The sequence below is a fragment of the Blennius ocellaris genome (genome assembly GCF_963422515.1).
Source record: "Blennius ocellaris genome assembly, chromosome: 12".
In the NCBI taxonomy this organism is placed as follows: Eukaryota; Metazoa; Chordata; class Actinopteri; order Blenniiformes; family Blenniidae; genus Blennius; species Blennius ocellaris.
In genome coordinates, this window is record NC_137661.1 from 22,091,827 (window position 1) to 22,236,005 (window position 144,179).

At 40.5% G+C, this 144,179-nt stretch overlaps 5 protein-coding genes across 5 annotated transcripts; 3 read left to right on the top strand and 2 right to left on the bottom strand.

Moving 5' to 3' along the window:
• Positions 1-6,109: 6,109 nt before the first annotated feature.
• pik3ca (phosphatidylinositol-4,5-bisphosphate 3-kinase, catalytic subunit alpha) lies at positions 6,110-23,827 on the top strand (the record flags this gene model as incomplete). The annotated part of the gene is made up of 24 exons (XM_080505884.1): positions 6,110-6,165; positions 6,334-6,502; positions 6,662-6,788; positions 7,289-7,498; positions 7,935-8,029; positions 8,236-8,391; positions 9,818-10,063; positions 10,515-10,600; positions 11,141-11,246; positions 13,586-13,738; positions 13,835-13,969; positions 16,118-16,242; positions 16,500-16,581; positions 17,943-18,107; positions 18,420-18,523; positions 18,650-18,821; positions 19,113-19,219; positions 19,319-19,440; positions 19,916-19,994; positions 20,157-20,327; positions 20,712-20,829; positions 22,372-22,523; positions 23,373-23,535; positions 23,720-23,827. 24 exons carry the CDS (start codon positions 6,110-6,112, stop codon positions 23,825-23,827), a joined length of 3,207 nt encoding a protein of 1,068 aa, XP_080362010.1.
• A 5,911-nt stretch (positions 23,828-29,738) lies between these two features.
• kng1 (kininogen 1) lies at positions 29,739-35,886 on the bottom strand (the record flags this gene model as incomplete). Its single annotated transcript, XM_080506311.1, has 8 exons — positions 29,739-30,032; positions 30,872-30,970; positions 31,067-31,177; positions 31,271-31,440; positions 34,261-34,336; positions 34,492-34,608; positions 34,963-35,109; positions 35,812-35,886. The coding sequence occupies 8 exons, from the start codon at positions 35,884-35,886 to the stop codon at positions 29,739-29,741; spliced, it is 1,089 nt and encodes a 362-aa protein (XP_080362437.1).
• Positions 35,887-37,776: 1,890 nt separating this feature from the next.
• lamp3 (lysosomal associated membrane protein 3) lies at positions 37,777-42,654 on the top strand (the record flags this gene model as incomplete). The annotated part of the gene is made up of 7 exons (XM_080506312.1): positions 37,777-37,837; positions 39,001-39,108; positions 39,344-39,426; positions 40,362-40,487; positions 40,858-40,930; positions 41,027-41,197; positions 42,515-42,654. 7 exons carry the CDS (start codon positions 37,777-37,779, stop codon positions 42,652-42,654), a joined length of 762 nt encoding a protein of 253 aa, XP_080362438.1.
• A 1,271-nt stretch (positions 42,655-43,925) lies between these two features.
• Positions 43,926-53,327, top strand: mccc1 (methylcrotonyl-CoA carboxylase subunit). The gene is made up of 19 exons (XM_080506589.1): positions 43,926-44,125; positions 44,586-44,629; positions 45,083-45,222; positions 45,356-45,451; positions 45,589-45,710; positions 45,796-45,943; positions 46,024-46,145; positions 46,244-46,355; positions 47,064-47,145; positions 47,229-47,356; positions 47,450-47,633; positions 48,246-48,355; positions 48,453-48,669; positions 49,331-49,417; positions 49,639-49,688; positions 50,350-50,487; positions 50,828-50,935; positions 51,598-51,669; positions 51,777-53,327. Exons 1-19 carry the CDS (start codon positions 44,070-44,072, stop codon positions 51,918-51,920), a joined length of 2,160 nt encoding a protein of 719 aa, XP_080362715.1. The 5' UTR covers positions 43,926-44,069; the 3' UTR covers positions 51,921-53,327.
• A 1,950-nt stretch (positions 53,328-55,277) lies between these two features.
• On the bottom strand, positions 55,278-104,961 carry atp11b (ATPase phospholipid transporting 11B). Its single transcript, XM_080506776.1, has 30 exons — positions 104,776-104,961; positions 94,432-94,548; positions 93,472-93,561; positions 91,820-91,900; positions 91,327-91,434; positions 89,450-89,578; positions 88,406-88,509; positions 87,191-87,238; positions 86,845-86,909; positions 86,289-86,370; positions 86,041-86,191; positions 84,622-84,819; positions 84,237-84,395; positions 83,714-83,901; positions 82,670-82,738; positions 82,272-82,345; positions 81,970-82,073; positions 80,324-80,505; positions 77,716-77,919; positions 77,307-77,460; positions 77,101-77,203; positions 76,864-77,009; positions 75,591-75,650; positions 74,801-74,928; positions 74,418-74,556; positions 72,862-72,927; positions 71,876-71,979; positions 71,121-71,286; positions 62,749-62,912; positions 55,278-57,241 (listed from the first exon to the last, which is right to left on the bottom strand). The coding sequence occupies exons 1-30, from the start codon at positions 104,800-104,802 to the stop codon at positions 57,160-57,162; spliced, it is 3,492 nt and encodes a 1,163-aa protein (XP_080362902.1). The 5' UTR covers positions 104,803-104,961; the 3' UTR covers positions 55,278-57,159.
• Positions 104,962-144,179: the final 39,218 nt, after the last annotated feature.

Here is a 144,179-nt window from a genome sequence, read left to right on the forward strand (position 1 = left end):
CGTTGCAAGTGGGATAGGTTTCGTTCTTCAATCGACATTTGTCTTAATGCTTGCCAACCTGGTTGACTTGCTCAGTTGAGCACAAATGGCACTCCCAGACTGGTCCCATGAGTGTTTACTGAGGTTGAGGTCAAGGCTGCTGACAGGTCATTTCATCATCTGATGAACCCGCTCCATGGAGCATTGCCATTATTGAAGACATGAAATAACCCCTGGTTGTAGAACATCATCTCATTATACCTATCTGCAATTGAGACATACCAATCAAATTCCTGGGAGCTCAACACAACATTTATTATCAAAGAAAGGCTGTTTAACATTGGCAGAGCACATTTGGCAAATTGTCTATATGCACAACCCACATACTCATCTCTACTACTCATCCCACAAATTAAGCAAAACAGTATAGAGAAATTGAAAAAAAAATACAATCCAAAGGAATGATATTAAATGCCAAGATTAACTGAGAATTGTCAATGGCTTACTGACTGCCCTGCAGGAGCAGACGCTCACCAAAAAATGTGATAATGTAATAATGTAAAAATGAAAAAGGCATATGCACTCTCTTTACAAAAAGATATATTAGCAAAAAAAAAAAAACAACAAATATATAAATGCAGAATTTGACCGCTAAAAAAAATGTTTATGGCAGACTGATCTGTGAACTCTGTGCTACTGTAACGTCTGACTTTTCCTCCCAGTGTACAGTAAAAGTCTTATCTTATCAAATCATGGCTTGTTTTTGCCAAAAAAACAAGTTGTGCGTCACGCCCACTAACGCCCGAGAGGTTTGACCGCGTCTCTTTTAGCAGCTTGTAAAGCGATAATGAGGGGAAAGTCAAAGAAGAAACAACTGAAATGCCTTTGTGGTTTGTGAGGACACAGGTGAGAGACTGCACCTTTCAGCACGTGTGTGCGCGCGCGCGCGCGCGTGTGTGTGCTTGTGTGTGTGTGAGTGTAGCTCTCCTCCCTCTCTCCCTCCCACACACACACACACACACACACACACACACACACACACACACACACACACACACACACACACTCACAGAGCTTTGTCGCAGCGACAAGACAACTCGTCCGGTCGAGCGGCGGCTCTAGTCTCAACGTCCCCCCGGGTTCCAGTTAGCCTCTGCCCGCCACACTGCTCCGTCTTCACCGCCCCCCTTCTCCCTCTCTCTCCCTCCGCGACCAGGCTCTTCCCACCCACCCCCCTCCATCCATGAGTATTTATTTATCCTCAGCGTCGGAGGTGCTGCCGTCACGGATCCCCCGGCGCAGGAAGCTGACAGACGGAGAAACAGCCTGCTACTATCCGGCGCCGGGAGCGACCTAACCGGGCGTTGGGAACCGGAGGGGGGTGGGTGGCTAGCTGGGAAGGCTAGCTGACTGGCACTAGCCGGCGTACATCCCTCCCAGTCCGGCGTCCATCACACACGCAGGCAACCCACACCGCGGTAGGTTATTGTGCCCATCTCTGGGGTGTTTCTTCCGTTTTATGAGACGTGTGTCTTGTTGTGATTGTTTATTTTCCAGCTGGAGGATGACAGGTTCAACATCTCGTCGTCAGATATTGAACAAGAGAGACAGCCATTCCCAATCTAGATTACTTACAAGCACCTCTTGCATGATTACAGTGGTTGTTGTGTATTTTTTTCTTTCTGGATAATTCTTGGGTTTATCACAGATTGGTATAATGGAGTCGAGTGTTATTCCCACACAGAAGGGTTAGTTAGATCTGCTGCTGGCCTGGGTGAATCTTACTGTTTATGTTGTTTGTGTTACAACCCCCCCCCCACCCCAACACATTTTCTTTTTCAGTGACAACAACAAGATGGATTGAAATATGAAGGGTGGGACTGTGTCATCATCATCTTCCCCATAGGAGGGTGGCTTTCTTCGGGTACGTCTCACTCATCCATCCCTCACTCATCCCAGTCCACTCCTGACAGTCCACCAAGAGACACATTCACATGGTACCTTTGTAATTCTTCTCGCGAGCGACAAATCACTTTTCATCTTGTGCTGAAAAAAATTAAAACAAAGTATTTCATTACAACGTGCATCTGGCCAAACCTATCTCCTCTATCTCTTGACCGCAAAGCGTGTTGAGCCGAGTGCTCGCGGCGATTGGGCCGTACATGTTTGAGCTTTCCAATTTGCCCATGGCCTCGCTCACACAAACTATTGTGTTAGTTGTGTGTCAGTATTCAAAGCAAGCTTGTGCCGAGGCCAACGTTTCGCCACTCCCCACACATCCTGTGTTGTGAGGAAGCTTCCTCTTTTGTCCAAAAGTGCTTAGCTGCATCCTGATCAGGGTCTCAGATCGCAGAAATATTCAATGGGTGGTTTGTTCTAAATCGGGGTTTTCTGCTTCAGCTTGTTTTGGGACAAGAAATTACTGGTGTATTTCCTTCCTTTTTTATTAACTGGTAATGTTGTGTATTTCCGTCTCTAAAGCATGACTCTCAACACTAACTGGCTGGACAGTTTTCTATTCTATTAACTGAAGCTTCTCCTTTGCCTCTTTATTCCCCAGGGCTTAGTCAGTTTTTGTTTTTGCAGCAGGGAAGGTTATGCGTCCCAGGCACTGTTTTCCTTAGCAACTTCCTTTCGCTGGGTACCTCTTCCTTTGTGGGGATTTTCAGCAGTTTTAAAGCACAGTTTCTATTAGTTGTTGAAACCCTGAAAGAATATTCACAATTGTCAAAAGATTTTTTTTTTTTTTTATCTCAAGCCCTGTTTGCACAAAAACTGCAAGACACTGTGCGACAGGAGCTTGTCTGCTCCTCGTGTGTATCCGTTAACTTCCACCATCTACGGCCTTGTTATATTTAACAGATTTATTTTTTTTTTCCATTGGAACACTTTTGACAGATACTGTCCACTACAAATTAGGAACAACCCACAAGAGCCGATGTTCTGGAGATGCTCAGACCCAATTATATAGCCCTCACGTTTTAGCTCCCGTCAGACTCGCTTCGCTTATCCATTTGTCCTGCTTCTAACACATCAGATTCATGGGCAAAATTTGAACTTACTATCTAATATATTGCAATAAGTTACAGGTATCATGATAACGTTTTTTTTTTTTTATGTTGGAAATTAAGTAAAATATGGCTTCACCTGCCAGTTGCCATGACGTCATAGCTGGCGGTTGTAGGGTTATTACGGGATCAGGATCTTGATACACGACACAATGTCGCTCTCTTCTGAATGGGAGGTGACGGCCACCAATACACACTTCATTAGGCAAAAGCAAAAACATTATCCTTTACATCATATATATATATATGTGTTCAGGAAGTGAACAAAGAAAGTGTGTGGTTAGAAAATGTAATTGGTTAGAAATTTGAAGCGGACGTGTGTAACAAGGAAAAGCCAGCATGATACCTACAGTCATTTCCCTTCTCATCTCCTCTGGGAAGTCCTACACTTTCTATTTAAGTATAGAATGTCCCGGGCCAGAAGTAACTTTATTCGGTGCGCCATGGTTGTAGCGTGGTGGTTGTCGTATGGCTGATTTGTGAATATGTTTTCTGCTTCATTTAGGGTAAGAGTGTGGTTTATCATCAGGTTTATGATCATAATGATATGCTCCATGATCTGGGCATCTGGGCACACGCTTTAGTCCAGGTCCAGGACTCGGGAAGAAACGTTGGTTACATGCCTTGACGTGTTGGGTGGAGCAGAGGAATGTTAAAGTAATATTGTAAAATACAAATAAACGTTATCCGGGATTCTATATAATTTACGTATGTATTTTTTCCCCCCTCATCATCGGAAATGCTTCTTCACAGTCAGGTGTTATAACATTGTGAACTTACTTGAGTGCTCTTATGGAATTAAGCAGACAATTAGAGCGTTCACTTAATTTAATCATACCTTAAGTGCTCAGAACATATCGAATAAGTTTACCATTGAACAAAGTGAAAATCGTCCCTTGATTAACTTAACTTTTTTTTTTTTAGTGCAGGTTGGCCCTTTTGGTAGCCTTAAATTATTATTGGTCAAAAGTTATTAGTCATTGCAAGCTTAGTTATACCATGCCATGTTGCAGAGTTGCAGAGTCGATATATCTAGCTTAGTTATACCATGCCATGTTGCAGAGTTGCAGAGTCGATATATCTTTGAGGATATTACTACTCAGAGCTTTATATAATATTGAGCCACTGATATTTAGACAACAAATGAAATGCAGCTGGATGAGCTCTTTAGTTTGTTTTTATTCACTGTGTTGACCAAAGAGGTCATTAAAACATTACTGGAGAGCAGTTTGATGAATAATAATGCTAATTCTAGCTTTTTCTGTCATCCAGATTGTCTCTGGGAGGATTGTTAATGGTCATAAATTGGCTGAAACTTCAGTGAAAACATACTGTTGCAATTTTCTGAGAGCCGACACACACACACGCGCACACACACACACACACACACACACACACACACACACACACACACACACACACACACACACACACACACACACACACACCACAGTTTCCCATCTCTGTGTCTCAATCTGTGGTTGAGTCACTGTTGTTTCATTTTGTTTGTAACTGTTGGACCTTTGCAGTCTGTCTGAAGCGATTGCGTCATTGAGGTCCCCACAGATCATTATTTCCCAATACTGCATGACAAGTGGTTGAATGAGATAATCCTGACTGGTCAAAATCCAGCCCCATTTTCTTTGCTAATTTTCCTTGTGGAATATGAAAAACAGAACAAGTATTGTACACTGTGTTGGCTAACAACGTGCAAATCTGCCTTCTGGTGTATTTGTCAATCAATTAAATGCCAGTGAACATGTCTTTTTCAATCCTGAAATGACAAAATTATGGTCACACATAATTAAAAACACAATTGGTCAAAATCGATGACTATTTCTACGGTTCTTGTTATTCCAGTATTCAGCGCCATTCTTATTTTAAGGTTGTCTTCGTAGGTATGCTTGAATTAACTAACTAATTCCATAGAAAGGCTGGGATGACACTGTAAAATCACACACACACACGCACACACAGTGTGTTGGACACCATGTTGGACGGCTAACATCAGTTTTCTACATGTGCTACTTGATTACTTGTGAAACTTGTCAGAAGCACATCGCGTTGTTAATGATTATACTCAGAAGATGCGTCAGTTTTATTGTTTACTTGGAATAGCTTGTATCTATACATAAGTAGTTCCTTGAGTTTTTTTTCTCAAGAAAGTGAGATTACCTCGACGAAAAGACTGCAGACACCCACTCCGTTCTCTGATTTGCAAAAACAATCCAGCATAATAAGACCCCATTTTAGTTTAAGAAAACTAACAAAATACAGTTATATAGCTCATGTAAGCTTTATTTTGTCACATTCAACATGTATCCCATGAAAACCTGCAGGCTGTCAGTCAATATATACAAACTGTTAGAAATAATGGCCCCCAAAAAAATGGTGACCTTTGCTTATTTATTCCATGGCGTCGATGCTCTGCAGTTTGTCACTTAACCTGTTTTAGTCCCACTAAATCAAAGTTGATTGACTGTGCTTAATCAGGCACAACTGAGCCTGAATGGTATTTACTAGACAGGAATATAGATTCACTGATCAATACAACCAAACGTACTATGACTTGTATCATCCCAAAATTTGTTTGCATTAAAAAACTTTTTTTTTTTACATGAATTAGCCAGATTAAGATGACAAACTCCTTATGAGTTCCTGATTAAGGTTACCACATGAATTTGCATTTGATTATCGCAGATTGCTGCAATTTACATAAACCCTCAGTGTTGCTATTTTGGGTGACCCAGCGAAACCTCACTTTGCACATTGACCTTTGAATAGCATGTGTTCAACTTTTGAACAAGTTGCGATGCAAACGTTTGCAGACTGATCGCAAGCTATCGGCAACATGCGTTTCAATGAACACACAACAACTCGCTTGGATTTTTTTTAGCAGTATTACCACTGGGACTTCAGTTGAAATGGGCCTTTTAGCCAGTGACTCACACTATGAGAGCAGAGAGAGAGAGAGAGAACTCCCTTTTTAAAGGTTTGTTATTTCCTTTCAGGGTGTGCTCTGCCGCTTAACGGTGTAACTGAGCTGGCAGACAAAGAGGAAGATGCCTCCCAGGCCATCATCAGGGGAGCTATGGGGCATCCACTTGATGCCTCCCAGGTAGGTCACACTGGATTCTCTTGTGGATATTTGAAACTTTATTGCACACAAGATGTAAATGATTTGATTTATTTCACGCTATAGCAAAACAAACGTTATGCAAATGCAGATCCATTAATAATGTGGTTTTTTCTTTGTCTGTTGTCAATATTATGTGATTTATTGCAGGATCCTGGTAGATTGCCTGTTGCCCAATGGGATGATTCTGACCCTGGAGTGTCTCCGTGAGGCCACGCTCATCACCATCAAACATGAGCTGTTCAAGGAGGCCAGAAAGTATCCCCTCCACCATCTCCTGCAAGAGGAGACATCCTACATCTTTGTCAGTGTCACACAGGTACAGACTGTCACTTAGTGGAAATATAGAATTTCAAATCTCACAAAACACATTTTAGCTTTTCACTTTTCCAAAAACATCCATTTTAGCCCTTCAGAACAAGAGGCACTTCACACATCAACTCGTCTCATTTTACTTTTTTATTGTGTCTTCTTACAGGAAGCGGAGCGGGAGGAGTTTTTTGATGAGACCCGGAGGCTGTGTGACCTGCGACTCTTCCAGCCTTTTCTCAAAGTCATCGAACCAGTTGGCAACAGAGAGGAAAAGATCCTCAACAGAGAGATTGGTACGTGGTTCATCTGGTGGGAAACGCTTGCGTTTCTCTTTGGGTAGCATGGCTCTTTTAAAATGTGGACAACTATGCCCTCACTTCTGTCCTATAAAGCTAATTATGTTCAGTTTTGCTGTCTTCATGGTGTTAACAGAATGTTACAAGTACAAATTCTAACTTACAAAAATTACGCACAGTCTATGAAATGATCAAATTATGAGTAAAAATGTTATTCCACACATCTTAGTTATGACAAACTTTCCAGAAGAAGCGTTTTACACAAGATTATACTGTACAATTGTGCCGCATGAAATAAACTTCTGCTGTGTACATCTGTTTTTTGGAGGATTATCTTTTCATGTTCATTGAAGAGAAGTTTAATTGTTGCAAAATGATTAATTATTGAGTATTAGTAGTACAGCAGTTAGTATTGGTTTGTTTTCAATAAAGGCAAATTTGGAAATATACAAAAAACAAGTTTTAACTGAATGAATTAAACTTTCCCCCTCTCTCAGGATTTGCCATTGGTATGCCAGTGTGTGAGTTTGACCTGGTGAAGGACCCTGAGGTTCAGGATTTCAGGAGAAACATCCTGAATGTTTGTAAAGACTCTGTGGAGCTGAGAGACGCCAGTGGACCCCACAGTAGAGCCCTGTATGTTTACCCACCCAACATTGAATCGACACAGGAACTTCCCAAACACATCTATAGCAAACTGGACAAAGGTGGGAACCAAGTTTTTTTTTTTGTCAACTTCCAAACCAACTTGTATCACACAGTTTTTGAGGAGAAACAACACCCCTGATAAAAAAACAAAACAGATTTCTTTTCTGTTTTTTGGTTTCGGTACAAAATGAAAACTATGGGAACAGTGGAAGACACCAACATTTTTAAATCTTAAATTTAATCAATCGCCACTTACCAACCTCACGGTTGATTCATAGTTGTGAGTTTGGTTATCAATTTATTGATTGACGTTCGGCCAGTGTGACGCTATCGTATTAAGACAATTGATAATAAGCGATCAATTCAGCAGCTTGACAGCACTGAATAATTAACGTTGGGTTGCTGTTTTCTTGTTGCTACTCCAGGAAAATGTGTTTTATCGATTTGTTTGTTCTCAGCACGTGTGCCTTGTTTATTTTTGTCTTTGTCTTGCAGGTCAGATTATTGTTGTGATATGGGTGATTGTTTCTCCAAACAATGACAAGCAAAAGTATACACTGAAGATCAACCATGACTGCGTGCCTGAGCAGGTGGGGCGAACACGAAACTTTGCACAATCAATGTGAAAAGCACTGAAAAACAACACTATTCCTCTATAAATAGTGCTGTTTTTTTAATATTATTATTGCACATAGAAAAAGAAGACCATGCATTGTTTAGCGTACCAGATAAGGATTAAATACAGCCCTACTAACCTCCAAGGCGCTAAACCTTCTGCGTGTATCTTATCCTAAAGGTGATTGCGGAGGCCATTCGTAAGAAGACACGCAGCATGCTCCTATCCCCGGAGCAGCTGAAGATGTGCGTTCAGGAATATCAGGGTAAATACATCCTCAAGGTTTGTGGCTGTGACGAGTACCTGCTGGAAAAGTACCCCATCAGCCAGTATAAGGTAAGAGACACATGGACAAATGTCACGCCAAGACACTCCTGGTTGATTATGAAACACACTTACGAAGTGCATTTGTGAAATCAGTTGGGGTAAGAGGATGTGTGACTCACGGACCGAGAAAAAGTAACTGCATTATCGCTGGGTCATATGAATGGGAAAAATTGGACAATATTTGTCGTGAGGTTCAAAACATCCGAAGCAGAAGACGCTTTATTTATTTTTAACCCAAACCAGATCAGAATCACACTGACCAACGCTCCAGGCTTCTCAGTCAGATTGTTTGGTGGTCCCACTTCCACAAATATACTACACTAGCAGAGCAGTTGCACCATATTTATTTCAAAAGCAAACACAACATGGCAAGTGTAAATGCTTCCCTAAGGTAACTCTTAAGTGAATGGCAATTGGGAGCTTTATTGCAGAAACAGTTCACTACATGTGTGATCAACAGACACGATGACTATGAAGTGCAGTTAATTATTAAAGCAACATTTTTTTATTCATGGTGCCTGTATTCTGCTTGCCTCTATTTATTTATATTGCCTTTTTGTAAACCATTTGTATATATGTTTGGCATATATGTTATTTTTATTGTTTGGTATGTATGTTATATGTTTGATAGTGCGTTTAATCTATTTGTATAAATTGGCACATGGGGTCATCTCTCATATTATGTTGATTGTTTTTACTCCATGGAATAATTTTTGTATTTATTGGCCAATATACATCTGCCTGTTATTTATGTTTGTTGTCAGAGCAGTTAATTATAAAAATTTTCTTCAGGATCATTAATGTTTTTTTTTTTTTTTTAATAGAATAGAATGACAGAATAGAAGAGAAATACTTAAGAACTGTAATGCTACTCTCATAAGGCTTTTGTGCCCAATGAAACTGAAACAGGAATCTTTGACTATTCAACCTGTTGTAGTTTGTAGTCTCTAATACTTCAACACCTCATCTGAAGAGCTTTCTAAAAAAATTATACTAAATGAGCAATTGTAGCCAAATTCTTTTTAATGAAACACGAGCAAACAAGTGTCAAAACATAATTTAATCATTCAGAGTGAAAGACATTTTGTGTGTAAGCGAGATATTTTTCTACAGGAGCCCAACATGGACTTTGTAGTTGGTGCAATTTCATATTTGTCTGCAGACATTTAAAATGTCCATGATCAAATCTCTGAAGCTATTTACTCATGTGCGACTGTCCTGGCTCTGAAGGGATTTCTCTCAGCGTGAGCTTAAGTAGTAAGACGTGTACCCACGTGCCAGTGTTTCCTCCACCTCCTGCTTGGCAGCTCCTGGAAAATGCCCAGTTGACATCATTGGTTACACTTCGGCCCCGTGTAACTCGAGCAGCTCAGTGTTGACTTTCTACTCACAGTCTGTCTTTGTGTCGTTCGCCCTCCCTGTCCCTCCCCTCCAGTATATCCGTAGTTGCATCATGCTGAGCAGGATGCCCAACCTGATGCTAATGGCTAAGGACAGCCTGTACACCCAGTTGCCTACAGACAACTTTGTCATGCCATCATACTCTCGACGCATCTCAACGGCAACGTCCTATATGAATGGCGAGGCAGCTGCCAAGTCGCTTTGGACCATCAACGGGACTCTGCGGATACGAGTCCTGTGTGCCACCTATGTTAACGTCAACATTCGAGACATAGACAAGGTGGGGTAATTCGGTGCGCTCAGAAACATAGTAGTGTTCATGCATATGACATGGAGCAATATAAGTTCTACTGTGATAATCTTCATACAATCCATCGCAGACTCATGCGTATAGAGACATGCATGTTTTTTAGTCGTGTGCACAATCCTCCAGCTCTCTTGAATCAAGGTGGAGGTCTTGTTGAACGTATATTGCTTATGTGGCAGGTGATGTCATTCTGCTGTCTGGATTCATATTCGTAAACAGAAATAGGCTGTCATACTGCATGCCACTGAGGAGAACCGAGGATTTAATTTGACAGCTGTTGCAGTTATTTACCTTTTGAGATGGAGGCTAATCTCCAAGAAAAATATAATTTGTTGTGATAACATGTTGTTTTTTTTGTCTGTATTTCTATTGTTTTTTGTTTTTTTGTTTTTTGATTGACTCTGCCCTCCTTCATTATTTGCAGATATATGTGAGGACAGGCATTTATCATGGAGGTGAACAAATGTGTGACACTGTCAACACACAGAGAGTCCCCTGCTCTAATCCCAGGTAATGGAGCGCCCCTTTAAATTCACTACAACATGCCACAAATATTGAATCTTCTAAAAGTGTGCACAATGATGACGAATCATTCAACTATAGTACATTACTGCTTAGATTCACTTTTCATTGTATTTGACTGAATTAGTCGTTTCACCAATTTTAAACTCTTCATTTACATTAACCAGAGACAGGAGGGTAAGTTGACAGTTTAGTGCTGGACAGTAACACTAAGCCGCAGTGTTATATTACTTCGAACTCGTCTTGGTCCCGGCGCTTTCTTCACACTGTCTAGCCGAATGCAGGACTTGACTATTAAGATAATAATTCCTGACCTCCGCTCAGTCTCAGATAAACACTTTCCCTGTTTTGGCTCATTTACTTTCTTAAACAGAATGAACCATAGGGAAGACCTCAAAATATTTTCTTTTGCAACTAATCTTCTTTTGTCTCATTTTCACTGAAATTGTACACATGCCCAAGAGATAATTTGTCATTTCCACGTATAAGAGATTCACCAATTAAGTATCTCTGTGTCTGTTATCACAGGTGGAATGAGTGGCTCACCTATGATATGTACATCCCAGACATTCCGCGTGCAGCCAGACTCTGCCTCTCGATCTGCTCTGTCAAAGGCAGAAAAGGAGCAAAAGAGGTAAGACGGAACACAATGATGGAGAACCGTTCATTATGCACCTTAAACTCATTGAATGGAATTTGACTTGCAAAAACATAGGGTGTACCACCAGGATATTCAAACGGAAATATATGTGTAACTTTGAAATGTTCACGAATAAAACGAACTAAAATCATTGGATTTAATAGTTTTTTTTTAATCCAATTTTTTTTTAATCTGAAAAAGTATGCACAGCAGTATGCAAATCAACCCTATATGAATTAATTTCAGGTTTATGCCCAGAATTGTAAAGGCGAGTATGTGAATCCTGCTATAGCAGCCAGCAGCTGAATATAGCAGATAGTAAGCAATCTGTGTCTAAACAATGGCTTGCTAGCCCCCTGCAGAAGACCAAGAAGGCTTATATAGGCGCCCCCACAATGCATGAGCATGACGCACGAACCCGCTCACCCTGCTTGTGTCAGTCTGTCTGTGTATACGTGCCCAAGGTAAATGGAAGCTGTGGTATCGTCTTTGGCTCTGTTTAATTACTAATCAGTCATGGGCACCGTGGTGGCATGAAACCATCTACAGACACACGATCAGCTGAACTGACTTCACCATTGTTCTCTGAGTGTTTTTCCTCACATGAGCCGTATCAGGAGATAAACATAAAATGAGGACTCTAATAAATGAATAAATGTGGCGGGGGGGAAAAAAGTTCGAGCGGTGTTTATATTTTAAATACTAAAAATGCGTTTACTAGATAAAAGTCTTCATTTTGCTTTATATTTAGAAATTGTGGTCTAAAATGATTGGAGCATGTCAATGTTTCTTGTGCTCTGACGCATGTAACAGACACCCACACAGATCGATTTTTCTTCCGTCCTCTAGTAGTGGAAAAGCTGGAAGACAAGAGGTGTGCATGGTGGGTGTGGGTGTGGGTGTGGAATGTATCAATGAATGCCAGACATGGATATTGTAACAGACACCTGAGGTGAGTCCTGCCTCCTGCCGTGTCATGCCGAGGCGAGGTCAGGTTAGCGGATGCTCTTTCATGCTCCACCTGAATTAAAGATAAACAGTTTTCTTCAGCAGCTCTTTGTTCCAGCACTTACTATTAATAGGTGCGTTTTGACTGGCTGTCTGCATGTAACTCTGTCTCTGTCTGTGTTGTAATATTGTCACCTCCATTGCTTCCACTTAGTGAAAACTCACTCTGCAGATCAAGACCTCATCGAGGTGTGCAGTTAAATACATTGTTTTGTTAGACATATGTTATAATTCAAGTTGTTTCTTGCCATTATAATTATAATGGAATGGTCTTATTCAAGCCTCAGAAAAACTTAATACTTTCAGAAAATATAACGGAAATAGTCAAACATTTTTGCAAAACAGCACTATAAAACCTTTCATGAGTTATAATGACAAAACTTATGATTGCTGGATATCAAATACATTATCAAACCAAGACGAGAAGCAAAATAAATGACATTCAAGAAAAACAGTCTTTACTGTCTGTCTCACCAAAAACCCAACGTAACAGTTGAAACTGTCACCAAACCGCCAGTCACAACCCGTATAGAGTTTAATGTCATAAGCAGTTCCCACTTTTAAGAAGAGGCACCATAATATCCAGACGAGAAGGTGCAACTTTTTATACCCGCTTTGAACCCTGTGGCTTAAACAATGACTCGGCTAATTTGTGGACTTTTACGGATCAATGAGCTTCATGCTACTATGCATGCTTTACATGCTGCGTACAGGCACATCACATAACTCACGACCTTTCTTTTTTGATCCCTTTTTAAAATTTGGCTGGTGTAGCTTATATTCAGGGATGCTCAATAGTACGGAAATTACAGTAGCAAACTCAACATGTTCACAATTGTTAGCTTCAGTTTTTGCAAGGAGCAGTCTGCAGTTCTCACCATTGAGCTCTTTTGTAGGAAAAGTGTACCGCATTCATACAAAAAAAAGAACATTTTTCTCAATCGATGAGATATGAATCTGTCCATCATTCTATTTGTCTCACCCGGAATAATGGGGCACTGGAACTGATCCCTACTGAGGCGAAGGCAGGATACACCCTGGACAGGTCACCAGTCCATTACAGGGCACACACAAAGAGACATACTCGTCTTCACACCTGCAGGCAGTTTAGAGTCTCTAATTACCCTCAAATACAAGTTATTTAAAAAAAAACTAAAACAAAAAAAACTCAAGACTTTATTGAGGCACAAGCGCTGTCACCAAACCCTTCTCTTTCCTGTTATGGCCTCACTGAAGGAAACAAGAAAGGCTTTCTCGTGTGTTTTCTTGTTCGAAGTGTTGTTTCTAAAACAAAATGTATCCTCTGTGTGTGTTCTGTCCTCTAGGAGCATTGTCCACTAGCTTGGGGAAACATCAACTTGTTTGACTACACTCACACGCTGGTGACCAACAAGATAGCTCTAAACCTTTGGCCTGTGCCTCACGGCCTGGAAGACCTCCTCAACGCCATCGGAGTCACCGGATCGAACCCCAACAAGGTATTCCAATTCGCGTCATCAAAACGTGTCCGCGTCAAAATCCAAACATAAGAACGTAAAGAATTTGAGATGGTTTTTAAAATCTGCCTCGTTCAGGAAACGCCGTGTCTGGAGTTGGAGTTTGACCATTTCAGCAGCTGCGTTAAATACCCAGATATGAACGCAGTGGAAGATCATTCAAACTGGACCATCTCAAGGGAAATGGGGTTCAACTACAACCTCTCGGGACAGGTAATAAAACATATGGCATTTTTTTTCTCTGTAAGGAAATTATTTTTTAAGTTGGCATGTCACTAATAGCACAATTTCCACGTGTTTATATTGTATGTGAATCACAGTAAATTAGATTAGGAGACCACTGGTTGGACAGTTTTTGGTGATGGGTATATATAACAGTAATACAATAAAATATTCATACATGTATTATTTACAATGTTATGACCCATATAAACATTGTGATTATCTCAAATTCTCAACTGAAATTTTGCACAAAACACAAACTCAAGCTAAATATTTTCTTTAAAATGTAATTTTGTTAGGATGGTCGATGTATGAAGAACTGCTTCACCTTTCCATTGCAGCTGTAGGTAGGCTGAGATGTGTTGACGTTGATTTATGAGGTCCCAAACATGTGTGTCGTCAAAGGCATTTACACGTAATGGGACAAGCTGGTAAATTAATTGAGATAGTAGCCGGGAGATACAATCCAAAGCAGATAGTGTGAAATGAGCACTCCTCACGCCTGGCACACACAATTTGAATAAATTAACACATCATCTCACATGGTTCACATCTTCTTGCTTGTAAGCACAGATGAAATATGTGCTGTGCGAGACACCCTCGTTAAATTACAGCTCTGAATTATTATGCCTTTAGTGTACATGTTGAATAAAAAATTAAGAATGTTTACTTATAGACATTTTCCCCCTTTTATATAAAAATATGTTTGGCAGCACAGTTACACCACACACGACTATTTGGTTTGATGTCATTTAAGGGATGTTTTTTTACTCTGTGGGGGGTTTCGGTCAAAACGAGTCATGTAGTGAACTAATAAATCTCCACTCACCATGTGAACCATCCTCCAAAGCAAGACCCATTGTGTCATTGTCACATGTTAGTTTTGTTCAACGGGACAATCCCAGGTAGCAGAAAATCAACTATATTCCTAATTGTCTTCGGTTTTTCTTTTCTTTAACTATGTTAAAGATTTTCATAGGAGTTAAAGTAAGTTCATAAAAGCTTGGATAATAGATTTGATTTGCAGAACAATGTCAATACTTTTCATATGAGGCAGTAGCGCCAGTGTATGTTACCGTCTTCAGTTATTCATGGCGGTATAGATTATGCTGTCTTATCAGATTTCCAGATGATGTGTGGCACTGGAGCTTTGACGCCCGAAGTACCGTGACATTTTTGTTGGAGTTGCTGCGCCCTGGTAGAGGATCGAATAGTGTAACGCCACGTGTTAAAAACTTGTAATGTGTCAAAAATGTGAGGAGTGGTGAGGCGCAGGATTACTATTGCAGCCACAAATCATCAGGGTAATACTATGTGTCACATGGTTGCATACTCAAATTGCATTATGAGTTTGTAGAAACACAATCTAACACTTGATACATGCATGATTTAAAAAAAAAAAACAACTAAAGAATTCAAAGGTGAGGTTGCAATGGATGCTTGTGCTAACTATAATGAAACCTCCTGCTCAGACCCCAAATTGTAAGGATTGTGCTTTCATAGTCCATATTCATTCTAAAAATGAAGATTAAGCAGGATTTTTCCCTTCCGCTGTGGCTTGATCCCAGTCTAACAATCACTTTGTCTTGTCTCAGGCATATTTAAATTAGCAAAGTGGTTGTACCGACAGAAATCTTACTTGCTTTTGCGAAGGAAGGATCTGTGAGCAGTGGGGAAATTAAGCTGTCGACAGACTTCCAGCTTGTTTTATCAAAATGGAAATCAAATGAAAAGCTTAAATTCGGGATCAGGAGACATTGTGTGGGCTGTTAGCAGCCGAATGTTCACTGTATCTGGATGTGTTGTGTTCAGGCTGCACTCTTGCTTAATCTCCGTGCCTGCTGTAAACCTTTCAGAGGTCCGAAGCTGCATTTACAAAATGTGCCGTTTTTAAACATTTGAGGTGCATTTGCACATTTAAAATTTGATTTTATAATAAAAAAAACTTTTTGTATCCAGTCTTACTGTTGACTACATTTTCAACTGTCAACGTCAAAGCACACCTGCTGACGTCAGCCCTTTTTCGCTGCGTCCTGAAAATAATTGCATCTGCAACGTGGCAGCTTGATTATGACTTCTCCATTCTTCATGTTTGATGTTTCACGTTGGTGATGTCGCTGTAACATTGTACTGTTTCAGAGCAACCGAGTGGCCAGAGATCATGCCCTGACAGAGAGTGACACTGAGCAGATGAGACAGCTCAGTAACCGGGATCCTCTGTCTGAAATCACTGAGCAGGAAAAAGACTTTCTCTGGAGATACAGGTAACTCTCTCAGCCAGCAGTCATGGGACTTTTATGATGCGGTTGAAGCAAAGGTCGGAGCTTCACTTTACTAGTGCAGTGCACAAACTTTCAGACCTTGATGTAGATATAACTCTTGGCCCTATGAGCTTGTAAGAAAACAAAGATTTGTTGGAATGAGTTCTTCTCACTGACTTGCAGGTTGTAGATTTGTAAAAAGAAAACGATTGAGACTCGAGTTGTGACACAACACTTGGAAATTCTTTTTTTTCTCACAGACACTACTGCATGAACATCCCCGAAATCCTCCCTAAGATCCTTCTTGCTGTGAAGTGGAACTCCAGAGATGAAGTAGCACAGGTAATAATAACATGTTATTTAGTTGTTGTTTTTTTTTGTAGTGAAGCCAGTCACTGAGGAGCACACCTGCTCCCAATAGTATGCTAAAGCAGAAGCCTTCAAAATAAAAGCAATGTGTATTTTCCCAGATTTGCATTTGATGGTAGAAAGATTCCTGTCATGGTTTTCTCTCACATGTGCAGATCTAACACTGGCAACCTTAGACCAGACGTATACTCAGGCCCCACTGGTGATCTGTGGCGCCTCCCTGGAGGGTCTGAGTATATTGTTCAGTTTATGGTGTAAGAGGCTATAATCGTTTCAGTAATTAATCATATGAGTGTTTTGGGCCCTCGCATTAAAAAATATATTAAACAATTAACATGCCATCTATTAGACTTGTTACGAGCTACGTTGTTTGGAGAATTGCTATAAAGAAGGCGAATTTGCAAAACAAAAGTGAAGGACGTAGTGTGTACCAACCAAAGTGCAGCTTTGTGACAAGTCGTGTGTCTGAAGATGTGAACTCACGTATACACATAATTCAGAAGAAGAAAAATGTTCCATTACTATGAAACTGAATGAGAAATATGTTTCAGTAATCTAAAAGGCTAATTACAAAGTGAAAAAGTCCAGAAAGTTATGGAAAAATAATTTACCATTGTAGAAAACAGATGTATTTCAACATACACCTTTTAGGTGGGTCTGGTTATGATAAAGAACTGTTGAAGACAGACTGTATGATTCAGGAATATATTGAATAATATGTTTGGATAAAGAAGAAGTAGGATTGAATCCGATTTACTTCATCATTACTTTTGTTGTGCATCTGTGGTACAAGTGGGTCTATTTACATTAAAGCTGTATGAGTACAGTTATACATATAAACTGTATGTCATTGTGTATATATGTACACATGTAAATATATTCTACATGTTTTTATAACATTTGAAAAGCAGTTAACACATCTTGGACTATTTTGGAGATAGATTTCTCGAAAAAAATCTGAAAGAATGTGTATATTTATCAGATTTGGTTCATAATCACAACTTCTTTTTGTATAGATAATTACTTTGATGGCACATTTAAAGAAGTTGAATAAACCCCACAATGAGCACTCATGCTGTTTGTACTTACCACTATTTGTAGAAAATGGCCTGCAGGCTTCTCACTGTTGAGTACTACTGCTCTAAAGACTTGTGTCTACTTTTTAGTTGCTGCGTTCTTTTTTTTTTTTTATCTTAAACAATCCTGTAGCAGAAAAACGTTTGATTTCACACTTTTTTTCCCCCTACTTAACTACACTTAAGGTTTCTGTGGCTTTGTAAAAGAAACGAAAACTGGTGACAGTGTTCTTCAATCTTGGTTTGTGTGTTTTCTAGATGTACTGCCTGTTAAAGGAATGGCCGTCTATCCGCCCTGAGCAGGCCATGGAGCTGCTGGACTGCAATTATCCCGACCCCATGGTCAGGCACTTCGCTGTACGCTGCCTCGACAAATACTTGACTGATGATAAACTGTCACAGTACCTCATCCAGCTTGTACAGGTAGGTTTAACCTGTTGTCGGGGGAGGTGGGTTGAAAAGAGACACACTAAACCATCTCACAAAGTCATCTGTAAAGTACTTTTTCTTTATCCTGAGTGTCCTTGACAATCCATTTTTAAAGCTGTTGAAAATAATCTTTTGTTTAGCCTGTTCTTTGTTGAAGTCTTTCTGGTCTGTGATGCTGCAGGTTGTCTTTCTGTACTGAGAGACAGGATGGTGGTGAGGGGGGGGGATGTCACAGAGTGTGAAATGACTAATCCGGACCTCTGCCTTGTTCTTTCCCTCCTGTCTTGCTTTCGTCTCCTGCATTAGGTATTAAAATACGAGCAGTACCTAGACAATCCCCTGGCCCGTTTCCTCCTCAAAAAGGCCCTCACCAATCAAAGGATAGGACATTTCTTCTTCTGGCATCTCAAGTGAGTCACAATTCAGACTGCGCCTGCTTCATATGTGTTTTGTTTTTTTCGAGAGGGTGGAAATCTCATCCCACCTCCTCACTCCACCCTCTCAAAGTCATTGTTCTCCTTCTGGCTTCCTGCCAGGTCAGAAATGCACAACAAAACAGTGAGCCAGAGGTTCGGGCTTCTGCTGGAGGCTTACTGCAGGGCTTGTGGCATGTACCTGAAACACCTGAGCAGGCAGGTAGAGGCCATGGAGAAACTCATAAACCTCACCGACATCCTCAAGCAGGAGAAAAAGGATGAAACGCAGAAGGTAAAAATTACGCCAACACATCATTTACTATCCTTGATGCTGATCAGCTCACTTCAAAACCAATCAAAGTTATTTAATATAGACTGTAAACACTATCGATTATCAGCTAATACACAACTTGATTTTAAATATAATATAATCAGAACAGATGGAAGTCTTCTGATTGGTACATCTTGCTTTATTTCATTGTTATTGAAATGTAGCATTGCACAGTCACTGTGTCGTATGACGCTGTTCTGATTTATTTGCAAATTTGTGCGTTGTTGTTGCGTACGTGTGTCTCTTGTGGAGGTCCAGATGCGGTTCCTTGTTGACCAGATGAAGAGACCAGATTACATGGACGCCCTGCAGAACTTCACCTCTCCTCTCAACCCGGCACACCAGCTGGGAAACCTGAGGTAAGGAGCAACGTGGTAAGGCAGCGGGGCGGCCGGACGTGCGGTTGGCGAAGAGGAAAACGAACATTTCAAAATAGACGTGTTTTAATTTGTGCGCAGGTTAGATGAGTGCAGGATCATGTCGTCTGCAAAGAGGCCTTTGTGGTTGAACTGGGAGAATCCTGACATCATGTCTGAGTTGCTGTTTCAGAACAATGAGATCATCTTCAAGAATGGAGACGGTAACACACACACACACACACACACACCCAATGTTGTTATTATGACTTATTAATTTGTGACATTTTCCTAATAAGTCATGCTCAGCTGCTGAGTAACATCAGAAACATACATGTAAAAAATAAATGTATTGTCAGAAAGAGATTGCTTCTCAGCTGCTCGTTTTTCATTTATGGAGAAAGCCTGTTGAAATTTGAACACATATTTTAATGTTTGTTATTTTTTTGTGATTGTCAGAAAACATTATAGCTTAATTTTTACTTAAAAAAAAAAAAGCACTCTCCCCAATTTGTGCAACTCAGTGATGCACAGTGTTATTCCAGTAAAAGTGCCGTTTGGAGGCTGCGAGAGCTTCCCGACAAGCTTGTTCACTTATTACAATCATAAATGACTCATTTGTCTGTAGCGAGTTTAGTGTGATTCTTATGCAGCCTTGACTTTATTCACCTAATTTCATTGTGCATCTGTATGTTGTAGATTTGCGGCAGGACATGTTGACGTTGCAGATTATTAAAATCATGGAGAATATTTGGCAGAATCAGGGACTGGACCTACGGTATGGCTTCCCCTCTGGTTATCTCACCCTCACTTCTTTATTTATTTATTTTTTTTCGCTGTTTCACTGTCTCTGCTCTCACTTAGTTTTTCACAACACGACACATGCAAGCTGAGAAAATGTGTTTTTTGTGTGTGTGTGTGTGTTTCTGTCTGTCTCCAGCATGTTGCCCTACGGCTGTTTGTCATTAGGAGACTGCGTTGGCCTCATCGAGGTGGTTCGCAGCTCCCACACCATCATGCAGATTCAGTGCAAAGGAGGCCTGAAAGGAGCCCTGCAGTTCAACTCCAACACTCTGCATCAGTGGCTCAAGGACAAGAACAAGGGCGAGATGTGAGCGCTCGCCTGCTGCGATTCCTAAACCATGACGTCTTTCTCCACGTCATCACACAGCATGGGACAACACTTCTCATCTGCATCTGTTGTATCTTTACACGAGATGATTACATTTAACCTGGACTGATATCGAAACACTCAAACTAGTGTTGTAAGAGTTAACCATTAATACAGCTCTGATTTTAGCCTCAGTTGTCATTAAAAGGTTAAAAACAAGGATATGAACACCAGTATGATTACAAATTTACTGGTTTTAGCTTTAAATGGAATATATCTGATGGTGCTACTGGCCTATGATTATGTGTGTTATTAGTTTATTGAAAGTATTCTGAATGTGATTAACTTCTGTGTGTCTGTGTGTGTGTGTGTGCGTGCGTGTAGGTACGACATGGCTGTAGATCTGTTTACCAGGTCCTGTGCTGGCTACTGTGTAGCCACGTTTATCCTGGGAATAGGAGACAGACACAACAGCAACATTATGGTCAAAGACGATGGACAGGTAATTTCTCCATACATACACACACGGCGTACATTATAAATAAACTTACCGGTTTACTGATGATGTGTAGTGCTTATCAGAGTTTTACTTGCTCTGCTCTCTGTGGTGGAGAACAATGGTGTAGAAAGGTTTTATCCTATCAGTGTTTTTTTGTGAGACTGTGGTTTTTCTCGATTTCTTCCTCTGTGGTGCCCCGGAGCTCAGTATAACCAGGTTCAAAGCTGCAAACTACTACAACTGGCGTTTTTTGTGTGGATGGAGAGGGATTCACACAGTGATGTAAAGTAAAACAGGACTTTTAGCAGTTTAATGGTCCCTGTAACAAGTGAAGACTAAGTGCTGCCTTCTGCGTCTGTTTATATGTGCTGAGAGCAGATTCTCCTGGAGACCAATAAGTGTTTATCACTAAAACACATCCACACATTGGCAATTAGAGCAGTTTTTAGTTTTTTTGTCATTTCTTCAATTTTTTTTTTAATATATGCACATTTCCGTGGTCTCACTTTTATATATTTATTTAACTCTATTTTTTATTTTCCTTTTTTCAACAATCACGAACACCGATAAACAAAAATGCAGTGGGGCATCTCCAGTATGCGTGTTTTTCCTATTGTTGCTCGGGCTCAGTTGGTACAGTGGGTTGTTTCCTAATCAGAAGTGTGTGGATTTGAGCCCCCATCTCACTAATGCAGGTTGATTGCTTTAAATGGCAACTGCGACTAATTATTGATGGGGGAATGTGGGTTACAGACTGTTGGCTCAGTGAATAGATATGCTTCATTTACTCTTTTTTTTTTTTTTTTACCACATCTGTGGCAATGAAGTTGAGTACTTTATCAAACTAGCCTACAGAGTATATCAAGTCGTGGGTAAATAGCCATCAGGTTAAAAGCATCAGACAGGAGTGCAGGCGTTGTGCGTTTAAAAAAAAAAATAGCTTTGTGGTTTTCTGTCAGAGTACATTTTAAACTGATATCCTCACATGTTTAGCTTTTGTTAATGTCTTTTGTTAATGTCTTCTAATTACCTCTACGGTCTCATTGTTTTATACTAATGCAATTTGTTTTATTACATTAACAAATATTTACAAATCTCTTGTTTTGTATTGTTTTTTTATTTTCTCTGGTTGATGTGTAGAGATAGAACAGGTCAGTACAGTGAGTTGATAGGGATTATATACTCTATTTCTGTGTTAAATTAGATTCCCAATAAAACAAAGTATTCTGGTGGTGCTTCTGTATTTTGTAGAAATTACCTCTCCATTTTTCTCATTATCTTTATATAGATTTCTTTTTTTACCCCCACTTAATAATAATAATGATGATAATAATAACGTAGAAAAAAATACTAAGAGTAATGTGTTATTCCCAACCTACGGATTTAGAAAATACAAGCGAGGTTGATGGTTTGCGACCTGCAGTAAATCACCTGGAAAGTGTTGGTTGACAAATTGATGCCAGTGTCTTCTGTTTTCTTCCGACTTCAGAGGAGGCTTCAAGGAACTAAACTTCCTCTACTCCTCTTTGTTCTGCTGCTCTTCAGCTGTTCCATATAGACTTTGGCCATTTCCTGGATCATAAGAAGAAAAAGTTTGGCTACAAGAGAGAGCGGGTGCCCTTTGTACTGACACAAGACTTTCTCATCGTAATCAGCAAAGGCTCCCAGGAGTGCACAAAGACCAAAGAGTTTGAGAGGTACTGCAGCATGGGTTTTTTTTTTGTTTAGTTTTTTGTTTGTTTTTTGTGTTGTTTTTTTTTAGTTTTAAGTGAGGCAAACAGTTGAGCTCAAACATTTTGAAATACTTAGTATTGAGGTAATCGGTCACTGATTTTTAACAGTAGTTTTTTTCTTTGTTTACTAGTCCTGTTAATATTTACCTTCCTTGAATGATACTGGTACACGTTTATATTTGTTTTATTGAAGTGAACTGGCTCACAATTCCAGTAAAATTCCACATGTGCAGTTTCACGAATTTAACAGATGTGGAGGCAACATTTGCATCTATTTTGTCACGAGTTCATGCGGTTCCCCTTGCAGTATTATCTCGTGATGCATCTCACTAGTAGCAGTTTATCTTTGACACTGGTAGTGAGAGAAAAAAAAAAAGTTAGTTCACAGGTTCTCAATATGTGGGAGGATGAGCATCTGGATGTCCTAAGCAAGACAGAGGCTTTGAATTCTTTCATGATTTTATTAATAATGAATTCAGTTGATTAAAATAAGTTTTATTTAATCAAAACAGTAATTCATTTTAGCTTCCACTAATTTAATTTAATTTAATTTAATTTAATTTATTTTTTTAATTTATTTTTATTTTTATTTTTATTTTTATTTTTATTTTTATTTTTATTTTTATTTTTATTTTTATTTTTATTTTTATTTTTATTTTTATTTAATTGAATGTATAATTTTTATTTTTTAATAAAAATGTCAAAAATGTCAATTAAAAAAACCCTCTTGTGACAGATTTTTTTACCTGAAGCTGCCCACCCCACAAATTGAGAGCCGCTGCTTTAGTGTATGACATTTCCTTGTGACTCCAGGTTCCAGGAGATGTGTTACAAAGCTTACCTGGCCATCCGGCAGCACGCCAACCTCTTCATCAACCTGTTCTCCATGATGTTGGGCTCCGGCATGCCTGAGCTGCAGTCATTTGATGACATTGCCTACATCAGAAAGACTCTCGCCCTGGAGAAAAGTGAGCAGGTGAGTGAGTATTGCTCCATACTCGTCTCCTGAATTTTCATAGTGTGGGAATGTTAAAGTATTCTAGGAAGTAATAATAATAATAATGCATTTCATTTGTGTTTCACTTTACATTCATGAATCTCAAAGAGCTAAAAATGACAAAATAAGTAAATATTTAGTTTTTTTTCCCTGAATGGTGCAGGAGGCGTTGGACTACTTCATGAAACAGATGAACGATGCTCACCATGGCGGGTGGACCACCAAGATGGATTGGATATTCCACACTATCAGGCAACATGCACTAAACTGATCTCCGACTCCTAAACAAAAAAAACCACTGGTCCAACAAATTTAGCTTAACGTATAGTCTTTTGACGAATGTCACCCTCTGATGCAGCAGAAACCACAAACAGTTCGACTGGTGATGGAAGTTTGCAGCTTTTTTTTTTTTTTTTTTTCTTCCTGAAATTTATTTTAAACGAGGTTCCTGTTTTTCTGCCTTTTGATGTGGCCGGGTCTGCATGAGACCGTTCTCTTCAAATTGTTCCCCAACCGGCTCGCGCTTGTTTCCCAGCGTTCTCTGCACTTTGTTTCTTCCCGCTGAACTCGGCAATTGTGGAAATTCTGCCTTTTTTAATTTTTTTAACTGTGCTGCTCATGGAGGAAAATCACACATTGGACAAAACAGTGTAAAGAAGACGGTGTCTGCCAAGGTCTAAATGTAGCCACAAAGCAAGTTTAACTTGCTGCCCTTCCGCAGTGTTCATGCTGCGCTGTGGCTTCACTCTGAACACGAGCGATCTGTGAAACTTTTTTTTTTTTTTTTGTAAATCTTATCACTGCTGAGGATGCAAGCAGGCACAACAAGCTGTCAGAATTATCTTATGTATATTTAACTATTACAGGATCACTGGTCTATGGGAGCTTCTATGATGTCTTCCGCCATCTTTTTATAAAAAAAAATAAAATGACCCTTCAGAGATGAATTGGCATCAACTTGCCAACCTTTTAGCTCTTAATGTGAAAGCTTTGGAAAAACGACAGAAGAGTCCTTTGAGTTGCTTTGCGCAGCTCCACCATCTCCCACCGCCTCAACTAACCAGCGCTCCACCTTTGGGAACAGGAGCGGCGTTAAGACTTCAGGGTGATGATGCCTCTCCATCAAATATAGCACTTAGGAATACCTGGAGAATATACAGATTTACTAAGACTTTTTTTTTTTTTTTATAATTTATTTATGCACCTAGTTTCTTTCAATTCCAGCAAAGGCAAAAGTGTAACTCTGCCTCTTCGGAAACATTGCTGATGTAAATATATTTGGAGTTTTATGTATTAATGTTATGAGCGTCGTCTAAAAGCAACTGTTTTCTCCCGTCTGTCTCGCTCAGTCTCACAATTGGAAGTCTGCTGCTGTCGCCTTCTTTTTTCCAGCTTTTTTCACTGGTAAACACCTAATATGGCCTCATCAGCAGCCAACTTGGTTTTCATTGTGGCTAGTTTGCGGTCTCTCCGGAACAATTTGTTACGGTATGCAAAATGAAGAGCGAAAATGTCAGACTCACTTTTTTTTTTAATTTCAATTTTTTTGTAAAGCCTCTGAAAGTCTCTTATGTGGGCAAGCAGAGGCCCAACGGGAAAGTCTCGTCTTCCTCTTGGTAAAATGCCCTGGCGTCGCAGCACAATACTGTTCAGTGCCACAATCTCCGTTCAAGTTGTAGGAAGAAAACCATGATGGGAATTTAATGTGTAGAAGGTCAATTTAACTATTGGTATGCACTAATAGAATCTAAGTGTCTGTTGGGGTGATTATTCTGGCTTGTTTCTCACTTGAATGTTTGAAAGTTGTCGAAGATCTACTGAGCCGTAGCAGCGTTTGAATCATGCATTCCTTTGCGAGGGACGATCAAACCATATACTAAACCCTCGAGTTAAATCCTAAATGCACAGTGTGTGATGCTTCGAGTTTAAAAGCATACAAAACAGTGAAGGAAATGTGAGAATGCGGCGTTTGTGGCGACGTCGCAAAGTAAATCTGCTGAAGTTGGTAAGATACTCCAATACATCCTGGGCTGCTTCGGGCGCACCGCTCCAGTTACGCCACAAGATGGTGTATTGAGTCACTATCATGTCTTGGACTTAAATGAGCAGGAAACGCTATCGCAGTTTTGACAGGACAGATTATGTCAGGGAAGTTCAGCTGTCCAGCAAATTATGAGAAATTGACGGGATTATGGGCAAATACACTTTTAGACCACCGGGTTAAAGGTGAAATTGTATTTTTGACACCTTTGCTTAACAACTTTGTTTAAATTTCACACACATGCAGGCTCTACCGTCCAGGTTCACAGCACCGCTTTAGCAGCATACGTTGGCATTTATTTCCACCGTCAAATGTAGTTGAAGAACTTCAAGGTGGACTCCGCTGATCAAATGCACTTCTACACAGGAGTCGACTCAACCAGCAGCTTCTTCAAGAGCAAAAGTTAAATAATTCATACCTGAGCTGAGCTGAAGGCGTGAACAGTGTTTTTTTTTTTTTGTTCTTTTCTCATCAGCACAATCATACATCACACGATTGCCGATTAACTTGTGTTTATGATGCGAGTCGTCAGAAAGATTTAAGAGATTTAAAAAAAACAAAACAAACAAAACCAAATCATGACTAACCCGAAGCGTGGTTTACATGTTCTTGGGGAAATTTACAGGGTTACAAAACAGGGTTTATTCCATTTGAAGGATTTTGGTCCCACTGTGTTTAAAGAAGAGTGCAAAGCGACTCGAGCATGGCGTGCTTTTCTGCAAAGAAAACTTTTATCCTTCGTGAGAAATCGGGCATCCAAGTAGCTTTCCGAGCATCAAGCGCTCTCACGGTGTGTCTCCGCAAAGACATTTGGATGTGCATGTAGCTTGCGTGTTATGCGAGCGATCCCTGCTGTGGACGAAGTTAAAACAAACACTTGATTGTATTGAAAAAGCCAAAGTTGTGGTCTGTTGACACACACGCTTGGTGTCATATTAGGGCGGCATTCATGGACAGAATGTATTTTAAATGTGCGCTCATATTTGTAAAATTCCTTCACGCATCAGCCATGTTTGTTTCCGTGCCGCCGAAGACGCTGTTGTCCTCGTCCTTTGTTTCCTTAACTTTGCCAAATCGGGCGAATCGCTGACGCCTGACACAATTAACTGGACTTAAAAACATTAAGAGGAAGAAGAAGGTTGGCGTGTGCACTTAAGAGTTCTTGTTCTAAATGCCTTTTCTGTCCAGAAGGACGTTAGCCTAGTATGCATGTTTTTCAGGCAGCATAACCAGTGTGCGTGACGTACACGTTTTGAATATGCGGTGTGTATGTGCAGTTGCTGTAATCTCTTTTTCTATGGTCGGCTCCACGTGTGACGAACCTGTAGGTGTAGTTATCTTTACTACCTTTGATCGTATAACCTCCCGAAACTGTGCCAGCGTGTCCTGATTGATTGTCTCTCTGTGCGGGCTGCAGAGCTTCATTGGCAGGCCCCAATGAAAAGCCTTTGTACATGTTCATTTCTCTGTGTTACAACACTTTAAAAATGTTTTGTAAATCATTTTTTCATCAACTGCCTGTTTTAATTTTTTTTGATTTGGGGGGGGGGGTATATTTGTTTTTGCATTGTTTTGAAAGGAAACACAAATGAGAGGAAACACAACCCTCAACATTACATAACAGCTCTGTAGTCCACATCATTCTCTAAAGTAAAACTCAGAAGCTCATATTTTCATATGCATAAGCCAGACAAAATACTATGACCAATTGTCTCATATTGTGGAGTTTCCCGTTTTTTGGGGGGGGTTTTTTGTCCAGGCATTATCCCTCTGTAACATGCACTGGCAATACCTTCTTTGAATCATGAGAGTTTCAATGAGAAAAACGTGCATCGATAGTTCTGCTGCCAGTTCACTGCTTTTTTTTTTTTTTTTTTTTTTCGTGTCTTGGAGCTTTTTGGAAAGATACCCATTTAACTCCCCACAAAGGGCTGCAGTGTTGGAGGCGCTCTGACCACGTCATCTCGCCATCGCAATTTTGTGAAACTCTGCAACATCCTCGCACTTCTTCATTTTAATTGACACGTGTGCATTAACTGATAAAGCAGCGGTTTTGGCCTTCTAACCCTAACACGTCATTGGTCGTAATGTAATGGCTGAGTGGCGTGCATTCACTGTTCACCTGATGGGGTTTGTATTATTGTGTCGTGCATCAGCATGAGCTCTGATACTTAAATAACTTCTTCCTCCCGTTAGACACTCTGCTCTTTTCATCCACACAGTTGTATGTTATTTGCAGAGCCTTCGGCATGAGAGGTGAGCCGATAGAATGTTTTTATCTCTAAAAACCTGCAGAAAAATGACTAAAGGAATATGTTGTCAACTCAATCGAATTGCTGATTATTTGTTTACCAGTTTTTACGCTTGTGAAATGTCCCAAACCCTCAGAAATACCGACTTAAAGGTCTGTAGTTTCACGTTTCTGTCTGTTTGCATCACTCTGACCTACGTCACTGACGTCGTTTCTGTAATATGCCATGCTGTCACACCTGTGCTATGAATGTACAACAGGCCCGTTTCTCACAGCCTGCCTGCATGAAGTTTGATAAAGGTGAATATTCTTCTAATGTTTAGTTTTTATTTAGTTTTTTTTTTTGTCTGGTCAACAGCCATACAGATGTTTATAAGTTAATGTCTTTATTTTGTAGTTTGTATCAGAAGTCCACCCCCACAGTAATCTGCATTTTTGTTTCGGTTTTAATTTATAAATGTATATTGGGTTTTGTTTTTGTTCACTGTTTGCAGACTGAAAGTTTGTACCCTGACTGGTCATCTGAGTGTCCCGTGAAGAAGTACAAATAAATTTGATAAAGATTCACTCAGATCCCTTTGCCATTTGCAAGTTTTTCTGAAGACAACAGTCTTTATTTATCTTTAAAACAAATGTTACTTTTTGGTATTTCACCAATAAAATGTTGAAATTCCCAAGGACTTCTTTCAAAAAACACAAACGAATGAATCGCAGGAAAATTACTTCACATATTTCCTTTTTTTTGTGGATATATTGTTTTATTTTGATTCCAGGTGCTGTGCTGTGTAGCAGAGGGACAGAGTTGTTTAGTGTACAGAAGCCAGTTTTGTGACTCTCAATGCAGAAGCAGCCGCGGTGTCAGTCTGCAGGTGAGTTGTTTTAATTATAGAATAGTACCCACCCACGTTTGGAAGCATATTGCGTGTATTTTATGTATTTTCAACATTATAGTCTGCCCATAGTGGTGCAGTGTTCATTTATTATTGCCTCAAAGTAAAAGGTCCTCTGTTTGAGTCCAGTTGAAGGCCTTAATGTGCAGAGTTTGCATGTTCTGCCCAAAAACCTGTGTTATTATTAACATTATTAATATGATAGTCATAATTTAAAGACATACCTTCAGGATTCATGGCCTGAAAGTGTGCATGTGTGATTGTCTGCCTGTCCGAGTGCCTCGTTTCACCCACTGCAAACCTAACTTGGATAACATTGAGTAAAGATGGATGTGGGTGAATGTCATTGTTTTCATTACCTCACACCAGCGTTGCTCAGTTGTGGATTTGGCCGTCTGTGGTGCTGCATGTTTTCACACGACTGGTGTCAACAGAATAAGTGTCTTTATGATGACGCGTACGTTAGATTCTACTGTGTTGGCCAAAACACGTACGATGATGGTACGACAGGATGAACGCCACACCAGAAGGAAAAAGCTTTAAATATCATTATTGTGGGAATGATAAAGAGGTAAAAGCATTCACAGTCACACATGAAATCCAGCACAAGACAGTTTTTTTTATTTTATTTTTTTATTTTATTTAAGCTGTTATATTTGCATTGGTAATAATAGATTTCCAGTGATTAATCTTTGATATTTTAGAGAACACTCTGAATAAATCAAAAGGACACTGCTGTTTCATGATTAATAAGCTGATAAGATCCCTTAATCTTACAGTTCTGTCTTACTGTTTAGACTGGGTCTCCTCCATTTCAACTCTTTGCCCAAACTTTATGATTTTCACCTGTTTGTGTTTGAAACTTGCGATCTGCATCCGTGATGCTGAATCTTACGGAAGTAAAAGAAGAAGGAAAAAAAAAATCAAGGACGGATGCTATTCTGCAAAGCACACCAAATCTATTTGGTGAGCGACAGCTTCTCAGATTTTGCGAAAAAGCTTAAGACGCTGGGTCTGCTGCGGGCTGAGCGGAGACGTCTTCCACGGCGGCCTTCGTCGGCGCCACCTGGTTCGGGCGGAAGGCTTTCCAGGGCTTGGCGGGACAGTGGAAAGGGTTGTCATTTGGATCAGATGAAGGCTTCGGGACCAGCAAGTCTTCCTCGGACGACTCCTCCTTGCCGGAGGGAACGGTCGGGGCCGGTGCGGTCGCAGGAGGGTTGGAGGTGGCCGAGGGACGCTCGAACAAAAACTTCCTGAGAGGAGAAAAGCCGGGAGGACGACGCCTGCTGAAAGGCTGAAGAGAGGAAACACGGCGGGAAAATGAGAACGTGCACCTGAGCACAAGTTAGGTAACGTCTATGGAAAGTCCTTCAAAAGCCATGATGACGACGACAACAGTGGCGACGAGTTTCTTAAACGGAGAAACGTCGAGATCTTATTTGAATAAGTGGATAAAAGAGACAGACTTGAGACAGACTCACTAAACTTGTTCAAACTGTATAAATGAGCCTCCGGGATTAGAAGACGATGCTTTGTGCACGTCATTCTGCTCCCAAAGGTCACAGGTCAGACTCTTGTTCACCACAACTGCGACTGGCTGAAAGCCGTAGGGACACACAGCACAGCGCCCCCGTGTGGTACAAATTCACAGCACAAGCAAGAAAACTTTATGAGGATGATGAAGCCAAAAGATTAATGTGCATTTTACTTTTAAGTAAATCACTGACATGTTGCAGTGAAAACTGTGAAAAAACATTTTGAAAGTGGGTCCAAGTTGTTTTATTTGTTGTGATTGTGGCACGTTTCCCTCCTCTATTACCACAGCCTTTGAGTTGCACGTCGGGATGTCCCGTTTTCACACTGTGTTTCGTATCATCTATATTTAAAGCCATTTGTGAAATTTGCTGAGCAAACAGCAATTTAACGTTGCGTAATGAAGCCCAGCAGGTCGGTGTTTTACCATCGCGTGAAAGCCGAGCGCACGGTTTGGAAGGCAGCGGGTTATTGATTCTCACCTCAGAGAACCACTCTGACAACTAATGCATTATTTTTTGTGTATTTCAGAAGATGTTTGAAATGCCTGTGACTGTGGGTTTTTTTTTTTTGGTTTGTGACTGTGTCTGTAAATCTCACCGAGGCAGGCAGTGCGCCCTGTTCACACTCTATCTGGACCGTCGGGTGCTCCAGTCTCCACGGCGCCGTGTCGACTGTCGAGTTACAGTACGCCAACTCCTGCAACCGACAGGAGGCACAAGGTGAGAATCAAGCGCAGGCGGAAATGTGAGGCTGCGAAGCGGCCCGACGACGCGGCCGTGTTTTCTCGTTTACCACGTCCTCTTCGTTGGGGACACACAGCTCGTGGAGGTCTTTGTGTTCGGCCTTGGCGCAGATCGTCTTCTTCATGTCAAATTTCAACTTGTACCTGAAACCCGCTACGACCTGCAAGTAGAGGCGCACTCGGTGAGTAGGAGGCAAAATGTGATTGGTTTCCCCTCTTCTTCTTCTTCTTTCTTCATGAAAGCCAGTGTGTACCTGTCTGGTGGCGTGGCCGATCTCGTGCAGGGTGAACAGGTGAGAGGAGTTGGACATGGAGTTGTACTTGGTGAGGGAGGCGATGATGGGAAGCTTCAGGTCATCGGAGTTCTCATCAATGTCCTCCGGGCAGCCCATGCAGGGGGCTTTCTCCGGGACAATGTGATCCTCTGGAGAGGAGAAATCGGGAAATATAACGAATATAAATGGCACAAAACATGAAGTGAACAAGAAGCAGAGTGAAAATATACACTATAAACTTAAAATATATATAGTTTTACATTTCTTTATACGTAAACACTTTCAATAAATGTTCAGAGAGCTTAAAGGAAAATATCCGGGTCAATACTATACCTTGATGTGGTTTATCTAATCTTTCTTTTGAATTTCTATGTTCACATTCTGCCTGTGCTTTCTTTAAACCAGTACGTAGTTAGAGCCTTAGAGTACCTTAAAGAAAAACTGTATGTACATTCTGCAACCTGTAATTTTCCAGCACGTCACAGTGAAGCCAAACACACCCACACACACCAAAACACCAAAGCAGAGCTTTATAAAACATGAGCAGATCTTCTTTGGCCTTTCATTCCGCCACATATTTGGATGTGTTGCTTTATACCGGTTGTTTCGCCTTTTATGGCTGACATCCATCTATTTGTTAATTAAACAGTTATTACTAGTTCAAGCTGATTGCTTTGGATGACTTCCAAATCGATGTTTGTTTCACAGTATAAGGACATTTTCCATAATTGTTGCTGATCTGAGAGCTGTAGTCTTGTTGAGCGTTGATTTTGGACACGCTGCACACATTCGGTTGATTTGCTTTAGTGGATAAGAAAAATAAAGCCAAGATCCACATTTTTTTGTTTTGAAAACTTTCCCACAATCATCCAAGCTTTAAAAAATAAATTTGCTCAGATGGTATATCTTCAGACGAATCAAAAATACGTGAAAATCCACATTTATGTAAATAATAAAGCTCATATTAATTGCTCTTCTTGTCTTTTCTCCAATGACCAGTACACGCTGCTAATGGTTTCAATTTATTTTAATGCAATTAACAGTGAAAATAAAGACTGAGAGTAAGACTAAGAGTACGACTGAGACTAAAGAGATTAAATGTGTTGCTTTCTGTTTTTAAAATGTCAGTCTTCTGGGGTTCTGGCCAAGTCCTCACTTTAATGGCACAGACCTTGAAACTACAGTCCATAATTTTTTTTCGTTTTTTAGTTTGTGTGTACAATGCCACTTTACTGTTTATATGTTTATAGGGTGTATAGATTTAGATGTATAGATTTTTAAATCTTTATAATTGTTTCTCTTAATATATTATTAAGCCTTTGCACTGTGGGTCTGAGAGGACCGAAATTTAATCTGGGCTGTATGTCACGCATATCGGCACATTTGACAAATAAAGCTGACTTTGACTTTGACTTTAATGACATTTTTCCGGTTTATGGGGTTAATTGCTGTGTTTTTTTTAAGCATCAGTCATGCAGTAAAAATGTGATTCAAAAAAATGACTCTTCTGACAATACCGTAGCTAAACAGGACCTTGTTTTCTATTCAGTTTAACATCACATGTTGTTAAAACCACAGTGTTTACTTCTTTAAAAGTTGAGGCTGCACCAAAAAAAAAAAAAAAAAAAAGAACGAAGGAAACAAGTTTTTATCGGACTGACACATTTGAACACAAGTTGAGAATCTGTGAAAGTAGGATGGAAGAACAACATATATTTACTGTACACCCACACAGATTAAAGTCTGGAGCCGCTGCCTTTAATGGGGCGATAAGTTAATATTGAGCTTTTCTTATTTGCAGATGGTGTTGATACATTATGCAATCAAACCCCCTCTGTTTTCCCTGCGCCCGCCGGTGCACATTTTCCTCAATGACTCACTGTTTTCTTAATGATAAAAACAACAACAAAGTCCTCTTTCTGATAAACAGCTGCTGAAGCACCAGAAACCACTGCTGCCTGCAGGGCAACATTATGGGTTTCATTGGTTTCAGAGATGATTTCACTTCATTAAACGTTTATGTCTTTCTATGGATGATATCAAGTATATTTAAAATTGCCCGCTTGTTTTTTTAGTTATGGTTCTCAAAGTCCAAGTATGTCGCAAATATATAATGGTGATGTTATTCACCTTTAATAGTAATTGTTTGTATTTTTTTGTAAACAATCACGTCATGTCACTCACTTCAAATATCTTTCATGTTGCATTGTTTCATGCAATAGTTGTGATTATATTGCTTCAATGCAAGTTATAATAAAATATACAAGGAAAAAACAAATTCACAATTGTTGTTTGCGGCGATTGAAAAACAGGGAAACATGTTATTGTGTAACTCAAAGTTTAGATGAGCACATTGATGCCAATCAAATCAATGCGAAATCTTCACAAAGAAGATCTGCAACTATAACTATAACATTTCTTTATTTTAAGAGCATATTCATATTTCTATTAGATATTATGTAAAAGTGTGATAACCATCTTTGCAAATTTTACACAGGGCTGCAGGATTTATAGGCTGATTCTCTCTCTTTTTTAATCTATGTGACTCTACAATCTAATACTTGCGCAATACTGAACAAACAACATGTCTGCACTTTGGTTATTGTGCATGTGTGATCGTAAGATGTCAACACAGATTATTTCTCCTAAAATGAGATTTATTGCTTCATTAGCTTTTCTTGGAGGCTTACTCAGTTTTTAGTTCTGAAGATAATATGTGCAGCTTGAAATATTAAAATGCGTATCTCATATCTGCATATGAGATACGCATTTTAATAGTTCTTGGGAACTATCAGAGGCTTCATGCTGCACAAGTGGAGTCAGAGCAGATCGACCATTGGAGAAAAAAAACAAAAACACATCCTCTTATGCCTGCTGTTGACCTTTTGCTCTGCAAATAAAAGAGTTTTGCAGGTGAAGTGAAACTGTGAACTCAGGCGAGGTCAGAGGGTTCGTTTTAATCCACTCACCAATCTGACAATCCACCTGTTGAGTGTCGGCTTCCGTCTCTGTCATATGCACTGTGGCGTTGCATGAAATCGGCTTCTGGAGGCCCAGAAAGGGGAAAAAAAATTAAATAATGAAGGTTAAGGGCTGCTATCGATGGACAAATGACATTTTCAGAATTATGGATGTTTAAAAACAAAACAAAACATGATGAATAAATAAATTAAGTGTTGAGGTGTGTTCATTATTGCCACCTTGCGTCCGGTCGGCAGGTAGTCGCAGGTCGTCCAGTCTCTGTCGCTTCCTGCGGGACACTCGCTCCTTCTGCTGGTGAACTGCAGCGAATACGTGGAGTCTGAGCCGTTCTCCGACTGCAAAACACAAACGTCACCGCAGGCCCGAGGTCAATGGGTCACGGGCTTGTTTTTCCCCGAATTCAACCGCTGATCCTCAAACAGCCCCAGTTCCTCTTGTTTCATACCGAAAGGCCTTTTAAAGGAGCCATTTCACCAGTTAACAATTAAACCTCCGGCACATATTGACGCATTCACCCGACAAGTACTCTAAGTATAGATAATAATAACAATTTAAACAGTTTAGTAGAGAAAATTGTGTGTTAAGTTACAGTTTTAAAAACCTTAGCGAAATCACCTTGTTTAAAGGGTCAACAGAGGAGGTTGGCTGGATGTTTATGGTGCGTTTTTTTTTTTCTTTCAGGACTTTACCTTGCTGGCTGAATGTATCTGATAGAGGGCCAGCTTGAATCCAGTGACCACGTCCTCATTGAACTTGTGCAGAGCGCTGTGGACGGCCTTCTCCACCGAGGGGTCGTCACAGAAGATCAGCACGCCAGGCGGGACATCCACTGTCTCCTGGTCAGGACGGAGAAGGAGTAAAGCTGAAGACGATCTGGTGTGATTATTTCACGTCGATGACTTCGACACTGAATTTAAGCTTCTCTTAATCCAAGAGTTGCTGCATTTATTCGATGGTTTGGCACAATTGTGAAGCAGTTTCTGAACGGAGCTCACGTTCAAACAGATTTCTTTATTTTCTTTCAGGAAGTTAAAATACGTCGTTTTGCTGCTTCAGCTCATAGCTGCAGATTTCAGCCTCTTCTGCCACTTATGAGGAATTATTATGATCCTATTTGTTATTAATTTTACTACACAAGCATATAAAATGTATAATAAATGCATTTCTGTGTAAAACAGAGCCGCTACCCTGTTCAACTCGAGCGTTTTACTCTTAACCCTTTATTGGCCAAATAACCTTTTTTTGGCCAATAGGATAGAATATTGTAACTCCTCCCCTCCTCTGGATTCTTTACTGGTCACTTCTTCAAACACCCGAATGGAGAAACTTGTTTGTTTTCTATTAGAGACCCTTGTTTGTTTGCTTGAGTTTTTCATGGCTGTAAATTAGTCTCTTAATGAGTTTAATGTTTTTCTTTTTTCTTTTTTAATCTTTCACCACTGGTTCACCCTTCAGCAGACACACAATCTCACATCTTCTCTAAGTTTTAATGAAAGAAAAACAGTCAGAAGTGAAGTTATCGGGTAGTTCCTCCCTACCTGCCCCAACACTGAGCTGTGGAGGCCCAGCAGGCCCAGCAGGCCCAGCACACACAGTCCCACAGCTCTCCTCATCGTCGGTTCGCTGTAGAGGATCGGGTCTGATTCTGCTGCAAACCACAAAAAGAATGCAATGATTTTCTACGACGACTCGCCACAGTAAAAGCATGGCGTTATTGAAATGACCTCCTCAGGATGGACTAATTCACTCGACCCCTTTTGAGATTCCCTTAGATGTGTCAGAAAAAAAATTAAACAAAAACAAGTCTCATCACTTTTTAAACTTTAGTAAATTCTAATTCTACTTACGTGATGCCGGAGGCCTGAAGTGTCGATCCTGACGAGCTGGAAGAGCGAAACTCGACTCTCCTGGCCAACACAGACGACGAGCGACTGAGCAAAGTTCCCCTAAAAGTGGAGGTGGTGAAACTCAAGTAAATGTTTGCTCATTTATATACCCCACCTCCTCCACCCGTCCCACTTTCTCCACCTCCTCCACCCACCCCACCCCACCCCACCTGTCCAGACAAATGAGACAAACACAGAATAAAAGAAACTGTGCTTCCGTCTTCCTTGGTGGGAGACAAAACTATACATGAAGTTACACAAACAGGCCCATTGTACATTTGATTGGCGATGTGGTCTGGTTATCTCCACGCTGTATAGTTCGGGTGTGTGTTTGTGTGCACGGAGGGGTTTTTTGTGTGTGTGTTTTAGGTGGTACTTTGTTCCCGTCAAACTTTGGCCTCAGCCGGCGTAATTTCCTCACTGCTCGTCTGCCAATCAAGGTGAAATGTGCTCATAAGTGACACTGCATGCATGTGTATTATACCAACGCTGTGTTTGTCTACGTCTGCACTTGCACGAGGGAGATGCTCAGAGTTCACTAAGTGCAACAAAACCGAGCTCTCTCTCTTTCTCTCTCTTTTTATAGTTTTTATTTTGTGTGTCACACAGCAGAAGCAAAAACAATCGTCACCCGGATCTTAAGGGAAGCTCTGTTTTATGGTTTCTGCTTTTCTTATTTGGTGAAAGACTTTTCTTAATGTAGTCCCCAGAAGAAATTATGCATTTATTCACTTTTATCATATTAACACATTACCTTCTCTTTATGAACCCAAATAACATAAAGGTTGTTTTTATCTGTTACGTCCTGGCGTTGAGTATGCACGCTTCTCACACTGTTGAAGATTTTCTGCTGGGATTCGCTCCCAAACGATGAGGGTTTATAGTTTCTTTCCCTCATATGGGTATCACTGCTGCAGGCCTCCAGGCCGCTGGCACCTCTCCACTTTCCTGTACATTGTTTATTAGTGCTAAAATCTCATTCAAAACATTTTCATCAAATTCTTTGTACCTTACCTCGTGCCTGTCTTAGCTCCTCTACTTATAGCATTCTTTAACTCCTTTAGTGAAAAGAGCAAGTGAACAGGGTCAGAATTATCACAGTTTATACCCAGTTTAAACTCCTGGTTAGACAAAGTTTTATTCCTCTCTCGGAGCCCATCCTCCCCAATATTATCCCCACAATGGGTTCATCAGCAGCTAAAAACCAAAATACATACTACTGTAAATGAAAACTGGATATAAAAAAAAATACAAAAATTAGCCTTTTAATGGTTTCATGTGAAAGAGAACTTTAATCAAGGTGTGTTTACGTAGGTTTCCATTATGAACGGCTGTAGAGTTGCTCTAAACCGATAAAAATACAACGAGGATGCAGACCAGGAGATCCTCTATCCCCCCCTTGCTATTCATACTAGCCATTGAACCTTTAGAGAACTCTGAATAATCTGTAGGCCGACCAGCCGTGGGTTGTTTTTTGGGGGGGTGACTCTGCATTTCCTCTGCAGCTTCAGTTGGGTGTTTAGGTGTTGAACAGTTTCACATTTACTCGTCAAGACCACAGCCGCTGCTGTTCGCTCTGTCTCCCAGCAGCCGTTCACTCTACTTATTTTTTTCAGTATGGTGCAAAATGTTCTCATGAGTAAATCATCTCTGCTCCTGCTGCTGGCGACAATTTCAGGTGAGTCTTATCGTTCCTCTCATCTCATGGGTGATTACATTTAATCAAATGGATCTTTTTTTGTGTCTCTTTTTGCAGTCGTAAATTTCCACAACTTTATTGTCCACAGTTAAGATCTCTATAATAATAAACAAAAAAAGCTGCTGAAGGGATGAAACTATTTTAAAGTTGAACTCCTGGATAAAAAAAAATGTTTGTGTTGGAGCTTCTCGGTACAGGCTCGTTCTCTTCAAACCTGTTCGTGGTCACAAATATCAGAAATGCTTCTGTTCTGGCTTCCTGCCACACTCGGCGGTCGTTGGACACGATCGTTCTACACCTCCATTCCTCCTGACGCTGAAGCATTTGATTCAGACGCGTCCAGAAATAAAGTGAAAGGAGCAGAGCCTTGCTATTCATACTAGCAATTGAACTTTTGGCCATTTCTATAAGAACTCATAAATCCATCTCTGGAATAATCGTGGGTGAACGGGAACAAGGCCCAGCATCATATGCAGATGATGTAATTGTTTTCCTCAAAGACATAGGTAAATCCATCCCCGCCTTACTTAATTTGATAATTACCTTTGGAAATATATAAGCTTACAAGATAAACAAGTCTAAAACCTCAATTATGCTATTTAATGACAGAGAAAAGAAAACCCCACCAACAGAAGTTGCTCAATTTAGAGTAGTTGACAACCTTAACATACTGGGGCCTCCAAATAGTTCCTAACCTCGAGAACGTCATAGAAGTTAATTACAGCCCAATAATCGCTTCATTCGCTTATTCATAATGTATATATAAATACAATGACACCATCCCAGATTGTTGCAACAAATGTAGAAAGGATAAAGGAACACTAATTCACTCTTTGGCAATGCGATGAAATACAAAGGTTCTGGAGGGACATGAGGAGGTGTATCCAAGATATTAAAAATACAAATCCTTTTAGATGCGAAACTTTTCTTACTTGGTCTATACCCAGCAAACTGTACAATTAGGAAAACACAACAATCCTTTATTGATTTAGCTGTAGCGTTGACCCGCCAGTGGTTTATGCTGCCTTTAATCAGTTAAATTACTTTACTTTTGCAGTAGCGTGCAATTTTTCATTATTTTGAAGTGAATTCATTCAACGATGAATCGGCATTAGCACTCAGAAGGTTTGTTCCTCCGCCAGGCGTCCTCCTCGGGAGAGATGACAGCTCTGCTTGGCCTGATCTCAGCTCCACCGAGGCTCAAACCTACCGGCCGGTCCTGCGGCCCTCCGAGTCCATTCCCCCAATAGGTACACACGCAAAAAAAAAAATGCAACAGTTATATTTGATAAATGCATTAATGTTTTTTGAGTCTTTTATGCCGAATCAAATCCTGTGATGTGTTAAGTGAAACACGAAAAGTAATGAATAACATCTCTTTCCTATCGGATACTGTAAATGAAACGTTATTGCAATTAGAACTGATCGGTGCACAATTACCAATATTGTTTATATATATGTGCTTCATATTCGTGTTGTTTTCAGGGACCTACATGCAGAGAAACCTTGCAGGGCAGCCGTGCATCAAAGCCACTTTAGGAGTCGAGTTCATTGTGGTGGAGAAAAAGGTCAGAGGCTGTGTGTGCGTGTGTGTGCGTGTGTGCGTGTGTGCGTGTGTGCGTGTGTGCGTGCGTGCGTGCGTGCGTGCGTGCGTGCGTGCGTGTGTGCGTGTGTTTGTTTTGTACAATGTTCCTGGTATTTCAGCGGGGTTTTTTTTTTTTTTGCTTCATAAACAATGTGTGTTTGTTTTAACAGCACTTCTTGTTGAAGTGTCACAACAACTCAAACTGTCCATGAAACTCAAACAGGAAGTGTTTCTGTGTATCAGTCATGTCATCAGTTACATTTATTCGTTCATTCAAAATTTGCAGCATATTTTCTCGGTACTCATTTTTAGATAAAGTACGCTGGTCACATGGTAGCAACATTTTACAAAATGCTCACCAAATCTGATTCAGACTAACTTTTCTAATACAAACTGACACCGATGGGTTTTTCCTTTAAAAAAAAATTTAAAAAAAGAAATTTTTTTTTGCAGTAGTTCATGTATGATTTTTGCCACAATCTGAAGTTTAGCAGCAGAAAGATGCTTGAAAATGTGTCAGTTGATTTCTTAAAGGTCCAGAGTTCAAGTCAAAATAAGCAAATGTGACCAAATGTTGCCTTCAATATGTTGGAAAATGGATTGTAAATATGATCCTATCAATGTATCACCCATAATCCAAGGGTTTACATGTTATATACATATTGTGTGATCATATATATATGTAATCTGTCTTTTTTTCCTCCTCTTCTCACCTCGTTGTCCTTCTTTCCCCCAAACTTTCTATGCAATTTCATTGTCCCTGTTACAATGACAATAAATGCCATTCATTCATTCATTCATTCATATATATTGTATATTGTTACATGTTGCACCAAAGTTGGTGCTCATCTAAAAACAAACATAAAAAAGAGATATGTTTATATCTAACTTTTTTTTTTTTTTTATGTTTTCTCTCAGAGGTCGTGGTATTTCAGCGTGGATCCAGCCAGAGTCACGACCAGCGGATTCTGTAGCAAAGACTTGGCTCTTCTCTCTCTCATGCTGCCACACAACTCTACCAGTCTGCAGTTCATCTTCAGGAAGGTAAAGTAACCAATATCCATCCATCCATCCATCCAGGATGCATCTATCAGAAGGATCTACTTAAAATAGATCTACTTAGTCATAGTAGTCAACACGATCAATTACGAGCTGCAGGGTTTCTACAGCCTTATGAGAAGCTTTAACCACAGAACACAAAAACTATTCAAATCAATCCTCATTTAAGATCAAATTTAGTTTTTGACATGATTGTGTAACTTGGTAGTTTTCTCTTTTTCTATAGTGAACAACATACAAGAAATAAAGAAAGACGAAACATGCTCTTATGGATTGATATCATCCAGGGTTTATCTCCATCAATATAATGACACCAAATGGAGAGATGATGTTCACGTTTTCTATATTTTCCCAGGAAAATGAGTCTTTCCATGTCGACGAGCTGAAAGCTCACTTGTCTCCTCAGCCCATCTGTGAAAAATGTGCCAGTAAGTGGAAAAAGGCAAAATAAAACATTTTATTTGTGGAATTCAAAACTGTTTTTCAAGCTGTTCCAATGAATTGTTTTCGACTTCTCTTTACAGATAAGACGTACGCGGGGCTGCTGGCTCACCAAAAGCTCTTTGTCGCCGCAGACGGCCGAAGCTTCAAGTGCACATCTGAGAGTCTTCTTCTGACCTCGCCTGAGCTCAAGGTCAAGCTGGTTCCTCTGCAAATGCAGGCCTTCAGTGTGGCCAGAGGAGCGTATGGGCAAGGTGGGAGACGGGCGGCGTCCATCAGGTTTCACCACAAAACCTTTTTGGTCACGCTCATATGCTTTTCTTGAATTCTTAACTACTTCCTTCAGTCACAGCAGCAGCCCGTCTCATATGTCATTCTCCATCTCCTCATCCACAGATCATCCTTTTAAAATCCTAGCAATCTCAGTATCTTCATCTCTGCACAGCCTAATTTAATTTAATTTAATTTAATTTAATTTAATTTAATTTAATTTAATTTAATTTAATTTAATTTAATTTAATTTAATTTAATTTAATTTAATTTAATTTAATTTAATTTAATTTAATTTAATTTAATTTAATTTAATTTAACAATATATACAAAGGTGAGAGTCTCACCATCATTTCAGGAGTCCTTCATGCATTTTTATCAATGACCCGTGTTTTAGGTGACTGAACTGTACTAAAGAATGATTTTGCAGCAGCTGCATAACGGATCAATGAATAGAAGAAGACTGGGTTCACAGGACAGTTCACATAACTAGAGCTCGCTTAATTCAAAGCAAAATAAAACCCAAACAAAAACATAGAGGCAAAAAGGTCCACGTGACCAGTTGACAGTATTGAGTAACTCCTTCTCAGTTTGATGATGCCTAAAGAGCTGCACATATTTCTCTTTGCCTCAGTATGTGGTTACTTCTTCTTCTGGTCTGCAATCGAAAACAGGAAGACAGATCGTGACTCACTGCACCATCTAACGGTTGGAATTACAAGTCATATTGAGCTGAGCTTTGCCACTTGGTTTGTTTACATTGGTAGATTTCACTGATTGGTGATCATTTTTAGGAATTGACATTTACCAATAAGGGTTTTGTGTTTTTCTTTAACTCCTTTTAACTTCCTTGCTGCTCAATTACACTTTAATTTAAGCTGTTGCAGAAAAAAATAATACTAGGATTTTATTCCCCCTCTGGTTTTTATATCTGTGAGTCAACTGGACAGAGATCAGGATCTTGTGACAGATTAAACCAGGTCAAATCAATTCTAAAGTCCAGTTGGTGACGCTTGATTTATTGCTCAATAACCTGTGTGTGACACATGGGTTAAAATATATATATATTTTTTTTAATGATTTACTGTAATCTTTTTTTAATGATTTGATCAATTCTACTATTGAACTCACTTTAGGAACTATATTCTACTGCTGAGCATTAAGTCTTCTGACCCTTAATAAATCATTTTTAAAGTCATATAAACACAAGAAGTACAAATACAAAACATTGAAACTGCCTGAACTACATATCGAAGCTGAATTAAAGAAATAAATGTTGCTGCCTGGTCTTTTTGTTTCAGAGGTGGAGTGTTGGGCTGATTACAACAAGCGAGTCATTCCCATCGTCATGGGAGCCGTGGTGGTGGGTCTCGTCCTGATTGCTGCTCTGACTTTCTTCTTCGTCAGAGACCGCCGCACACAAGAATATGAGAGGCTCTGAATGTGCTCTTAAACTACAACTCAGATAGACTTCTTATGGACTTTAAAGAAATTCAAGTACTGAATTAAACAAGTAGATAACTATAATTTATTTGACTGTGTGTTGAATACCTTGAACAATTTTACACTGATGTTCTTTTTAAGGGTTCTTTTGTATTTTGTATTTTTTTTGTAGAAGCAACCTGGAATGATAAATAAAATGAATCTGAATCTGAATGTAATTTAATGTGCTGTTTGATCTTTCTTTGATTTGATCCATTCTTTAGGATTTATTTGTGTGTTTTCCTCATGTATTATGTCTCACTTGATATTTATCTCCTTTTTTTTCTGTTTGTACACCACAAAGAAACCTGGAACCTATGACAAATGCCAAAATTATCACATTAATTAAAACATTTTTTCCTCACATATCAATGATACAACTGATCAATCAAATTTGAAACAATACCATTTTAAATTACTTTCAAAGTTTTTGAGACACACCTGTTGCATATGTATTTATATGGAATGTTTTTGGAGTAGCATTTTCTAATAATTTTCAAAATAAAGATGACAATTATTATTATTATTATTGCTGTTGTTTTTGTCGTTGTTATAACCTCCAATGCTCTTTGTAATATCATGACTTTGCAAATGACTGCATTGAAAATTTGTATTTTATTCAATGAGGCAACGTTACTGTCTAACACGAATTGACAAAAGTTCACAATACATATCTGTCAAATGTCATCTAAAGTTTTATAACTATTTAAATGTTAATGGTAAAAATTGCCCTTTCTTACGTCAATGTTTTATTTTATATTATTATCAAAATAATTTTCTTCTGGTAGGTATTATATAAATGCGAAACAGGCTTACTTTGCAAATTGTAATAAAACTATCCCTTTGTCATTGCAAAATCTTGATAAAGGATTTGATAAAAAATGTTTTTAACAGTTGTTAATATTTTTTTACCAATGTGTGTGTTATCATCTTATATATATTCATTTTCATATTGGTCACATCACTGTACTTAGTAATTATTTCTGAGAAACTAGAATAATTAGTTGTTCATGTGGATTTTATTATTGTTGTATAAAGGACATACACTACCCCCTGCTGGTCATTCGTGGTAACTGCAGCCTCCTACCCGCCTCCTTGTCCAAACTTCTCATTGGCTGCTGACACTACGAGTCCCTGGAAGGCCAAAAAGTATATCAAATACATTGTATGCGCAGTGGCAGTGGTTTTGACTGCAGCTGTGACTCTGTAGTGGTCAACAGTATCTCCTTTTTGTGTCAGTGCTCGTTCCTCCGCCGTTTGCTCGTAGAATAAAAGCTGTTTTTGGTGTGTTTTTAATTTCCCCTTCGCCTTTCCGTCCTCAGCTGGTTCCGGCATATAGCCTGTTAGCACAGTTAGCCTCGGCTGCTGGTCGTCATGGCTGCAGTTATTCTGACTTTCCCCACTCTGCAGGGGCTGCGCAACTTCACACAGTGAGTACCACTAACCCAAAAAATACCCCTCGTGTTTTTTTCCAAGCACGTTGACGTTTGTTGATAGTTCTCCAAGTCGACTTGACGTCAGCTTACGTTTGTTTGTGCTAACAAGTGTTAACCTGCGCAGCAGCTAACCTCTCAGGTGTGTTTGAGTGGGACGTTTGTACCTTGTGTGCAGATGTTTGAGGGTCTGCGACCTGAACTACATACAGCTATTTAATATTTGTGCCATTAAAGAGTTGGTAAAAATGTTTTTTTCAATATGCGAGCTACAAGGTTAGCAAGGTTAAATAAAGGTAGCTGACTGAAAGCTAACGTGGCTAATGTTTTTGGTTCATTTAAGTGCAAATTGAACTATTGCTGTAATTTCCTAACACTATATTTATTTCAAAATGCCACCCCCGTCGTTGTGTTTTGCTCACAAGTGGAACTGAAGATGTTGTTTATGTTTCTTCAGAAAACTATCATGGACCAAAAGAGGCGTGAGGCTTGTGTCAGGAGGTGAGTGAACAATCTCAAAACACAAACTTCTGATTTTAACAGTCTCTTCACATGTATTCTTCCTCCCCTTCAAACTACAATCGTGAGAAAATATGTTTTCTTTATTAAAATGTCCAGGTAGATATTTGAATATTTTAAACTCTTGTGTTCACTTGGAAAAGCAACCTGCTTTTTAATCATAAATCACATCAGTTCAGTTATTTGAAAATGTGTCTTAAGTTGAGTTGGAAAAGTGATCTTTGTAATGAAATTACATCACATCTTGTGTTTTTATTAAGCTGGTCCGTCTTGTTTGAGATCAAACATTGAGAAATGTTTGTTTCTAATTCAGGACTCGGAGGCCTTTTTAATTCTGTCTTTGTCTTGGATTGCATTATCTCTTGAGAGTTCTGACTCCTCATAGTGTTACAGTCTAGTCCTGTTCACCCCAGAATCTCACTTTGTTGTCTCCAGGGTCGGGAAGGATAGAAAAGGTGCTGATTGCCAATCGAGGAGAGATTGCATGCCGTGTGATGCGTACAGCCAAGAAGATGGGTGTGCGCTCTGTGGCCGTGTACAGCGATGCAGACAGACATTCGATGCACGTGGCGATGGTGAGTTGAATTTTATTCCTTTTTGTACCGCACCGTTCTGAATTGACTTTCTCTCTCCATGCTCAAATGAATAAAAGGAGACATCGTGAGGCTGTAAAGTTGTTTTTACCTGGTCTTGCTTTTATTCTCTTAGGCAGACGAAGCGTACCACATCGGGCCTCCTCCCTCCCAGCAGAGTTACCTCTCTATGGAGAAAGTTTTAGAAGTGGCCAAGGCGTCAGGATCACATGTGAGTGCCGCTCCTCGAGGGGGAAGGTCAAATAGTCGGGTCTTTTTACTTGTTTCACTCGGGTTGTCTTTTTTTTTAAAATATTTAGTTGTTATTGTGCCTAGTTTATGCCTGAAATTGTGTTTGTTTGTGTGTAGGCAGTCCATCCTGGTTATGGTTTCCTGTCAGAAAACACAGAGTTTGCAGAAGCATGTAAACAGGAAGGAATCATCTTTGTTGGGCCTCCTTCCTCTGCCATCCGAGACATGGGCATTAAGAGGTGACACGCGCACGCACACACACACACATCAGGCAAAAGTAAGAATCACAACATTGATTTGATATTTACTTGTGTACTTTTTCAGCACATCCAAACACATAATGTCAGCTGCCGGGGTGCCAATCATTGGCGGTTACCATGGGGAGGACCAATCGGACGAGAAGCTGCAGGCGGAGGCGGCCCGGATCGGATTCCCGGTGATGATCAAGGCAGTTCGTGGAGGAGGAGGGAAGGTGAGGGGCAGCCGACAAGGCAAAATTAATTTAAATTGAACTGAAGTGACCTGATCTGCGTGTAAATATGTGTTTGTCAGGGGATGCGAATCGCGCCGACGGAGTCTGACTTCTTAGAGCAACTGGAATCGGCGAGACGTGAAGCCAGAAAGTCCTTCAACGATGATGTCATGCTGGTTGAGAAGTTTGTAGAGGACCCCAGGTAACTGTCACCCCCTAAAGGGGAATGCCACCGACACTATTGTTCATTTGTTTTTTTTATACGACCGGCCGTTAAATTTATGTGCCCGCCTCCTGCAGGCATGTGGAGGTTCAGGTGTTTGGAGATATGCACGGGAACGCCGTCTACTTGTTTGAGAGGGACTGCAGTGTCCAGAGGAGACATCAGAAGATCATAGAAGAAGCACCAGGAGTGAGCGAGTTCTTATGATAGCAGAGATGTGGTGGTTAATAATCAGAACAAGAGAATCTAGTGTGTTTTCACTTTAGGGTAAATGCAAATAAATGTATAAAAAGGTTTGCTGGTGAAATAAAAGCACATACTGAGCTTCTTTTCTGCAGCAAAAACGGCAGGAAATCTACTGACGATATAAAGAAAGTTCAAGTTGTTTAATCAATCTTTTTCTCAGTTTATTTAAGCATGCTTCCATTTTTGCTAAGTTCCGAGTCAGAAAAGTAAATTGAGCTGCTGTGAATCTATTTTCTTGGATTTTACAGGCCGATGGTTTGATTTCTGGTGCGCTCATTGGCATCTTTGGGTTTCTGACATACTTTATAAATAGATGTCAGCTTTTTATAAATACATTTCAAAACTTACTGTTCGACACTCTTAAAGTTCTAGATGTAGACTTTCTATTGATTTAAAAAAAGAAACACAGTCACTTATTAGTGATTGTCAAATGGCTCCTTTGTCTCTGATAGCTATAGATTTCGCATTAGACCCCCCCCAGTTATTCTTTTCAATAGAAAAACTTTCAATTCTTTATTTTCGAGGTGAGATTTCAATGGCTTTCCTTGTCTCAGAAACAAAAGCAGAGAAAACCTGCTTAGAGTGCAGATTGCTTTGTTCCCTCTACATGGATATTGGGGCCATAACATAGTTTCACTGCATTTGTCACAGCCTGGAATAAGCCCCGAGGTCCGCAGGAAGCTGGGAGAGGCTGCAGTGAGAGCAGCCAAAGCTGTCAACTATGTGGGAGCAGGTGAGAAACGCAATCGATCAACTCGGGAATCGGATGACGCCGCTTCAGCATCCTCGTCTCACGTGGTCCGGCCTCCTCCGCAGGCACGGTGGAGTTTATAATGGACGCGCAGCACAACTTCTACTTCATGGAGATGAACACCAGACTGCAGGTGGAGCACCCGGTGTCTGAGATGATCACCGGGACTGACCTGGTGGAGTGGCAGCTCAGGGTGAGACCAGACGAGTCGAGGTTGAACGCTGCCGGAGCGGCATGATGGGGGTTTCTCCGAGTTGCGCTGACACTTTGTGGAATCCTCCTCCAGGTGGCAGCAGGGGAGCGTCTGCCGCTCCTCCAGGATGACATCATCCTGAGAGGACACTCCTTCGAGGCTCGAATCTACGCTGAGGACCCAAACAACGACTTCCTTCCAGGAGCTGGACCTCTGCTGCATCTCTCCACGCCTCCGGCGGACCCACACACACGCATCGAGACCGGAGTCAGGGAGGGTAAAGACCGAAACATAACGACTGATCATTGGTTGAAAGGAGTTTCACTGCTTGACGTATGGAAGGAGGTGAATCTAGGATGAGATATAAACCAATGAAGGCAGAGCAGAAACAAGTGCAGACAGGCCTGCGTCAACGCTCCTTATTGTTGAAATACAAGTTACCCAGTAAGGTGTGAAATCAATCATTTTAATGGAAATCTGACACTAATAAAACCCCTTTTAAACTTTTGTCCAATTAGAAGAAACAGAAAAACAAGCTGACTTCCCCCGATGGACTTCCTCCCTTCGTAAAGCTATTGGTTTCAAAGACGTGAGACAGGAAGTCGATACTAGTGATTTTGATTTAATACCAATTTAACCCAAAGCTTCCATCATAGATATTGATGCTCCTTTAATGTGAAGGGAGCCGATCCCGGCGGAGGGTGAGGGAAGGCGGGTCACACCCCGAGCAGGTCGCCAGGTTTGAGAGAGTCCGTGCTTGCGCAGGGAGAACGAGCAAACTCCACAGTCACAAGCCCAAACTCACAGCGAGGATATTCTCACTGCGAGACAAAGAGCGCAAAGCTTTCAGATGACTTCTCATTCCTATTTTTTTTTCTGCGCCTTACAGGGGATGAAGTGTCGGCACATTATGACCCAATGATCGCCAAGCTGGTGGTTTGGGGCGAGGATCGCTCGGCTGCTCTAAAGAAACTCCGATATTGCCTGCGCCAGTACAACGTGAGACGCACAGTTTACTTCTCGCTACAATCGACAAACACGGAGAACCTCAGGACGGACGCCGTTGTCGCCGTTTTAACCTCCGTCGTCTCTTCAGATCGTCGGCCTGAACACAAACATCGACTTCCTGCTGAGTCTTTCGGGCCACCCGGAGTTCGAGGCCGGTAACGTGACCACCAGCTTCATCCCTCAGCACTACGCAGGCCTCTTCCCCGCGCCGCGGGCGCCATCTGGGGCGGTGATCTGCCAGGCGGCTCTGGGTCTGGTGCTGCAGGAGAGGAAGCAGACGCACAGCTTCACACAGAGCGCCACAGGTCAGATACACCGGAGACGAATAAAGTTTGTCAGAATTTTTACAAAAAAGCATATTTAACTGTTCAGTTTGTCAGTATTTTTCTGCTTTCATAACAAATGGAGCAGAAATTATTGATTAATTCACAAAAGCTTTGCGTCAACTGGTTATTCCATTGCTGCTGGGGTTGTCGTTGCACAATAGTGACGTGAGACAGAAGCTCAAATCGACTGAGTCGTTCGTCTTCACCGACTCTAAACGACAAGTCCCCCTGCAGAATGCCGCATCAGGATAAATCACGTTGATGCCACCCGGCTAAAAGGCAGCAGTCACTTTGTTCAACCTGTCAATTCATCTTCTCTACGACAGCCACTGACATGTCTTGCAGTTGTGCTTTGCAGTGATGGCGGCTGAGCGTTCAAATTAATTAAAATCCGGTAAAACTGCTTTGGTTTAACTCCCATGATGCTGAAAGGTTCATTATGAGGTTTACACCCCCGAGTTTAACTTTGGAGGGTCATGAAGCGCCGTAACAATGTGTGTACAGAAACATAGATGCATGACGTCTAAACGGATATTCAGCTGTGTTATAGGACAGATGTGGTGTGCAGCATTAAGATTTCTATTTCTTTTTTTCCTGGTGGAATTTCTGCTGCTATTTGAAGTGTGTGTGATTGTTGCAGATCCCGCTGCTCCGTTTGGCTCCAGCCTCGGCTTCAGAAACAACATCCAGCTCAACAGAAACATGACGCTGCAGCTGGGAGATAAAAGTAAAGCAAAAGACCCTGATGTATTTAATGACTGTTTGAATAATTAAGTTAAAGGTTGGTTTCCTCTGTGAATGTATTAATGGACGTCTCATTATTTAATGGTTCTATTAAAATTGCCGCAGAAATGAGCTCCGACTGTGTTGGCTAAAGATTCGAGTTTCGTCTCGTCGCTTTGTTTTGTTTTTCTCTCCCTGAGAACTTTTCTTGGTTTGTGTTTCCAGAAGTGCAGGTGACCGTCACGTACAACAAAGATGGAAGCTACAACATGCAGGTGAGCGTTTTACCACTTTCACTACTTTGTAGATCCTTTTTAAAGGAAGGTTTTTTTTTTTTATTGAAAACGGATGGTTGCTACTTTGGTGTGACCAATTTCTAAGACTTAATAAACGAATGCATTATGAAAAACAAATTATGGGATGATGGTCGTTTTAAACACGTTTCAATCTGGAATTATTCCAGAATGTTTGATTCTGGTTAAGTCAAATACTTGCATTTTGATCAAATGTGGCCGTTCTTTCCACACTATGAGAACAAACACCATGAAGAATATTTAATCTATTTATGTTGAATTGTTTGTATCCATATTTTACAGTCCATGTCTGAAATGCCCTTTATTCCATTTTAAAAATTAACAAAGGAAAACAACAGATTAAGAAATAGAAAAATCATGTCGCCCAGGAGCAGCTTCAGTTTATATTTCTGATCAAATGTAACTGAAAGTTCACGGTTGCCACTGACGACAGTGAGTACGGCGGTAGACCCTGTTTATCCCGTCGGTCTGGTTTTCTGTGGACTTGATGAGTGTGTTTGATTTAAAGCGACGAAAGGATCGTCCTGTGAGAAACGGCGTCACGTTGTAGCGGCGCGACCAGATAGAAGTGCATCGGGAGTGAGAAACGCGACGAGCGAGGTCTCACGTAAACTTCTCTCAGGTCGCTGGCGAGGCGTACCACGTGACCGGCGAGGCGGAGGCGGAGGGCGGAGCCACTTTCCTGCACTGCTCCGTCAACGGGGTGAAATCTCGGCCCAAACTGGTGATTCTGGACAACACGGTGCACCTCTTCTCCACGGTACGTTGCCGAAAACTGAAAAGAAGAATTGAGTTGAAATGTCGCCCGGTGCCTCCTGTGAGGAATTCGGATGTTCTTGCGTCGCTCGTGTGAGAACGAGGGATTTATACAATGTTCACAAAGTGAAACGTCAAACTTCCGTTGCCTCTGGAGCTGAAAACATCGTCCAGACGGCAGGAGGGGTGCTACATGAAAGTAAAGCATCGTGAGACAGACGAAAGTGATAAAAACATAAAGTTACACGTTAGTCATGTTAGTTAGTTAAACATAAAGTTGTTTTTTTTTCCCCCCAATGTGAGATGTTGAGGTCCTGAGAGCTGCTTGTCAATGTCTCCTGCAGGAGGGAAGCTCCCAGCTGTCCGCTCCGGTACCCAAGTATCTGGGAGCCGTGAGCGGAGCCGGGGCCCGGGGGGGAGCCGTGGCCCCCATGACTGGAACCATAGAGAAGGTCAGTCCGGCTTCACCTCGTTTCCCTCACCATCATTCACTTGTTTGACCACCAGGCTGTACAACAAACGTGACGTTTCAGGATTTTCTTTTGTCATTTTTTGAGTCCGAGCTGCACAGTGGACCAATTCCTTCTTCTTGCATGATGGAAAACCTTTTTAGATAAAATGTTGCTTTCTCCAAGTCAATATACAATTATAGTAATAAACTTGCATGTTGGAATTCACTTGGATTCTGGTAACGACATTTAAGTCAATGTTAAGCAGACGGACTTTCTCACTACATGTTGAAGAAAGTGTGAAATGATCTGATCGTGTTTTACCTTCACTTCATGAGAAAACCGTCTTATTTTTTAATTTTATTTTTTAATCCACCTCTGGAGTGTCTCACGGTTTACCTCAGACACACGGACGTGACGAGACAATCAGAAACCGAATGAGCAGGAAGAAATAAAGTTTTCACTTCACCGTGTGTCGTTAATCTGATTGAATTTTTTTATTTTGGAGACAAATGACGCCCGGATGTGTGTGTGTGTGTGTGTGTGTGTGTGTGTGTGTGTGTGTGTGTGTGTGTGTGTGTGTGTGTGTGTGTGTGTGTGTGTGTGTGTGTGTGTGTGTGTGTGTGTGTGTGTGTGTGTGTGTGTGTGTGTGTGTGTGTGTTCAGGTTCTGGTGAAGGCCGGTGACAAAGTGGCGGTCGGAGACCCCCTGATGGTGATGATCGCTATGAAAATGGAGGCGAGTCTCACACACTCTCACTTTAACGCCACAGCTACACACACACACACACACACACACACACACACACACGCACACTCTTCATCCTCGTTGTTTTCCTCCTGCAGCACACCATCCGAGCGCCCAAGTCGGGCGTGATCAAGAAGGTTTTCTTCAGCGAGGGCTCACAGGCCAACCGCCACGCCGCTCTGGTGGAGCTGGAGGAGGAGGAGGGGGAGGCGAAGGCGGGGGAGGGGAGCAGCAGCCAGTGATTTCTATTGGACGGAAGATTTCAACGCGAGAAGCTTCGACACGAGTCGATGGTAGACGAACACGAACGTAGCAGCTAACGAACCTAGTCTTTCCTCCAGAGGATGAAACTTCTGTCACGTTGCCTTTTCCCACAGCAGAGTTGCCTTTATCGTCTCATTTCTGTTAGTATTGGGTGTTTTATTTTTGTTCTAATGCACTCTGGCTGTGATCTCGATCTGAGCGTTTCACTAGACGGCGTTTTCACATTGGCTGCGGGACGATATGCTGATCTAGTTACTGAAAGCGGCAGGAAGTCGTCTCAACCTGTCGGCTTGAACGACGATCGTCGGTGAAAACAAAACGTTTAACCGTCTTAACGGCGTAAAGCGCTCACTGCCGTTGCACTTAAGACTTTCGGTCCTGCTCTCGCCAAAAGCACAAACCTTCACTTCCCGTTTTTCCTGATTTCTTAACTTTTATATCGTCTCCAAATCACGAGGACGTCTGAAAGTCGCCGGTTCAGACGGACCTTCAACCGTCTCCTGATTTAAAACGGCGCTTCCAGACGTTTTGTCCTCGGAGAACGACCGCAGGCACCAGAGAGGAAGAACCGATATTGTTCTCATGATCCTGTAGTTTTCATGATGAAGTGTTTCCCCAACATCTTTAACCTTCATCTCAGACGATCTGCTGAAGGATTCAGTCGTTGGAAGGAATGATGCAATGAGTAAAAAGCTGCTTTTGTAAAGTCTTTGTTCCTTTTTTATGTGGTTTTGTCACATAAAAAGAGATCTTCCACCGCCTCATTTAGTTTCCTGGGTCAGACCTTTATTTTGTTAAAGTCAGAAGTAATGATCCAAGCTGAGGGCAAACAAACTCCCAAGATCTCGGCTTCCTGTGAGCTTTAAACAGGTTCAAGTTATTTCTTTAATCCAGAGGCTCCAACACATTTCCACACTTCAGACAATAATTCTCTCAAAACGATCGTCTCTCGTTCCTCTCAGCACTTTAATGTCAAGTAAGGATTCCTTCGCTGCTGCTGTTCCAGACGAGACGCTCCCACATTAAAGAATTAATAGAAATATATATTTATATAATAATAAACACTCCACATTATGTTTTTGCTCAGATAATGAGTTTTCAGTATTTCTGTCACCGTTTTTAGCCTCTGGGTTAAAAAAAAAAATCAAATTTTGAAGGATGGATCGTCGGTCTGAGTTGGACAGATGTTTTTTTCTTCTTCTTCAGTGTGTAAATCCTCACAGAGCAACTGATCACTACACAGGAGGAAACCGAAATGCAGATCTCTCTTCTTACTAACCCGTGTTCTCAGACGCCTCCAGACTGTTTGTACATGTACTCACGATTTGAAAGTGAAAAAAAAAAAAAGCCAATCAAACGCTGTAATAAATGTTTTTAAAAAGCTCTGACGGCTTCGAGTCTCACCTGATGGACACTTTAGGACAGACGAGCTCAGAGCAGCGAGGCTCATTTCTTCTTATGTGTTTAATAGCAACGGTTTAGTGGCGACACGTTTCAGGGAATTGCAGCTGATTGAGATAGAAAAGCACAGATATTTTACAGAAACTCACTTTACTCACCTTTATCTTCATTATAAACTCCATTCACAAAACAATTGGGACACGTTTGTGAAGGGTTAGTAGAAATAAACCAGTTTGTTTGCAAACATGTAACTAATTCCTCCATGTGGTAAATAAAACTTCTTCACTTTAATCCACGGAGTGTAACCACTGTGATTGGCTGGGAGAAATGTAGAGATGAGGCTATATCATCACTCACCACGAGGGGGTGCAAAAGTGAACAATTTCACTGATCAGGGCTTAGAATTTTCACCTGATAAACTTCAAGCTCATAATTTATCATTTTCAAGTTAAATCTTTGGCGCTGAAAGGCGACTTCCTGTATATTGTCAAAATAATGTTAGTAATGTCTGTTGTGTGTCTCTTGAAGTGTTACTAAGTGAAAAACTTTCATTTCTACTAAATGTATTCCTGAAGTTACTTTTACTACACCAGATTAATATTTGATTAAACACTAAAGTATTCACAATGAGTGTCACAGACAGCAGGCATTCGATTTTTGTTATTTATTTGTATAAAAACTGAACAAAACTCCAGATTTATACCCCGAGTCTGGACAGAGATGACACGGCTGTGATAAAGCTGCAACCTCTCACAGATCCTCAGTTAAAGTCGGGACGGCGCCTCCGTCCTCACGTCTTCGACTTCAGGGGTGGAGGCGAGATGAAATATTAAATAACCGATGTGAGTTATGAGGCCAGGTAATCTGCTGCTTCTAGAAATACTCCTGATTTGTGGCGATGGAGACGGGATGACGTCGGCTTGAGAGGATGGAGATGAAATCAGCCGTGATGAGAAGGTTTTAGTGTTTATGTGTTTGATTGTGCAACTTCGTCAGAAGTTACACTTAAAGAAGGGGAAAAAACTTCAAACATTCAGTTGTTATTTAATTTTCCATCAAAGATTAGAAGTTAATATCTTTAATTATTGAATTGCACTTGTCACACGTGTGCGTGTGACTGTTTAGACATTTAAAGTTACATTTCCTGAGTCAGATGAAGTTATTTGCTCAATTGTTTTCCACCCTGGGTCTCCATGCTGAGCACGAGGAGGCATCAGACCCGCCCCCACACTGCAGGTGTTTCAGCTCCGTGTCATTCGCCTCCTTCCCTCCCTCCTCTGCCACCTGCTCAGCAGAGTCACCATCACGTCTTTAACTTTGGCGCGTCTCGGTGTGTGAAGCGAACGTCTTGCACGGAGCAGTTCTGAATGGTAAAGAAAGAAAAGACCATGCAAATACAGGATACAACCTGTATCTTGTATTTGCATGGTCTTTTCTTGGACATTTTTTTTTAATAATGCTGGCTATTGTTAAAAAAAACAAAAAAGAATAATGGTGAAATCACACCTCAATATGCCCAGTTTTGGTAATAACTTCTTTAATTAAATGTAGATGATTTATGCCCTCGTCATTCTAAAGCAAATGGAAACTGTGGCGGGTGTCATTATTCATAGTTAATTATGCTGTAATTTTACCAGCTGAGACGAAACTGGCCAGTGTGTGTGTGTGTGTGTGTGTGAGTCCGCAATTGCACTTTAGGTGCTCTTAAAATATTCTTGGATTGAGTCACCAACATGATCGCTATGGCAACCTTTAAAAACCCAGGATGTTGAAACCTGATCCGTTCGTTGCAGCTGATCGTGTTTTAAAAGGTGTTTTAAACATAAAGAAGCGATTTCATGAAAGTAAGTTGAAAATCAGAAGTGTGAGATGAATTTTCCCCAAACCCTTCGAGAGCTTCTTCAAATCAACGCAGGAGGCACGAGGTGTTTCAAGACAGAGATTTTAATAACAGATATGAGGTCAACTGATTTAAAACATCTCTCATATGAATGAGGTCCACAGACAAACCGCGAGTTCATCTTCAAACATCAGCTCTCATAACAACGGCTCCTTTATGGAGGCGGCTGGTACAGAACACAAACAACAGGAGGAGAAAAACAAACAAACAACCAAAAAAAAAGTACAACATTAATAAATACACTTCCACCGTCAGTCATACCTGCGTGAACAGACTGAAACGACCGAACTGGAAAAGAAAAACATCAAAAATGTTCAATTATTGGAGAGACTTCAACGCTAACGTCCACCGGGGGTCTAAAACGGTTGTCTTTTCTACGCCACACGTCTGTCAGCGACCTTCGGGGGGGGGGGGCAAGTCTTTATTTTTCCTTGCTGGAGTGTGTGACCCTGCAGGCAGCGTGCGACTTCCTTCAACCAGCACGGCCGCCGCGCAGCGAGACGAGAGAGAGAGAAAAAAAAAAGAGCTGGCGGACAAAAGGCGGCGCATGACAAAAACACCCCCAATGTAACAGCAAAGAAAAGGTGATTTTTAAATGATTTGAGATGAACGATGACGGAGGAAAGATCATTTTTTTATTTTTTTTTATTTATAAAAAGGTGACTTTGATATGTGACTTGTGCAAAACGCTCTGCTTTTTCCAAACCTCTTTGATGAGAGCAAAATATATATTTCTATCTCTGTTTGTGGACGTGGAGACATTCGGCCGTCTGGGGCGACGCGGCTCAGCCACGAGTCGGCGGAACAGCTCAGCATTAATAATCATTAATCCTCTCAGGCCACTTCTGAGGTTCAAAGCGGACCAGTAGAACTCGCCGCTCTACTTATCGATGTAGATTTTTCGACGTCCCGTTATCCTCCTCCTCCTCGTCGTCTCGGAGCTTTTTAATGCTGAGTTGCCGTCGGGCTGATAAAGAAAAGGCATTCAAAGGGAAGGAGTTCAGAGAAACGGCCTCCGGCTGCAGGACCTTCGGTCGTCGACCGACAATAAAACCTCCTCGGAGTTTATGGCTTTTTATGACGTCCGGCCACCTTCTTCCCCCGCCGCCGCGGGGAGGCGGAGGCGGAGGCCCGGACGGTCAAGACGGGAGAGCAGCACAGTAACAAGTCTTCTCGACGACAACATAGAAGCTTCTGTACAATCAGGCACAAAAATAAACACTTTAGACAGTCCAGTCTGGAATCCTTTGGTCTTTGGCGCAGGTGAGCGCACGGTGAGAGACGGCGAGGTCACGGGATGCTACGGGACCGCGGCTCGTTCCCTTTCAGTCCGAAGCAGCGGGAGTTTTCGTGGAAGGTTAATAATGTGACCAGACCAGATCCTGCAGCGACGCTGGTCAACCAGTCCAAACTGGCAACACCCCTTCTGCTTCGACTGACGACGTCCTTTCAGTATCAGTTACAAGATTAAAAAAAAAAAAAGTTTGTCAACTGGTGTGCAACTGGAAAAATAGTTTGATATATATATATAATAGCTCCAGTAAAAGAATAGAGCCTGGAGCTGAGAAGAGAGAAACTTCAGGCCGTTAAGATGCTTCTAAAGGTTTTGGATTCACGTGTGCAAAGCGGCGGGGAGACGAGGACATCGTCCAATAGTGAAGCCCGTCTGACATGCATCTCGCTTCATTTCCTTCAACGGTGCAAGCTTCTGCCGGACGTTCCTCGACGTCGTTCCCCGAGTGGATTCACTACTCGGTTGCTAATTTCTAACATGACGGCGGGAGAAGATGGCCGGGGGTGAGCTTATGAACTCATGGTGGCACGGCGGCGCTTCCCCAAAAGTGTGTGTGTGTGTGTGTGTGTGTGTGTGTGTGTGTGTGTGTGTGTGTGTGTGTTACAGTCTGTGGCCCTGGGAGTCAGCAGTGGGAGCCCTCGATGGGCGACAGCGTCAGGATGCTGCGATCGTTGGAGTAGAAGTTCTCCGTGTCGCTCCAAGACCTGAAAACATGCAGCAGGGACTGAGCGTTAAGAGGCTGACGCAGTTTGTGTGTGTGTGTGTATGCATAGGTGTGTGTTCTGGGGTTTGCAATCATAGGCCACGTTTACATGTACCCAGGTTTTTTCAAATATTTCCCGCTCTACTTAAAAAAAAAAAATCCCAAAAAAACATGACAGACCTGCATATAAACTGCTTCAGAGCTGCTATGAGCAGTCAAACCTGTAGGGGGCAGTGTAGCGAGAAGCATGAAGCCATGAATTGTGACATAAATCTCCGCCTCCCTTTAGATACAAACAAGAGGCGGTTTTTCCAGAAATATCCGTTTCTTTAAACCCCGGGTTTGTTGTAAACGTGGCCATAATGTGCAGGAGCCAGCCGGAGGAAGCAGAGAGCAGTGAGGTGAGGAGTTAGTGATGTTTTTGATGGCGTTAAAGTGACGAGTATCAAAAGTCTCTCCTCATTAACTCACACTATTATAACAACGTTATCGTGTCACTACTATTTAATTTGACAAAACCCACTCGGCCCAATAACGTCTGCAAGTCAACGATGATACAAACTTTGCTCTAGTGTTTAAATCTTGTGGTAAAATCCATTTGGTAGAAAGGAAATGTTCGTTTAGAGCGAGTCTGGGTGACGACATGCATCTAGTCTGTTCATTACTACGACTTTAATTCTTCCAAATTAGTTTTCAGGTGTTCGAGAGAAAAATCTGTTACTTTTAATAAAATACAAAGTCTTTAAACTAATAAATTCTAAAGAAACGAAAGCGAGAAATTATTTGATACCGAAGTTGGTTTTGTGACACTGTTAGAGGCCCGATCTCATAAATATCACTAAAATTCCGAGTTTGAGTATCTGAGGTGAGACTTTAGCGACTCAATGCTGAGATAGAAATTAACACAATAATTGTAAATAATAATAAAGGAAATAAATCATGATCAACAAGCAATCAGAATCATTCTTTCCCCTCTATCCCCTAAAAAAAAAAAAAAAAAACACCGGTTTCCATTACTGCAGGTAGAATATACAAAGTAAAGGTTGGCTGGTTATTTAAATATCTGCTTATTGACTAGAAAAATAGGTGTCACACTGAATTATGTTTCTAAACAGCAAAGATAAATGCTTCCTATAGTATAAAATGATAAATTCAGCGATGACAGAGGCACAGTCCTTCCTGGCAGTGGCTTTACGAGCTGGAGCTCCTTTGGAAAACGTCTCGGTAAAGACAGAACATTCACACCAGCTCGACCGCCGGAAACATCTGGGGGGGAAACACCGACACGTCACACGAACACCCGCCGCCTGACCGGGTTTAAAGGTCACAGCGGATTCGCCCCCTGCTGCCCGCACTCACAGTTAAAACCTGACCACCGGGAGCCGGGGACCGGAGCTCGTCACGTTCAGCGATCGAGATCAAGACAACCGTTTTGAGACCTGGAAAACTGAGAATCTGCACCAAACCAGGGACTTGAAATTAAAAGCATCTCTGCTCCGTGGGAGCACCCAAAACACTTTTGTTTTTTTCTCCCCCCACCCCCCCCCCGCGTTGTTGTTGTTGGGATTGGCCCCGGCAGGAACATGAACCCAAGAAAGGAACAGGACGAGCAGATTTCTGACAAGATCAAGCTCACAGGGGACGTTAACAGAACATGAATAATTAATCCAGAAGGTCGAACAACATTATGCAGATTTCAGACACAGAAGGACAAAAGACACAGTGAGGACAGGAAGAGACGAGTGCAGGAGTGTGTGTGTGTGTGTGTGTGTGTAGGGGAGGTACATACAGGTTCACATTGTATACAAAATATCAAAGGCAACAGCTGCCCCCATGCAACAAGACAGTCAGGGTATTCTTGTTTTGTAGCATCTGGCAGGTGAAGGAGAGTTTCGGCTCCACCCCCCCCCGGAACACCCCTGGTTATAAAACAAGCATGCCCCCCCCCCCACCCACCCCAATGTTGGCCTCTTATCAGAAGCACATATAAGGCTTCAGGATCGAGTATAAAAAGATTAGTAAGATACAGGAAGTAGCAGAAAGAAAACACTAAATAAAGAAACGACGGTTCCCAGCAGCCTCTCTGGTTAAACGGTGGTCCCCTTGTTCTGGTAGAACAGGAGCGAGACGGCAGCAGAGTCTCCGTCCATCGTCAAATGGAATCATTGATTGAAATACCGTTTTGTGATGTTGCTTTAAGCATCGGGTGGAAATGTGAAGCCGACAAAACAGGTCGCACATTTCAGTTACGAACACAATGAACTGAACTGAAGCTGAAATCAAAACGTGGCCTTATTGTTATAAGATTAAAACAAGATAACAGGAGAAACGTGTAATTTTAGATGTGTGATGTGTCTTAATTCTACATTTTGCTTGTTTCGCTTTCGTGACAAAATCCTCACGTTGCCCAGAGACAGATTATAATTACTCATATAATCCAACATACCGATCAAATTAGCCTGGTGATGTAAATATATATATGCACATACATGATGTGCATTAGAGTCTTTATTAGACATGTAGCAAGACATTTATGAGAGTCCAGGTGTAAAAACAACATTTTATGGTTAAGTTTCGCTTCTGAAAGACGAACTGTTTACATCGTGAGAGAAGGCAGCAGTGGTGTTCATGTTTTAGTTTTTTTTTCCGAAAAGCTTCAGTGTTTTTATAGCAGACGTAATGATTTATCCGTTTCCCAGGTTATCCAGAACCTGCAACACACCCTCACTACATCTTGTATTTTGTAAGTGATATTGTGAGGCTGGGCAGGCTCCAGTTCATATTTCAGAAAACATCTTATATAGGATGAGAATTCTGTGACAGCTTAATTTAGTTAATAATAGTTGGATTAAAAAAAACAAACAAACTCTTCTACAATCCTCATTGAAATAGGGTTAGTTAAATACTCCAGGAGCATTGTTTTGTTGCGGCTCACAGGATTCATTAGATGTTTGATTACCTCATTCTTCTGAAATCGTCTATATTCGACCAAAATGACACTAATCTTTGTTGCTCATGCTTCTGTTAAAATCCACTTGATGTTTGGATGGAGACTCGGCTGCTTGAATCAAGCACCTGCATACAGAAATCAACCGATTTAATGGGAAATATATTCGACTTATCACTTTTGTTCCCAGTTTGCGTTGCGGTGACAACAGGCCAAGTCAAGCAGCCAACTACAGTTTGGCTTTCCGATAAGTATCAGATAAATACACGACGTATTATATAAGTTGTAAATATGCTTGCTACATGTTCTTTCCACTCATTAAGCATAGAATACAGGAGTGGGTGGATATACATTCCCTTTCCCCCATGGCAGTATCCGAGCATTAAGGCCAAACATGGGCTGAGTCCCGCTACTTGTTCGGGCGTTCTCAGCCGCATCCTCTACTCCCTCAAAACCCAAAATGTGAAGGACGGAGACGAGACGGGAGGGACAGCCAAAGGTTTATGGTTTACCGGTGCGTTGTTGAGACGGGCTGAGAGGAGGAGGAGACAAACAGAAATGTAAGGAGGGGGGTCAAAAAAATAAAACCTGCACATTCAGCCCTAATTCTATTTAGTCGACGACATCCTTTCTGTTTACAGTGTAAAACGCACGGAAGCAAGGCAGTTTATGCATGTCCTTTGTTTGTGTTTATCCTTGTGGGAGTACAAATTGCTGTTTGCTCACTTGGAAGAATCTGGTTGGCGGGTGCGTGCCAAGGTCAGAAAACAAATCAATCATTCCCACAGGAAGAAATTCATCTAAATTGAATCATGCAGTTAGTGGCAATTTCGCCCCGATGCTAAAGGGTGTCGATTCTCTCAGCGAACGGACCCCGACGGCAACCGGAATAGATTATTTTACACGGAATAAGCTCACTTTCAAATGTCTGAGAGATAATGAAGGGCATGAATATTAAAGCATATGACCCAGCTTTATGCACCGCACTGGCTGAATCAAAGTTTAAACATTTGTGGCCAAAAAACTTAATTAGTTGGACGGCACTACAGCGAGTCTTGATTATCTATATATAGCAGGACTGCAGTGTGTTCACACAGTCCTCTATTGGACCACAGGGTCTATCGGCAACCATCCGGAGGGTCTGATTTGTCTCACGTGTTGTCTGAAGCTTCATAAACACTGAACAAACACGCGTGTCCAGACACATGAATGTGTGGATGAAAAAGGCTTACACACCGACAACAGGGATGCTACATCTTCATTACAGATGGGATCGATACTTCACTCCCAGGATGTTTTGGGGGAATATTGATTGTTCAGCAAGAAAGGGCCGATCAGGTCAATTAATCAATGACCCCCACAGAGTCTCTGGCGTTCAGGTGAACAAGACACAATAACACTAAAACTGCCAACAGGGCAGATCAGCAAACTGTGAACTCAGCTCACCAGTCTTTAAAAGCTGCACTCGGCAAAAACCTTGAGCGGAGGAATCAAACTGTTGATGGACCTGAAGCACTGAACAAAGCCCGACCTGAATAAGCTCTGGAGCCTCTTGGTGAAGTGCACTGACATCGTTTTCAGCATCATTGTGCACCGAAGGCCGGACATTTCACAGACTCGCTCACCGTCATCGAAAGCAACCAGAATGATCAATTGTCAAAGTGCAGCTTGAACGCTGAGAAGCAGGATCGTCCCACTTCCTAAACACAAGTTAATGCCACAAACATGCTCATGTTGGGTGTTTGGGGTGATTTGGGACTCGGCTATCCATCATCTGGCCTCCTTTCAGGAGTAACCCTCGAGTGATCAAGAAGAGGAGGACAATACAGCCTTGGTGTCACCTGTTAAAATACTTTACAGATATGATCATTTCAATTAACACTGGCTAATCAGGCTTCAATTAATGACAAAAAACTCACTTTTTAAGCAGGTGCAACTAGATAGGATAAAGGACGCGGGCAGGACGGACAAAACGGATTATATCATATGACTAGGATACGGGCGACACACACAAGCCATAGTGTAGGACTGACACTGGTGCACATATACGATTTGATAAAAATAATAGATTTCAGGTTTTCCCTGGCCTGCCAGAATGGATTACCATTGCCTCCACTTCAATAAACGGTCTGTACGGTTTTGGTTACAAGGTGTACCCATACACATCCCGTGTGACAATCCTGTGCAGATACGGTTCGGCACATCATTCTGTCTCGTCTCATCAAAACGTTCAGACCCCTCGCTCTCACGGCACAGACCGCGGCTGAAATTAAAAACTCATAACAGTGCAGCCGGTTGTTGGCCTGAGCCTTTTATCCGCCTCTGGCTGAAAGCCCACAGTCCTGCCAAGCTGCTCCCGAAAAACCAGCGTCCGGGAGCTCCTGAAACACCGACTTCCCCGCCACCATATGTTGAAAACGCTACGACCGAACGGGAAAAGACTGCAGCCGTGTGTCACAGGTTCCAACAGTCTCCAGCCTGCGGCCCGGGGGTTCGTAACACCGCAAGGGTTCGTCAGGATTCATAATCAGTGTGTGGCGTCTTGGTCCTCCTCCCCCCACCTGTTGCTGCGGCTGGATGCATGGCAATTGTTGGCGCTGGCCTTGCACTGTCCGGTCATGTGCTCCAGGAGGCGGGCCAGGCGGGTACAGCCGCTCTGCCCATGTTGGTAGCAGCACAGGGACTCCACACAGCTGAGGTCCTGCGCCTGGGGGGCTGATAGAGGCTAGAGGAGGGGAGAGACGGTGACGGCGTGAAAGGAAGGGCGGAAGAAGGGATGGGGTGAAAAGTTGGGAGCGTAAAAGAAACCATAGGAATGCAAAAAGAAAAAAGAAAAAAGCAGAAGAGGTGAGAAGAGAAAGAGAAAAAAGTGAAAATTAAACCAATACTAACTCTTTTCTGACCGGATGACAAGGGCGACTTGGGAATGATATATTGCATGCTTGTCACATCAGCAATGTGGAGAGGAGAACATTTACAACATGCTGCATCAATGACTGAAATGTTGCAAATGAATGAAAAAAAAAAAAAAAAAATTAAACCTGTGAGGAACAAAAATTTTTAAGAAAGCAAAATAAAATATTCTGTGTTAATCGAAATAAGATCTGCGGTATATTTTATTTTATCGAGATGTGTTTTTAAAGTAAAAAGTTTAAATGATTGACACCCTGGGCGTCCTACAAGACGACACATTCACAATAATAATAATCATCATGGTTAAAAACACTATTGTATAAAGGTTGGTAGAAAAGCTCCCACTCAGCAGCACTTGTTTCACTGCAGCGCCACGTTGAACCTGTAGTAAGATAAGTTGAGGGAGATCCCTGGAGGCCAACGGAGCCGCCTCTGTGTTCGTGGCCTCGGCTCAGGTTATCCTGCAGGGATCTTTATGATGGATCACTCAGCATCCAATCCACATCTCTCAGCATAAACTAACCATGAACGGAGGCCAAGAGCTCATTTTCACAGGCAGTAATATGAGCCCAGTGCTTCTTATTTAAACCTTTTCTATTAAATAAACATTTAGCAAGCTACTTATAACTGCTATTAATAAGTTATTTAATTATAATCCTATTTTTAGCACTTCATAGACATAATTACTACAACATGTTGTAATAAATCGTCTCGATTGTCTCATGAAATGTATAAAATCAGTCATGTGCAGTAACAGGCCACAGCGAAGAGGAAGAACCTTGCACCATACCAGACTAAAGGGGGTGGGGCCATCTACTTTAACTGGTAAAAAGAAGAACGAACAGTACATAACTTAATGTTTACAATTATGTTAAAACAAATATCCTACATCACATATCCTACTCACATATGTGAGAATAATACACTAATTCAAAACACTGCAGTACATGAGCCTACTAATAAACAAAGACAAAACTACATTCTACGTTATGCTTTCCCACCAAGCCAGTGAGGTGTTTAGAGATGAAGCTGAATGAAGTTGCTGCTTACGGACCAGTGGGATCAGGTGACCCTGTTGATCTGACTCAGCAGCTGAGAGACTGAGTGAAGGAGAGGAGAAAACTCCAGAAAGACAAAGAGGAAAGGGAGACCGAGGGCAGGGTGAGGTTACACCCACCGGTTCTGCACTGTGCATCCCTCTTCTGCACAGCATAACAAATTTAAACAGACCTAACGTCTTTCGCCCTGCATGCTGTAGCACTAACCACTTGCCATTGAAAGCAAATAGGATTTCAGTAAATCCGATTTTATTTCCTTCGGATATACAATAGCAACAATTCCACACCAATATTTGGTTTTATTGGACACAGCTTCTAAAGTTTTGTATTTGATGATATCATGCTGCTTCTCAAGCTAATAAATAACTGCCCTTCACTTGAGATTGAATGAGTCGATTGTTTTCCACAGAGCTCTGGCTTCTGATGTTGCTGCTGCAAAAGATATTGGAGACACTGCTGGAAGGAAACCAACTCGTCTGAATCTTGGCCAGGAAACGACACAGCACGCACAAAATAATGTGAGGATGTATTATTCTGGCAGGTTCAGGTGCTCCAATGTAATAAAGGGATAATTTTGAAGCTCGGACTCCGTCGGTATTGCTGCTTATTTGATGTTCAGGAAAAGGCAAACAAATGTATCTGTGTTGTCATCAAACTAAACTTAGCAGCCATTATTCTAGACGAACAACCAGCACAAACCATAGGAAACAAAGCTGTGCCACATCTGGATTTTGAGGAATCTATGATAAGCATTTCCCTGTTGCTAAAATGTCAACAAATGCTCCATGTTGGCATAACCACATGGGTAATAAACAGACATTTCATTTTAGTTTCTAGCATTTTCTCCAGCCAATATATTCAAAATAGGTCACCCTCATAAAAAGAACCAATTGAACTGATCATTTCACCTCTTTACTGCTTTTGAACCAGCTATTTAAGTGTCATTACGTTCGGGTGTGAAGAGGCAGTGACCCATCAAGGCCCAGAATTAAAAAAAAAAAAAATTCAAAACCCAGGTGATTGACAATTCTCTTGGAAACGCAATATTTCAGAGAATTGGACCACAGAACTGAGGTATTTACAATAAAAATGAGTGACGGTCCCAGTGACAGCTATATAGGGAACATTACCGACCTGCTGAGTTACTGCCACGGCTTCAGAATTGAGCGGAGCTCTTTCATGCAGCCACCGGAGGAGTTTCTGTCTAGACTTCATTCGACGTGACTTAAACACCCATTTAAACATTACGCGTTAATATTGAATGAAACGACTCAGAAAAGTAAATAACTGACAATTGATATTTGTTTTGATCTGCATACCAACATATTTATATATATGGTAAGATTTACAGTAAACATTCAATCTAGAATTTTAATTTCTTTTTTAATATAGAATTGTTCCTATTTGGAGAAGGTTATTACATCAGAGCCAGGGTATAATTGTATATTTATGTGCAAACTATCAACATTTGTAACTGATTATATTTTGATGAAAATAGTTCTTACAGTTCAACTGATTTGCATTTAACAATATAATAATCCTGACCTGTTGGTTTGATGGTGTTTGAAAACAACGCTGTGTTTGTAGCAGAAAGCAACCAACCAAACAAAAACAAAAAAATCTCACCCAACAAATGATTGTATTAATTAAAAACAACAATAAATCAAGGTATCGTACTTTAAAATGATTCAAATATTTACAAGCAAATGACAATATATCGGGTATGGTGGGAACGGATGGCGAATGAATGTAAATATGGGCGAATACAAAGAAGCTTGCACGCCAACAGCATTCTCTCTCCGTCTAAACTCTGAATCCATACCTGATATTTAACACTGAGGGGTGAATAGAGACCGGGTTAAGGGAAAAGATGGGCAGTCATGGTTGGGTAAGGGAGGACAGGGTCAGTCACATCTGGGCAGGGAAGGATGAGGTTATTCATGGAGGGGGGGGGGGGGGGGGGGGGGGGGGGGTGTCATTCAAATATAATATGGGTTTAAAATAGATACACAAGAATTGTATTTTACATGTAAAAAAAAAAAATGTAAATAGGAGAGGGGGCAGTGTGAGAAAGCTGTAACACGCAGCCATGGGGTCATGACTGAAGATGCAAGTTGGCGTCACCAAGCATTGGGGCGTGTTGCAGTGGACTGCAGCGGTGTGGTGTGGAGCATTCGGGCGGGTTGGTCCTCAATGAAGCCACAATGCCAGGGCAGTGACACAACAAGGAAGGGGGGGGGACAATGGGAATGAAGCAGTCGTGTGGTACTACCTAGGGGAGCATGGGTCTGGGCCGGGGGCAGCAGGGGGAGGATAAGCAGCTAGCAGGTGCCAATTGTCCTCCCCTGGGCTCCGGTGGGCTTTAACAGGGTCATATTCTGGGCCGACTGAACCCTCACCCTCTTCCATCTGAAGGACACAAGATGCTTACGGTGAGCCCTGCTGGCTGGTCGAACATCCAGCCGTCAACCTGGTGGACCGTCGGTCGGCCACACATTGACGAGGCAACAAAACCATCACACTGCAAAAAATATCCTCCAAAGTCAGTGTGTCAACACAATTTAGATGATTAAATCAGATCAGTAATCTAAAATTCATAGAATAGCGTCTGTTTGGTGAAGGTAGTGTGATATTCACCTTTGACTAAGTTTGATTAAAAAAAAAGATTGGGAGGAATTTATATTAAAAAGAATCATTATATGTATTATTGATATGTTTTGTAGTGCTGGTTATTCATCATGGCAGATTAATTAGTGAGCAAAGCGGTCGGCCAGTCAATAAGTCAGTCCAGGCTGAACACTGGAGAGAGCCAGTCAACAATAACGGTCTGGCAATTACTCTACAGTGTTTTCTACTACGTGAACACAGACAAGTATTGCAGCACTTGTCTAATTTCCAGTGCCCTTCACAACGAACTTCATCAATGCCAACAAAGTTGAGTTACATTTTTGACTTGCAAAGCATGTAAGAGCAGATGGTTCCTGCTTTGTGTGCAACCTCTGGTCTTATTCCCCTGCTGCAGGTCTAAGCCGCTTTTAAATGGAGCTGTGAGATAATCATTAATCACCAGGTGAGAAATGTTGTTTAGAAACTTTAAAGAGATTGATGAAGTTGCTCCAGGAGGGCTCCTGATTTCCCATGAAGGCAGGAAAAAAAAAAAAAAAAAAGACACGTGAACGTACTGGCTACAGGGACGATAAGTGGGGAATAAGCTGAAAATCTAAATGGCAGATGAGCAGAAAGAAGCTTCAGGCTTACGTCTCCAGGGACGTGCACATGGCAGCAAATCTATTAGCATCCACACCAATTAACCTGCTGTTGAATCTATCACAGCCACAGAGCCGGCAAACTGTGATAAACCCAGGAGGGGCCTCAGGGGTTTCTTTGCGATTACGTCACTGAATCTAAAGAAAAGAAATGACTTGAAAGATGCCCAAATTATTTCAAGTGAATTCCATTCAAGGACTAATGCAACATGCTCATTGAAATATTGCATTGGGATCCTGAATCCACAAAGACTGTCATGGCTATCCATGAATTAAACACAGTGATCAAAACTGAGGCTGCGAGGTCTGGTTTGCATAACACAGGACACTTGCAGCCTGAAAATCTTTAGTTTCTGCTCATAGACGTTTCTGGGTTATTATGAGGATACACAGTCAATAGCTTGGAGAAGGCACTCCAATGCCAGCTTATTAGACATATGTAGTTAAAATGTCCATAATAAATGCTCTATAATGAAGAGATATAAATATCTGTTGCATGTATGCTGTACGCATGCAGCAAAAAGAACCTTTACATGTTCAGACAAACAGACAATACAAAAATAATTGATATCGTCTACATGGGTTTGTTCACATGACTTTGGACAGCAAACATGCTATATACAACTTTAGAAAAAGAAAAAGAAAAAACTCAGATAAAAGCAACTATTTAGTTATGTTTAGCAGGCATGACCAAAATCAGAAATCCAAGATCAAGAAATTCCAGTAGGTTGTGGTTTCGATATCATATAAACTGTATTGGTCTGATTATGAGACAACGGCGGCCTCATTTCTAAAAACAAGTAATGGGACATTGATCCAGCACGGCCACACTTGGGACAATAGGATTTCTACAGTTTTGTTCAGTCTCCACAGTCTATTCCTGTCACAGATTTCTGCCCGCTCCTCCCACAGCGTGACATCCTCGCTGCCATCCAAAGACTTCGAGAGGCTGACATCTTCAGTTTGGCTAGTTTTTGTTTCCGAGGACCCGTTTCTGTTGGATATGCAGAACTCTGCACAACAACGGACGACCATATATGTTCAGAGTATCGTACATTCAGACCAATACGGTATCATATGATGGTACAAGAGACAGTCCAGTTCACAAGTCAGTCATGCAGGACCGGAAGGTCAACAGTCCTGTTCTGTGGATCTGCTGAATCCATGCAGGCAGATAACTGAGCTGAGGAGGACGTCTTATCAGGGGACACCAGTCGGCGGGGCTTTTGGCTGGACATACTTTAAGAGGACGGGTCATGCCATAAGAGTCGAAGGAGTGGTTTTGATGTGCTGCGCCATGCATTTCACATGTGGGTGGGGTGCCAGGCGGGGGGCGGGTCTGACGGGCTACCCTGACACGCCAATACTGGCTTAACACCATTATGAATCATTTAAAAAAAACAAAAAAGTTTTTTCATTAGGTTGGACATTCATCCATTAAGTTGTTCATGCAGGGGTATGGTGGGAGGGGTAATGACGATGATCATGCGATGAGAGGCAGAATTGGGTACGGTCTCAGTCCACATTCTCCATGTCAGCGTCTCGCTGAAATGCAACACATGCAGCAGCAGAAATGCTTCATATCCCCATCTTCAGCATAATCTCCACCCGTATAAGCCCCTCCCCTACTCATTAAGGATTATTTACCTCCCCCCATCCCCCAGTCACAGAGAATGCTTATTGGCACATGCAGAACCGACATGAAACGTAAGACACAACTATGCAGTTGAGATACTGCCAGTGTTGGAAAAAGGCATTGGAAAAGCTATATATCAAGATCAGCCCTGGGAAAAAAACAACTTTAAAGTTTAATTTGATAAATGCTTAGAAAATAGGGCACTTTTTGTTTTCAAACCACAATGCAATATTTCTTTTTTTGTCAGCTGTATAAAAGGCTACAAATTATACTTTTTTGGCAGTATAACCTATTTAAGTATCACTATGTTGCAACTTTTATAAACCAGGCTTTTAATGTTAGTGATGTCATTGACAGAAGTGGGCAAAATTACTGCCAGATGGTAAAGCTTGCTTCAATGAAAAATTACTTTTAAATTTGAATTTACAGTGAGCATTTTTTTTTTACCAGCCATGTCTCTATGTATGTACTGCTTATATGTACTAAACTAAAATTTTCACTAGACACATTTTTCTTAAAAAAATATGGACAAAGATAATAGAATTTTAAAAAGGGACTAAGATTAAATACATAAACATCAATGCAGAAAAAAAAAAAGAACAAGCCAGATCGAAGAAATATTGCATTTGAAAGAAGCATTTCTTCCATGACTGGTGAATTTGTAAATGTCTTAGATCTATTTTAAGCCCAGGGCTGAGTCCTTCTTAAATCCTCTACCTAATTTTGCCCAGCTGGCTCTTGGCTCTGGACAAAGGCTGCAGAGCGATGAAGTCATCACCTATCGCCACACGGTTGGAATACATCTACACCGGCAGAGTACAGGCAAGGGACAGGGTAAAAAAAACAAACAAACAAACACACAGACAGACAGACAGACAAGAAGAGGTTAGAGAATCAAGCTCTCGCACACTCAACCTAAACAATCCATACTCAACCTCATCTCAGAAACACACACACTCACACTGAAAGACAAAACAGGACAAAGGTTAGAGCCAACAACACACAGGGCTGGAGAAGGCAGTCAAACTGTTTTCTGAGAATCTATTCTCGTCAGAGACATTTCAGTGGAGGTGGTGTCTAAATTATAACAAACAAGCTCCAGCTGGACAAATCAATACTTTAACAGCTCGGCTTGTCGAAGAGGTGACCACACACACACACACAGTGTGTGTGTATTTTTGTGTCTGTGCGATCAGCAGGGTGTCATGCGGTGTGTTTACAAATACCATGCTGTTCTTCTTCAGAAGCGAGTTGCTTATGAAGGCAGACTGAAAATAGTACAACTCTTTATATAATATGACACAAATAACATTTCCTTCAGTCTAAATTCTGTGTTTTCTTGACATTATAGTTCATTTCCGCCCTACAGGCTCCGCTCGCCTTACAGGAAATATAATGTCTATTTGTGTGATACAAGTCGGAATATGCATTTAATTTAATACAGACGACGACATTTTCACTACTGGAGAGACTTTGGCTTTTTCCAACGATATTAATTTGTTTCCACTCACTCTCAAACACTTAAGTGTTATATATAATTGAATTCTTGACACCAGATATGATTTGTTTGACTGTGAATCCTAAGAGCAAGTTTCAGCATGATTCAGCTGTGGGAAAAAAACAAACAAAAACAAAACACATCTGTTCTGCTAAGAGAAGCTACACCCGAGTAAAACCCCAGTAATGATTTCTGAGTAATAAAACCGTTAACTACTGTGAGGAGAAGAGTGTTCTCGTTGTCTCAGAATGTTGAATCCCGAGTTGGTTTTTCAATGTGCAGAGCATTATTTGTTGAAGGTGCGCGTCTTTAGAGTTAAAAATCTAAGTTTTATCCCAGACTCCTTGGTCTGTAAGTGTGGAAGTACAAGCGGTTCAACTTTAGAGACATTTTAAATAAGCATGTCAGAAAATGATTAACAATTGACATGTTTTAGTTTGAACATTTCGATTTACAACTCGGCTCACCTGTGCCCTCTGCACTGTAATGACTGGAATGAGCCTCTGCACACATATGCGTTATTACACGTTTACAGTTCTTCTGTATCGTGTCATTTTCTTACCTGACTTTTCTGTGTGCTTGTGGGATGCAGGTGTCTGTAGAAGACCTTCTTCACCACATCCGGGAAGAGGCAGGTTATGACGATGATGATAATGGCGAACCAGGCCGAGCCGCTTGACAGGAGCTGCACGAAGACGAAGTACATGTCCTGGGTGTGCAGGAAAGGCCTGTGGGAGTGGAGGGCAGACAGTAATTAAGCCTCTTCCACAGTGATGGAAACTATCTGGCAGCGGGTTTGGCCAAAAGAGACAACAACATTTAATAAGAGCTCATGTAAACAACAGAGGCCGGCAGAATGGCTCGCCTCGCTTTCAATCTAAACACGGGTCTCAGTGGCTGGTGGAGCCGTGCTCTTAGAATGATTTTATTATTCTCTGACAAGCGTTTAACGATCGGTGCAGATGTCAGGCCACAAATATCAATTATTGTCCAGTGTCATCACGGAGGCTCCCGCTAGTCTGCGAGACGTCTGGGAAGGGTAAAGTGATGCAGATTGATGTGATGATCAATCCTACATACTACCAGATAATCACAGGGGATTTTGACAAAGCCTCAGTGTTTTCTTCTGCCAAGTGAAAAGCCTGCTTGTGTTATCCAGAGCCACAGTGCCATTTCAACAAAGAAAATTATATATGTCATTTTATTCAGAATATCAGTGCTGAAAGCCTCCGCAGTGCTCAGATGTGGCGTGTGAGCATCGGACCATATTGCGCTGTAATGAATAACCCGAGACCTTTTGAAAGAAGCTGTTCTTACCAGATGATGCCTCCATAGAAGAGAGAGAAGATGAAGTAGAAGGCGATCGAGCCCCACGTCACAAAATGGTGCATCCACGTCCAAAAATGTGTCTCTAATGCAAGCTGTTATCACACAAAGGAAAATAGACAAGGAAGGGGAGGTAGATGTAAAACACAAGCAGTACATCAATAAACTGCCATCAGTGTTTGTGCTGTTAGAGAGAGGCCCTGACCCGAGTCGGTGACGGATCGTCTACAAAATGACTTAATCCTCATCACATCATATCGTATATCATTTTGGGACCATTACAAAGGGTGGCTTCTCTGATAAACAACTATAGCTATAAAGTACATTTTTTTGTAAGATAAAACGATTTTATCATGAAACTGATTTTTTTTTCCCACCACAAGAGGACAATATTTGAACTTCTTGCTCTCAGAGTCAACAACAAAATGTTTAAAAAAATTTTTTTATCTTCCTCCAGTTATCTCCTGAGCCAAAAGGTCAGTGATGCTGCATTTGTGAAACAGGATTTGAATTAAAGCCACACAGTGAGGGTGGATAAGTAAAAACATATATGCTGAACGCTGATTAAGAGGCTTTTCCAACATTAGTCTGAAGAGACACATTGTTATAGAGATGATTCGGGAAGCCAGATAATGCAAACTCAACCTATATGTTGCAAACATCATTAAAAAAAAAAAAGCCTAATGATGAAATTGGAGTTCTTTTACTTTTAGAAAACTTGCTCAGGTTTGATGAAAAGCCAGCTAATTAACTGAAGATGCACTTGGACCTCTTCGCACTAAAAAGGAAACATCAGGGGCTGTTGATATTTAAAGGTTACATTATGCTATCAGATTACTGCGATGGCCCACTGGAAATCAAATAGGGCTGCAAGAGGCCCCCCGAGCTATAATGACTTTGACACCCATGTATATAATAATCATCATGACACCCTAGATATATTTTCCTATTATTTGTGGGAATTGTATGTAAATTACCTTTAATGTCACAGTGATGACCATAACAGTAAAGACCAGTGTACCAAAGGTCCAGTTCCCGAACATCTATTACAAAAAAAAGAGAAGATGTATAATAGTTAATCACAGCAAACAGTAATGGAGGGCTATTTATCCACAAGATGACAAGAATTAATGAGCAGACAGAAAAAGAAGCTCTGCATGCATGTATTGATGTGGCAGCACGTCTGACAACAATTACGGTTGGTCCACCTATCTCTGATGTCATTGAAGTTACTCTTCCTTGAACTACGGATGGAAAACAATGCCAGGCACAGGTGCCGGTACTGATCAGATTTCCCACACAAAATTATATCATTTCAGAAAAACCACAAGGTGGACAGATATATGCTTCAGTTTACTCAAGGCAATAACTCTTCCCTCTTTTCAAGGCAGCAGCCTTGGCTAACAAGTCCGGTGGTCGTTATGGTGCCTGTAATGAGGCCCTGCCTTCCGACTGTGTGACTACTGTCAGGAGATCGGCTCTGAAGTGTTCTCCCAATAAGGTGAGAGCCGCGGGAGGCACTGATTTGTTGCCAGCCAATTCAAGCCCCTGCAGGAGTCTGAACATTGAAGGGTAATAGGGAATGGAACAAGACGCATCTAAAAAAAAAAAAAAGATTGAGGAAAGGAAGAAACTCCCTCCGTTTTTAGTTTTTGTGAAAACTTTATTATTTGTACAATAATCTGAGTGCCACTTTGTTATAGTTGTTCATACATTATATCTAAATGTCGCAAATTGGCCTTTGATCAAAAACAATTAATCTTAAGCAAACTTGACAAAATTCAAATAGAAATCAGTGAAGATTCAACATAATGCAAGAGAGCACTTCAGAAAAAATTCAAAAAAAATCGGCTAATATTTAAATATGCTCCAGTATATAGTGGCTGAAATTCATCCCTTTAGAGAGCATCATTATCAATATTTTATCATCAAAAACACGCTGAAGGTTCAACCTGTGAGCCCCCTCATTAACCCCCCATGGAGAAATGCATTCAACTGTAGAGCAGACTCTTACCAGCTGCCTGTTAGCTCGCAAGATCTGAAGACATGCACAGCATGAAGGCAGAAGGAAAAAGGTGTAATCAACAAAAGATGGGAGGAAAAAGACAACCAAGAGAGAGCGAGAGAGAGAGCGATAAAAGTGAGTGATTTCTGAAATACCAAACTTCTGACAGAGAAAGAGATGGAAAGATACACAGCAGGACAAAAAAGGAGGAGGGAAGAAAGATTTTGTAAATTGGCAGACAAAGGGGATGTGGAAGAGAAAGATAAGAAAAGAGAACGATCAAAGGAGGCAAGTCGATGCAGAAATGCCAGGAAGGAACTGCTCCCTTCATAAAATACACCAAAACCTCATTGACTGCTTTGCATGTGCAAATTATCGACCAGTAATCCCTCAAACCTTTTTTAAAAAAAAGAAGTTTTGAGGAGAATCCATTTTAATTTATTTATTTGTTTTTAATATGGATCCCACTGAAGAAGGGAATGGATAAAAAAAAAAAAAAAGAAAGTCATCAGGCAGAGTCACACACACCTGTCCATTGCCCATGAGTGAGGTGTCCTCTCCCATCAGTATGTAGGAGCCGAAGAAGAAGACGAAGGCGTGACAGAAGCCCAACAGAGTCCAGTACAAGAACGTCCGGAAAGACAGCATTGAGTTCTTTCTGATATCCCTGAGGATTTCAAACAGTTACTTTTAAAACAGGATTCACTGTATCAGGGCAAACTTGATTTCATTCAGAAATGTAAAGAAATCATTTCATAACGTGGCAACTTAAAACACTAATGTCGAGTGATTTAGATAGCAATGTGATATGGGAAAAAAAAGACAACAAAGAAAGCCTCTTCTGATTTTAAATAGATGAGAATGGCGAATGACGCTATCCTGCACGGCGAGATATTACACACTTGTCTTACCTGTACAGGCCGGGTTTACTCTGCAGTACATGTGGATGGACCAGCTGTTCAAACAGGCTGTACACCAGGATGGGCAGCGAGGTGAAGCAGATATTGTAGAGTGTCAAATAAACACTGTCATAGAGAGTCTAGGGTGGAAAGAGACAAGTACAGTCATGACAAACCTATTAGTGAAAACTAAACTCCTAAAAGTATCTATATAAATACACAACTTATCAGGAAGAACAGACCAATAGAGTCAGTAGGGCTGACTCTATCCATCTACTCATCCATGTATTTAACTAGAAATTATTACAGTTTCAGAGTTATACTGCAAATAAAACAAGTTCAAAATATGGAATATAAATTAGATAAAAAACCTCAAAATGAGACATTGAAAATGTAAATTCTATAATGGTTTCATGATTCACATTTAAAAAGATCTGTATTTGTTTAATTTTGGTTCGAGTTTCAGCTATTAACACTTTTCTCTTTTATCTTAACAGGCCAACGTGCTGTAACGATCCATCTCATACTTCACAAGGAGACAATTCTATAAATATCATAAAAATGCATCGTTCAAAGGAGCATGGCACATTTACTATTTAATTTTAATATTAAACCCTTCAAGATTAAAATTATGTTAATGCGACTGGAATTATGGGACAGTCCAATAGGCCCCCTATACAAACATACTCAAATAGACTAACTATACAACTCCAGCAGCTTAATTTAAGTGCAACATTAAAACCAGGATCCAAGCAACAATGACATGAAAGTGTGAGAGAAATGGAGAGATAAGGTGACTTACTTGTTGTGAAAACAAACAGAAGAACTGGTATAAAAACTGGGGCGTGATAAAACACACATTCTAGAAAAGACAGAGTGAAAGAGTGAAACATTAAAATCACAGCATGAGGAGATGACAAGCGTGGACACACATCCAGTCAAAGCTCAGGTAAAAGCCCTCTATTAAAATCAAAATGATCATTAAAAATTTGACATGACTGAGTACGGCGAGGCTGACTCAGAATAAACACACAGTACCTCGATCAGCCATAACACTGCAAAGATTGAAGCACTGGATATTTTGACATTTTGATATCACACAGACTTCACTGCACTTGTACATCACTGAGCGTTAAAAGCCCAAGACCCGGCCGACGGTCCACTGCTTTTCCTTCCTTTAACTACTTTTAATTGATACTGACCACTACAGAACAGAATCGGCCAACAAGAGCTACAGTTACAGAAACGCTCTGAATGAGTCATCAAGCAATATTTGGCCCTCATTAAACTCATAATAAACCTTCAGCTTTTCTTTTTTTTTGTTTTTTGTTTGCATCTATGCCATCAATTTTAGTAGGGAAAATGTTCATTTGCAGGATAATGCTAGAGATGTCTCGGTCACAATTTCTTTGGCCCCCCTGTCACAACTGATTATTTCCAGATCCTACACTTATATTCTCTTTGTATATTGACTTGAAAAATGGTGTTATAGCCTAAAAAAATGACATGAATTGCTCCACTACTGGGTGTTCTGTTTCACATGCTCTGCTGTACAAGACCTGCATAAAACAGACGTACCAGCAACACGGCTGGCTTTAACAACTCCGCGTTTTCATATTCTAGATGTTGTCTCAATACAATACTATAATGTCATTTCAATACAAAAAGGAGCGCTGATGCTTCTACCGCTTTAAAAGTTGGTGGCCATTGTCCGTTTTTATTTTCTGAGATACTTCTACACTGCTATCCATATGAGTCACTGTGTAGTGATGCTGCTCCAGTGAGGTTGTCACATGGTTGCCCATGGAAAATGCACTTTATGGAAATTGTAATAACAAAAAAAAAAAATATATGAACTAATTAAAAAGTCTTATCAATTAAAATATGGTAAAATTGGCCATGGTCCTATACTGTTGTTTTGTTCAATACCTCCCTACCAAATGTGATATATCCTGCGAAGAAGCACGTGCCATGACTAATATTATACATTATTACCTGTTATGACTGATCAGTGTATATGTAAGTAGATATTTTCCAACAAACAGAGAAGTGAAATGACAACACAAGCAGTTTACCTTGTAAAAAAAGTACTGTACAAGCGTAGCTATTCGAATGTAATAGAAGTGACCGTGGACCAGCAGAAGTTTTGCCAGGAACTTAAACCTGGCAATTGCATAGTCACTGTTTCGCACGGCCTGGCGACCCTCTTTCCCCATGATACCTGGAGATAAATGCAAGCACATAAGCATGTTGATGACACTGCAGGACACAAAGAGAGGTAAACTTAAGGCCTGACTGTTTCTAATATTTACCTATGCCCACATGGGCTTCCTGTATCATACTGACATCGTTGGCTCCATCCCCAATAGCTAAGGTTATAGGTTTTTCCGGAGAGGTCTTTAAAAGTCGTACCACCTACCCAAGCACAAGGAAAATCAGTGATGAGTTTACAAATGTGTAATGTTTTCTTCCAACATCAGACATGAAAACTTTTCCCGACATGGCACAGCTTCGGTACCTTGGCTTTCTGCAGTGGCGCCATGCGGCAACACAGCACGGCTGAACAGTTTTTACACACTTCCATGAAGAGTTTCTCGTGTTCCCTCAATGCTAAAGACAGACTGGCTCCGTCGACGACCAGCCCGTGCTGAATGACGTGGTCCTCTTTAATTCTGAAAGTCGACAAATCCAACAAGTACACAATGTGAGAGGAAGAAATGTTATCTTCAGTCCCAACATTGGCTGGAAACAGTGCGTAATAATCAGTAAGTTTCTATTGTGAAAAGTTATTTTCATTTAACCAAAGTACCAGTCCACACTATATAATAAATGAACACAAAAAAACCCAGTAAAAGCAGCTTACTAATGTGACAAAATCCTAATTTGTCAATTGACAATACTTGCATTATGAACGCAGGACTACAGACCTTCTGGCAAGTACGCGGAGCTGCTCGGCACACTCGTTGTCGGAGCGCTGCTGCAGGAGCTCCAAGATGTTCATGGTTCTGTGGAAGTGGCCGCAGGACAGGCTGACACTGACTGCTGTCTCGTGTTTGTCGCCCGTCAACACCCACACTTTGATTCCTGCCAGCCGCAGAGCCTCAATGGTCTCCTGGACTTTGTCTTGAAGTCTGAAAATTTGAAAGGTCGAGAGTTGGAACTGTGCGTTCAGGTAACAGTGCTGTAGGAAAACGAAGATGACGCTGCTTCGTGTGGAATAGAATACGTGGTTACAAATCACCACTTCACAAGGACTGCCAATAATTCTAATTACTCTGATCCTCTTCAAACAACTAACGTGAACTCAAATACCAGCAGCACATCGCAACTAAACTACCAGACAACTGATACACACATTTATAGAAAATGCCAGTCTAGGGTCGAGGTGTTCACGGCTGCATTCAGACCATCGGCATCTGCTGAAGAGATGAGTGCAAAGGCCACTTTTGAAAAACAGTACTGCAGATTTTTTAGAGAATCCTATTTCCAACGCCAGTTAATATTCTAAAGTGAAAATTCAACAGTTGATATCGTCCAACACGACTATGCCTCTTAGCTTTACATTCTTCATATTGAACTGATAAAAGAGGGGGAAGTACTGTATGTCTTGTCCGCATAATGGAGAAGATCCTTTTACTGTAACCATGTGTGCCTGAGGAGAAACTCATTTCAGATATAGAAACCGAGCAGCGGAGAGAAAAGAGAATGAGTGGAGAGATAAACAAATTGGGAGGAGTGAGCGGCTTATGTGAGGAGCAGATGGTGAGTTGATGCAAACACATATCAACATTCATTCCAGAGAGGCTCAGCGAGGTGACGTGTCCCTCTCCCCGCTGATTTTAAATTGTTTGTTTATTGGAGATTCCTACTCCCATCGTGTTTAGCGGTCTGTCGACGCAATGTTCTACTGTTTTACAATGCCCTATTTTTTTCTATGGTGTCAAACTAAATTAAAGTCCTGCGAAATATTCATTAGTACAGTGTATTCTTTGAAACCCCTGGCAAATCAAATGGACATAATAATACTTTTATATCTGAAAATACGATGCTAAATATACCTGCGCCAGAACATTTTACAAGACACTTAAATTGGTAGATCAATGAAGATGCATCTCAACCGCATCACAAAGAAACTGCTAAAACACCTCTTAAAGCAGAACATCCATTGGCCCAACCATCTGATCAGCCAAAACATTACTACCAATAATTTGTGAAATAAAAAAAAAAAAAAACCTGTGGACATTGGATCATTATCTTGTGTGTTTGGGGAGTTTTCAAGGTACTCTGGTTTCCTTCAAGAGTCCAAATCTATGTTTGAGGTCTCATTGGTGTGAATGTGAGATTTCGCTGGGATATATTTGGCAGCAACCTTATGTTTTCTCATATTAGTGTTAAAATGTTGTTTCAAAAATGTACAAAAGAGCAACCACAAGGGACTGAGAGTTTGAAAACGGGCCAAACAATAGCCAATGGTTAGATGACTTTAGTTTTTTTTTTAAGTGTTCACACAATGTGTGGTCTGTATTCATCAGAATGATGCAAAGGAAAAAGAACCCAAAACAAAACAGGAAGTCAGTGGCAGTATCATGGGCAACCATTGCTGATGTATGTGGTCAATGAAGACTTGACCTTTTTAATGCTGGTTGTGTTAAAAAGGTGCAAGGATACATGTGCATCACAGATTGTTACATAAGATGGACCTACAGAGTTTAATACCAGTAGTCATAATATAATAGGTAAAAAAAAAAAAAAAAAGGTAAAACTATAAAGATCCAGTCACAACAAATGGCCAAGTGTATTGGGAATACACCCCAAAGTAATAACCTAAAGAAAAGCTATGAGGTTATTCAAGTTAAAAGGCTTTTAATGAATGTCGTAATAAACGTTCTTGTATCGTAACTGGTAGCTGATGTGTAATCGATGTGAATCAATGTTGGGGGTAAAGCAACTTTGAAACAAACATGGCCAATTGTACAGCACAACACTCGTTGGTATGAAAGGAATTGCTCAGAAAGAAGTAATAATATGCAGCACTTGACATTGAACTATCACATAGCATACACCGTTGTTGAAACAAATCATGCAGAAATAAAACATATGTTTCCTTCACTGTAAAATCTGCATCTCATTTAATCCCTGCCAGAGGGAACACGAGAGGTAAAATATGTCGAAGTTACATCACATTTAACCTTTAATATAGTTGTAATTGGGCAAAAGGCTTCATATGTTGCCAATTAACCATTCTGTGGACTTAAGAGTTAATGCCAATAACCAAAGAATGTCCAAGTCATAATTAAAAATCCAATAACCTTTCATAAATAGATATCTATAAACACATATGTCATGGTATAAAAGGTAAGAAGCGTTGCTATGACTACACTTCTCCAAACTGTCCATACTTTCGCCTGTGAGCCCAAATGTTTCCATAGCTGCACATATATCCATGTAGGATGAGTTATAAATGTGCCGAGCATTGTTTTTATGGGGAACACCACCGTAACCTTTCTAATTTATTTATATTTGAAACCTCCTTACTTGTCTTCCACCCCAGTTGCTCCCAGGAGCTGCAGGTCTCTCTCGATGTAGCTGAAGGCCTCCTGCAGTCTCTCCTCCCTCTGCTGCAGAGCGGTGCGGGCAGCATTCAGGCGCCTGTCCACATCGATGTACTCCTCTGGACTGAAGTGGCGACATGCCACTACCAAGGTCCGTAATCCCTTCTGCAACAGCATGAGGAGGATGGGTGATGGGGGTGGGAAAATACAGAGATATGGGAATTAATGTAAGTGAAGAGAGATGAAAACAATAAACAAAAGCAAAAAAAAAAAGAGCGATGGAAGTACAAACACGGGGAAAGTCAAGAAGATGTGGAGAAGAAGAGACGGAAAGAACATAACTGAGAAGCAAATTATCGAGGCTTGGCTTTATATCACGGAATCAGCCTGAGGGGGCGATGACCACAAATCAACCCAGGCCAGAGCATCGACTCCTGGGTACTGACGTCTGATGGCATGATGTGGGGGGTTGGAAATAAGTGTGTGTTCGTGTCACTGTGTGAAGCTGTTGTGGTGTAGAAGATGGACTAATGGGAACAGAAATCAGCAGAGCCAAACGTAATCACTCTAACACAGGAAAATGTCAGGCCTTGCACATGGGATCCATCAATCAATGTAGGAATCAAAGATCAAATAATGTAAAGCCTGTGGTCTCTAGTTAAAGTCTGTGACAAGCAATAATGAATCAGCATCAGGCAAATCCCGTCAGAAGAAATGATGCAGTTAATTAAAGCAAAATTTAAAAAAAACGAGTGTATATAAACGTGTTTTGTGTGCAGAAAGCAGATGGTGAACAATGACCCTATTTAAAATACATAATTAATGAGATAGTGGCCGTAGTTATCATGAATGTACACAAAATAACTTTCAGTTGATAGTGGTCACATCCTGCCTAAAAAGATTCCACAAGTTTCAGCCCAATGAAATAGTAAAGGCAGACGAATCACCTATCCTCTCTAATCAAGTATGATAAATCTTTCCGTGCAAAGCGATCGCTGCAGAGGGGGGGGGTGTAACCTCTTCAGCCATGTGGCTCTTCATGAAATCAATGCAACTTGTTCATCTTTTCAAAAATTTGAAAAGGTAGAACGGCTGCCTGACACCAATGTCACCCGAGTGTCACAAGCGTTTTGTTTCAGTCCCTCACAAAGAAATGTGAACGCTTAAAAAGGATGAAACACCGTTTTCAGACCTCAAGCAGACTTGCAGGGGTAGCAGTCTTCTGAGATGACTTAAAAGCAATGGTTTTAGTCCAATGTACTTGAATTTGTTTCACTATGAAATAGCTTATGCAGTACGTGAAGCTGATTCAATAAACCAACGACAGGCAGTGTATACTTTTTGCCCTCCGTCATGCATATTGAATGTAGGTGATTTTTCTTTTTTGTTTTTTTACACACATCATTTAATAATGTAGTCTTTGTTTAGCTGAAAGACCTGTTGGGAATTTTTTCCAGTATTACTTATTGGACTCTTACTGTTCACATTCAGAGAAAAATTGGATTACATTTGACAAAAATTTGAGGAATTTGAATCAGATGCTTTGCACTGAGCAGATATGCCTTATCGCAGTAAGAATTAACTAATGCGGTACATGTTTGTACATGACAAAAACAAAATATTTCTCACCAAGGCAAATTCGTCGACATGCAGTCTGGTCTTTTCAATCTCACCACTTGTTGTGAATGGCAAGATGGCAGACTCCGCACCCTTGGTGAAAAGCACTTGACCTCCTGGAAGATCAAGCACCAAATACAAGACAAGTCATAAGAATTATATATAAACAATGCTCAATGTGTATTTTGATTTAACTTATGTAGTTTTCAGTTTCTTAATGCCTCTCTGACTATACAGTTTAATTACTGTAAGTTTAAGCCATAATTTTTATTCTAAATCCAGAAAAATTGTGTATTCATATAAAACAGGCTTACCAGAGGGAGTTTGGAGGATGACGCTCATCCTCCTACGATCAGCATCAAACTCTAAAACGTGAAGCAGCTTATACCTGAAAAACAATTCAAAAAGGTCCATATCTACTTCACTTTATTAGACCACTGAACAAAAACACAATAGATATTTGGAGAGAAGTTTTTCATGTTCATGTTTCATTTTTGCTGCAACAGTCGGTTAGGACACAGAACAAAGTGTGGTTCAAAGACAAATTAAATTGCCATCTCAAATATTAAAATAAACATTTGAACTAAGTTTTGTTATAGAAACCATGACAGTAAGAGATCAAATGTTTGACTTCAACAATATGTTGGAAGTATCTCAATATAACATGAATATTTCAGCATTTGTCACTTATAAAATCCACAGGAGGACGTACTTTTCTGTCTTGCCAAATGTTTTGATTTCCATGGTGTCTCCACGGATGCCAGTGAATGCCACTCCAATCCTGCGGAGAAACGAGGACAGCACACAAAACTGTAAACATGAATGTAATGAACACTTTGCCCTGCAATAATCACAAGTTGGTATATTTTGAAATTGAATATGTTGCTGCCAAATTGCTCCCTGTAAGACATGCAAAGGATGATTTACTAATTTATCCTTAATCTGCCGGCTACATAATGACAAGATATTAAACATTTAGAGATGAAAAAGGCCAAATTTAAGCGTGTTTAATACATAAATTAATTTTCAAAAGCTTTAAAAAACAAACAAACAAAGATTGAGTCTATGACTAGATAAGGATTCATGGATTCTTTATTGTCACTCCAGAACCACCCATGCCAAAACATAAATAAGTAAAGAATGAAAAATAATAAAAGAGAGTAATATAAAACAAGGTTAGGGCTGCACAGCTTCAGAGCACCACTAGAGTTCAACTGTCTTACGGCTTCCTGTGGATCCTTACGGCTTGACGACTTTTAACATGATTTGAAAGCCATTTTTTGCCACCGACACTGATTAATTACTCCATGAATTCTATAAAGCACCAAAATCTGTTCATTTAGTACCCCACAATAGCATTTTTTGTAAAAAGGGATGTTTTAAAAAGACGCTTCAGCTTCATATTGTCTCACAATTTTTTCACCCTCGACCCCACTTCAAGGCCATTTTCTAAACAGGTCTGCAGGATAACTCCTCCCTGGGCAATGAATTGCTCGATTTTTGCAAACTTGATAGAATGAAGTGGCTCGCAATCCAAACATGCAGCAGCCCTTCAGCACCTGACACAGTCAGTGAAGGTTGTGCAGCAGGGATTCATATTTCTACGATCCAGAAATAGCACAGAAAAACTTCTTTTTCAACTTTTAACGTTGATCATTTCCTGCATTTCTGGGAACCATTCATCTTTAAATTCATGAAGCGCTGGACAGTCACAGAGAACGTTTAGTCCACTGAAGATGATCGAATGCGACTGTACCTTTTTGCTGCCTCCACTAAAGCTTTCTCGTCTGGTGAGGCGGCGTAGTATTCCATGTGATTGGAGGAGAACCCATTGGCATGAGAAAATGGGTCTCCACCCCCGACGAGGCAGTCGGGTTGGTCGTAGCTGATCTGAACCGTGTGACACAACGACACCGCTTTGAGGAATAACAATTCTTCACCAACCTGGAGGAGGAGATACAAGGAAAGAATGAAAAAAAAAAATCTGGCAGTTATAATTGGGGACACTGGAGCTGGAGATGTATTATATTTAATGCACATATTGAAATTTAAGGAAATACATTTTCAAATGTTTCTCCAAATTTACAATCGGTGGAAGATTTCTCCATAACAAATGACTATTAGCATCTTTTATTCATATTGACAGCTTGAATTTATAAAAAAAATTTTTTGAGGTCAAGTTGTTTGAGCATCATTGGCGAGTCTTCTTTATGACAGCAGTGAGACCATTTTTTATCTGACAACAGAAAACAATGACGATGTGCATCTGAGAGAATTACCAGGTGAGGCGTAGAACCGTCTGGGGAATCGTCCGTCATTCCCTCCGGCACCAATTTGCCATTAACTTCCCGGTACTTTGTTCCACTGATTGAACACTCGCGGAAGTGCATTTCATTTTCTGTTAACGTGCCCGTCTTATCAGTGAACACATATTCCACCTAGGAAGCAAAAACATACAAGCACACACAGACACAAGCTGAGATTCAGCAAAGGTCGGCTTAAATATGAAAAATTCAATAATTATTAACACAAGAAGTGAAATGCAAGTATTGTGCATATTATTGGAAAATCTTGAATGTGATTACAGTATACAACACGATAGCATTACCAATACCCGAGCACACGACTTCGACACATGATTTCGTCATACTTTCACTTCCATACCTGGCCCAACTCCTCGTTGAGGTCAGAGGTGTTGACCTGAGCTTTCTGGTCACTTTCCTCATGGTAAAGGTCCAAATCCCAGCCAATGAAAAATGAGCCCAGAAACTTTTGCATTTCCACAGTAACATAAAGTGAAATGGGGATGATGAAGTTATACAGGACCAGAAATGCCAGGAAGTCTGAGATGAACTTTAAAATCTGAAAAGGAATAAGAGAATAATGTGGTTCTGTGACGTTGTAAATACAGGGATGGGAAAGAAAGAGAAGTTAAATGCCATTATATTCAACAAATGTAATCATTGACATAATCTGCATTGTTTTGAACCACGAGCGTTTGAAATGAAAGAGAATGAAATAATTGTGAAATGCAAACAAAAAGCAGAAGAAAAAAAAAAAAAACAATAAAGGCTGCCAATCATAATATTTTCTTTCTAAAAGTTACAGCCACACACAAAATACGAAGCTTCAACACTGATACTCCTAAATCAAAGCAGGCAGGCTAATTCATTCCTATTAAGCAGTTAATTAGTTCATGTGACAGGAAAGGAGAGAACGGAGAACAGGCTGAGGGAGAGAGTATTAACAGCTTTACAAAACCTGTGCTTCATGGCACATTGGACCTGGTATGAGCTATGATTAATGCTTCTCAATGAAGAGTGAATGACGAAATTTTAAACCATAAAAATACTTGCATTGGATTCGAGAAATATTAAGACATTTTTTAATATTTCTATGAATGATACAAATATGTTAGCTATGACTTAAATTTCCTTTTAGGCTTCAAGTCTGGGGGAAAAAATCCATGAGAAATCAATTTCCAGGTGAAAGCAGTGACTGCGATGTCGTGTCACCTGCTAAAGGTAGACGTAACAGGATCAGCAGGCTTGCTGGACCACCTGTTAAACTTAACGTTTAAACATTCCCAGCCGATAGTACCTTCTGTCTTCAGGGCGCCCGATTGGAAAAGGCACTTCTGTGATTTTTTTTTTTTTTTTTTTTGGTCTCTGAATGTCTTAACACATAGAGGCTGCCGTTCTCTCTGATTGATCGGTGTTGGCACGTAGGCTGTTATGCTTGGACACTCGTGACAAGCAGGTTTTTTTCTCATGCCTCGTCACAAAATCGAGATATGCTGGGACTTCTCTACCAGCATCCTTTAAGGTCAATGCATGCCGACAAGTTTGTTCATCATCTTTCTATCGTCGTCATGATTGCGTCGTCTCTCCGGTGGGTTTGGGGATTTACTAATGAGGAGATGAAAAATAGATGATGGTGCAGGTTGCACATGAAGCACAAAACACAAAGCGATTGGTCTACTAAAATTCATCATAACTTATATTTGTGATCCTCTGTCCTGATTACAAAAACACAAACAATTTTGAATACATTCTGCTGATAAATAAAGGAAAGAAGCCGAACCGGACTGCTGTTCCTCTCTTGTTCAGTCTTTTGGTTGTAGAAAGGCTCGTCCCACTTGTCTTCAGCCTGCCAGGCGTATTTGAGGATGGTGCTGAGGATGGCCTCAAATAACAAGATTCCCAGGTATATGATTAGGAAGGTGTTCATTGACCTGAAAACAAGTAAATAAAACAGTTAGATTTTCAAAGAGCATTTTTTGGAGCAAAGATATTTGTGCTCGCTCTGAAAAGAACAAAAAAACAGCTCACTTCTCTACCGCAGACCGTTTCTGGGACTTGCACTTGTAGTTGAGCGCCATCTTGGACTCCATCCCTGTGTAAACTGCCACACCTGCGGCGACACGGTGCGTTAAAAGTATGACATCAAGCCTGCAGCTTGTTCATTACACTCGTGATCAATTTGAGTACCAGCTTTTGGGGAAGCTAAAACAACAAATGATGCATGCATTCACACGATTGTATGAGCTCTGGTGTACAACACAGTGTTTACACAGTACACAATGTTGAAGCACTGCAGATTAACCTCGTTCCAGATCGGACAGAAAAAGTCTTTGGATGACATAATCCGATCCCAATCATGTCATGATGACGAAGATGATGTGAAAACGCTATCTATGCCCAGCTGGGAAGTGACCGTGACGCCATTTCAGTATGCTTCCCGTGGATGAATTTCAGAGGTAATTTCTTTAGCACGACCACAAACTTCCCATTGTGAGAAAGAATGTGCTCCTTGAGTTGCTTTCCTCCAGGGTGAAAGTCTATGTTCGCTACATAATTTCTTTAAATTTCTTTTATTTGGACTCACCATAAATCTCTTTGGTATTCTTCAACCGGGCTCCACGCAGCAGCAGATTCTCTGGACCCAGCGGTCTGACAAAGAAGTAAACAACATAAATAGAGATGAGGGTGAATGTGGGAGCCGACTTCAAGGAACCCATTTTGTGACGGCACAGTACACTATAAAATCAGGAAGATTTAACATATTGATCGGAAAAGGTTTGCTGCAGGGTTGTGTTGATTGGTGAACTAGGAAACGAACACAAATGCTTTTTTCCACTAAGTGATGGTGAGAGAAAACAGCCTTTATTGGACAGATGTAGATGTAGAACTAGTAATTCAATTACAGAGTTGTCATTACAGTGTGGCCTTACCTGACGATCTCCTCCCCATGCTGAGTCACCGTGATGCGACCAACAAATCTGGAAGACACCAGCAGTTTTTCAGTTCAGCGAAATGAAAGACAGCTACAAAATAGCAAATTAATTTCACTGTATAGCATTTTTTTCACTGCTTGAGAAATCCCCAAAGCTTTTTACACCGTTGATCACATTTATCCATTCACACACACACGTTCACACTGCCATGGCTGCCATGGAAGGTGCTCAGTCCATCCATTGGGAGCAGATTGGGGTTCAGTGTCTTGCTCAAGGACACGCCGAGATGTGGACGGGATGGATCTGAGGAATGGAACCTGCAACCTTCCGATTGACAGACGAACACTATATTTATTTTCATCTGTTTTCAGTTGCATCTTCAAATGAAATTGATTATTTCCTGAGCAACATGGGTGGCTTTTTGACTATGTAGGCAAAACCTTTATTGAGTGGAAGAAAACAGAAATAGAAATGTTCATGACCGAAGTTGACTTAATCACTTTGGTTTCAGAAACACATTTAATTACACAATATGAGTACGGATGGTCCTTTCATTTGACTGCTCTCCAGACACCAAAATACTTAGTTTTTTTGAAGCCTTGAGAAACAAATGTAAGCATGTAGTAACTTTCAACATCTGTGACAAAGATAATAAAACCCGTTTCCTGCAGCAGAACGTTAAAATCTTAAACCTGATTCAGGAAACCAGGTCATTATTATGCTGCAGAGCTCAGATTACCACATGAAGATGACAGTAACGGGGCTGACGAGGTGTGTATAAACAAAGTGAGCATGAAGAAAAAAAACGGCAACTAAAGAGATGAGAGAGGAGGAAGAAAACGCCCTCAAAATGAACTGCAGGCTCTGATAATGCAATTGCTCCAAAAGCGGCAGGCCAAGAGGAAGAGAGGTGATGAAGGCATCTCACCCCATTGTCCATATTATAATATCTCTGACCTGCCTTTTATACGGGCATTATTTATAGCTGTTTTTTTTAAATGGGATGTGGTCACACCCTGATCTGAGACAACCCAATGCCTAATCTTGCTATGTGCATGAAGAGGAAGTTACAGCTTTGCACCAAATAAAAAAAAAAAAAAAAAGATAAAGAGTGATATTTCCTACATGATGTCAACAACTGCTTAAGTCTTAGTACTGGGTACATCTACCAAGAGAGTTGAAACAACAGTGGTTAAAGAAACAGAAGGTTACCTGTAGAGGTCGGCATCCGGTTGCTGACACTCCACCACAGCCTGCAACGCCTCGAGCTGGGACACTGACTGACACACTGAAGTCTCTGCAACAGAGTAGTGGGTCTGCAAACCAAGATGCACAAAATACAGGAAGTGCTGATTATCAACTGAAAGCTTGTTTTCCTCCTCCATGTTGAACAAATCCGAATTCAAAATTGAGAATTTGTCAATGTTTAAATTGTTTGAATATAAACACACACTTAAATTTAAGTTGGACTGATAAACTATTGGAATTAATAACTTTATTTCATCAGGTTTTAACCACAAGGAAATGACTGCATGCTTTGCTGCATGATCTTAAAACATGTGATTCTATCAAACAATGTTTTCACTATTGTGAAAACATACTATAACATTATGTTCAGCCAATACAACTGCTAGCATTCATGATACACTAACAGATGCAACTGACAACATTTTATAAAGACATCAAAAGGTGCAAAGACTGTACAAACACATTGTCAGGCCAGAAGGAAAAACCCACCATGTGGTAAAAATTCAGGGTGGAAGAAGCAGCTGGATGCTGATACAGAGACAATTAAGTTACATGGCCACTGGCAAAAAAAAAAGGAGGGGGGGATTTAAGGAGTGGAAAGTATTTAGTCGTGAGTGATACACTGAAATCTGGAAACTAAAACTATTTCATAACTAATGAGAAGCCAATTCTAAATGTGGGCACTCAATTTCCATCTAAATGCTTATAAATGAGCCTCAGTGAGAATATGTATGCATAGAGTTTGACTTAAAGTACAATTAGAAAAGTGACATCAGCATAAGATCAGCTGTCTTTTACTCCGTGGCACGACTATGGGCAAGATTGCCTCTGAAACCTCATTAATTGTAGTTCCCTAGATCGCGCAGCAATATTATGCAACATTAACTGCAGCCAGCTGAGGCGCTTTGATCGCCAACACCATCGAGTCTCTCTGAGCCAGATCCTATTCAGTGAAAAGACTACGCATAAATACAAGCATGTTGCCAGTCTGACAGACATTTCACAGACCTTAAGGTTAGTCTCTCCATCCAGACTGGCTGTGGTGATGTGACAGGTGCCATCTGCACGATCAGAGGAAAGCAACACCAGGTCAACTGGGAATGTTTCATCTTTAGCCACACGGACAATGTCCCCCACCTGGAAAAGCACAGAAAAACAGAGGTCAGCCTTTTAAACAGCCCTTAAATGTTCAACATGGGCTGAGCAGCCTTTTCTTCAAAAGTTGTGTCTTAAGATGCAAATACTAAAAACAAATCTGCTATTTTAACTTTGTAACTTTACTTGAAGTTCTCCACTGTCACATTTCTACTGCCACAGCAACACTGTTCATGTCTTGGGTTTAAAATAACTATGTTTCACTCAGTGACGGCGAGACTCCTGGCTGTGACTGGATAATCAATATCATGTGCTTGACATCCCGAGAAGCGCATGTGTAGTGTTACTGAAGGATGCAGGTCATTCGGACGGCGGTGCATTAACTCCAGACTCACTAGTTACAGTATCTCTGAGACTCCTGACCTCTCAGGATTTGTGTGCATTAGAATGTGCTGAGGCCAAACCAAAGCAGTGAAACCTTGATTTGAAAACAGTTGAGATACCAGCTGGACATGCTCAATCTAAAGTTAATGGTTTAAACACACGATACGTTCCCAATCTAGTGTTATGTGACGAGCTGTCTAGACCTCTCAGGTCATCTGGATCAAACCTGCTTTCTGTTCCCAATGTTATAACCAAGCTTACAAAAGCTGTTTAGTTTTATTGCACCCAAAAATGTCCTTGATCCTTCGTGTCAGTAGTCTTTAGAATAGCGTTCTCTTCAGCCAACTCTAAAATTCCAACATTAAATCAAAGTGAAAAGATCCAGGAGCAAATAAAGAAGGGTTTTAATAGAGTCTAAGAAAACACATGTGTAACAATCGTATAAATGCCCATTAATCAAGTCACATCAAAATTGGCCTTTGAAGAAGTCCGGAGCTCATTCGGAATTTAATAAATTATAGCACTTGGTGTTTCAATTACTTTTTATATTTTTGTACATGTAGCCAGTACAGTAGGTCAGTGAATGGTAAGTAGTCATTTGCAGTGAGCACGATCTCCAGCATGTACAGTTAATGAGTAGAACACGCATTGAAATGTCATGTGGCTGCCAATCCAAAACTAACCAGTGACCTTTTGCAGTTTCTTGTGTTAAATATATCCATCTATACACCACAGGTTATAGGGAACACTGTGGCGGCCAGAAATCTACCTGTAAAGCCAAACTCAGTTCGCTATGAAGGCTAATCTTTAATACCTTAAGATAAGCATTCGACCTGTGGGCCAAAAGCAGCATGTCAGATTCTCCAGCTTAATCTGCAATGTGTAAAATGTATTCCCCAAAAATATGAACTTTACTTTTTCAATAAAATAATGAAATACTGTTTCTGACTGACTCACTAGGGACTATTCAATGTTAAGGTCGGAGTAGCAGACCTAACAACACTGACACCGAGCTGTTGAGTGATGTGGGACCAAAAGCTTCCTTCCTGCTAACAAATTATCAAAGGCATGCGTGAGGATTTTGTTTTTTAAAACATGCATGCTAGAGGCTGCTAATTTCGACACTTTCGGTATAGCATTGACTTTCAGTTTAAATTGCATATATTTTTCTTCAATAGGTTCAATCTGTCAGGCTTTATAAAAATCCTGACTTTCTGCTGACGAAATGTACCTTGTATTAATAAAATTTAATTGTTCAAACATTTGTAGTCAAGAGTTAATATGCTACCATTTTAAAAGTCCAGTAAAATGAACTAAATTAAGGGCTATTAAGACACAAACAAGATGTTTTACTTATGTTCTACTGGACCAACAGACACATAAAAGCTTCTGCAGAGCAATCATACCCGAATGTTTTTGGATCTCGTTTGAACCAAACTTCCGCTGCGAACCACAAACACTGGAGCGCCGTTCACTTCATTGTCCGCTTTGTGCCTCAGCCAATCTTCATAGCCCTGTGAAGAAAATCATTTATAATAGTTAGCTGGTTAACTCAGTGTTCGTAACTGACATGGTGACATTGACCTGCCACGGTGCAACAGAAAGAGCCATGAACACACAATTTTAATGTGAAGTTACTTAATTGTTTGTTTTTTATGATTAAACTTTTTTTAGATTCTCAAATTTCACCGATACAACATACATATATTTACTTGATTCAAAAAAGTCAAAACTAACACTGCAACAATGAATAAAAAGCTAAAAAAAAGAAAGAAAGAAAATTGTTTAGCCATTATAGATCTTTGACTGATTTATCCACCTTCAGTGACATTGTAGAATAATGTGGTTCCCCATTTTGAGGCCAACAAAGAGGAAGTTATGGTGCGCTTGTGATCTCACCTGTTTTATAGCAGTTACTGTGATCACAAAGAAAAGAGGCAGGCCGCTGGTGACTGGGGAAGTGGGGGTGTCTATCATTAACTGGAAAGATAAATACAGAAATTAGAGTTGACTGTCAGCAATTCAGAAGTGGAGCGTGAAAACAAAGCCGGATACCAAAGTGAACTAGAAAGACAACAGAGAGAAGTCAAAGCTAATGTGTCAACCAGGAAACTTCTATAACTTCCTTCAAAGGTTAACTGTCATATCAGAGGCAGTCAGACCCAGAAACACACACGCACATTCACATGCAGACACACACACACTTACTTCTGCAAAGAGTGACTGACATACTTAGCCACGCTGCCCAAAAACGTGAATTTAACCATTTCAACAGCCCTTATTTTGTCCAACACTCACAAAATGGCCGTACAAACAAAAACATGTTGAGTGTCAATGGACCATTTACTGATGCAGACATTTTTATAGCTTCCTCACTCTCAATGCAACCCCTCCTTTATGAATCTAGATCATATTTACATTTTTTGGGGGGGGACATTTTCATTTATGAGGCAAAAACACTTGGTCTCGCCAACGGATCAGGCCACCGCAGGGCACGCATGAGGAAACGCGTGACGCAGATTGCGGCAGCTATTTTCTTCCCAATTCATTTTCCCCATTCTGGTCAGTATGGAAGTAGGGTGTGACAGCTCCAATCTTAATACAATCACATTTATTTCAGCCCAACACATTATACAGATTGTTATTATTATTATATAATACATATTATATGTTTATTTGAGGCCGGTTAGCCTAAAATAAACACCGTGGGTGTTAATTCAACTCTGGGAGTTAATTCGACTCTGGGCTTTTTGCTGTAAAGAACAAACTTGAAATATAGACAATTATTCCGTCAGACTGAACTACAAAAAGATACGCCTTCCCTGAGTTTCATTGCAATATCTTGATTATTAAATAAACTAAAACTATTTTTATGTAAAAAGTTATGTTGGTCGAGTTCATACATTACCCAAGCTTATAAATTTCCATTTAACTTTGGGCAAGTCAAAATTTGTCCGGGCAAGTAAAAAGGTGTTAGCACTTGCCTTATGTCAAGCCCGGGTATCAAAAGCCACCTTAAAACGGTCGAAGTGAACGTCGAAGAAAACAGCATGTTCATTATCTCAAGATGAAATGAGGATCTCTCTTTATACAGAGCTGACTTCAGCTTTACTGACAATGTGAGTGGGTAACAAAAAATAAAAATAAAATAAAGTGGTCCTTTTCAGGCAGAGTCAGGTCGATTGCTTTAGCTTCACCACCCACTCAAATAAATCAGGAGAACGCTAGAAATTTGAAAGCCAAATCCTTCTCCAGCACGCGATGATTGATTCGCAGTGATGGCCTAGTGCTCTGGGCTGGCTGTAAAGACACACACATTACAAAATGTGTGGGTGTAATGTTTTAATGCAGAGGCAGACCTGTCTGTCCTCTGGTCCCTCGAAGTCGATGAGTCACCGACTCGCACACAAGCACACACTCATTCACACACACGCAAACACACTCACACAGTTGTATTTAGGGCAGGAAAACTAAGGTCACACTTGACACGCCACCATTTGACTGGGAAGACCTTGCACCTGTGAAAAGGAGTTGATTATGTGTGTTGTTACCTGTACAAGGAAGATGATGAGAAAATAGAAGTTGGCAATTCTTCTGAACTGCTCAAACAGATTCTTGGGTACAAAATTCCAGATTGTGTACTAAAAGGTAGGGGGGAAAAAAAATGTTTAGAAGAATAAAACAATGGAAAGAGAAGTCTGCTGGTCCATATTCTTGAAATTTGGACATGCAGTTAAATATCAAAATAGATGAGGCAGCTCATATTTCATAGTAGGATACTTTGAACCAGCTTTACAAATGGTTTAATTAAAATAATCATGTCAGAAGATGTGTATGATTGATAAACATTAAAAAAGAACAGAAAGTAGTGAAGATGTTGAGTTGAAAACACAGGGATTTCAAAGCTTTCTTTCAACTCGGTATCACGCTGCAATTCCAAAATCACCCAATTGATTAAAAAAACTGCTTTTCATTCATGCTGATGTTTTGCACTCAATTAATGGTGGCTGAATGTCTTGCAGGTCAACCAGCTGAACTTCTAATCCTCTTACCAGCAGCAAAGTTGTTTGTTTCTCTTTTTCCTGTTCAGCTCATGTTATCGACAAATCAACTCTTCAAGCTTATCACTCTCTGTCTCGCTCTCCCACCACACCAGAGCTCCCGGCTAATTCATTTACCACAAGTCATGCTTGTGGCCACAAATCAGGCGTCGAGTGTCTGGAGGTGAAAGGTTTCCTTCAGCTTTCACTCACTGCTCAGCTGAGGTTCGTGTGTTTTTATGGTTCGTCGTAGGAAAGGCTGTCCACCCACCTAATGTGGGAATTAATAAACAAAACAAGTCCTTCCACCGCTTGTCTTTCAGCGGATGGTGGTGAGGGCATGCGTTGAGTAAGCAAACATCCTAAAAGCAGAACTTCTGATTGACATTTTTACCTGATTTCTTTACCATTCCGTTTATATGAACTAATCACAATATCAACTATTCACAATGGGTTTGAAACACTCTGTACCTTGGATGAGATGATTCTGTTGTCTGCAAACCGTTGTGGTACGTAGTGGCCATGCTGGGGGAACCGGTTGGCCACATAAATCGTTCTGGTCTCACTCTGATGAGGAGGGTCAAAGCCCTGAAGAGAGAGACGAGTGAGGTGGGAAGAAAAGAAAAACAACAGGTCACTACTGTGATCTTTAGCATCAAGTACCAAAAATTAAATGTGTTTAAATGTTAACATCTGACTTTCAAACACAAAATAAATTGACCACACACATAATAATAGAAATAAATTAATTTCTGTTATTGGTTATACATTGATTATCACCAAATAATCGAGAAAAATCACTACCAATTAACGATATCGGCCATAAAAATACAACATTACAGCAGTATTACACAACAAGTCATTGTGTATTGTCTGGTACTGTGTTGCAGTGTGAATATGTACCCAAACTCTGCCCCACAGTGAAATCCCCCTGAGGTATTTATATTCACTGTGGTTTCAAAAGATGTATAGTATAGAGTATTTGTCTGTTGGTCATTGTTGCTGCAGAAACGTAACGTAGTATGCGTTACATCCTACAGCGGTACACAATATCATACAATGACAAGACTGTTGCACGTCAGGAGGGATGAATGGTAAATGTAACTCACACTAACACATTCAATTTTAAAACACCTTACTGCAAAACAAGTAACGTGGGAACATGTTTTGCATGAGGATGCAACTATTCATAGAGATGAATTTAAACCAAGTATAGAAGAGAATCATTAGTTTTCTGGTACAAATAATTACAAGCAAAAAAAAACCATAACCTTTAAAATGAAAGCACGAAGACGTTTCTCAAGCCCACTAGATTCTAGAAAGTGTCGTATTATTTTATTCTAACGGTAAATACTCTGAACCTAAAGTAAAACCTGGTTTAAGGAAGCTGGCCTCATAACTTATATCACAGTGTCATCTCTATACATTTTTTACTACTGTATGTTGGATATTCAAATCTGCTGTGTGGGCCCTGCGCACAGCAATGCATGTGTGCATAATTATTCCAATAATGCAACTTTGGCAAAAATAGGTTAAAAAAAACCAAAACATTTATGAGTCATCAGGCAATTTCGTCGTCTTTTCAGATTGTAGAGTGCCAACGAGGTGACTTATTGCATGTCATTTTGAAACCAACGGACATGATGAATGCATCACTCTGAAAATCGTATGTGTGCGAGTCTTAAGCACAGGAATGATCTGGTTATACATATTCTGGTCCGGTCATGTGCGTCACACCCTACCCAACTGCTATGCTAAGAAGGTTAAAAGCAAGCGCTCACAATCATTTGCAAATGCTGCATGACGTAACTTTAACGCACGCCAGTGTGAGTGTGTACACACACACAAGCATACACGCACATCCGGGCCACACCACTCCCTCCCACACAGATCCTCCGTTGTTCAGCGACATATGTAAACTATTACTGCAGTCCTGTGCTGCTCTCTCAGGCCTTCCACCTCTGCCTGTTCGAAGAAACAAACACACACTATTGACATTGAGATCAACTTAGAAGACTTATTAATTACTTAATTTATCTTTTATTATTTTCAATAAACTGATATCCACTCCTCACATGTCTAGTAGAACTACAAGCCACACATTTCTAATATCCAGGGAACCCAAGTACTCTTTTGTGTCGTCAGAGATTTAGGCCACCAAATAACCCCAACATGTTCAGATTTTAATTCATTGTCATTTATGCAATTCCACTGTCGTCAAACATTTCAACAACAGTGCTCGAGGATGTGGGATTTTTTTTTATCATAGTCCTCAGAATGTATTTATTCAATGGTGGACCACACTGAACAGTTTTTATGATACAAAACAAGTCAAAAGGTAATTGTGTAACTATTTTTGCTGGACTGTATTGTTCCACTTCGGTGTACTAAGGTACGCTGCAAAACTGCTTGAAAAACCACCTTAAAATTCACCGTCATACTAAACCTGTCAGAAAACTTATTAACAGCATTTTTCAACCCACTGTGAAATCATTCCAGTAGGAAAGTGCCACAAAGAGGAATCAAATAAGAAAAAAAAAGAAAAAAAAAAGCTTGGTTTATAAATTATTGGTTGACATAAATGTAAAACTCAAAAATGTGAACTGAACATGAATAGCAACCTTCGGAAACTACCATCCTGCCGGTGATTCAGTCCCACACAGAGCACAGTACAACCGTCAGGGTGCTACCGCTTTTCAACATTACTTTACAGCAACATCCATGGAGCAACTATGTCAAAAGAGGGGGGGGGGGGTAGCTACAATGCAAGTTAAACATTACATCAACATTCGAAACTTGCTTCTTTTATTTCTTACTCATTTGGCTCCACTTGAACCCTCCCTATGCCAAATGGCGCACTGAATATGTTTAGGCATTAAGACAGATTGGAAGTGGAACATCCAGCTTATCAACTATTGAGACCGACGATGACACTTGTATTTGTTCAACTGGGCTAGTTATGTCTGACCCAGCAGCTAGAAACAACAGCAAATTGAATGTGAATCCAGCCTGGAGGAGAAACCCGATGAGCCTTTTCTGTACAGTTTCTGCTCGCCAACACTGACAGGTTGTAAGAATCAGAATTGGTCCAGCTTGTTAAAAAAATAAGTACAACAGAGACAGATGATCACAGACTACGGCTGCACAATGATTCAAATAATAAAAAAAACCAAAACCTTCTCATGATGTTAGCAATGTGCAATAGAAATTTAATAAAACTGTCAGCCAGGAAACGGAAGGATCTCCGATTGTTTTTTGTTTCCACTTTGGGCACACACCCTGCAGTATAAGTGTCGCAAATGTGACGTGTAATCCGAGAATCAGTGCAACTTAGAACAAACACATGAAAAACAAAAAGCAAGAGCATGCGGAAGAGAGATTACAGTCCTTTATAGAAATCATCATGTTTTGTTTTTGGTTTTTTTGTGTGTATGTTTTCTTTTAGAATGATTGATGGAAATGTTTTGCTGAAAAGTAACTCTCGAGTTGCACCAGAAAACAGAACATTTTTGAGCTACCCTAATAAAGTGCTGCATTGGAATGACATGGACAAATGAGGCGACAAGCTTTGTGATTTTTGGCATCTCGGACCAAAATAAACAACTGTGACGATACCTTTGATCGTGGCCTGAGATGTGTCGTCGTATGTCTTATAGTGAGACAGGCTTGAGGACAGCCGTTGTCACGGTCGTGCAAACATCGACAACCTGATATTATTTTGGGAAGCTGTCACAAATGTTCCTGTCTGCCGCATCAAAACGCCACACAGTGTGGTTGTTGTCACAAGTAATCAGTTTGTACCAACCAGAACAAAAAACATAAAAAAGTGACGGGATGATCAGTTCAACACCAGCGCTGCACCGAAACAAAAGTTCCAAAGTTCCAAAAGATGTAAAATGTTGTACCATCACCACATTCTCTTCCTATTTCTATTACCAAACCATTCTCCCTGCATGTAAATGCTCCTAGTTTATTCGTTTCCTGAAGGCACCGGCATTGTATGTCGATGAAATATACTGAGTACTGGAGTGTGTTGTAGTTGACAGCAACTCCAACTGAGTAGAGAGCAACATCATTTCGTTAAACTTACTGACACACCCAACGTCATGAAATTCACAATGCAGTGTTGCGTCTAAAACTCTTGCTGTTAGAAAAACCCCAAAGTCTCCAGGAACCTTTCCTGTCGCTTTTAAACAAAGACTGAGGCAATAGCAGCAATAAAAAACGTGAAAGTTATTCATCCATAATTTTGTAGTATATTTAGTGGTATATGCCAAAGATACTCCAGGAGAAAAGACGGGCGCCACTGTTTGGATGGGCAATTCACTTTTAACAAAAATATATTAGTGTCAACTAAAATTTAAGTGAAAATAAAAGTCTCTAATACTGCCTTACGTTTCATGTTGAGAAATACAAACTATCTGCTACAGACACTAAGATGTAGATCTAAGCCTGTAAACACACACTCCTTACAAAGCAACTATTGAGTCACTGGCATTGGATGAATTAGCGATTACACCTTTGCTGTTTGTGCATGGTAATTTTGCACGTTACGGCAGTAAACAGCTTACTTAATCTGCCTTTTCCCAACAGTTCAGTCCCATTTGCTCCCCAGTTGTTCCGACAGTAAAGATTCAGCGCCCCATCAGTTATCTCAGGCTTAAATTGCTCAATCATTAATGTCCTTGCACACAGTAGCTTTGGTTAATGCAAAATCTTGTCGAGTGCACACCAACCGTCCTGTCTGTAACAAAGATGTGGCCTTGTTAAAGTGAGGAAAAGGCCACCGTCAATACAATAAGAACACCAGTACTGTTTTGATAAAGTCATGAATTTGTGCTCAGCTCACACACAGAAACATTTCCCTAATCATTGTGTGTTAAGAGGTGAACCGGATAGCGAATACCCAAATGGAAACAAGACTGATCATAGCAACTCAATAGTTTTTGGTCTGCTTTATGTTTTTTAGGCAAAAAAAAAAAAAAAAGTTACAATTATCTGGCATTTTCACTGATATTATTCCAAAAGCGGACAGAAAAGTCTTACAAACAACATATAGGCTTTGGGAATTATGAATGACTTTTTTTTTATATTATTTTTTATATACCGGTAATCCACATAAGTAGCAACTGTATACGTCATACCAAGAAGGACTTTAGCTGTACACAGAAACACAAATAACAGAATGAACATGCTGCCGATTCCCACAGCATATAAATTATCAATAGACACTAGAGAAAACTGATAAATACATCACAGGCTGTACACGCATGCACAGCAGGGTTCAATCACATTATCCAGATCACCAGCTGTGCAGTAATCTTGCAACTATTTGAATTCACATCACTAAATATCTGGATCATTTTCTAAATAAATACACGCCAGGAAGCAAGAACAGTGAACTGGAATTCCAAAGCAAATCAAAGTACTACCACATTTAGGTAATTGTGACTTCACAGTAACATGTACAGTGTATATAATCATTTAGCTGTAGGACTAATCTATTTAAGGAACCCTGAACTGTTTCATAAAGAATGTAAATGAAAGGGAAATCAAGATAAAAGTACATTTTTTTCCAATCCCAGTAGAGGAGCACAAAAGCTGTGTAATAAAAAGACACCAAACTTGCAGACTATTGTGCAAAAAGGTGATATATCATCAAAACCCTAGAACTGAAGTTGGAAATATTGTGTGGATTGAATGCATAGAAACATTTTACAAAAAAAACACTGCGTGCAGCTGAAATAAGACATGTTCTTTTGTTCACAGACTTTGGTTCTCCCATCAGTCTGACAGGTAATTACTCTTTGTATAAAGCCTACAAGTCCCATAGTGCCTCGGGGCATCATTTCCCTGCACTATTACAATGCTACACACACACACACACACACACACACACACACACACACACACACACACACACACACACACACACACACACACACACACACACACACACACACACACACACACACACACACACACACACACACACACACACACACACACACACACACACACACACACACACACACACACACACACACACACACACACAACTGGCAGAAAGGTGGCTTGATAAAGAACAAGCGGCAAAGAGAAAGAAAAAGCAACACAATAGAACAAAGAGCGCACAATAGAGTGTGTCATCAGAGGCTGTAGGTGCTCCTTTTGATTTTATGATTTCCGACAACGGGGATAATAACATAACTACAGGCGTGCCAAAAAGACGTCCAACAACATGTGGCACAAAATGAATAGCCTGAAGCACAGCCGCAGTTGAGACACAACTGGTTTACCAAGGGTGACATAGGATAGTTAACTATCAGGCCCTGGTTGTTCAAAGCTCGGTTATCTTTTAACCAGCCGTTAAATACATTTAACCGACCGGTAACTTTAACAGCACTGTTATTTTGATGCTAAAGTCAACGCACCGCAGCTGAAATTTTTAACAGTGTGGTTAACTCTCTGTGTCATTTCAAACCCTTGTAATAAATTATTTTTTGAAGTTTACCTTAGTACTTAAGCATTTGGGCAGCATATAATAGATGGTGTATAAATAGTGCATTCTAATGCATTGTGGATGACTAAATACAGCATCGAGCATTTAGATTTCAAGCTGACGGAATAACGGCTGCTGGTGTTAACGGGGCGAGCTACGCATAATCGCGTCGTTTTGAAATTGTCTACCTGGAGACGCTGTGCTGGTACCCGGTCAGAGATGGTAATGCAGATCAGCGTGACAATGGCCTCAAGAGAGCTGCTTCCACTTAACTTAAGCTTCAGGATGACGACATACTGCGCACGAATTAACAGTACAAATACGCAAAACGACCTCCAGACTACTGCACAGGGCAATGTGCCTCATATTTAAAATCCAATATGGCTGTTCAATATTGTGAAACCGTTTCACCACTCTCTGATTGCAGGAATTCAGATTGTCCTCCAATATCATGTTGACAATAATTCACTGAAAATTCTCATTTGCATTGTTATCCATGATTTCTCCCTATCCTGGAGGCATTCACTGAACTCAGCACATACATCACTAGTCCTGTGTATTGAGGTTATGTGCAATTAAAAAGTAATTTAAAATTGCTCATTGGACTCCAGGAGCCCTTTCAGCTCAAATTTATAGCAGAGGAGAGACATTTGGCCTATAATTGACTGTGATTTGTTTGACACCACCTTCAGGCTGTACTAGAGTTCAGCTTTGCACATCGCACTCGGAGCAAAAACTCAAAAGGTCCATTTAAGTACGGCTGCTGTGAAAGCACCCAAAGTTTTCTGTTCAGTTACCAGGAACCTCCCTCATGTACATATACAATGAATTTTGCCTTTGACAGTTAATGCTTTTCGTACAACCAATTTGACCAATGCTCAGAACTGACTTTGAACACGTCTGTAAAATGGCAAACAAACTGTTGAATTAAGTCCTTGGATGAATTTGAGCCTGGGAACTTCCAGTGCTGGTGTTTGTGCTCACAACAAAACTCAGTGTCCAAAACTACCACGGTTCATCCAGCACTGTGAAATAAACATCTATAATGGCAGGCAACCATGAGTTCATTATTATTTAGGCCAGTGGTTGTCAAACTTTTCAGTTTGTACCACCTAAGAAAATATCAAGCTCTCCAAGTACCACCATTGTGACTAACCAGAACATGTAGTAATGGTGGCTTATATATTAATATGAATAGACCAAATACAAATCAATGTCAACATGTAAATGAGGACAACCCACCTCTCCTTCTGCACTGATTTGTGGTGTCCCACAAACTTATTCTATACAAAGGTATTTTATGTTTCTCGCCAATTTCATATGCAATATGAGATTACAACAATTATTATATATACTAAATGTATAGTATATACACATATACAACAGTAAAGGGCCATGGAGGGAGGGGTTAAGATTGAGAGCAGTTGTGGTGGAGTGGGGTCTGCAGGGTTTAGGGTTCAGTTTTAGAAAAACGGTCCAGTTTTAACAAAGGGTACTGTGACACATGTGATCGTTCTGTATTCTGTAACAGCAACCTGGCGAACATTTCAGCACTGTTTGTGGAAGAAGCCCGATCTTGAAAATGTGTCATGTTGCCAATTAAGAATGTTCCACATCCTCTTTCCCACTTTCACGCTGTCTTTCAGAAGCGGATAAACAACATGAGCGTGAACAAACGTCACAGTTTTACCTTCAAGCCGATATCAAGGTCAGACAATAATCCTGGACAGACTTTTCCCATTAAGCCAGTTGCATTAAGACACATTTTAATAACACTTTTAATTAACCAGGCGGGTCAATTATATGGGACGGGTCAAACGAGCCGAGCTATCTCTCTGTGGTGCACTGAAGATGTGACGGGTGAAACCTAATCTTCAAGAGCAGACGGAAAACTTTTTAACACACTGACTTTTGCTCTGCTGAAAGTTTTTAAAAGAACTTAATAAGTGTCACTCTCACCTAACCTCGAGAATAAGTAGCACACGGTGACTAGGACAACGGCAGTTTAGGGGAACATTGATCGAACAGTGATTAAACTTGGTCGTTATGGCGACAACAGCTTAAGTGCAAGCTTCTTTTCTCTTGAGATGATGTCACTCACATTCTCGAATAACCCAGTACAACTGCTGCATTAACTCCCATCTCCCATCGGCTCCCTTGCGCACACCAAACAAGCAGATGGAACCATACTGTGGTTCAGTTCAATTAACAGCAGATACGAAAGAGCAGTAAGCAGACCGTACACAAAGTGACAAACTTTTAAAGTGCTGTATATTATCAGTGATGCGCACAAATCAGAGATATTCCCCATGTCTTTTTAATGGCTTTCATTTTGTGCAGCCCTCTGGAAGTTATGTTGCGGAAAATACGTCACAGCGGCTGTCCAGCAGGAGTTTTGTTTACATCTTTTTTTTGTTTGATATTAAAAACAGCAAGTGCAAAAGAAACCCAACCCAGGTGCAACGTTTTTCCCGTGATTTGGTGCAGACCAGGAAACGGCACCACACATTTGGAAAAAACGGTCTAGACTTTGTGATTTCAGCCATCTCAGACAAAAGATAAGCCATCGAGATTATATCATTGTGTCATTGCATTAAAAGCTGCGGTTTTATATTGTAAAATGAGACTGGCAGACCCACGTCCACCTTCTTTATCTAGTTCCACACTGAATCTTTCTCTGGACATACATACTTTTGGAACGATGACTCAATTCTGTTAGATTTATGTTTACATATCTTGAAGTCACCTGCGGCACATGTACACAGCATTCAGGATAACACAGCTATTCTTATGCATTGGAGTATACTATTGCGATTGACACCACTGACTAGAGGAGAAACATTATGCAGTCAAACTTACTGTTGTACAATTGTTTAAGAATGTCAAATTCTAGGAGCCGCAAGATACAGTCGCCAAGGATCAAAATAATGCCTTTTTTTAAACTTATTAAATTCCTAGGGAAAAAGAAATCAAGTACAACCACTCGTGATTCATTCTATACATCTTCTCCGGAAACTCATGTTCAAATTGCACTGTATGAAAAGTTTTGAAATGTACTCTTTATCATAGACCTGACTATCAGTCCAGCAGTTTCAATACACTCCACCACGAGCCGGCTTATACCCAGAAGTGGAAAGCGATCTGTGATCACAGCAAACACAAGCCTTTCTATAGGTATCCTTTATGACCGATGCCAGTACTTTGAGGGATATCTGTGTGTGAAGAATATCTCCTCCCTCCCAACAGTTTTCTGCAGCTGCAGAGCAACACTCATTCATGCACATGCACACGCCCCCATTATCCTAAACCACCTCCACCAGTCACCACTCCCAGTTAGTGTACACTGACGGATCAGTCTCTTCTGAAAACACCTTGACAAACACAAAAATCCCGTCACCTCATCCCTAAACCATGTATGCCACAGCATGCACCCTCCTGGTGGGTTCAGATCTGAATCAGATAGGACTCCTCCTCCAGACATGGACCAGTGTTGTTGTTTTTTTACCTCTTCAGAGACCTTTTTTTTGTGCGTGTGTCTCTATGCGACACGACACAGACGTGTTTACAGGCAAACAGGTGATTGCAGCAAACCAGGATGTTACCCCGAGCACAAACATTTAATCCAAAACACGATTAGATTTTTATCCACATCACTCAGTAATATCAGGAAACCAACTTGGGCATAACAGCTGGTTATGGTTTATTAATACATTCAGGGTGCCGAAGGTAACGTTTAAAGTTGATTCCCCCTGACACTCCATATACTTGAGACCAGGCATAAAAAAAATTAAAACAAACGTCGGTCTGACGTGTTTTTCCAACAGTGAACTCCGAGTGCTGTCGACGCTATTTAAACTTTGTCAAGTTTCAGCGTTAGCCAGTTAGCTGGTGTCGAGTTGAGTCAACTTTCAGGTGTGCATTTGCGTCAGGAAAACCATTCAACAGTGCTTAAAAATGGTCACAAACTTTATATGGAAAACGCCGTTTCAAGCTCAAACTTTCTCCACCGTCGAGGATTGATTAAGTGAATCCAGCTATTTTCCGGGAGCCCTAGCTGGGCTGCGGCTAACGCGAACCTTATAATACCTGACAGGCACCAAGACGAGACATTGTTTGTTTGGGACACATCGGCAACAGCTAATTCTCTACGCTAGCTCGCGAAATTCCTGCAAAACAAAATAAAAATAAATAAAATAAAAGTTGAAACAACCTCCGCTTCGGCGACGCGTTTTTTTTTTTTATTCGGCCAAAGGCGACGAAGTAACGGAGGTTACGTGGTGAAGGAAAACGCAGACGGGAGACCGGGGGCTCACCAGCTGCTGTCGTATCCACCGTAGCATCCTCGCAGGAAACGCTCCGAGCAGCCAGCGCAGCCGCTAGCCAGACGCTAGCAACGAGCTACTCCGACAAAACCGTCCCGAAACATAAATATCTCCCGCCGGAGGCGACTCGTCCTGGTCGCATGACGCGGCACGTTCATTCGGAGTCACCGTGTGGGGGCGAAATCCCTCGGCCGCTCCGCATTACGCGGCGAATCGCCGGCCAGGAACGAAGGGGGTCCAGGTAAAAGTGACAGACGGCTGGCCGCGGAGTCCAAAGCTACGCTGCTGCTACATCTTCTGCTCTGCCACGATCACTTTTCCCCTGCCAGTGCGCACACGCTAAACACGCGCACGGTTCCTCCAAGCGCGTGCTGCTCACTCACACACACACACTCGGCTACTTCTGTGAGGGCGCGCTCTCTCTCTCACGCACGCCCACGGCTCCTCCAAGCGCGCGCGCACACACTCACGTACACTGGTCTTCTGTGCACACACACGCGCGCACGCACGTCGGGAGAGTGAGGGCTCTCCTGCGGCCTCTCAACGCCCCCTACCTGTCTGCCTGCATTGATAGATAGATAGATAGATAGATAGATAGATAGATAGATAGATAGATAGATGCGTCAAGTCTTCATTTGTACTTTTCAGAAGAAGTAAGTGGAGAGTGAAGCATAATTAATTCATAATTAATTATTGAATTTATGTTATGGAATGGAATGGAGACTTTTTTTTTTTTTTTAAAGAGCATTGGTATAACGAATGTGGACACCATATATAAACACTCACTAGATTTGAAAGCATCTCGAAGACGGGTGTTCTTATTCCTTATGGTTCATTATAACTGTTTACATTTTGCCAACTGTCCAGATACATCCTCTTCATTGGCGGCACACTATCGTTTTCAGAAACTACTTATACTTCTGCTAAAGATACAGTAGTTCTTGATAACACTGACTGTTGACATTCTCTGTTTCAGGTCAAATTCTATCCTGTTATTGTGTCTGCATTTTTGGATATAAATTAACAAATGTGTAAAACAGGTTGCCACGTACAAAGAATAAAGCTATTCGGATAATTTTTGTATTGTTTGACAATTATGCATGTTATGCTACATTATTGTGACACATAAAGGTATTTGACTTGACTTGAAGGGCAAAATGGATGAACTGAAAACAAATCAAAATCAAATCAATGTTTTATGCCACAAGTCTTTCAGTTTGTATCATTTGCATTTTGTCTCTGTATGCCTGTAGGTCCCATGTCTTGTGGATTAAAACCTGATTCGGAGTGAAATGATAGTGTAATGAAACTATGTGTTAAGTGTCCAGTGACTTATAGCTGAAACACTCGTTTAAATGTTGAATTTTGTCTTCTTCACTTTATGCTCAACAGCCGAGAACGTGCACCATATGTAATGCACATAAAGTATATTGCAGCACGAAGGAAAAGCAGAGCTCAGCACTTTGGAAACCACTAATACTGTACGCTTCAAGTAGGAATGATGCAGGCCTGTGAGTGAAAACTCAAGATTCCTTTACAAGGCATTTTGATCTTTGGTGAAAACCTTTGGCAACAAGATGCTAAGAAAATCTACTTAAAACATTTTTGCTTTAAGAATGGCTTAGAGTTGAAATTAACAAAGTAAAAATACTATATTGTTTCTAGGTTTACAGTTGATTACTCAACCGTTCATTTCCACTCGAACCCCTCGAAGTTTGACTCTTGAATAAAGAGTATAAAGATATACTGACAAAAGCTTCAAACTGAAAGCCCTATCACCCTTCGATAAATGCCCTTTGATTTATTGCTTTGTTGTTGACTGTGATATCTATGGTGCAAGTTATGAGGACTTGTTTGGTGACCTTGGTAAAAAAAAAAAAAAGAAGCGAGCTGCCAACTAGACACGTGCTCATCTTTTTTGTGTCAGAGACCACCGTTAATTGAACATGGGCTGAAATAGACTCCTCTATTTCACGGGTCTGTGCCGCCCCCGCTTCGTGACAGAAAGCTTGGGGGCGTTCCCAGCTGACTCCAGAGTGCGATCCTCCCCAGTCTCCATGTCGTTCCCGGACATTCTCTTGTAAGGCGTCTCGCATAAAGTGATGTCATCTGGGTTTCAGTGTTGCTCTCCCTGTGATCAATCCATTCATGTTCCCTCCCATCCCTGTTGCAGACTTGGCTGCAAGACATCCCAATTAGTTAATAATGGAGAGTGAACAAATGACATCGCACAGGGGGAAGGGAGAAGAAATGTCCAGACGGTTGGGCCATCTTGAGCTCTCGCTGCACGCTAAACTTTGTGAACTGATGCAATGTATGATTGAGAACGCCGACATGTTATTCCCATCGATGGAAGGAGGAGCAACTGGCAAATGCTAATGATCCCGTGTGATCAATGTGTTCCAGAAGGCTATATTTAGAGCAGAGCAGCTGCTGCTGCCCAGGCAGTTCTTTTCTCCAGTCAGGGGGCAACATCCACTTACTGTCTGCGTGATTTTGAGTAATTCCCACCATACTGTCCCCCCTTGCCCGTTAAGGTGACGGTGTGATGCAGCCGTCTGCAACACGAATTCCCCTCCCACACGCCTCTCAATCACAAAGTCCTTAAAAAAGACCCGGGGGAAAAAAAAAAAACAAAAACAAAAAAAAACAGTAAAGTTAAGCCAAAAGCTACCAATACACATTTATCTGCAGGATTAAGTCAGCTTTAGGCCGCCACTCTGCGACTCAGCAGAGTGAGGCACTGACTGTCCCTGAGTGTTTGTAACATCTTGGGTTCAAGGCCCTCTCATCTATCACATACAATATCCAGTCACATACCTTATTGTATTTCTTTTTTCTCCTGCCGGGCAAAAATAAACAAATAAATAAAAAGCAGAAATGTTGTAAACTAATCTTAAAAAAGATAGATTTTCTCTGCAAATCCCGTGGTTAATCCCCTATCTGACTGTGTTTGAGTGCGAGCCCAGAGGCCAGTGGTTATGCCCATGTGACTCTCAGGGAAATCTCTAGTTCACACTGACTTACATAACACCACTGCAGCAGCAACATCTGGGAGTGCCCACCTCACAGCTGGACTAGAAAGAAACAGTATGATGGTTTTTTTTTTTGTTTTTTTTTTTGTTTTTTTTAATGTGGGAGGTTGGCAGAGACATGCCTCACCTTTATGGCTGTTACCATCTTGCAGGGGTATTAAAGTCAAAACATTACACAGCAACTAAAAATAGCCTCCTCTGACTAAACCGTTTCTATAGCCTTCGTGTCAGAGAGAACCACTGTCCTAATCCCCCATTAAGAAATGAATACAGTACTCCACAAAGCATCTTTAAATCATTTCACACACGTGTCACTGCATAAGCTGGAGCTCTGTCATATGCTTTAGGCTCCATGAGGCATAAGTCCGATCATGCTGCATGGTCACGCACAATTGCTGCCAGTTGAAATGTGTGCTTAATGCGTGTCTTTGTACCTGAAACAGGAGAGCGCTGGTCGGTGATCCATAATGCCCTCACTGTCTGTCATGAAAATGGATGGCAAGACACCAGATAATGTCTGGCTGCTTTCCAAGCTCTGTATTGGATTTAAGTTATACTGCAATCTCGCAATTGCTTGCCATCTACTGCTGCAGAATAACAGGTTAATTTTTGGGTTTTTTGCACGCTGTACAGATACGAATGCGATACAACTCTGTTTGTCTATGAATCTTACCTATTGTGTAAAATGTTTCTACCATTTGAACTGAACTGTGCACATGGGTGACGCAAATTTCACATTAAAACACCACATGTATGCCAATAATACTTTCTTTGTTTTAGAGGTGGGCTGTTTTTTATTTAACAGCAATTTCTAATTTTGAAAGGCTGAGAAAGCATTCTGAATTATTATAAACATGTGTGTGTGTGTGCGTGGGTTTCTTTTTTATTGTCTCCTTCCTTCCCTTAGTTTGTAACTGTTAAACGTATCATACTGTTTCATATCAAACTTTATTCCCCTTGCCTGTTCAAAAGTAGATGATAAAAAGATTAATGACCGATCATAAAGTCACTCGTGTTTTCCAGTCTTCGTACCTGGATTGGGATTAGGATCAATCTGCTGATCTTTGATCTGCTGCAGGCTGACACACCCACTCTCACCGGATGCAAAACTATGAGCAATGTGCAGTCTTTCAGTTTTTCCAGGTCTTCTCGAGTGTCTACAAAATATATCCAAATATAATTGTTAACAAAGCCATGGGAGCCCTCTCAGGTTTGTGATTCATCCTCACAACTGGAAACCACTGCACTGGAGGAAGTATGACTCCTTTCCTCTCCTTTAGGGTGCATGACAGTGTTGAACTGAGTTAATTCATCAGCCCTGTTTAACCATGCTGTGGCTGATCCTCTTGGTAAATACACCAGCGCTAAGTGGCTTTCAATCATTACCACTGAGTATCCCTAATAGCACTAATAGGCTTAAGAGGACCTCTCCTTCTCAATACTGGCCCCAGCCCTCCATGTAATGCTTGCTTGCTCGGGCCTAAGTTAGCAGTGTGTGTGTGTGTGTGTGTGTGTGTGTGTGTGTGTGTGTGTGTGTGTGTGTGTGTGTGTGTGTGTGTGTGTGTGTGTGTGTGTGTGTGTGTGTGTGTGTGTGTGTGTGTGTGTGTAGATTAGCGTTTGTCTTGTTGTGTTAGGCTGAATATCTGTCTCACTACGTGGACTCGGGGGAGCCTAACTGAAATAGTCATCTGGCCTCTTAGAGGAATAGGAATGAAATGGATTGGCTTTTAAAATGAATGGTTGAGTCAATACCAAATGACCATTAGGGTAAACGAAAAGAAAAAAAGAAAGCTTTCAAATCTAGACAAGCACTTCAAGGCAAACAAAAAGGAACAGATGGTTGTATCTTTATAGGATATTGAACTTGAACCCTCCAGATGGACAGCACTGAGTGAAGAAGTTTATTCTAAGCTTGATGTTGTAATTGCTGCAAATTCACAGGTCTCACTTTTTAAATAATTCACCAAAGTGAAAGCTGTGCAGGACATCTGATATGCGGTGAGTGTCTCCCTCTTGAGGACAACGTGAGGTGTTACAGACAGACTTTTCAAATATCTGTGCTAAAGCGTACACCTTATGTGTAATTCACAAAGTTGATAGTGTGTTGAATCACAGCACTTTTGCGAGTTTACCTGTTGGTGTGTGTTCATTACAGAGGTGTGTGCCTGTGCGTGTGCGTTTGCGTGTGCGTGTGTGTGTGTGTGTGTGTGTGTGGGGCCAGGTGGGTGGTATTGGGTTTCCTTAGGAGGTACTAGTTCATCACCTAACACCCTGACCTCCTTAGTCTGTGACCCGGAGAGACAAGGGGAAGGCAGCCCTTCATCCACTTCACTGAACCTGGTTACGGCTGACTTAGTGTGTGTGTGTGTGTGTGTGTGTGTGTGTGTGTGTGTGTGTGTGTGTGTGTGTGTGTGTGTGTGTGTGTGTGTGTGTCTGTCTGTCTGTCTGTCTGTCTGTCTGTCTGTCTGTGTGTGTGTGTGTTATATGGATTGCCAGAGAATGAATTAGAGTCTTAATAAATAATCCACACAGAGGGCAGAGGCTGATACTTTCACTTTCACTGAAAAATGGCAAAAAGAGCTGAGGTAAGGCAGCACAGTATTGACTCGGAATAAATTTTAAACAGCAAAAGAAGTTTTATCAGAGGGTTTTATTTTCCTGCTTGATATGCAGAAATCTCCGTGTGTATCTGAACCTCTTCCTATCTTGGATTTTTCTTGGATGATGTATCTTTTAAAATACTATAACATTGTAAACTACTAAAGCTAATTTAGCCTGTTGCATATGCAAAAATGTGCTTTTATAAAAATATAAAGCTGCAAAGATGAGGTCTTCCATAACGTTGTCAGAAATCTTATGTGAATCCCTCAAAACAAAAAAAGGTAAATAAACACTCCAAGAACCACAGAGGGTAGCATAGCATTACTCATGTGTTTAATATGAAATAAAAGATGCAGTTTATTGTGTCCAAATACAGAGAGGAGGTGGGACATCTGAAGAGTTGATGTAGAGAAATCAACGTGAAAAAGACCAAGGAGATGATCGTGGATTTCAGGAGCTGACCCACCGACATCACATGCCTATTTAAGTGTTTACTATTTGAAACACTGTGTATATTTCTTTTATTGGGCCTATTAACATTACTTTTCCCTTCCATTTTCTATTACGTACAATTTTATTATTTACTTATTTACATTTTTGTGTCAGCCAGGCCTCAAGTATAGAATTTCGCACCATGTCATGCAATCCTTGAGTTTAGAGGAGAGTTTACCTTCAGTGATACACATAAGTGGTAACATTGCTTGAGAAACCACAGAGTCTCAGTACAGTGACTGGGAGGTAACAGTTGATCTGACAGGATTAGGGCGATATCACAGTCATAATTATCAGCTTTGCTCCTCCAATCTGACTCTTGAGTCAAATCCTCTGCAACACAGTTCCAAACGATTGGTTGGTCACACTGAAATCTCACAGATTTTGGTGATAAGGTTTCCACACAACACCATGTGGCATCTGCTTTGGTACAGCCACCCACTGAGTGCCCAAACTGTTCAGTATCTCATGTCACAAGGTTGTCTTTTCGCTGTGTGTGTGTGCGTGTGTGCGTGTGTGCGTGCCTCTACACTTTTTTGCTTTTCGATCTGCCTCATTTCTGCAAAGACAAGCAGCAGCTTGAAAATGCAGCCGTAGCACCTCCATCATTTTGACAAGCACAAACACACATTTTCGGATTAAGCTGGTTCAGGGGAGGTTTAGTCACAATCCTTTGGGCCAGGTCGACTCAGTTGCAGAACTGTGTTTTCTACAAATTAAAACATTGGGTACAAATTAATCTCATATTAGTAGAGAACATCCTGGACATGTTCGTCTCTCACACGCTCGGCGCGCACGTACGCACGCACTCACACAGGAAGTGGTGTCTTCCTTGTAAATGAGCGTTTGTAATTTAAAAACTAAGAATTTTTATTTACATTCCCGGCCTCCACATCGAATCTACCTCTTCACCCACGACTCTTAGCCCACCCACATCATAGCCAGTTATCTTGTGACATCACCACAGCAGATCTGATATCAAACAATAACACAAACAACTAGAACAGGGCAGGGCAACCCCGGTCCTCGAGGGCCGCAGTCCTGCATGTTTTTGAACCTGAGTTCTCGTGATGAGGCTCTGCAGAAAGCTTGATAACGAGCCACTAATTGCTGTCAGCTGTGTTGACGTGAGGAAACATTGAAAACGTGCAGGGCTGCGGCCCTGGAGGTCTTTAAAGAGCATCAGCAGAAAGGAGAAGGTGAGTAAAGAGTAAAATGTCGTCTGATAAACCACCTTTACCAACCACAAACACACACACACACACATTCTCTCCTCTTCATGAGCTGTGTGTGTTTAGTATTCGTTACCTGGGAAACCCCGCCTTTCACAATGTACATCTGCCTGTGCATGTGCGTTTGCGTGTGTTTGACGTTGCCGCGGTAACGCCTGACCCCGGTGACTTGGGCCTTTGCAGGGCCCCTATGTGGAGCTGCTCCCCTCGGCTAGCCGGCTGGTGACTGACACAGCGGCAGCTGCTTTGGACGGGTGTGTCCACATGAGTTCAGACACGCTCAGATGTGCTTCCGTAGATCAGCAACATGGTGTCCCTACTGAACCGGAGGGGAAGGAAGTGAGTTTTACTCAGAGCAATAACAAAAATCTAAAATGTTTGAAAGAAAAATATCCTAAATATACTAATCAAAACGTATTTTACAACACTGCTGATAGATTTCTGTATAGTGTATTATTACTACACTTTTTTTACTACATAAAAAAACAGGACAAACTGAGACACACATAGAATATTACATAGTAAACTATATACTGCTTATACTGTCATTTAGGCTGAGGAAAAATTGTCTATGTCACTCCTGACCAAGGGTATTACAATATGTGGAGTACAGGATCAAATAATTCAGAGGAAAAAAAAAAATCATGTGGGGCCAATAATTGACTTAAACAATTAGTTTGGGAACATTTCTTTATATATGTTTTGATTTTCTGAAAGTTTTAACAAGTCCTAATCTACAGAGTCCAGATGCACTACAGGAAAAAATGTGTGGAAAAAAACCACACATTGTATTTCCTTTAAAATATTTTAAGTTGCAACTACATGATAGAAATACCTGAATATCATACATGAAACCTTTCACAACACTCACTGTCATTTTACTGTGGGTATATTTTTTTTCCCCATCATTATCGACAAATGTTAGATGTTTTTGTTGAATATAATGAATGAAAACCTCAGAATACAATCACCTATGGAATTTGATCAAGAATTTATCATATTTTTCTGATGATACCCCACAGTGACCTTGCTAAAACTGTTTATTGTTGGAAAAAAGCCAGTACATGTGTTATCAGGAAAACCTCTGGCTGAACTCTCAGCACTGCAGGTGTGAGCATATGTGTACATCAACACCAGAGCCACCAATTACCTGCACAACAAATCATTTTTTTATCTTCATATCATAATTTTTGCCATAATTTATCAATAAAAAAAAAAATTGTGTATGTGAAACAAATGTTGTGAAAAACGCCATCCTTAATGGACACGTGCTGTACGTCTACCTTCGCCTTTGGCTCACGGGCCTCTGCAGCCTCCACGCCTGAGGCAGCATAAACCTGTCAGCAGTCATACGCCTTCTCATAGTTAGCTGTGTTTAAATGACAAGCCTTTCATCTGCCTGCTCTCTCCAGCTACATGACTTTAATGGCCTTGACATCATGTAAGCGGCAGCAGCTGGCTGCTTGCAGCAGGACTTTCCTATATATGTGTGTGTGCACGTATGTTTGTGTGCAGAGGAAGAGGGAGTTGTTGGTACCTGCATGGTGGTGTGCCTCTAATCCATGTTTGTTCTGCTCCAGCACCAGGAGAGAATGTCCCACACACATACAGAGTAACAGCACAGCTGCAGCCCACCACACACACACACACACATGCACAGATGGACGGAAGCATGGACATGTAATGTCCTTTTTCGTGGACATTGCATGGACTAACTAATTTCTATAGACTTTCTCAAAACTGAACCATTACTACAAGCTGCCTCTTAAAAAAAAATACCACAGTTAACTTACTGACTCAGCCTTTACAACATGTTTTCACCTTCAAATTGACAAACTATCATTATGGAAACTTACTTTGTCTTTGCTCAGCCTTCTCATTCAAACAATGCCGTCCACAGACGCATTCAGCGTTATCCTAACCTTAAGCACCACAATAAGGGGTAACCCCAGTCTCACCTACTACAAACTAAACACACACACTGAAGTTGTGAAGTACAAGCCATGGTGTCAGAGGTTTTTTTTTTTTTTTATTATCTACAATTTTCAAAAAGAGACCAGTGCACAGTGAATTGACTAATTACAAAGCCACTATGTTTAGCTTTAAAACAAAACTTTTAAAAGTATTATTAAAAAATCTTACGGTCGCTCAGTTTGATTTTCTTCTCGGCCCAGACAATATCCTCTTTACACCGTAGGGTCACGGGGATAGTGGAGCCTATCCCCATCTGAATAGACTGACAGATATCCAATTAATCAAAATCAGAGAAACGCATAATCGACCATGCACGCATTAAGATCTGCAGCCAATTATGAGTAACCAGTCTCCCTGCAAAACATGGTTTGTGGGATGAAACAAGTGAGACGCCACTCAGAGGAAACACAACATAGAAAGGTAGTTTCAGGTGGTAGGTTTGAACCAGGAAGGCTCTTTTTTAGTGAAGTAGCAGTGTTAATTACTGTACTTATCCACTTCAAAGGTATTTTCTTGTTCATTCCTTCTTGCTATTAGTATTATCAACCCATCCACTTTTTATACAGCTGTTTTTATCCAACTTAAGGTCGAGGCAAATGGAGCTCCAGCTGTCTACTCGAGACAACAGCACACATTCACATTACGATCGACTGCAAAGGACCTCAAACTCCTCAATCTGATATTTATCGACTGTGATAAGAAACCAAAGTACCTCGAGAAAATTCTCATATACAGCTCAAGAATAAAACTCCACATAGAAAAACTCCCAGGACCAACTGGTTGCGTTGTTACTATGATTGTTATTATTACAATAATAATAATAATTTATATATATGATTCTTAAATAAAGTATATAAATCACTACTTCCTTGAGGATTTTAGTTATGGTTTAAATAAAGTTTGAGTTGTAAATAAAGAAACCATTTACCACCTCTGTTCATAATCTTTGTAACACATAAAATACATGTTATTGTTTGGACATGTGGATCAAAATAACAATTTGAATGCATTTGAACAATTATTTTGAATGATATGTTATTATGTTATTTTGAATAATCATCAGTCTCTAATATAACACTTTTTTTTTGTCGTTGCTTGCAGCGACTCAGTAACGTCAAAGTCTGACTCTAACGTCTGGGAATTGAGACATACATACCAGTCAGTCACTGAGCTAATCTAAGAGAGAGGCAGACAAGAGGGGGGAAAAGACCACCAACATAGTCAGTCAGTCTATCAGGAACTGTCTGTGTGTGAGCAAGGGGGAGCCGTTATCGCTCCACACCTTTGATATGAGACCGAGTTTGAGCTGAAGTGGAAAGATTTGCACAGTTCGTTTCACAACTTCTCTTATCTGCACGAGCTGAAGTAATTCCTGATACTGCCATTACAGCTGCTACTGTGTGTGTGTGTGTGTGTGTGTGTGTGTGTGTGTGTGTGTGTGTGTGTGTGTGTGTGTGCGTGTGTGTGTGTGTGTGTGGAGTGATTGCATGAATTTGAAGAAACACATGATGTAGTGCCCTCACTACCACTACTCTAATGTACACAAGGATTTTAATCACTGTTTTAGACTTCCAAGTTCAAAAACAACATTTCAAAAAACTTCTAAGTTCCACAGATTTGCTCACAGAAATGTTATCGTGTTGTTGTAGATTCCGAGAGGATAACGCTTAAAAGAGCAATGTTGGACCCCCCCCCCCGAGGGCTCAAATCCAGGTGTTGAGGTGAAATGTATTACACTGTGATGTCCGCACAGATTACCTCCCTAACAAGGAACAGGAAACAAGGTCAAAGTTACTCGAAATCCGCAATTTTAATTTCTCATATTTCCCATATTTCTATGTGTTTGAATGGTGGTGTGGTTTAGTATTGTTTTTGCCAGGCACAAAAAGCCCATGTGTACTTATACTGAAAGCCGGGGGAGGTGGAGCAGAAGGTAGAACACACGGAATATGACTTAACTTATTGGGCAGAACACACATGTTAAGGTCATAGAAACCAATTTGTTTTGATCTATGCTGGACGGGGATTACAGCATTTACAGTACTTTAATAGGTCTTATGATGGAACCCTTACAGTTTTAAGCATATAAAAAAAAAAGAGAAGAAGATGGTGTGAGTTGACACAAGCAATTAAAAGAGTTCTGAGTTGCCTCTATGAATGCTTTTACAGCAACCTTTCAACCCTCCACCTACAACACAGAAGCCTCCACTTCCTCTATGCGGACGCTCGGCACCAGTTTGACGCCATTACACAACAACCTCGACACAAATTTAACAATCAGATTACATGTGAAAAGGAGGATATTTAAATATGCATTGGACCATACTTATGCCTTCACAGTACATATCTCCCTTTAGATGAAAGCAGCTTCCAAATGTAGTTACAAAAAGTGTTGGAACTAAAATTTAAAGTGATCTGCACACTCTGGCTCGGTGGGGGAAGTAGGTTGTCTTTCAATCCAGCGGTTGGATGTTTTATCGACATCTACATTCTCCGAATTCTCCTTGGGTAAGATATTGAACCATAAGTAACTTCTGACGGAGTAAACAGTGTGAATGGCTGCTCCGTCACCTTTGGTGGGAACACGACTGATGGTGTAAATAAATATCTCTCAGACTGTTGAAGTGGTGAAAATGTGAAAACGTATGGGATGTATTTATAAAGCACATTTTACCTCTTCCATTCCTGAACACCCATCAACACTCATATTCCACAAACATTGTCACAGTAATGGCGATGGCCGACGGTTTGTTTAACGGTTAAAACTCCTACTTATTGATTGATAAAACAACTTTGTCATTAACGAAATTTTGACGTAACACAACCTATTTTACCTCGCTTTGGGCAAATGTTCACAGCAAATCCTCTAAATTTCTTTTAATCAAACAGATTCACCATCTTCCTCCGGCAACTGCCAATAAATCATCTGTTTATACCTGCTAGTTTGGAGATAACTTTTAGACAGACCTTCAAAATAGTGAAGAACCAGAATTCAAAGTTAGGAGAAAAAATAACAATGATAAAAGAAGAAATGGAGTCCCCAGGTGCCTGCTCTTTCCTCTCTGCTACATGTGGAGTCAGGTGTGTGTCTGGAGGCAGACGGACCAGCATGTTTATGTGAAGCCTCCATCAGGCACAGACCAAACATGAGCCTTACCTGCTTCCCCCCTCGTTTCCATCTCTTTCCTCCTGCCCCTCTTTTTACCCCCATGTCTGTTGCTTCTGAAGAGGCGGCAAGCCGCGAAACGCCCACCGCTCGAGAAGACGAGGCAGGGAAGTGAGGTGTGTGTGTGTGTCTGTGTCTGTGTGTGTGTGTGTCTTTGAGGGCCAAGTCTTACTGAGGTAAATACCACATTACCGTCATGCTGTTTGCAGTGATTACTTTAATGTACGTATCGGAGCAAAAGGATAAATTGGCTCCGGATTACCTAACTAATTGGCTTATGTCAAAGTAAATAAAAACAGGAATCATATTATGAAGCTATACAATTTCACGATATTTTTACTCATATCTTTGTGTTGGTTTTGCTATTTTCAAATACACCAATATGGTCAACATTTTTTTTCTTGATCTCTCATGAGAACTATCTTCTATCTCAATTTATCACCATTTACTACAGTAATTAGTAACAAACACAATTAAAATAGAAGACAGATGGTAAGATTTAGACTTTGTGGAGACAAATATAACACATTTCTAAAATTCGGGTGAAATTATCGATTTCAGTTTGAATTAAATTGGAATTTAATCTTTCACTCATCTTTATATTTCATGTTTTACATCCATGTATTAATTTTTATTAACATATATTTGCAGTACGTACAATTTCACAGCTGGACATTCAGGACACCTCATTGATTTTTACACTCAGGTGCAATAAATATGCAAAACAAAGTAGGTTAAAAGTTGTACTTTACTTTCCAGAAACTCATAAACAAGTTATTGATGCTACAATAAATCAGGTGCACACTTATGGCAATCCAATCAGAGCCTAAATCCATAGAAATGATGTTGGATTCTTCAAAACCTCACTGGGGCTGTGATGTTGGTAACTTTCTTAACTAGGGACACGCCAACCGCCCACCCTTGGCATGTTCGAGCCTGATATGTCACAACGACCCAAAATGTTATAAAGTAAAATGTCATAAAACCTGAAATGTAATAACTGGCCGATAATGTGACAACAGTCCTGAGCCTGAAATGTAATATACAAAAAAGTAATAAAAAGTTACATTTTGGGTTATTGTTACATATCAGGCTCTCACAAGGCAAATTGACTGGAGTCTGAACAAACTCCACATTCAAATCAAATGTTAAGATTTGTTGTTCATCATTTTAGAGGTTGATAAATACCTTAAGAGTTATATAACATAACATTATTGTGTCACATATATTGCGGTAATGAGTTTCTATTGATGATTTCCTAATGATTTCTACTGATGTGTCAGCATTGAGATAATGTTAGTAAGTGTGTGACTTAAAATGCCCAAACGATGGGACTTTATTGAGCAGACAGGATTCACTAGACTTCATTTCTGTGGGCAACAGCCAGTATTTTCAGGAGCTCATTTCTACTAATGAAATTCTCTTTCCTACCACTAGATGGTAATCCGTACTCACCGAAAAGGTTTGACCAGGCCAAATATATAAAATCAATGTGGTGGCATTTACCTCAATCTGTTAGGCGTACATCCTAAGCAGGGGAAGACAAAGTTTTAGCAAACACAGTGAAATTGTTGGTTTAATTACTCAAGACGACGGAAACTATCAAAAGGATGCTTCTGTTCCTTAATCTTCTGATTTGTTTTTGAGTCTATGAGTTTTCATTGTGGCGTGTGTGTATGCGTGTGTGTGTGTGTGTGTGTGTGTGTGTGTGTGTGTGTGTGTGTGTGCGTGTGCGTGTGCGTGTGTGCGTGTGTGCTTGCAGTGGTTGCACCACTCCTCAGTCTGCCAGGAAGCTTCTCTCTTTACTCTGTCTGGCTTATATATGCACGCGAGGAAACAGGCTGGAAACTCTCTGCCGGTGTTTGTTTGAGGCAGCTGGTCTCTCTTTGTAACGACGGTAATCCCAGTCCAAAGTGAAAACACACACACACACACACTTGCACATACGTACAGTAAAATACAACAGCACCTGAGTCCATGAAACCTCGCAGTCTCGCCTTTTTCATACTAAGTAAATATTTGATGGTGAAAGCTTCAAACATGTTCCCACCATCGGAACATGAAACTTTGCATCGTCAGCGCTGCAATGATCTTCAGGGTCAAAGAGATGGAGGAGAAGGAATAAAGCTGATTAAAGTTGGATTATCGTCTTGATTTAGATGTACCGTCATATCCCTCCCGTTTGTTTTCTGTTGGGTTGAATCTAAACGTGTTACAAACTGTTCTTGTCTAAACGGCAGAGTGCCGATTCTCCATGCTACAGTGACTTTTGAACAGTTCAACCATAGTAATAAAAGCCATCCAGTAAAACAATATGATTTCTTTTGACAGTTCAATAACAATTTGTCTCTTGACCTTGAGGTTTTTCTGCCTTTTGTTTTGACCTGACAGCCGATCTTGGCGTGCAATGGCACAACAGGTCCACTGAGCTTTTCAAACCGTCGATTTGCATAGAAATGTTTTTAAAGTGATCCTCAATATTTTGTGGAGATGAAGAAAAAAAAAAAAAACACACAAGCAAGTAGCGTGACATAAACTTGCAATATTTTCTGTCTGCTGCTGTTTCTTAACATTAAAATGATTTTTATGTTGTTTAAAATTTAACAGGAGTGATCAATGGAAGTCATCTGATGTGCGTCTATCCATTCAAACTAAACTAACTAACCAGGGGCCTGAAGAGGCTCCAGAGAATAATCACACTATTAAGCAAAATTGTGTCCCGAGAAGGAAAACTGATCCTTTACCAAAAGAAACGGGTTTAAGATTACAGTCATTTGATTCGCTGCTAATGAAAACTGTTGTATAGCAGCTTTAAAGTACTGTGGTCTGGGCCAGAGCGTCGCACTCTCACATAAACTGCACTATTTACCCTGAAGTGCCTTTTCCAGTGTCAGTGTGCAGAGTCCTTCACTTCCTGAGAAACTTCACTTCACTTTCCAAAAATGCTAATAACATGGACAGGGAGTCGAATCTGGAGCCCAGGACAGCCAACAGGAGGAGAAATTAGAAGTGGTGATTAAAGATGATGGTTGTTAAGGAGAGAGAAATCCCCCTTCCCACCCTGAGCCTCTCTCTCTCTCTCTCTCTCTCTCTCTCTCTCTCTCTCTCTCTCTCTCTCTCTCTCTCTGCCTGTCTTTCTCCCATCGAAGTCTGGCTCTACTATCAATGGGAGCTTTCGCTTTGCTTTGCATGATAAATATGATGGTCGAGTGTGTGTGTGTGTGTGTGTGTGTGGCGTGTGTTGGGGGGGGGGGGGGGGGGTGCGACGGAGTCCAACAGTCCACTCCAATGCATGAGTGGCTTGGTTCATTGCCAGCATGTTAAACCTAGCAACAAGATTTGACTTGGCCTGCTGAGAGAGAGAGAGAGAGAGAGAGCAAGAGAGAGAGCGAGAGCGAGAGCGAGAGAGAGAGAGAGAGAGAGAGAGAGAGAGAGAGAGAGAGAGAGAGAGAGCTGGCATATGCACAGCATGGGCATATGGATCTTTGTTTGTTCGTTTTGGACCATTTAGTCATTCTGTCACTCCAACTGGACTACTTAGTGAATTGGTGCTACTTCTGGTTCTGTATCACACACACACACACACACACACACACACACACACACACACACACACACACACACACACACACACACACACACACACACACACACACACACACACACACACACACACACACACACACACACACACACACACACACACACACACACACACACGCGAGGTGAGCCAAGACTTGACTCTGCTGCTTCACAGTCTGTTACTGTTCACATGGCCTAAATGAAATGACGAACCTTTTCCAATTAATCCTTTTAACCAACATGTGTGATCCCTGGCTCACGCCAGCGTGGCCTTCAAACTAACAGAGTCGACGCCAAATCAAGTCGGTTCGTAGCCTCCGGGGCCTTTGCTGACCATCAACATTGATCATCTACGAAGGCTGGCAGCTTCCGCATTGATTTTCATCCACTTCTGGACTCTGTATTATACATTTAGGATATATTTAAAGGTGCATGTTAAGAAAAAAATAAAAAATAAATCCAACTTCTATACAGAGTCCAGCATCATTTTCTTGAGGAACGTATATCGGGTCATTCTGAGCCAAATCAACAGACTTTGGACAAACGCAGGTTTTTAATGCTTTTGAACTCAGGAGGTGTCTTTCAGACCTCCATCGAAGTCACTGATGAGTCAAAATCGGAACCATCTTAAATCGCTCAGTGTAAAAATACAAAGCGGCAAAGTGCACATAACACTTGATTAATCCTTTCATCAAGCTCTAACTTTGTGAAGATCCACACTTGTCTACGGAGACAGAACAACTTGTAAAGTCTATCCATGGTTAAAATGTAGTGACTTGTAGAACTTTATAATAATGGAAACGATCTTATTTTTTGCCGTTTCAGACAGTGAAGAAGTGACAATGTTTTACGTCGAATTAACCACAAGTTGGCTAAAATGATTGAGACAGTTTAGCATGTTCTTTCTGTGTATGCCATTTTTTTTTTCATAAATATGAGGTCCTGTCATGGACTCTCCTGAACAGGATGTAACATACCTGCTTTTTATCCTCCATCATCTGGAATCTACTTGATCTTCAAGTGCCTGGAACTGGATGAAGCCAGGTATAGAGAAATGATGAATGGATTTAATTGAGTGGCTGGTTTGGCAGCCATATCTTGTTTTCATGAGGTGTTCTTCACCTTTTCATGTTACACATTGTACTTTAATCTCAGGATATTACCTTGAATGTTTGTCTATTTACTTCATCATAATTTACTACACGGTTTTACTATTGTTTTTAACAACGTCTTTTAAAAGAAAAATAAATGTTAGCTGTTATCTATGCTTCAATTTCATTTTAGTTGTTCACCATTTTACCCTCTTTTTCTTTTTGGGCATATTTTCATCCAGTTGCTTTGTAATGTAATTTCTTTTACATTCTGTTTAATCTTATCACTGGATTTTTCTTTTAGTGTGTGTATTTGCGTAAATAAATATATACCTGCATTTGCATGTTTGGAAACATTTCTACTTTGCATCTCGTGTGGGTCATTTCTGAAGCACGTGTTACACAGGGAAAAGCTCAGTAGAGAAGTACACTAAGACGGAGAAACATATTTTTTTGTACCAGAAAACACATTCACCGTGCAACATTTTCAGTTGTATTTCTGCTGTTTGTGGGAAGTCGTAGGTCATTCCAGCAGTCACACTGTGAGGTGTGGCGGGACAGTGGGCTAAAAATGTCTGACTCTCACGCTACCTTTGTTTGGACGACCTCTCAGGACTGGAGCACAAAAACAAATCATCCAGGCGGCTCATCTTTCATCTGGGACAAACCAAAAATACAGACTTTATACACTGTACCTACATCTCCCTGCTGCTGTGTGAGATTAGAACAAGCCAATGAAAGATTTGCTGATGACAACATAGTCTTTGGACTCAGGCCACTGAAATTATTGCATTTTTTCTGAAACCAGACGTCACTTTTCAGACGTTGCAGAAGTGAAACAGTTCACCGAAATTTACCTTAATGCTTATATTTTGTCGTTCTTATCTAACTATTTTCTATTAGACGTGTGCGGCACTAATGCTGATATGGACTGTCCGTCTGGAAGTGGGCTCCTTTATGTCTTTTTGGATCATCGCTCCTGGATTTAAACACGTTTGTTTAATGAACAAATTTAGTTTAATATGAATAACTTGTGTTTGTTTTGCTTTGTCGTTGATCCCACGTGTCCAAAATACACTTTCAAATCAAATCAATAACTTTTAGGAACACTGCACTTCTTTGAGCATTTTCTCGTATTTTGGTATCATATTGCAAATGGGTTTCTGTGTTGTGCCGTGAGCCTACCACTTCTGTACTCAAAAGCATAAATCTAAACAGTTTTCCTTTGAAGGACATTTCTACCGTTTGTTTCTGTCTTGCTGGCTGACAAACATTTGAAAAATTTCTCTTAAATAAGGCCTTGGTTGGGGAATGCTGAACTGTTCTGGCTCTGCTTCATCATCATTGTTTCCATTCCTCTGTGGTCAAATCAAACTCTCATGTCAAATCCAATAAGTGACATATATTTTAATGGTTTTTTTTTTTTTGGGGGGGGGGGGGGGGGGTTGTTGTTTATTTATACCTAGAAAAACAAACATTTCAAACATAAACTTGGTCAGAAACCACCTGTCTTGTCGATTAATTTCCCTTCTTTGGACAGAAATGGACTTTTAAAAGGAGGGAGAACTTCTCAGCGTGTCAGTTAGTCAACATGGCAGCATGTCATCCGCCGGGGTTCCTACCAGCTTCAAACCTCTGCAAGAATTAAACCATTTTTAAATTAGCCCCGTTCAGAAATACTCTAAATCTGTCATGCTTTAACGTGGCGTCACATTCCCTCAGATTACCATCATTACAGTAATTAATGCTTTAATTTCTGGCCATGTTTTGATACGGAACCCAAAGTGCTGTGATTTTAATGTAATATGGGACTAATGTGGTGTGGAACATTGGGTAATCTGGCTCCCACATGCCTCGGATCTGCCGAATGGGTTTTATCTGCTGTAATATGGTTCAAACAGTGAGCTTCAGTTCAGCTGAGAGGAAAATAGACGGGAGAAATAAAGTTTGTGCACAAGTGCTCAAACAGTTCTTAGAGGGTTCCTGCTTTATTTGATACATGCAGTGCACGGCTAAAGAGGGAGGAAAGACTGCATTTGCTAATTCGGAGCTTTATTTCAGGGCTTTACCTGGCTTCAGTCTTCCACCGCTTATGTGTTTGTGGCTGATTTAACGCCACAAAAAATGAAAATGGCAGGGAAATAATGGAATATGTAGATTTTTTGAAACCTGTGATTTCTACTTTTCCAAATGAACCGGCGAATGTCTGAGTGAATAAAATGAATAAGCTCTTTTCTTGTCACCCACAAATGAATTGCTAACTAGGTTACAGTTTCACATAAATGACTTAATGGGGCTGCACTTCCTGGGAGCTCCACGTGGCCTTTCTCTCGCCTCACACGGAGTGTCTAATATACCCCTCTCATTCTGTTAGGCGAAATGAATATTGCCAGTTGTGAGGCTACTATTGAAATATCCTATTAATAATCCAGAACACATGAATAACTCTCTGTCTCGTTCCGTAGTGTGAATGTAATCCTTTGTCCATGGTGGTTTGTACCTTGTTGTACGGCTTTGTTTGGCTCTGATCTGTTCCTCTGCTTGCTATTCTTCACATTTACCACTCAGCACTTCTCCCATCAGCGCTGCATTGGTCTCAAGTTCCCTTGCGATTGGTTCACGATAATCCAATTCCACACCTAATTAGACATTTTGTATGCAACAGGCTTCATTGACACTATTCCTGAAATCACCTTGTTCTTTTGTATACCATATTGACCGGAAAGGTATCTTCGGTGCAGTTTCCATCCATCCATCCATCCATCCATCCATCCATCCATCCATCGATGAACAATAGTGTGAATGTCTTTGGATTGCAGAAGTAAATTGAAGTCTTGAGAGACAACCTTCAACATGCAGTCAATCAAACCTGAGTTTCTGAGCTCAAGTAGATAAAAGAAAATAGGAGAAAAATGGAAATAATAATAAAACAATGCAAACTCCCCACAAAGCCAAAGCCACAAATCATTGGCTCTCAACTTGGCACTCGCCGTCACGCCTCAACGTCGCACCACGACACCTCAAGGAAAATATTTAACTTGTCAAACTCACTGAAATGAAATAGGTGGCAATGTGCCAAACTGTCCACTTCAGTAACTGCAGCTTTTTGTTTGTAACAACCAGGAATGTAATAATGTTGGCCAATTTGAATGTATTAAAACCAATAACGTAATAGCTTTCCAATGACGTAGTTGGATATTTGAGACATTGGCTTAATAACATTTTTCACAATAATTCAGTAAGTTATTACATTCGGGAGGATAATTTAAAAAATCCTTTAAACATGTAATGACTCCAACTAATATTTTAATAATACATAAATAGGGCTACTTGGGAATAAAAGTTATTTTGCAGGTTTTGTGCTTTTAGCTTATAAAAATTGGTAACATCATCATTCATTTGTTGAGGATATGTACATACGCTGCAGCCATCTCTCAATTTTGGTAGTAAAAAGTCTTTAACTATGTTATTACAATACAGGGAGTAATTAAATTATTATCCAGGATTACATTATTGGTTGCTGTAATGTAGGTGCACCTGCGTTTACATTTTGATGGCTCTTCCTTTTACTGCACAAAACACACAAAGGTTTTTTTGTTGTTGTTTTTTTTTTCAAATCTTCCATTGTGGTCAATATTAAAGAATCTATGTCCTAATCTGCATTCTCACATGCTCAGTTATGCAAATAAACCTATTTACTAAACTTACTAAACTCCCATTAGAACAAAACTTTGAACATCTTTAACCCATTAACAAAAACAAGACTGTAAGGTTATTTAATGGAGTGTGAAAAATATTCATCCCTGGAATTCGCTATAAAAGTACAAATACCAAGTTTTGTCATTGGAAGAATTGCTCATTAAATTTGACTGCATGGTCGGCGGATGCAGATGAAATGTGTGAGGGAATTTTGCATAAACAAACATCTTTGACAAACTTTTATTCTGACTGACATGTCTGCGACGTTCTCCCACATTCAATTCCATTAACAGTGAAAAATCCATGCAGGAAAATAAATCAACCTTTATGTTGTTACTTAATGACCAACGCTGTGTGTTAAAAAGATGTAATGTTTGATCATTGTGTGACAACCGTTGGAAATAGTTAGTAAAGTTTAGTGAGCTGACACACGCGCATGCACACTTGTGGCTACATATATTTATATATAAAACGCAAAAATGTTGCATACGAAGGAAATGAGTTTAAGAAAAGCTACAAAGGAGGAGAGCGTCGGGTTATAGTCATTCAAGGTCATTGTGTTGTTTCGATAAAGCTGTCTTCTCTACTCGCAGGTCATTGTTGTCGACTGTCATCCTCATATTGTGTTCTGCAATGTTTTTTGTGTCTTCTTTTTTTCTTCAGTTATGCCACTGAAGGAAAATATGATCAGTGGCAATGAATCCGACAGTAAAGATCATAATGGAAAAGACGCTTGACAAACTTAGCGGAACATTTTCAACAAATGCGGCGGCCGTAAAAGAAATACCGACATTTCTCTGAATCCACTTGAGTAAATATTCATCATCAAGAACAAAACGAGCCATTTTCCTGAAAGACTGATCTCGATTCGTCCTTCCGCGAAGGTAAATGAAAAGCGTCGAGGAAGATTGTGAGCGTGGAAAATTGTGGCCATGTGGTCACAGAGGCGAAGTTTTGGCGAAGGCAGCGCGGCTTGATGAGGAATTCCTCTGAAACAACATCCTCCGGGGGGCAATTAGCGACGAGGAGGAAAAGATCATTGCTGTGCTGTGAATCTGATCTTATCAGGTGTAATTCCGAAAAAAAATTAGCAGTTTCAGGAGATGACATTTCATTGAGATCAAGGGCTTTAGACAACGTGTAGGGGAAAAAAAAAAGTTACTCTCAGAAGCTCAATAACCTTGAACGCTGCCAGTAAAAGTGTAGAAAAAAGAAGCAGCCTGGTATTCGCTCAAAAAGAGTCTTTGGGGAAACCTTGAACTTGAACAAATATCACTCTGTATGCTAGCTAATTGAATTAACCTCAGAACACTTTCTGGACTGATTTTTGTATGGAGAGAAATTTCGCTGCTGCATTTTAAATGGTAGTGGCCTTTTTGGAACAAACTTTGACAAAGTATATTTATGTTTTCTTAAAAAAGAATTTAAAAAAAGGTCTCTATATTAGTTTTGTGAAAACTGTAAAGTTGCAAGAACACAAACCAAAAGCTCAACTAAAGAAAAATGTTTTGAAAAATGGACTTTTACTTCCAAAGCACATTAAAGACGCTTCATTTGCGTTTGTACCGCCAACGTTGGGATCACCCATTAAAGCCAAAGCTGCCACGTTGTGCTCGATGATATTTGACAAAATATTCACTTATTCTTTTGGTTAATAAGAAAAAAAACATGTCGGCTGATCTTCACCTCTTTTAGATTCCTGCCTACGGGACATTTTTCAAAAAACAATGTTTGAACTGGAGAAGACTGCATTCATATTGATATAGTTCAGTTTAGATGCATTTAGGTTTTTACCAAATTCTGAGTAAAAATATTTTGTCAGCAAAAAAAAAAAATTGTATTACTTAGAAATTCATTGCAGGCGATATGAAAATTTAAAGGTGAGTTATTCCAGAAAGTAAAGTGAAGCGTGACTTTTAAATGTTCACTTCAAGTAGGATTTCAGGCTGTAAGGTAGTGGAGTGCTTAACACTCTCACCGAAATGTGACACTGACATTTCCTTACAATATTCAAAAACAATGTTAGTTGAAGAGACAGCTGAAGAGACAGCAGCTCTTTATTTGTTTTCACGTTCAAAATAGTGATTGACGGCAATAATGAAACCTCTGATGATGTCACTGCGACAATGACGTCACAATAAATGTCATGTGACGATGTGTTGTGGCCACAATTACTTTCTCAAGAAACAAGTTACAATTCTCTCCAGTCAATCCACCACTTTTTTTTTTTAAAGAAGAAATCAGCAATTGTCATAAATTAACACATTTTCAGTAACGTGCACAACACAGATAAAACACCTTCATTCTCAGATCTCTATTATCATAGTGGTGGCCCTAAATCGTTGTTGGATTATTATTGTTGATCATAAGTCTGTGTTTTGATTTTTAAGGACATCTTTTTTCGACCTTGTCAATGAAAAGAGAAAATGAGCTTCTTGTTTCTCGTTCAATCTCAGCGCAATGTTTTGGTTAATAACGTTCACACACTTGTGCTGAAGGAGCGAGCACAAGCCAAACAACTAACAATGAACCACTATTTCAGGTTCACTTACAAGATTACTGACGGCAATCAACAAAGTGTACCCCTCCGATCCGATGATTCAGAGCATGTCAGCCTTCTTGGTGTTTTGTTTTGGGTTTTTTTTTGTTGTTTTTTATCCCTATTGTTTCGGGCTGACGGAGCAAGGAGGGGACGGTCTGCCTCTGCTAACACTGGAGGTATGTGGAGAATACAGTGGGAGATGTGTGCTCTGATTTTAAACCAAGTAACCCCCCCCCTACTGAACACCCATGGATGACACAGCTCACTGATGCATCTCGCTCATTATCATCACACACACATACACACACACACACACACTTTAGCTGTGAGGAGGAATGCTGCTTCAGTGAGGCCCCCGTTTGTTGTAATGAGACCTCTTCAACCCCACCGACCAGCTGCTGAGCCTTTAAAACCTCATTAATGTTAACACAATGTAATTCACTGCTCACACCTGTCGATAGCTTCAATTAATACTATAGCACTTTTTTCTTTTCTTTTTTTTTACGATTTAAGTTTTTGTGTTGTTTCTGAAACAATGACAATACGTTTCATTCTTCTCACTTATTATTTTGAGTGTTGATGTTTAACTCCATCAGATACATAGTTTACCCATCTTGCGCAAATTTAAGTTCCATGTTGATTTGATATACTGAATTTAGTTTACCTGTTTACATTGCCCTGTTCGTAATCCTATCATGAAGTGCAGGTAACTTAACTTCTTTAAGAATAAAAAGTAAAGGTAGAGGGAATTGGAACAATATAGTGATAGTAATTTATTAGACAGTATGTATTTACATATCATTTCTATTAAAAATGTTTACAGTTTACTATTCTACATCGCAGGTTTTCATAGAACAACTGTTGTTAAAGCTTTGATTACGCAGGAAAACTTTCACCCCATGATTTGTGATGAATTTACTTATAATATAAGTTGTTTTCTCTCCTGATTCATTCAATACAATGATAAAGATTAAAAATAAGAAGGGGTTGCTATATTTTAGATTACATGCTGATGTGCCCATTTTGTGCCCATTTTGATTAAAATGTAGGAAAAAGAAATTCAACTACTTATGACCTGTAAGTAGGCTTGTACAAGTTAGTACAAGAGTACTTAAAGTTACTCTACCAGAATCCACAAGGGAAAATTCAAAACTTAGGCCCAAGCTTTAATTGTTGATGAACCTCTCCAATATGTTTTCAGAATCTTTCCGAAGGACATTAGTCATTAAAAACATGCATCTTCAACATATAAATCTCACGAAACATCCCCGGGTTTGTTGACATCTTGCGGTCATGGAAACTTCCGAAGATTCCCGAGGCATTGTGTCACAATCAAGATCAGTTTCACAATATTTATGACTATTCTTGAGTCTTGAATCCTTTCTTTGGGGGGGCTGACTTGGTCAATTATTAATGACATTTTCACTGGAGCTGCCATGACGCCATCTTTGTTATCCCAGAAACCCTTGTGGCAGCTTTCCCAGGATGACGTCAGTTAGCAAAACACAAACACAGCTTGATGTCTACAAATCTCGGTTTGTTTGTAAACAGAGAAAGAACAATTTGGTGTGATTGATTGAGGCAACTGCGACTTGGAAATGAATGGAAATGAGTGGTGATCTTATTTTCCTGTATTGGTCTATTCCCTGTGCAGAAGTGAGACCTTTTATCGGAAGTATATTTTAAGAATTTTTCTTTTAGAGCGAATTTAACTGATCACAGCAACTTTTTCCATACTTGAAAAATCTTGTTTATATAAATATACACATGCATTATCTATATAAATGCTATAAATGATTAATAACTGAAAAATGTGAAATGTTAATTGATCCTCCCATATTTATAGAATATGTGATGGTTGGTCGAAGCTAAAAAAAATCGTCCATGTGTTTTTCATAGATTTACCACTACAATTGGTGACTCAGTTTTTGATATTATAAATTACCTTTCAATGTGATATCAAATTGAAACACCAAACTCCAAAAATGTTGAGTAATCTATGAATAGATTGAAAAGATCTGACGAACAGCACCTTTTGACATTAAAATACTATAGTTGGGTTTAAAAGTTAAAACCCTTTATTCTAGTTTCTATAGCAACAATAAAGGTTATCATATATCATGTATAAAACTCTATGGTTTTATACCTAATATTTTCTCATAGGGTCAGGGTGGAATCGAACTCGACGAGAGAGGCCACCATAAAGGTTTCTTAATCAAAGCATTTGGTGCAGTGGGGCTTTATGATGCCAAATGATAATCAGCCAAAAGAACCGTGCAGTTTGGACTCTTATATCTGAATAAAACTTTGAATAAAAGGCTTTTTTATAATAATAATTAAAACTTTCAAATAACTCACCTGGTGAGTTTTTGTTTTTTTGTTTTTTAAAAGCTTTTTCAGTGTTTTTCTCCCTCATTCTTAATGTTCACATGCAAAAACACACACTTGCACACACGCACGTACACTTACACACTCATACAGGCCTGATTAATGATACCTAATTAGCAATGGTAATGACCAGGTGTCTGAGAACCAGCCAGTTTCTTCCAGCGAGGGGGCGGGGGTGGGGGTGGCGGGGTGGGGGGGTGAATGAGTGTGTGTGTGTGTGTGTGTGTGTGTGTGTCTTTTTGGAAGCAGTGAGAGTGAGACAGAGGAAAGAGGCAGTGACAGTCACTGGGAATAGATTTTCTGGGAACCGGGAGCCCCCATGAACACCACACCACATTTACTACACACACACACACACACACACACACACACACACACACACACACACACACACACACACACACACACACACACACACACACACACACACACACACACACACACACACACACACTGAAGGCCAAGATCAATTAAGGTTTTGGGCAGCTACGATGGGAACGGAGTTGGATGGGGCTCACGGCCATGGCGGGGGAGCTGGGAGCTGTTTGTTGGTGATGTTTATGTGTTTGTGTGTTTGCATGGGAATATCAGTGCAGAAGAAGAAATGTAGAAGCATCAAACCAATGGAAAGTTGTAGATTTATTTCAGCAGGTGTCCTATAATCTGACCTTAATTTCAGATGGTACACAACTTTTCAAAACATGTTTATTTTCATATAATTTCGCTGAAAATATAAATCTGTGGCCGATTTGTCACAATTCTTTTTCACCAGCAAGTTTCAAGACATTTTCAATGTGTAACAACCCGAAGAGGAGCCGAGTTAGATAGACAACCAGTCATCTGAAGGAAAAAACTTCAAGAGGTGATCAATCCATTGATCCTCTTTCAGGCTTTATCCAATTCTACACCTGCGTCAGGTCATCGGTCCGTCGCAGGGAGAACACAAAGACAGACACTCACACACATCTACGGGCAACTTAGAGTCATCAATTAAACTCAAATGTTTGTTTCAGGACTGTGGAAGGAAACCAGAATACCTGAAGTAAATACCTGAAATGTAAATGTCACAGAGAAGAGCCTGGCCTGAAGTCGACCCATAAGACCAGGGTGTCGGCTACTGCAGTACAGCCACAGATACACGACGACGACAGAAAATGGATTGACCAGTGTTTTGTTCCACAGTACATTGTCTCCAAGTCCGAGTAATTTGTGACACAGAATAACATTGTACAATTTTGAGTGTTATCCAAACCAACTTTTTATCACCTGATGACTCCAGCTTGTGAGGGAAACTCATTTAGAGTTTAGAGTTTAGTACAACCAAAACAATCTATGGTTCGGTTGCTCTTCTCCTGGTTATGAAACCTGGTTCTCTACTGCACATCTCACTCAGTCAGTCATATCAGCTGTGGGAAAGTGGTGAAAGTGGTCCATGGGCAAAATAATGGGACGGGAAATGAAAAATTATAATTTTTTTTAAATTACAGAATGATTTTCCAGGTAATGGTTTTAAGGACATTTCGATCAGGTATTGACTACTAAATATAAATGGGTTATTTAAAGATAGGAAAATGCAAGCCTGTAAATAGATAGTTTTTATTAAGTGATATGTCTGTGTTCTTATAAACCTTTGTAGCAGAAGTGCACACTAACATTTTACTGATGCGATGAGGATGAACGATCAAAATGATCAAAGTCGCCCATCTGAGTTTCAATGAAAGCGTTCTGTCATGAAGACACATACACGCACGCGCGCGCGCGCGCACGCACGCACGCACGCACGCACGCACGCACGCACGCACGCACGCACGCACGCACGCACACACACACACACACACACACACACACACACACACACACACACACACACACACACACACACACACACACACACACACACACACACACACACACACACACACACACACACACACAGACCTCCTGCTGTGTCGGACTTGGTGATAACTAGTGTTGGGTAGGCAGCTGACAGGGTCATATGGCAGCAGTGGGAAAAGCTGTTATCAACCTACCCTGTTCCCATACACACAAACTTACACACACACAGGTTTATCACCCTCGCTCGTTCCCACACACTCACCTTACATCATTACCTGGCTGCTAGAGCCAATCAGCCAATGACACCCCGAGGCCGCGGTCAGGTGACCCGATCAGGAAACCCTAGCAGTGGGATGAGGTTACGCACGGCCCTGCTCTGATAACAGCTCTCTGTCTATCCCTCTCGCCCTCTCTTGCTCTCTCTCTTTCCTTTCCCTGCTCTGCAATTTACAGATTCAGTTTCACCTTTGCTTTCATGCTAAGCTGTTGGATCCCAAAGCCTGATGAATGTGTGTGTGTGTGTATGTGTGTGTGTGTGTTACCCAAAGCAGAGGTTTGTCGTTTCATGGATGTCCCGAAAAAACTGAAATTTGAACAAAAAGACAAAAAAAACCCAAAACAAAACAAAACAATTACAATACAAACTATTATTTATTATATAATTTAAGCACCTTGTATTACCTTGTTGTACAAATAAAGAGCTGTACAAATAAAGTTGATTGATTAAGATCATTTGAAGTGCCAGCAAAGCAAAAAGTTCAAAATTGAATGGTTTGAAAAAAAGGGACATTTGCAGAATTAATATAAATTTAGTATTTAGGTAGATAAAATGATAAATAAATAGTACAAATCAAAGCCTTCAACTGTACATAATTTAGACATGAATATAGTTAACCGAAGTTTGAAAAGCAGTGAAATCCAAAGTTCTGACTATGATACAAGTCTTTTTTGGGGGGGATTTCAATCAATACAGTTTCCATCTCTTAATAATATTCCCTTTTCAATATACACTGCATTTATTGCTGATAATCATTGTAAGAGCACCATGGAGCTGACCGCTGTCTGTTGTTGTTGTTTAGAAACAAATATTATAAGTAGAAGGTCAGGAAATGCTTAAATATTATCTAATTTTGAGAAGTGAGTACATTTAAAGTTCTTTTTTTCTTCCCCAGGGGCCTTTTAGCACTAGAGGGAGACAGAGAATGAAATTAAAAGTGGGCAGACTTTGAACTTTGTGAACTTTGAGTAGAATCAGACATTAATCTGACAAAGTACCACATTGTGCGACACGACGTGATACATGTCATCACATGATGTGATGCAGTCATTTGCTCTGACGAGACATGGGGTACTATGGGACAACGGATCTCTTATATCTCAATATCATACGTGACGCAAAACAAGACATGTTTTCTAAAACCACATCGTCCCCTGTGGTCATTTTACCAGACACATTTCTATTGAAACTGCTCTGATAGAAAGTCCATGCTGAAAACACGATCATTATTATCGATTCAACGTGTTTAGTTGAATGAAAATTTGAATTCTGGATATGATGGATTTTCCATGCATTTGCATCCATCCATCCATCCATCATCACAGGACAAACACAGTAAGGCGGAAAAACAGAAGTATAAACTCATTCACACTTATGAGGCCATTTCGTTTGTGAACTGTGAGAGGAAACCACAGAAAAGAAAAATCTGGATTTGAAATTGGTATATAAACGCACATTTGGCATGAAGCACAACTGGAAGTCACTACATTACTGCGGGTAAACTTCCCCCTCCCTTCTATACCACTTTAACCAGTTTAGCTTTGTGGGTAAAACACAGAAAAGTCATGCGCGCGCACATTTAGAGATGAGGGCAATTTAGATGCTAATTATCAAATCCTAATTTTAAAATCGGAAAAACAAACAAATTCTAATTTTGACTGCTCAGGGAATCTGAAAAATTCATGCACGGATACACCTCGTCTCAGTTCCTGTCTGCATAAGACAATTTGACATGCAGTATTCATACAATGCACAGTGGTGGACTGGTTAGCGTGCCAGCCTCACAAATACAATGTCATACTCTCGGTATTTGCTAGGTCATGTTGACTTGTCCCTTGAAAACATGAATTGGATAAAGAATTTATGGGAGTTGGTTGGATGGATCATCTGAAAACTTTTACTTGTTAAATCGTACAAGAAGTTCAAGTCAGCTGGTTACAGACAAAATAAAAATAAGACACACTCCAAAATCACACCAAAGTAGAAATTTCAACACATAATCACAATTTCCAGAGTAGAAGAAAAGTAGATTACAGACAATTCAGTCATGAAACAAACATCCTATCCGTAGATTTCATTCTGAAACTCTTCAAAAAAAATCCCACAAATATTCACCAGGTTTCTCTAGGAAAAACAAGCAAGTCACGGTCAAATCACTAGTGTAATACCACATTATACCACAAGATGGTACGGGGATTCACTTTACCATATTTCCTACCTTCAAGATAATAACGGTACAAGCAGCAGCAGATTTGTTCACTAAAAACAAGACATATGAGGAACGCTGGAGTTGCAACTAAAAATCAAACCTGAGAAACTTGAAGGAACAGTGACTCACTGCTGCCCCCTAGAGCATGAAGTAAGCATTTGATAAAAGCACAAAGTGGTTTTAAAGTTTGTCCTCAGTCTTGCAGTGTCACGATAAAGTTCCCTGACGATTTACGTCAAGATTTAAGTCTATAACAAAGCGTCATTTAGAGTACAGACTGTAGTAGATTTCACACATGTATAGTTTTCCAATCATTTTCCAAATAAATCCTAAGCACAATAAACAATCCTTGAAAAAAAATGACGCTGCATCTTCATCAAGATATTTGGTAGGTATCTGAAGGTCAGTAATTTAATATTGATCCATATCCAGTCTTGTTTCCTGGTCCTTGGAGGTGCAGCCTGTCGTGTTGAGAGATTTGTTGTGGTTCGGTGTGTGATCTGCTGACAGTGAGTGACAAGACCCCTCTCCTGTCTTCTCATGTGTAACAGGACCCCTGTACCTGAGCACGACCCTGACCCTGCGACCTCTGACCCCACCCCCTACCTGCTCGGTCATTCTCATGCCACCCTGACCTGCGCTGAAACCAGAGAGCACCGCGGGGGAGAGGAAGTGAGCATGCATCAAACCATTAAATCCAATTATTATCAAACGCCGCAACGTCTTCACTGAGATCATCTATTTTGTCGGGTCAAAGGGCCAGAACATTTAATATTCAAGCCCTAAAAAGCTCCTTCAACGTATCATTATAGCATTTCACTCCATCAAGACCAAAGATGGGGATTCAAATATCAAGTGTAATGAAAGGATTATTCATGTAATATGTTTTGAAGCACAACTGAACCACCGAGACAAGGCAGGGCGGAGCCACACTTTCATGTTGTTTACGCCATATTGTGATCCTACCGTTGAATTGTGAATTAATTAAATGACTTTAATAGTTTAAAAAAAACTAAACATAAATGAAATAAGTATCCAAAATATGTTTTAGAAAAAAGGAGTGACAGGAAGTAGAAACTTAATAAATCACACCTGTTCTCAGTAATTGAAAGATAATATCCTTCACTTCCACGTTATCAAAAATGTCAAATTTTTTTCTAAATATAATATGTTTAAATAAGTAAATCTAATATATTTATGCTTTATGGGATCTCTATGGGAAACATTTTTTCACACTGGTGTTCAGAAGGTGCAGAAGAACAAAAGATCGATCCATCTAATAGTGTTTATTGTATAAGACCCCCTTCATTCACGTTATGACAAAATATCATACATTTATGTATTTACGTTTCCTATCAGAGCATTTCGTTTATTCTATATTCAATCTCTTCCATTATTTAACACCACAGTTTAACAGTTTTCATATTTGTGTTCCTCTTCTGATCGTTACATTAAGATTCCTCCCCTCAGATTATCTCATGCACAGAAAAACCTTGACGTAGTTGTTGGTAATAAATTGTTTCGTTCCTTGAATTTTATTTGTGTTGTTTGTTATCCCATTATATACTTTTTTCTTGATTGATTCTAAAATAATGCGAAATATCCAACATTATATATGATTTTTTTTTTATTGCTGAGAAATCTGCTTTCTGCTGATCCACTTGTCTTCTCATGGCCGATTGCCTCTATCTCCTTTTCTTATTTTACGTATTTTTATCTTTAAGGACAAGTCTGTGATTTGGAGTTGCAGACGCCACGTATTCAAACCCTCAAGCAAAAGTCCAACTTTTTACAACTAGAATAGTTGATGTTTACAGATTTTCCACGATCTGAAATATAATTACCGTTGAATTCATCAGAGCTGCGCGTTCATTCAAATAGAAAATACAAACAAAACAAGTGCAGCTGTATAATCATGCGATGACAAGCGAGCACTAAAGCTTCACCTTCTCTGCCCGACCGCAACATTATTATACTTCCAAAAGTGTATTTCATGTGAAGAATAGATGTACTGTCCACCAAACTCCGCTGCAGCTTTTGTCAGAGTCACATCGCACGCGCTGATGAGGTCAGTTTCCAGCAGACGTTGGAGGCAAACAGATGCACAATGGCAAGAGATTTAGTTTTTCACGTTGAACACTTCACGAAAGAGACGAGCGCAACCTCAATGTTACCTTTGGTCCTTGAGAGCGAGTGAGAGAGAGAGAGCGAGAGAGAGAGAGAGAGAGAAATCTCAGGCGATCAACGTCGCTGTCCCCCTCGTTCATGGGAGCAGCCGACCGGCTCTGAATGCAACTGTCACCTTGACGCAGAGTGAAACTGCAGCGCGAGATGAAAGGTCTGCGTCTTAAAGTCAGCGCCGGGCCCAAGGTGAACTGTTAGTGCTGTTGAATCTGTCCTTGTTAGAGCGAGCGAGAAAGAAGCAGTCGATTAAAACTTCAATCCGATGTTCGCCGCAGTTTAATAAGGGATGAAAATGCAGCACGCGCTGTGTTTTCCAAGCAGAGCTGTGAACGTGTCACCGCCGTTGAAGCTGGTTCAGGGCTAAAACAGCGAAATTCAGTGCGTTTTTAGTTCGTGCCTATTTGACGAGATGTACCACAACACAAACGTAATCCATGGCTACAAATAATACATATTTATTTATCATTTAAAATATTGACCGAAGCACTTGGTTATGTTGGAAATGATGTTTGGTTTTTTTTCCTGGTTTCTATAGACGCAACATCAGATGGAAAATTTCACTTTAAGAAGTTAACTGACGGCTCGTTGGAGAAAGCCAAAGTCATTTGCACACGTTCCGTCCCTCCATCTTCTATTATCCTGTTGAGGGTCACTGGAACTGATACCGGCTCACTGTGGGCGGGGGCAGGACACACCCCCGGACTGGTCACCAGTCCGTCACAGGGCAGTCAGTTGAACACTTTGCAAATCCATATTTAAATAACACATAAGTCATTCTGTGCAGAAAAATAAAATAAAACAGCAGGTTGCCGTGTTGACAGACCAGTCGCCAAACTGCAAAAACCTGGAGGAAAAACTTAAATGTTCCCTTTCCATCGCTTTTTCCTGCGTCCTTGCTCATGCGTGTGCGTGTGCGTGAGTGTGTGTGCATGTGTGTGTGTGGATTATTGCAACTTTGTTCAAGTAGAAATGTTTACAACTTTGTTTTACAAACAAACAAACAAACTAAAAATATAAATAAAAAAATTATAAATAAACACCATGACAAAATGGGGACTTACTGGCTATGGCAAAAAAAAAAAAAAAAATCGATCCATTACAAGCTTCAGTCTTGAGTAGAAAAAATTTGATTAATTGTGATTAATTACAGAAAATTGTGTGATTCATTTTTTTTATATATATATTTTTTTAAATAAATTGACAGCCATAATTTTTACACATTATTCTTTGGAACTAAAATAGAATAGAATAGAATAGAATAGAATAGAATAGAATAGAATAGAAACACTTTATCTGAGTTAAAGTTACAGGAATTAAAATAGAAATGATTGAATCAATGCATGCCTGGATATCATCTCTCGCTAAACAAGTCAGCAACAGAACCAAACCACGAAAGCGCACGGTGGTATAATGGTGCTGCTTCATCCACACTAGGGTTGTGGTAGTTGAGACTAAACTACTGCAACCCCAGTGTGGATGAAGCAATAATGAAAGATAAATTAATATATTAAGTGGGAATTGTGGACCTTCATATGGAGTGAAACTGTTTCTCATATGTGACAGGTAATCTAAAAAACAACAACAACTGTCTGGTTTCTGTTTGTCTTGGGACTTGGTCCCACGTGGGCTTCAAAGTGGGACAGGAGGAAGACCAGACTATCACTGACATACAGTTCCTCTTATCTGAATTTATGTTCTTGTTTCCAGGAGAGCAGAGGAGCAGGTGCAAAATAGGCTCATATTGTTCATTTCTCAGTCCTCCGACTGGTCAGCCCTGTTTCCATTTCACTCCCCTGGGTTTGGGTGGAGGAGCTGGTCCTGCTTCTTTTTCTCCTGACCAGAGGGAACGGACTTTATCGGACCTGTTTACCTGGACCATGAGTGACTGTCTTAAGTAAATAAACATTGCAGCAGTCTTAAAGTGTTCCTCTTCTTAACGTTATTTATTTCATGTGAATAATTGCGGGATGAGAGTGGCATTCTTGAGCATTATCATTAACACTACGCATGGACTGAGACATGAGATTGACATCAAACTGACACCAAAATGTTATAAAGTTTTCAATTCTCTATCCTCTGATATGCCACACGATGCAGTGATGTCATTAACCCGGTTAGTGATTTGGGGGTCAAAGGTCGGGTGGGGGCGGGGGCGTTGCACGGAAATTGTCAAATGTTTGTACATCAGTGTCAAACAGTGATAACATGAAGAAATTCAAACATCCATGACAAATGACGGAAGGAGTGGTGCACTGGATCAAATAACCTTGTAAGCCATTGGTTTCCATGGTGACAAAAGCGCGGTTGGCGAAGGTATGCGCTCCACCGAGTGCCCGCTCTCGCCTCTGCACTGTTTGTGTTCATTGAATTCTCTATCCATCCTCAAATCTCAACACTTCACTATCTGAAGTGCTATCGATATAAATGGCGCACGGAACTGCAATCAAACTTGTAAATGAAGCAGATCAACCTTCCAACGTGCGTCGAATCGCCTGGCGAGTGTTTCTGGGACGGCGCAGCGGCTTTCATGAGGGTTTCTTTCCAGGTAACGAGACTTGAGTGCCGGTGTGTGTGCCACGAGGGCTTCCTGTCCCACTGACCTCAGTGCACGAAAAAAAAAACTTGATAGTAATGCGACTGCCTAAAACTTTCTCCATCTCCTCCTCTCCGCCCGTCCCTCCCTTCCTCCGCCTCTTGCTGTTACCTGGTTTCCGCTGGTTCGATCCCGCCTTTGTCCCTCTGTAACTAATATGACACATAAAAGGGCGCTGACAATACGAATGGTGGTAAGCTCAAATCAGGCTCCACCTGATACCGAGCCTTTCCTCATGAGCCTCAGGGTGTGCATGCAGCGAGGAGGAGGAGGAGGAGGAGGAGGAGGAGCAGGAGGAGGAGGAGGAGGAGGAAGAGTAGGAGGCAATCATGGCTTATTTATCTTTTTTCATGTGGCTTTCTCTTTTTAAGAAGCTATCAGGCTTCCTCTTTGGTAGGTGTGTGATTGTTATTCTCTTCAGGAGGCTCTTTTGTCCGTGTGAAGGAAGAGTTTAATACTCAGACCCTTGGGGTTAATAATAGCTTTGACCTCGGAGATAAACCTGTGTGCGTGTGTGCGTGTGTTGGAGTGTTTGTGCCTGCCTGTGCGCGTCGCTTCCTCCTGCTCTTTAAAGTTGATAGTCTGTGTAATAAGTTGTTTTACAGATAATACCAATTGTCTTTGAGTGTAGCGGAGCTGCGATAAGCCGCCAAATACTCAGCAGGCTACTTGACTCTAATTCTTCTGCTTGACTCCACCAGATACACATTAATATTATCATTAAGGTTGGATATTGTTAAGTGGACAACTCTGTAGGAGAAAACAGATAGTGCTTCCTTTTTCATCAAATAGAGGTTACAATAATCCTCGTGTACCAGATAAGAGTTACCAGATAGGTGCCATAAAGACAAGCAGAAAACACAGATTTATTATAAAAAGAAATAGTAATTGACAGAAAAGTAGGGGGGAGGACTTTCCCCAAAAACTGCTGTTTTTGTTTCTATTGAATGCTTGTTATTTGATTGTATTTAAGCTTTGTGTTTCTGTGTTTTATGAACATATAAATTCCAAAGTTATAAAAATAAATACAAATCTCTCTTGCAGTTGTTCTTTAATTTCTGTACTGTGCATGGAAACAACCACTGAGTTAGTTAAATAAAAAAACAAAAACAAAAAAACCTCATTTTGATCTCTTTGGAAACTACTGATTAAAAAAAGAAAAAGAAAAGACTAAAGTTACTTAATTAAATAGTCTCAGTTTTAATTAAAATCCATGTAATTGACTGTAGAAGGAAATTAAGAAGAATATTTTACTCTTTGTGGTGGGCCACTTGTTTATCGTTGTCGTTACTTTTTTGTTTATCATGACACTTTTTGTGGTCGCATGCTGTGATATTGCATTCTGCGATCTCACGTTCCTAATGGGATCATAATTTCATGCATAACATTTGAAAAATTGAGAAAAGATTGAAAATCACCCCCGATTTGGGCGGTGGCTCGTCACTGAGTGGCGACGGTGGAGATAGTATCAAATTCATGCACCAAATATCACATGCAAAAAATGCAGGTAGTACAAATCTTTCTTTTTCAGGTAAAAAAAAAAAAAAAATGGTCGTGCTGCAGGTTGCTTATGATGTGGCACCCAGAACAGTGCGGCCACATTCACAGACGTTGCGGATTATACTTTCTACTTGAACAACTTCTGAGGAAAATCGCCCACAACTCAGTCATGGTTGCACAAATATTTTAGGCATTAATTATCCAGTGTGATTTGCAACCCCTTGCAAAAACACACGGACATGCATGACGAGTATCAAAATAAAGTTTGTTGGTATTTGCCACGACTTCAACTTCCGCAGAAACATTAATGAGGTGCCAAGAAATAAGCCTTGTTATTTTAAGAGTGTGTGTATGTGTTTGCGTGCGTGCGTGTGTGTGTGTGTGTGTGTGTGTGTGTGTGTACGCTTGTGAGTTAAGTTGACACTGAGGTGGAGCGCTGAATCCTGTCCAACTGAGATAAGGCCTTTGATGACAGGGCTGCATTAACCTACCTGACACAACTCCCGCAAACGCACACATGCAGCTCGGCGAGGGAGGGACAGGGGTGTGTGAGAACATGCTGTAAGAAGACTTGGCTCTTTCTGTGTGACACTAAATCCCATTCAGAGCAACAAACATACTGACAGAGCTGCAGCAGTGAGATGAAGGCGCGGAGAGGTTTATTACGTAGCAACATGGCATACAGTAAGAAGGGGGGGGGGTCTCCAAATCTACCACGACACATACTTGGCTGTCATCTTTGCACCGGGTTGAGGAATAGAAGCAGGCCTGCAGAAAATTATACTGCGATACCTGAAGGACATCGTGCTAAATCAACTGAATATTATGCTGAATATTGCTCAACGTGTTGGTTTGAAAGTCGAACCGGATGATTTAGTTCTATATTTCTATCATTTGTACTTGTCATTGCAACAATGATTTATTAATAAGAAATTGATAACCACAACTAAGTTTTTTTTTTTTTTTGAGGCGTGGTTAGCGTGAACAGTCTGTAGTGTGTTCGCTAGTATGTCGGTCGATGTCTCTGTCCTACCTTTTTCTCCACTATTCTCAAACACCAACCAGAACAGAAAGTCACAGAACAAAAATGTGTTTTCCCTCTCAACGGCCATATTGATATAAGTTTGTTAGGTTTTTTTCTCAGTAAAAGAGCCATGAAACATGCAATTTTTTAAAGGGCATACATACAATAAATGTAATGAAATTGATTTGGGCAATTGGGACTTTGGTCCGATCCAAAGCAGCTGAGACAAGCAAGAGTGGAGATTAAGTGTGAAACTGAATGCAATAGCACGTGCACTTTGTGCCTCATGCTCCAGACAAGTTTGAGCTAAAAAGGCTCCCGTAGTGCGATTTGCTGTGAAGAGCAGAGGCGTCACAACGGGATGGGAAAGCTAGGCAATCGCCTCCAGCTCTGAGGACGCTCCCCAGAGAGGGCAGATATTGGTGCATATCAACGACAATATGATGGAACCCCTGTTGTTGGATGCAACCACGTCAAGATGGAGCAAGTTCCCCCTAATGGGGCCGGCGGCACGTTGTCGCTGTTAACAGGGTAGGATGTTGGCCTCTCAGAGACCAGACATCTGGTGAAGGAGGTTTTCTAATAGGACTTTTGCTCCGTGACTCTAGAAATGCACCGATAACGAGCTTGTTCATAATTATGAAGCTATCTGCAGCTCATCAGGGCAGTGTTGTTATACTAAGACTTAATATAAAGTGGCTACAATTGAGCTGTGGAACGGTGCTGCAGAACAGCCCCAAAAACTTATAATGTGTAATTATAATGCATTTTTTTTTTTTTTTTAACCGAGGGGCACATACAGAACAGCAGGGCAGACGTATATCACTGAAACTCTCTAACATGTCTTTCTTTCTTTCTTGTTGCTATTTTTGGTTACCAGCTGCAACATTTATCCTTCGAACAGCTCCTTTTTTTGATTGTTATACATATATTACAAACGTATATCCCTTCTCTGTTAGAACGCACTAAACCTAATCATTCCTTACAAAGATTAAAAACAAATTAAAAAAAGCAAATACTCTTATGTGGACATTCACACGTACATATATTTGTTAAACTGCAAAATTACTGCATTTTCATAAAAAAAACAACTGCTTCAAAAATAATTTTTACAAAAAACTGTCTTGCTATTTTAGTTCTACCGTAAAAAAAAAAAAAAAAAAAAAAGGATTGACATAATAATTTCAATTTACATTCCACACACCGTCCCAACCTTTTTGGAACTTCGGTTGTATCGTCGCTCCTAAACTTTTGACACAGACCTTCGCTGTTCTCACTGCACGGCACAAAGAGAAAAGGGAAAGAGACAAGAGACACAAAGAGATGAGTAACAGGAAAAGGAAGAAGGGTGGAGCGGACAGAGGGATTATGAGAACGGCTAATTCTGACTTGATCATCATTCTCCGTATGGCGTTGTAATGACAGCTTCCACAAACCTGTCCTGCTGCGCTCGGCAGCACGCCTCGGGGCGCAAGTGTGTGTTTGTGCGTCTGTGGGCGTGGACGACATGTTACCCGTCTCCTTTACCTCCTCACAGCTTGCAAGTGTGAAAAAGCTGGCAAAAATCAACTCCACCTTTTTTTTTTTTTTTTTCACTTCACTGTGTGAACAATTCAACAATCTATGTCGAGGTAGATCGGGGTCTGTCGTAATATTTTTTTTTTTCCCCATTTCTCCAATGAGGAAGATTATATCTGATCCACTCTGGACATGTTCGGTGATTCCACACGTCAAAAAGCAGCACTTCTCCACGTTAAGAGCATTTATAGGTTTATAGCAAATCATTTCAAACATCAGTCATGTTTCTTGCATGTCTGTCTACACCAAGGTGTCAGGATAGAATTTGCAAATGGTTAAATTGTCAGCTTTAAGGTGAGGAGGGGTGTGGGTTAACCATAACTGCAATTCATGCACTTTCTCCGAATACACTTTGCTGGAATGAACAAGACACACAAACACAATCACAGATT

What these genes read in the sequence shown, in the direction of transcription:
- mccc1 (XM_080506589.1), top strand. Translation starts at nt 44,070, where the DNA reads ATGGCTGCAGTTATTCTGACTTTCCCCACTCTGCAGGGGCTGCGCAAC. An exon ending in TCATAGAAGAAGCACCAGGA is followed by an intron (nt 46,356 to 47,063) that starts GTGAGCGAGTTC and finishes CATTTGTCACAG; the next exon opens with CCTGGAATAAGCCCCGAGGT. An exon ending in ATTGCCTGCGCCAGTACAAC is followed by an intron (nt 48,356 to 48,452) that starts GTGAGACGCACA and finishes TCGTCTCTTCAG; the next exon opens with ATCGTCGGCCTGAACACAAA.
- atp11b (XM_080506776.1), bottom strand. Translation starts at nt 104,802, where the DNA reads ATGCTACGGTGGATACGACAGCAGCTG. An exon ending in CGAGATCCAAAAACATTCGG is followed by an intron (nt 89,579 to 91,326) that starts GTATGATTGCTC and finishes GTGCTTTTCCAG; the next exon opens with GTGGGGGACATTGTCCGTGT. An exon ending in CATCCTCCAAACTCCCTCTG is followed by an intron (nt 82,074 to 82,271) that starts GTAAGCCTGTTT and finishes TTGATCTTCCAG; the next exon opens with GAGGTCAAGTGCTTTTCACC.